This window comes from Ovis canadensis, chromosome 8 (genome assembly GCF_042477335.2).
Source record: "Ovis canadensis isolate MfBH-ARS-UI-01 breed Bighorn chromosome 8, ARS-UI_OviCan_v2, whole genome shotgun sequence".
NCBI lineage: Eukaryota > Metazoa > Chordata > Mammalia > Artiodactyla > Bovidae > Ovis > Ovis canadensis.
The window spans coordinates 60,816,589-60,960,767 of record NC_091252.1 but is presented as its reverse complement, the minus strand read 5'-3'; the positions used below and the strand labels follow the sequence as shown (position 1 = coordinate 60,960,767).

At 38.4% G+C, this 144,179-nt stretch overlaps 2 protein-coding genes across 7 annotated transcripts; one reads left to right on the top strand and one right to left on the bottom strand.

Annotated features, from left to right (window-relative positions):
• Window positions 1-36,993: 36,993 nt before the first annotated feature.
• On the bottom strand, window positions 36,994-37,695 carry LOC138445098 (large ribosomal subunit protein uL16-like). 2 transcript variants are annotated; one of them, XM_069598900.1, is made up of 2 exons: window positions 37,616-37,695; window positions 36,994-37,507 (listed from the first exon to the last, which is right to left on the bottom strand). In XM_069598900.1, exons 1-2 carry the CDS (start codon window positions 37,693-37,695, stop codon window positions 37,051-37,053), a joined length of 537 nt encoding a protein of 178 aa, XP_069455001.1. In that variant the 3' UTR covers window positions 36,994-37,050. The 2 variants fall into 2 exon arrangements, with proteins under 2 accessions (XP_069455001.1, XP_069455000.1); XM_069598899.1 differs by having other exon boundaries at window positions 36,994-37,695.
• A 3,392-nt stretch (window positions 37,696-41,087) lies between these two features.
• Window positions 41,088-138,871, top strand: ZNF292 (zinc finger protein 292). Of its 5 annotated transcripts, XM_069598298.1 has the most exons (12): window positions 41,088-42,055; window positions 43,846-43,947; window positions 44,146-44,302; window positions 44,502-44,698; window positions 97,901-98,055; window positions 98,243-98,321; window positions 100,618-100,753; window positions 116,463-116,665; window positions 122,790-122,926; window positions 124,770-124,911; window positions 129,310-131,757; window positions 132,184-138,871. In XM_069598298.1, exons 4-12 carry the CDS (start codon window positions 44,531-44,533, stop codon window positions 136,453-136,455), a joined length of 7,740 nt encoding a protein of 2,579 aa, XP_069454399.1. In that variant the 5' UTR covers window positions 41,088-42,055; window positions 43,846-43,947; window positions 44,146-44,302; window positions 44,502-44,530; the 3' UTR covers window positions 136,456-138,871. The 5 variants fall into 5 exon arrangements, with proteins under 5 accessions (XP_069454399.1, XP_069454396.1, XP_069454397.1 ...); XM_069598295.1 differs by having other exon boundaries at window positions 41,381-42,055; window positions 44,098-44,302; window positions 129,310-138,871; XM_069598296.1 differs by having other exon boundaries at window positions 41,388-42,055; window positions 129,310-138,871.
• The last annotated feature ends 5,308 nt before the right edge of the window (window positions 138,872-144,179 follow it).

Here is a 144,179-nt window from a genome sequence, read left to right as displayed (position 1 = left end):
AATCACCATGGTGTGATCACTCACCCAGAGCCAGACATCTTGGAATGCAAAGTCAAGTGGGCCTTAGGAAGCATCACTTCAAACAAAGGTGACGGAATTTCAGCTGAGCTATTTCAAATCCTGAAAGATGATGCTGTGAAAGTGCTGCACTCAATATGCCAACAAATTTGGAAAATGCAGCAGGGGCCACAGGACTGGAAAAGGTCAGTTTTCATTTCAATCCATAAGAAAGGCAATGCCAAAGAATGTTCAATCCTTGATCAGGGAGCTAAGATCCCTCATGCTGTGTGGAGTTACCAAAATTAAAAAAAAAAAGTTCAGAGAATTGAGAGAATGTAATCATTAATGAGTATGTCACTCCCTCTCCCTACCCATCAAATACAGTATTTTTAACAATTTCTTTTGCTTTGAAAAGTATTTCTATCCTTTGTGATGGAGACATGCTGGATCGGGTCCTAGAAAGTTTGAAAGCTCTGACCTCAAGCATAAAGCATTCGAGTCTTACCCTCTCTCATAATTTCATATGAAATCGCTCTTCCAGACCTGACGTCTCCCCTGAGCTTCACACCAGGGTCTTGTTTCAGTACACTAACAAGACATTGCTGTATAACCAATTGCCCCAAAGTCTGCAGCTTAAAACAACAAACATTTGTTACCTCCCATAGTTTCCGAGGGTCAGAAGTCTGGGACTGTCTTAGTTGGGTGAATCTGAATCAAGGTCTCTCTTGAGACTGCAGCCCAGCTGTCACATGTGGTTGTAGTTATCTCAAGGCTCAACTAGGGCAGAGAACCGATTTCCTAACTCATGTGGCAAGCCTCAATTCCTCATTACCTGTTGTTCAGACAGGATATTTATAATACAGCCTTCTCCATAGGGTGGTTAACAGCATAACAATGTGGTGGGCAGTGGGAGGAAGCAGGGGAGGGAGAGAAGGCACCCCAGACATCCATTGGAACCCTCAATCATTGTTAGTGGGAATACCAATGGTATTGTCATTTTAGAAAAGTGTGTCAGTTTCTTGTAACACTAAATATATATTTATGTTGTGATCCAACAATCTCTCTCTTAGGTATTTATCCAAGAGAAATTATGTCCATGCAAAGACCTGCAGGTGAAAGTTTATCAAAGCTTGAAGCATAATAGCCAAAAGTAAAAATAACTCAATTGTTCAACAACTGGTGAATGTATATGCAAAGTATGGCACCGCCATACATAGGAATTCCATTCAACAATAAAAAGAAACAAACTATTGGTACCTGTAAAGCAGGAGTGAATCTCAAAATCATTAGGCTAAGTAAGGAAATCTGGCACAAAAGGTGTGATTCTGGAAAAGGCAAAACTATAGGGACAGAGATCAGAGTTTTGGAAATAGGGTGAGGAGTTTGACTCCAGAGAAACACAGAGGAATTTTTCTATTTGAGTGCAGTGGTGGTTATATGACCATATACTTTTTTTTTTAATTTTGGCTGGGCTGTCTTCATGGCAGTGAGTGGGCTCCTCACTGGGATGCACAGGCTTCAAGACCCTGATGCTGGGAAAGATTGAAGGCAAAAGGAAATGGGAGCAGCAGAGGGTGAGATGGTTAGATAGCATCACCAATTCAATGGACTTGAATTTGAGCAAACTCTGGAAGATAGCAAAGACAGAAGCCTGTCATGCTGTAGTCCATGGGGTCACAAAAAGTCTGACCTTCAGATTTAGTGACTGAACAAGCCTGACTTAAGGAAAATATAAAAATAAAGGTGGGGAGGGCAAGCAAAAAGGCATGAAAGTATGTCAGCATGGTGTATTCAAGAAAGAGACTACAACAGTTCAATATTACAAGGACATAACTGTCAACGCAAGGAATGCAAGGACAGAGTCCTGAGCCTTTCACTCATGTGTGCAGCTTTCACCTCAAACTCAATATACTCAGCATGGGAGCCCCCATCCCTCTGTCCTAGAAAAGTACCGTCTTGCCTGTTGAGGATGTAATTTGCCTAGTCAGTGAAACCCTGAAGCTGGAGTCACTGTCCACGTCTCCCTCTACCTGCCCTGCCAAATCATGCTGCTCTCTTGCAATGCCATGGCTTTTGTGCTTTTGGTGGTGGCAGCACTGGTACGCTGGTGACCACGAGGGTTTTCCGTTTCTCTCGTGTACCATTTCTTTTTCTTACCCCACTGCTCTCATATAGTTCAGGCTTTTGTTTCGTCTCACCAGGATTAGAACATGGCAGCCCTCTAACCAGTGTTTGTGCGTCTAGTCACTCACCCTTCTTGCCAGATGAGTCTTCTGAAAATACCAACCTTATCCTACCACGTCCTAATCGAAAATTGATTCAAAGGTCTTTGTCAACAAAAAGACTCTCTGCTTGATCTGAATCTACTTTTCAAGTTTATTCCTCAGTCCACCCAGGTCAACAACCTGCTTCAGAGCCAACCAACCTGAGTTGTGCAGTTCCACCTGTGTGTATTTTCTTCAAGAGAGATCTTACTGTGTTGAGTTGCCCTCTCCTTTCCTCTCCATATATTTATATTTTAAAAATATGTCTATTTATGTATTAATGTATTCATCTATCTGGGTGAACCGGGTCTTAGCTGCGGCATGCAGGATTTTTCAGTTGTGGCATGTGGGATCTCGTTCCTGACCACAGATTGAACCCAGGCCCCCAGCATTGGGAGTGCAAAGTCTTAGCAGCTGAACCACCAGGGAAGTCCCTCCTCTCCATATATTTCAATCCTCTTCTTCCACCACAACTCAGCACAAGTCCTCTAACTCCCCACTTTCATCTCTCACTCCTCAAGTCGCACTTGCTTCCTTCTCTAACTCTGCAATACTGATTGTTCAGCATCCGGGAGTTAGTGGTTGTATTGATAATGGTATTTCTACAGCCATTGAAAGATTGCAAACTACTTTCCTTTTCATCATCCAGTTTGAGGACTTCTCAACAAACCTAGGAGATTATTCTTATTTCAAAGTTAAAAAATCTGAGGCTCTGTAATGCATGGTGATTTGCCTAAGGCCACATAGCTAAGAAGATTTTCAGTACATTTTTGAAATGAACAAATGAAGACAGAACTAGGAAATTGACTTAGCAATCAAGAGGAAGAGGCAGGACTGTTTTTAATAAGGAAGAAACTATTTAAAGTCAGAAAAGGACTATGTCAAGTCAGAATTCGATCATGATTGCATTCATACAGACCACACTATCTGTTTGGCTTTTGCCAGATCGGTAAGATACAGTAAAGGGTAGTACTTAATCTAAACAGTTCAACAGATGAACTTTTAATAAATTTGAAACTGGAAAACAGTACACTAAGCAAGCACTTATTTCTGCTCCTGTAACTGTTGGAGCTGGCTGTGTGGGAGAGTTAACTACTATGTAAAATGTGGAATTAAAATTAAAAAGCTCTGATGCATATTTTTAGAGGACAGAAACAATTAAAATTAAATGTAACTCAAAATTCAGTTAGTAGAGTTGGCATTTAAATTGGCTGTTTAATTAGCAAAATTCTATATGATTAAAGTAGTCACTTGAAAATGTCTTTCAAAGTAAAGCATTTTAATATGCTCCAGTTCTTAGATGATCGACATCACTTGATCTTTGTATTCTCCTCTGGAATTGACTTGTTCTGCAGGTTGAGTTAAAGAACTCTTGGACTAATGTTTTAGAAAGGAGCTTATGAGAATGAAAGAAGAAAGAGAATCTTATTTGACAATAAAATATCCTGGTCCTTTAAATACTGATAGCATCTTCAGTGTAGAAAGGAGGATAGGGAGGAATCATTTTCTTCATATCAAAGGCTTGGACCTTTATCTCACAGTCCGTTTGAGTTATTGGATGAGTGACTATCTTTGAGGGTACTGATGAATCAGAAAATTCTTGTGGTTGTGCTTCTGATCTAAAACATTTTTTAAACAAAAGACACATTTTTTAAAACCCCATGTGGACGACCATATGGTGTTTGAGAAAGGATGTCTAATTTATTCCATTTTTTATTTCATCTACAGTTACACCAAAACCATGGCCAGCAGATAAGAAACCAATTTTTAAAACTCCCTGGGGTACACATGAAAAGATGCTCAACATCACTAATTATAAGAGAAATGCAAATCAAAACTACAATAAGGTATCACTGCATACCAATCAGAAGGCCTTCACCAAAAAAATCTACAAACAAAAAATGCTGGAGATGATGTGGAGAAACGGAAACCCTCTTACATTATTGGGAATGCAAACTGGTACAGCTACTGTGGAGAACAGTATGGAGGTTTCTTAAGAAACTAAAAATAGAACTACCCTATGATCCAACAATCCTACTCCTGGGTGTTTACCCAGAGAAAATCATAATTCGAAAAGACACATGCACCCTAATATTCATTGCAACACTATTGACAATGGCCAGGACATGGAAGCAACCTAAATGTCCATCAACAGAGGAATGTATTGATAAAGAGGTGGTATATACATACAATGGAATATGACTCAGCCATAAAAGGAAATTAAATTGTGCTATTTGCGGAACCTGTGCTGTGCTTAGTCGCTCAGTTGTGTCTAACTCTTTGTGACCCCATAGACTGTAGCCTGCCAGGCTCCTCTGTCCATGGGGATTCTCTAGGCAAGTATACTGGAGTGGGTTGCCATGCCCTCCTCCCGGGCATTTTCCCAACCCAGGGATCGAACCAGGGTCTCGTGCACTACAGGTGGATTCTTTACTATCTGAGCCACCAGGGAAGCCCAAGCATACTGGAGTGGGTACTCTATCCCTTCTCCAGGGGATCTTCCTAACCCAGGAAGCAAACTGGGGTCTCCTGCTTTGCAGGTGGATTCTTTACTAGCTGAGCCACCAAAGATGTGGATAGACCTAAAGACTATCGTACAGAGTGAAGTAAATCAGAAAAACAAATATCATATATGAATGCATATATGTGGAATCCAGAAAAATAGTATAGATGATCTGATTTACAAAGCAGAAATAGAGACTCAGACATAGAGAACAGATGTGTGGCAATCAAGGGGGAAGTAGCAGTGGGGGTGGTGGTGATGAATTGGGAGACCGGGATTGACATATATACACTATTGATGCTATATATATAATAGATAATTAATGAAAACATACTGTATAGCACAGGGAACTCTACTCAATATTCTGTGGCGATCTAAACAGAAAGAAAATCCAAAAAAGAGGGGTTATATGTAAATATATAGCTGATTCGCTTTGCTGGACAGCAGAAACTAACCTGACTTCATAAAGCAACCATGCTCTAATAAATTAATACAAAAATAAACTAAAATCCCCAGGGCAGAGACTAGCTAGATATTCACCAAATACTTTTTCTCTTCCTGTGCACCCAGATAAACACTTCCCAACCCCTGAGCACTTAAGAAGAAGGGACCATATAATTAGCTCTTGTGAATGAGACATGAAAAGGGATGTGCCTCTGTCCATCAAGGCAGTTAAGAGGGATTCCCCCTGTGCTACCTGGATGATGCTAGGGTGCCTATGTGGTGACATGTTGAAGATAGCAGAGTCACAGCACAGAAGGAGCCTGATCCTCAGTCAACAGTATATAGAAGACCCTCCCATACCTTCCACCTTGCACCACTAACTGCATTGATCTTCACGGTGAGAAAGAAATAAATTGTCATTATGATAAGGCATCAGAGTTTTGGAGATTGTTTATCAGACAACTGGTTGTTGGCCTACTTACTATCTCTTTGCTCCCCTCAGAAGAAATTTCTACCACTATGAGCTACCATGCAATGTCTAAACAATTTTTTTTGTCTTCACATTTCTTTTTGCTCTAGTTGTCTGCTAGATGGATCCTAACCTCGCCAGTGGATCCTAACTTGGAAGCCAAGGAATTTTTTGAATTTGATAAAATGTGATAAAAATTCAAAACCCCTAACGGTCAGAAAATAAACAAATGCACTCATGCTCCCAATTTTTCTTTAATTGGAAGATAATTGCTTTACAATGTTGTGTTACTACACAATGAGGTGACTCAGCTATAAGCATACATATATCCCCTCACTCTTGAACATCCCTTCCACCAACCCTGTCCCATCCCCTCTAAGTTCTCACAGAGCACTGAGCTGAGCTCCCTGTGTTATACAGCAGCTTCCCACTAGCTAGCTGTTTTACACATGAAACTTCAAGTGTTAGTCGCTCAGTAGTATCTGACTCTTTGAAACCCCATGGACTGTAGCCTGCCAGGTTCCTCTGTCCATGGGGATTCTCCAGGAAAGAAGAGCCTTTGCAATTTCCAGGGGATCTTCCCAACCCAGGGATCAAACCCAGGTCTTCTGCTTTGCAGGTAGATTCTTAACTGTCTGAGTGTAGTGTATATATGTCAAGGCTACTCTTCCTATCCGTTCCACCTTCTTCCCCTTCTGTCCACATGTGCTTCCTCTTTGTCTGTGTCTCTATTTGTGCGCTGCAAATAGGCTCATCTGTACCATCTTTATAGATTCCATACCTATGCATTAATATACAGTATTTGTTTTTCTCTTTCTGACTTACCTCACTCTGTACGACAAACTCTCGATTCATCTACATCACTTCATTCCTTTTTATATCATTGCTTAAGTGATATAAAATTTTGCTTAAAACTTCAATATATTTTCAGAATCCCAGACTCCAGGCTAAGATCCTTGCTATTAGCAATTAGTGTATTAGGAATGTAGAGGAACCTGAGTAAGTCTTAAGTGTATATTATTTTCAGTCTTTCCAGTTTTACCTGTCATCCCCTTCATTATACAGCTGCCCAGTCATATTCATGTCTTTGATCTTTGGGTTTTAAAAATGCAAACTAAAATTTAGTTCTCCAACATTGATTTTTCTCTCCCAGAGTAAAGACATCAGTGTAACAGTCCCAATGCCAAATATCAATTCTGCAAACAGGCCTTTTGATTTCTGTATTGATTATGAGCAGTCTCTGCATCAGAACCATCAACGATGTGATGGTCAATATTCTATGCCAGGCACTGTGCAATTGCTTTTGGAAACAGCACCTTAATTCCCTAGCGTGAGCCTTGAGACCTTTTCAGTTTTGCCCCATCAAGCTCTCTAATCTCATTTCTCGTCAGTATGGCACATAAAATATTTGTTCTTATAATATCACATGGCTCATGGTACATGGAATCAACCTTGCTCTATGACTTCTCATGGAATATCCTCTCCCTGACTATCAAAAATCTGTTACCTTTGAAGGTTCAGCCCAAGCATCACCTTTCTGGGAACCATCCCTGGCCTGCACTCTCCTGAATGAAGTGTCCTCAAGCCTGCTTCCACAGGGCGGCCCAGGCCCCGGCCACAGTGCTCATCACAATGAAGATTTGCTGCCATGCCTCCCATGGGACCGTTAGCTCCTTGAGGGTGAAGACTGTCTTTTGTTGCATGCTCTTTTTTGTGATTTTGTTATTGAAGTATAGTTATTTAAAATGTTATAGTACATTGAAGTATGCTGCTGCTGCTAAGTTGCTTCAGTCGTGTCCGACTCTGTGTGACCCCATAGACGGCAGCCCACCAGGCTCCCCCGTCCCTGGGATTCTCCAGGCAAGAACACTGGAGTGGGTTGCCATTTCCTTCTCCAATGCATGAAAGTGAAAAGGGAAAGGGAAGTCGCGAAGTCATGTCCGACTCTTCACGACCCCATGGACTGCAGCCCACCAGGCTCCTCCGTCCATGGGATTTTCCAGGCAAGAGTTCTGGAGGGGGTGCCATTGCCTTCTCCTACACTGAAGTATAGTTAATTTAAAATGTGCTAGTGTCAAGTGTATAGCAGTGTGTTCAGTTATAGGCACCTAGCAAAAGGACACCTGCACCTCAGCCCTCTGTTTCCACATTAGTTTTTCTTTCAAGGGACTCCATTCTTTTCTTTTTTAAATTGGAGTATAGTTGCTTTACAATGTTGCATTAGTTTCTACTGTCCAGCAAATCAACTCAGCTGTATGTATACATATAACCCCTCTTTTTTAATTTCCTTCCTATTTAGGACACCACAGAGCTTTGAGTAGGACTTTCCTGTAGCTCAGATGGTAAAGAATCTGCCTGCAATGCAGGAGACCGGGGTTCAGTCTCTGGGTCAGGAAGATCCTCTGCAGACGGGAATCACAATTTACTCCTGTAGTCTTGCCTGGAGAATCCCAAGGACAGAGGAGCCTAGTGGGCTACAGTCCATGGGGTCGCAAAGAGTCGGACATGACTGAGCAACTAATACACACACAGAGAGCTTTGAGTAGAGTTCCCTGTGCTATGCAGATGGTTCTCATTAGTTATCTATTTTATACATAGTATCAATAGTGATGGGGCTTACCAGATGGTGTTAATGGTAAAGAACACACCTGCCAATGCAGGAAACTGGGAAAACACATCAGTTTGATCCCTGGGTTGAGAAGATCCGCTGGAGGAGGACATGGCAACCCACTCCAGTATTCTTGCCTGGAGAATCCCTTGGACAGAGGAGCCTGGCAGGCCACAGTCCATAGCATTTCAGAGAGTCAAACACAACTGAAGCAACTTAGCATGCACGCACACAGAAATAGTGTATATGTGTCAATGCCAGTCTCCCAGTCCACCCTCCTTCCCTCCCCACACCCCCGTCCCCCACCCTTGGTATTCATACATTTTGTTCTCTGTGTCTGGGACTCCTTTCTTTTTCCTTTATGCCAGTCTCTTCTGTACCTCACAGAGTATGATTGCTGGTGGATCCTAAACCTCATATGTCAGAGCTTCTATTACCATAAGTGATTTCTCTCAAGTTCTAGGGCAAAAAAGTCCAGAAGGCTGCTGGCCTGACTTTGATCATATTCTTATCCTGAATCAACTGTGACAAGTTACATAATGACCTTCTCAATAGATGCCCACATCCTGATCCCCAGAACCTGCCTTACAGGGATCTTGCAGTTGAGACTAAGTTAAGGATCTGGAAAGAAAGATTGTCTTGGATTATCTGTGTGAGCCCAATATAATCACAAGGGTCCTTATAATAAGGAGGCAAGAGAATCAGAGAAAAACAAAGAAAGAGAGAGATGTAAAGGCAGAAGCAGAGGTCGTAGAGAAGAGAAGATGCTGTACTGCTGGCTTTGAAGATGGAGGAAGGGGCCACAAGTTAAGAAATGTAGACAGCCTCTAGAGGCCAGAAAAAGCAAGGAAATGCATTTTTCCCGAGTTTCCAGAAGGCATGCAGGTTTGCTGGCACCAATTTTAACCCAGTGGAACAATTTTGGATTTCTGACGTTCAGAACCATATAATAATAAATGTGGTTGATTTTAAGCCAATACATTTGTGATACTACCTTATAGAAGCCATAGGAAATTAATATACCAATCAAGTATGGCCAGGGAATGGGCTGAGCTTGAGTCCAACTTGAGTCAGACCCTGCCTCATGTTGATTTCCTATGACCAATATCACCCATTAATAGTATCTATGTTCTAGGCTACATTATAGAGCTGACAGATGTGAAATTGTTTAAGCTATTAAACTCCCTTTAGGACGCTCAACATCTAAGATTTCTTTAGGATAACATGACCAATTGGTAAATTAAAGGTAAAGATTCTAATATATTGACTTTCCAAGCAATATATATATATATATATATATATATATATATATATATGTATATTTATATATTCTAAAACAACTAAATTGTATAACATATATTAAGATACTCTATTCAGTCATGATCATTAAATGACTCCCATGTACCAGACACTATCCATCCAGGTGCTGGTGATTATAAACAAAAATTTATGTGTGAACAAAATATAAGTGATCTCTGGGACTTCTGTGATGATCTAGTGATTAAGGCTCCACACTTCCACTGCAGGGGGCTCAAGTTCAATCCTTGGTTAGGGAACTAAGATCCAGCATGCCTCATGACATGACCAAAAAGTAAAAGAAGGATAATAATAAATAAATCATATGTATATATATATATATATATATATATATATATATATATATATATATATAAGCTCTGCTTTCACAGTGTGTATTTTGAATAGGAGAGATAAATACTGACAGGAGAGATAAATAAAGTCAAATAAATATGTAATTAAAATGTAATTATAAATTATAATAATATTCTGGCAGCAAAGAGGAGACAAATTATGAAGTAAAATTTAGAGAGAATATTATAATTTAACTGGGAAACAAGTCAGAAAAATTTAGAGTTTTTATCTCTTCAGATTTCAAGGTAAAAAAAGTCCATCAGAAGTAAAAGTGATTTCGCCACACTGACATCTTTCAACCTTAGGTAAATATAACATATTTCCTAAATAAAGGCTCAATCTGAATTTTGGACATATACCTTCTAATTTACGTTCTTCTTTTATTTATTCCAAATAACCCATTAAGGATTGGTGGCAACTTCCTGAGGAAACTTATCTTGGGCTTTCCAGTGAGCCAGTCTTTAAGACAGAAATATATTCATCTAAAACGAAAAATTCTCTCTAAATGTATTTAAACACAGAATCTGTGTGTGCTGAAAGGTAGCTAGTAAGATAAATTTGGAAAAAGCTTTGGCTATATTTCTACCCTGGAGATCGTTACAAAAGAGATCCTGTTTATTTCCTCCCTGCTTTCTCTCAAAATGAATATTTGGGCTAAAGTTATTATTTTTACTTTTAAAAATTCCTTTTCATAGTTTACCAAAAAGCCATTTACCCTTGGGATTGGATGGTAAAAATTAAGGCTGTGGAGAGGGTAAAGAGACCAGGAATCTTCCTGATTTTGTGGGTAGATTCTTGCTATCCAATGACTTCTAAAAATCAGCACTGCTTCTTCAAAGGCAAGACTGTCCTCCTCACCTGCTGTCAATGGACTGCTGATCACAGTCACGGGGCTGCCTTTCAGCAAACTGGGCTCTGTCCCAGAAAGGAGTTTGATCAAGAGCACAGGAGTCAAAAAAGCCACAGTTAATAAGACATCTGAAAGGATTTGGAAGATGCTATTGGTTCCTTATTCGCTACAAATTGTTTAATCTCCTTAATCTTCTTTAAAAGGACAAAAAGAAACCATACACACACACACACACACACACACACACACAAAATCTTGGATTACAGCAGAAGCAGAGTTTAAACAACAAATCAGATCTTATAAAGAGGGCAGTTTCTGGGGCCAAGTTACTCAAGGTATGAATTTGTGAATTAAATTGTAGAATCTCAGATCTTGGTTGATGAAACCGTCATCATTATAATCACAGTTATGAGTGATTTCTGAGGGCCGGAATCCAGACCAAATAGTTAATATACCTCAGATTACCATAATTACTTCTCACAGTGACTCTGAGAGATAAAAACATTTATCCTCATTTTACAAATAAGTGAAATGACACTTAGAAAACTAGAAACAGTAGAGCCAACATTCAAACCCAGACCAAACTTTCCACATCCCATGATGCTCTCTGAATGCATATCAGTATTGTTTTAATTCTTATTGACTTTAAAAGCTCAACCTAAATAAACAATAGTACATGATTTTCTAATTTTGGAATTGTTAAGCCTTGAAGCACTGTTTTGGGCTTCCCAGGTGGCTCAGTGGTAAAGAATCCACCTGCCAGTGCAGGAGACATAGGTTCCAATCCCTGAGTTGGTAAGATCCTCTGGAGAAGGAAATGGCAACCCACTCCAGTATTGCCTGGGAAATCCCATGGACAGAGGAGCTTGGCAAGCTACAGTCCATGGGGCTGCAAAAGAGTCCGACGTGACTTAGCAACTAAACAACAATAAGTACTGTTTTGAATGCATCCAAACGTTTGCCTTCATTAACTCTACATATATGAGTCTGTCAGTTTAGATCCCAACAATAATTTAATATCATATTTCGAACAACAGTTGTTTTTTTCTTTTGAACTTTTTATTTTGTATTGGGGTATAGCCGATTAACAATGTTGTGATAGTTTCAGGTGAACAGTGAAAGGACTCAACCATACATATATATGTATCACTCCCAAAGAAAAGTTCTTTAACCTACTGATTTACTATATCTTTCATCTAATGTGTATGTCAGCTCTGTGTTTTTTAAACTAATGCTGGATTGCTCAAACTGATGTTCATTGTGAAGAAAAGGCATTCTTCAGAGAGAATCATTTATCTATTAACATTATTAAATGCTCATCTTGTGGAGAAATCTATTACAAAAATGTAATCGTTGAGATATGCTGGGTTGTATTGTGGCAACAAATTAATCTTGAATTCTTGGTTGCTTGCTTAACATAATAAAGATGTATTTCTTGCTCATCCTACATGTCCATCACAGGTCAGCAAGTATCTTTGCTCCATTCAAGGACCCAGACTGATCAAGACCCTACCAAATTGTAGGCACTCCATCTGGAACACATAACTTCCTCAATCAGAAAAGAAGAGAGGCTGAAAATTATACATAGGCTGCTTATTCCTTCACTCTGAAGATCTCTTTGGCTCCCATTTCATTGGCCAAAACTAGTCACATAGGCAGAGAAGGCAATGGCATCCCACTCCAGTACTCTTGCCTGGAAAATCCCATGGACGGAGGAGGCTGGTGGGCTGCAGTCCATGGGGTCATGAAGAGTTGGACACGACTGAGCGACTTCCCTTTCCCTTTTCACTTTCATGCATTGGAGAAGGAAATGGCAACCCACCCCAGTGTTCTTGCCTGGAGAATCCCAGGGACGGGGGAGCCTGGTGGGTTGCCGTCTATGGGATCACACAGAATCAGACACGACTGAAGCGACTTAGCAGCAGCAGCAGCAGCAGCAATCACACAGGTTCACAAACCATAAAGAGGCTGAGAAATGGAGGAGAAACAAAATGAAACATTTGACAAATGAAACATTTGGTGAGCATTACTATTTCTCCCACAATAACATAATGATTTTTTGTCTTTTATTCATCTTTCTTGTCTTTTTTTATTGAAAGATAATTGCTTTATTTCTTGTCTTTTGAGAACAGCATAAATTATTGGTCAAGCTTCATGCATTCAAGTAAAAATTCTTTTTAAATCATATTGTTTTGCCTTTTGTGTTCATTTATAATCTGTATCTATTTGAACTAGCTTAAGAAGAGTATGAAAAAAAAATAAAAGAATGGTTTCTTGATATGCCCACTAACAATTTCCATTGAGACAAAATAGGCCTCTACAATGCCCCTCCTTGCTTTCTATTTTTTCCCTTGTGATTTGATAGCACTTTTTGGTAGCTCAAATGGTGAAGAACCCACCTGCAATGCAGGAGACTTGGGTTCAATCCCTGGGTTGAGAAGACCTGCTGGAGAAGGGTATAGTACCCACTCCAGTCTTCTTGCCTGGAGCACTCCATGGACAGAGGAGGCTGGTGGACTACAAAGAGTTAGATATAACTGAGTGACTAACACTTTCACTTTTTCCATGATTTGGATACATGGTCCCACTACAAACAGAGGTAAACATTCTCTTGTACACAGATTACATGCCTATTCAAATAGTCCAATATTGGCTTTAAGATAGAATCAAACTTTCTATTACATGACTTCCCTCAAAAAAACTAGAGACCAAGTATTCTTGAATCAAAGTCTTTATTTTTGTTCGATATCATCCAACCTTAAATGAGTTCATAATTTAAAACACTATAAATCCATTTATCAATATCTTACAACCAGTTTAACTTAATATTTCCATCAGAATATCATATTTCTTAAAGGTATACAATTTTCTGAGTCCTTTACTGAAATAGTTTTATGACCAAGGTCAATGATTAATTATAGCTCCTCTAAAGTCTTTCCGGAATGAAGTGATTGTGTATGTGGTCAGGTTAAAGAACTTTGACCTCTGAGAGCTCATTTGTCTGTGTTTTCGCCCTCAGCAAATATTGCTTCTTGAGAAGAATCTTGCTGTGCCTAAAGATGCTGCTATAGACATCTCTGTGCCAAAGTGAGATGCCTACTTTATGAGACCCCTGCATTGTGATCCCAGCCAGTTTGGTGTGAAAAGCTAACGTTTGTGGCTCTGCACACTAAATACTCATTTGATAACTTTGAGTGAAGCCCCTCTGGGAGATTCACAGAAATGAGAGAACTCTAATGACAGTAACAAATACTTTGCTGGTTAGGAGGTTTCTAATTCTGTGCTTTCAACAAAATTGAAGGAGCACCTAATCAAGCTGTCAGTTGCCCTATTTTTAGCACAAAACTTGAAAGAAGTTTTTAAAATTGGGTAATATTGCCACAATAAAGCTTTTTCCATTCCCATTACTTACAGGAATAAAGATTTCTCACAGGTTACATCATTAAATTTTTTTTTAATTGAATAGAATTGAGGCTGCAAATTCCATCTTCTTCTAATGATAAGTAATAGCTATCTATGAAAGTGAAACTGATGGCTGCTCAGTCATATCCAACTCTTTGAGACCCATGGACTGTAGCCTGCTGGGCTCCTCTGTCCATGGAATTCTCCAAGCAAGAATACTGATGTGGGTTGCCATTCCCCTCTCCAAGAGTCTTCCTGACTCAAGGATCAAGTCTAGGTCTCCTGCACTGCAGGCAGATTCTTCACCCTCTGAGCTACCAGGGAATTATCCATAGATGCATGTAAAGTGTAAGTAGTAAGAGTCACACCATAGTACTGCTGTGAACAGTAAATAAACTAACACAAAAATGCCATAGACCATGAGTCACAAAAAATCAACACTAATGCACAGTAACTATTATTATTCTTATCATTATGACCCTTGTACTTGGCATAGAAGTAACAATCATATGAATTACAGCTGTTTCCCCATGCATTTCTAAAATGTTTAGAAATGCCTTAGTCTCTTCATCCATAAAATGTGGGTAATAAGAGTACCCTCTTCATGAAGTTGCTGTGACAAGTAATTAACCCAGTTCACATAAAACAATGCCCGGCACCTAAAGACTACTCTGTCCATATTAGCTACTAATATTTTTCTCCCTACACTTGGCATGCATGCTAAGTCACTTGAGTTGTATCCCACTCTTTGTGACTGCATGGACTATAAACCACCAGGCTCCTCTGTCCGTGGGATTCTCCAGGCAAGAATACTGAAGTGGGTTGTCATGCCCTCCTCCAGGGGATCTTCCCAAGCCAGGGATTGAACCCGTGTCTCCTACAGCTTCTGCACTGCAGGTTGATTCTTTACCACTGAGCCACTGGGGAAAATCAATAATGCAGACATCTTAGCACAAGCCTATCAGTTCCTGCCTGGTCCCATACTGCTTTTTCAGCTTTTTTTCTGTTAGGATCCAGCATGAAGTTATTCTGGGAGACTCTTACCTACGTTTCCTCACATTCCCTGAATTTCCTATTTTCTGTTTCTCCGTTTTGTTCGGTTTGTTATTTTCCTAAAACGCTCCTGCTTTGTATGTCTGGGCTTACCATGGTGCTGGCGTTTGTTTCTGTTGCTTTGTTATAGGTGCATGTTAAAATAATTGCAGACTGATTTCCTGCAACCTCATTAAGACAAGGAAATTTGATTAAAATGGTGGAAAATTTGAACAGGTCCTACTGACTAGAGTCACAAGACAAGATTATGCCAATAGCTCTGTGCATGCCTGGTCACTATGAGAAAACCCTTCCTAGGCAACTTCCCTGGGAAATGTCCTAGGAACCCATGTACACCTCATGTTTTGTCTACCCCAAATTCTATGACCTCGGCTATCATGGAAAAAGTGTAATTTGGCACAACTCCATAGTTCTTGGCCAAAACTATGTCTTAGGTTTTTTTAAAAGTAGTATAATTTTACAACCCCACAGCCCTACCTCCCAAATCTAAAAATCTCTTAAAACGGAAATTTTATTAATTACCCTGTTGGCAGTAAAACCTGCCCCAACTCAGACTCATTTGACAATAAATCCTGGCCCAAACTGAGAAGATCATTTTCAATCTTTATTCTACTTTGTGAGAATATGTATGTATTCCTGAGAAATATTAGAGTGCTAGATTACTTGATTATGAGTTGCTTTCCTAAACTTTATATATATATGTGTATATATATAATATAATTACAATATATATATAGAATGTATATTATATGTAATTATTATATTATTTTTATATCTATCTATCTGGCCTCTAGTGGAGTTTGGAAAAATAGCTTATAATAGAGTAATCAAGCACTTCAGTGTTTCTCAGCAAAACATGTATATGTGTATATATACATAGATATAATTTTTCTAAAATTAAGACTTCAAAAAAAATCTCTGAATTCTGAAAGAGATTTGTGTCCAAGGGTTGCAGATGTGGGCTTGTAAAGTTGAACAGATGTAAAAACACCTGTCATATACAGTCTTCCTTCCACCGTGCATTTGGCCAGGGTTGAAGCTGGGTGCAGAAACATTGTAAAATGGTAATAACGGGCCCTATACCATTAATTTCCATGTACCATTTCCTGTTTACTAGCAACTTCTTAGAATCTCCTTCACTTACAGTCTCAAGGAAATTCTGGTAAGCTTGTTTAATTTTTCTGGAAACAATACACATTCTAAGTTGTGTATTATCTCATGAAAAGCATAACTTTTCATGTGTCTGCTTCTTCACCCAGATGTTAAAGCTGTACTCCTTTTAGTATCCAAGACTTTTCCTGGTGCCCCATAATTGGACTTAAGCGGGTTTCTGAGTCACCCCTTTAGGGGCATCGCAGTGTCCTTTCTTCTAGCAGACATAACAGGCTGATTCCAATTTTTTTTCACCCTTGTTCCTCTAGTTCAAAATTTCTAGAACCCTGTTCTCATAATTTGCCATCAATGCTACTGTCATTTTCTTCTTTCTTATTTCCAGTTCTCTCCTTTCCTAAATTACTCCAAAAATAATCATTCACCTATTTTGGAAATAAACTTTTCATGATTACTAAAATGCATACAAAAATAAAAGTATATTACTATTTCATATAAAGAGAACTTGTGTTTAGGGAAAGACTGCTGGCTTTATAATCTTTGAATACAATTTCTAGCCATTACTTTCTGTGCGGACAACCCAGGATTCTCTACATACGCACCATGTGCATGTTTGTGCATGTGTCCTCAGTCGTGTCCAACTCTTTGCGGCCCTATGGACTATAATGTAGCCTGCTAGGCTCCTCTGTCCATGGGGTGTACCAGGCAAGAGTAATAGCGTGGATTGCCATTTTCTTCTCCAGGGGATCTTCCCACCCAGGGATCGAACCCATGCCTCTTGCATCTCCTGCATTGCAGGCAGATACTTCATCACTTGAGCCACCTGGGAAACCCCCCAGACATGCATCATAGTCACAGTAATTTAAGGGATAATGTGACTTTTCCCAAAAGATGAGAGAGATCATTTGTGTTTCCAGCTAATAAATAGTTTAATAACTTAAGCAGTTTCTCTCCTGCACCTGCCCTCACACCCAGTTTAAACTGTTGACTGGGAATTCCCTGGCCTTCCAATGGTTAGGGCAGGGTGCTTTCACTGGTGGGGCCTAGGTTCGATCCCTGGTTGGGGAACTAAGATCTCGCAAGTCACACTGCATGGTCAGGGTGAGGGATGGGGAGGACAAAAAAAACCTGGAATTAATTTAATCATTCAGTCTGATCATCCAGAAGTTTCTTTCCATCACACTTTTGAAGAAACCATTGCTGCAGATTCTGGTCTTTGCTGTGGTGAGTGAAGTCGCTCAGTCATGTCCGACTGTTTGCGACCCCATGGACTATAGCCTACCAGGCTCCTCCCTCCATGGGATTCTCCAGGCAAGAATACTGGAGTGGGTTGCCATTTCCTTCTCCAGGGGATCTTCCTGACCCAGGGATTGAACCCGGGTCTCCAGCATTCCAGGCAGATGCTTTAACCTCTGAGCCACCAGGGAAGCCCCTGGTGTGGTAGATGGTTCCAATCATAAGCATCAGAGTCTGCTTGTTGAAGTTTATACTTGTTCACCTAGAGACACACCAAGTAAAAAAATCTCTAGTTCTGTGCATGTGACAGTCATTAGGGATACAAGATGATTTTTGCACAAGACTTGCAGAGCAAGTTGGTGATCTGTACAAATTATAAAAGCATGGCCCAGCAGAGGAAGATGTGAGGCCCTTAACCCCTGAGGTAACATCAAGGGCTTCTCTGTCATTTGTGAATAGTTCAGTTCTCTCAGCAATACTCTCTCAAGTAAGTAACAATTGGGGTCTCTTTGTCACTGGCATTTTATGATCAGACCCAGCTCCAGCCCTGACATCATGATGCGTAAGAGGTAAGAAGCTGTAGTTTATGTTCATCATAATACATCCCTGTAGACTAAAAGTCAATATCCCACTTGATATTCAGAAAATGTCCTCATGAGCCTGCCATGGACAAATACCATAGACTGTGGGGCTTACACAGCAGAAATTTATTTTCTCAGTTCGGAGGCTGGAAGTCTCAGATCAGGGTGCTATCATGGTCAGATCCTGGTGAGGATTCCATTCCTGGCTTGCAGATGGTCACCTTCTTGCTGTATCCCAACATGGTGACAAGAAAGAGAGAGCAAACTCTGGCATCTCTTCCTAAAGGTCACTAACCCTTTCTTGAGGGTCCCATCCCGATGACCTCATCTAAACTATAAAGAAGACTGAGTACTGAAGAATTAATGCTATTGAACAGTGGTGCTGGAGAAGACTTTTGAAAGTTCCTTGGACTGCAAGAAGATCAAACCAGTCAATCCTAACAGAAACAGAAGATACTAAGAAAAGGTGGCAAGAATACACAGAAGAACTATACAAAAAAGATCTTCATAACCCAGATAACCACAATGGTGTGATCACTCACCTAGAGCCAGACATCCTGGAGTGTGAAGTCAAGTGGGGCTTAGGAAGCATCACTACAAACAAAGCTCATGGAGCTAGTGGAGGAATTCCAGTTGAGCTATTTCAAATCCTGAAAGATGATGCTGTGAAAGTTCTGCCCTCAATATGGCAGCAAATTTGGAAAACTCAGCAGTGGCCACAGGACTGGAAAAAATCAGTTTTCATTCCAATCCCAAAGAAAGGCAATGCCAAAGAATGTTCAGACTACCATACAATTGTACTCATCTCACATGCTAATAAAGTAGTGCTCGAAATTCTCCAAGCCAGGCTTCAATAGCACGTGAACTGTGAACTTCCAGATGTTCAAGCTGGATTTAGAAAAGGCAGAGGAACCAGAGATCAAATTGCCAACACCTGTTGTATCATCAAAAAAGCAAGAGAGTCCCAGAAAAATATCTATTTTTGCCTTATTGACTATGCCGAAGTTTTTGACTGTGTGGATCACAACAAACTGAGAAAAATTTTTCAAGAGATGGGAATACCAGACCACCTTGCCTGCCTCCTGAGAAATCTGTATGCAGTTCGAGGAGCAACAATTAGAACTGGACATGGAACAATGGACTGGTTCCAAATCAGGAAAGGAGTACGTCAAGGCTGTATATTCTCACCCTGCTTATTTATCTATATGCAAAGTACATCATGTAAAATGCCATGCTGGATGAAGCACAAGCTGGAATAAAGATTGCCGGGAGAAATATCAATAGCCTCAGATACACAGATGACACCACCCTTTTGGCAGAAAGCGAAGAAGAACTAAAAAAAAGAGCCTCTTGATAAAAGTGAAAGAGTGAAAAAGTTGGCTTAACACTCAGTATTCGGAAAACTAAGATCATGGCATCCAGTTCCATCACTTCATGCCAAATAGATGGGGAAACAATGGAAATAGTGAGATACTTTATTTTGGGGGGCTCCAAAAATCACTGCAGATGGTGACTGCTGCTGCTAAGTTGCTTCAGTCATGTCCGACTCTGTGCGACCCTATAGACGGCAGCCCACCAGGCTCCCCCATCCCTGGGATTCTCCAGGCAAGAACACTGGAGTGGGTTGCCATTTCCTTTTCCAATGCAGCCATGAAATTAAAAGATGCTTGCTCCTTGGAAGGAAAGTTATAACCAACCTAGACAGCATATTAAAAAGCAAAGACATTACTTTACAACAAAGGTCTGTCTAGTCACAGCTATGGTTTTTCCAGTAATCATGTATGGATGTGAGAGTTGGACTATAAAGAAAGCTGAGGGCTAAAGAATTGATGCTTTTGAGCTGTGGTGTTGGAGAAGACTCTTGAGAGTCCCTTGGACTACAAAGACATCCAACCAGTCCATCCTAAAGGAGATCAGTCCTGAATATTCATTGAAAGGACTGATGCTGAAGCTGAAACTCCAATACTTTGGCTACCTAATGCGAAGAACTGACTCAAGGGAAAAGACCCTGATGCTGGGAAAGATTGAAGGCGGGAGGAGAAAGGGATGACAGAGGATGAGATGGTTGGATGGTGTCACTGACGAGATGGACATGAGTTTAAGTAAACTCTGGGAGTAGGTAATGGACAGGGAAGCCTGGCATGCTGCAGTCCATGGGATCACAAAGAGTAGGACAAGCCTAAACAACTGAACTAACTAATCCTAAAGGAAGTCAACCCTGAATATTCATTGGAAGGACTGATATTGAAACTGAAGCTCCAGTACTTTGACCACCTGATGAGAAGAGACCCTGATGATGGGAAAGATTGAGGGCAAGAGGAGAAGGGGATGACAGAGGATGAGATGGTTAGATGGCATCACTGACTCAACATGAGACTGAGCAAACTTTGGGAGATAGCAAAGGACTGGGAAGCCTGGCGTGCTGCGGTCCATGAGCTCACAGATTTAGAAAGATGGTAACGATAACCCTGTTTGCGAGACAGCAAAAGAGACACAGATGTATAGAACAGTCTTTTGGACTCTGTGGGAGAGGGAGAGGGTGGGATGATTTGAGAGAATGGCATTGTAACATGTATAATATCATATATGAAGCAAGTCGCCAGTCCAGGTTCAATGCATGATACTGGATGCTTGGGGCTGGTGCACTGAGATGACCCAGAGGGATGGTGCGGGGAGGGAGGAGTGAGGGGGGTTCAGGATGGGGAACACGTGTATACCTGTGGCAGATACATGTTGATGTATGGCAAAACCAATACAATATTGTAAACTAATTAACCTCCAATTAAAATAAATAAATTTATATTTTAAATAAATTAATTAATTTAAAAAAAAGAATCAGACTTGACTGAGTGACTGAACAAAAACAACAAAACCTAATTACCTCCCAAGGATTCTATCTCCGAATACCATGACAATAGAAGTTAGGGCTTAAATGTATTAATTTCTGGTGGTGGGGGAGGGGACACAATTCAGTCCATGACAGTTTCATAATGTTTTTTTTCTGAGCAAATAATAGAATAGTTATGCAGAGGTTAAGCTCCATGGGAAAAGTGTGTGAAAGGGGTAATGTGGGAATAGAGGTTTAAGTGCAAGATCTTTATCATGAAATTCATACAGACACACACAAACACACAGACACACATGATTTCACAAATTGGCATCTGGGAAATTTCCCCAAACAGTAGTGCATGGTCTTAGCATAAGCAGCAATTTACTCTCCTATTTGTTTCTAGAGGGGAAATTTATGGGCTTCCCTGGTAGCTCAGATGGTAAAGAATCCACCTGCAATGCAGGAAACCCTGGTTCAACTCCTGGGTTGGGATGTTCCCCTGGAGAAAGGATAGACCACCCACTCCAGTATTCTTGGGCTTCTCTGGTGGCTCAGATGATAAAGAATCCATCTGCAATGCAGGAGACCTGCAAGAACTGAAGTTCTTGTGTTTGGAAGATCCCCTGAAAGAGGGCATGGCAACCCACTCCAGTATCCTTGCCTGGAGAATCCCCATGGACAGAGGAGCCTGGTGGGCTACAGATCATGGGATCACAAAAAGTCAGACACAACTGAGTGACAAAGCACAGCACAGGGAAATTTATATTTCAGAATAATTTTTGGTGGTTTTTTTGGAGAATTCCACTTGAAGACTGGCCAGAGAAAGAAAAGTAAAGAGCAATCATTCTCCCCTGGCCATTTTGCCTGCTGAAGGCAAGTTTCTTCATATATCTACACCCACAACTGAACCTTCATAAAGAGCACTTCTTTGCCCATTATGGGATTGAACCAGTTAAGGGGAAAAGGAATTGTTGTCATTTATTATTAGTTCTTAATTCTTTTTCAGTTTTTGCCCGTATCCAGGCTATAGTGATTCTTTACTTTAGAGGGAATTCCAGAAATAAAAGATTATCCTTTTGAAGACTTGTTCCTTCCTTGCTTGGTTTTTGTGTTTTGTGTTTATTTAATTTTCCCTAATAACCAATATGTCTCTGGAGAAGGAAATGGCAACCCACTCCAGTATTTTTGCTGGGAAATCCTATGGACAGAAGAGCCTGGCGGGCTACAGTCCATGGGGTCACAAAAGAGTTGGAGACGACTTAGCGATAAAAGCAACAGTAATATATCTTTGCCTTCCACCCAAGTGCTCTCTCCCCCATGAATCATATTTCATTCCATTCTGAATTTTTCCTTTTTCTGGTTCTTAAAACATGCATTGTATGGGCTGCACAATCACTTCCTCAATAGTTCTTTAAGGTGATCACATATAACATTCAGTAAATATTTGATATTCTATATAAATATTTCTAGTCTATTAATTGGGATTCCCTGCTGGCTCAGGTGGTGGGGCTTCCCAGGTGGTGCTAGTGATAAAGAACCTGCCTGCCAATGCGGGAGACATAAGAAATGCAGGGTTCGATCCCTGGGTCAGGAAGATCCCCTGGAGGAGGGCACAGCAACCCATACCACTATTCTTGCCTAGACAAAGGACAGAGGAGCCTGGTGGGCTACAGTCCACAGGGTCACAAAGAGTTGGACACAACTGAGGCATCTTATCACGCACACATGGTGGCTCAGTGGTAAAGAATCCACCTGCTAATGCAGGAGATTCGGGTCCAAACCCTGGTGCAGGAAGATCCCCTAGAAAAGGATAAGGCAACCCACTCTAGTACTCTTGCCTGGAAAATCTCTTAGAGGAGCCTGGCAAAGGCTACAGTCCATGGAGTCACAAACAGTAGCACATGACTTAGTGACTGAGCACAAGCACACAAGAGTCTATTCATTATCTGTTTCCTTAAAGAGAGAGGGCTAACAGGAGAGAGAGCAAGCTGTGTGCCATTGAGCTTCTTCTGGAAACCTCTTCATGGTTTATGCCACCAGGCAATGGTTTTCATTCACAGCTCTCAGGCAGGAATGAAGGGAGTTCAGGAAGTATTCTTTCCAATTTCTCTCCTTCTACTTGATCCTGGAGATTCAAATTTAAAAGCAAGGAAACAATTGATCAAAAACTAGAGGTTGCTGCCTTAAGAATTCCTCAATTCTGGTTAGGACTCTGTACTTCCGCAGCTGAGGGCCTGAGTTCAATCCCTGATCAGAGAAATGCGGTCTTACGTGGCACAAAAGAGAAAAAGGAAAAAGGAAATTGCTACCTTGTTTCCCTAGTTCCATTGTCCTTGGGACATTTGGGGGCATTGGCAGCCTGACATCCATCCCATAGCACAACTGGGGAAGGGTTAAGGAAACAGAAGAACAGAGAGGGGACCACATCCATAACTGTTTAGTATTTTAAAACCCCATTTGGGTGCAGATCATGGTGATTTGATTCAGTACCAAAGGCAGTTTAATAATTATTGAAGGACATGTTAAAAAGGATACATTTGAGAAACATGATTTAGTGATCAATTTAAATAATTATTTTTTAATGAATCATAAAATTATGTTCGTCCTAGATTCCTACAGTTTTCTCCAATTCTTGGCTCACACAACAACTTACCCTATCAATGACATTTTTTTCCTACAGAAATCTATTAACAATTTCTATCTGTAAAGTGCAATTTTGATCATTTGATTGCTGTGAAAAGCAGTGGTTTGCTTTCAGCAAAGGTGACATTTTGCCCCTGATCAAGTAAGAGAATAACTGTGTGTGGAGCTGTTATCTTGGTGCTAAACAATGGAGTCTGTGCATCCCAAACAAAGAATGTATTTGCAAGTTGTTGATTTCAGGAGAGATTTAGAGGAGAAAGTTAATACTTGCTTGCTAAATTCTATATCACCATAACACTTTGAATTAATTACAAATTAATGCAAAGGTTTGTATGAGTGAAAATTATATACAAAGAGCTACAGGAAAATAAATTTAGCTGCTGAAGATATATGCGTTATAAAGCTTTTTATTAAGAAATGGTTAATATTACATTCTTCTCCCAATATTTTCTACATTCTTAGTTCTGCTACTCAACTATGTTACAAGAGGAATTTATTACATTCATTGTATTCCCATTAATCTTTTAAAAAATAAATACTGTATTGCTTTTCATTTTATTTCTCCACTATTGTTTTTCCACTAGGCAATGATTTTTACCAGGAGGCTGAAATCAATAAACATTTAACAAGTACTATACATAGGTTTATCATCAATCAAAAACCCCAAGGACCTAACACAGCACTTATTAAAATTGAGTTGGATTTCATCCTTGCTATTGTATTTTGTGAAACCTCTTTTACAGCTTCTGGTGTATTTTACTGAGAAAATGATGCAATTCTCAATAATAATTGACAAAAGATTTAAGGAAATGTAATTCAGAAAAAAATAATTTACTGCACATAGCTGGAACATGAAAATTTGGAACCCTTTTCTTCCACTCTCATTCTGCTTTGGTAATATAGTAGAGACGGATATTTTGAGACTACTTTGGCTTTATGTAGTTTTTACATAGAAAACCTTTACTTAAAAGGAGATCGGACATAAGAGTGCTTTCCAGGAAGGCAAAACCAAACTCATATTTTTGAGGAAAAGCTGCTTAAAATAACATGAAGTTGTCTTTGCTTATTTGATTATACTGTCTACCCCTAAGCCAAGAAACTAAAATGGGACAAGCCAAAAACTTAAACATCAAATTATTAAAATGATGGCAGAACTTTAGAATTAGAGTGTGGCACTAATTATTATTAGGAGTAGAAGGGGAAATACATAGTTAATACTAAGCAAAGCTGAAAATATGGGTACAGATGGACCTACAGAAAAAATAGTCTAGCTACTAATGAGAGGTCCTGGTATTGAAAACCAGACAACTCCAGATGTAACAACGCAGAGATGACAGAAATGAGCTGTCAGGCCAGGACCTCAAACTTTTCATGCATTTTTCTCCTTGTATAATCCTCCGTCATTGGGTTACTTCTTCCTTTATTGCAGCCCATCACAGTCCAACCTGCAGTATTTTCTTCGGGTTCTGGAACCCACTTGCTGGTTTTTCCCACCTACCAGGAAGAATTTATGGCTGAATGTTTACCAAAGAATAATTCTCACTTATATTAACACAGCACAGCATCAACCGTGCTAGGAGCACACTCTTCCATTTCAAGAAACTCACAGCCATTATTTTTACACATTATCCTCACCAAATGGAACTCAATATTGTTTGAAATGGCTGTGTTATCTGTTGTTGCATGTATATGGTTATAAAGGAAACTTCTTGGGGAATGTTTTGATAGTTAAGAAAAGGAAAAGAAAGGAAAGGTGCAAAGGTGTAAACACTTTGTGGAGAATAAAGTTTAGTAATTAGAAATAAGTCTCTGCAAGAAACTGGGAATTTTGTAAGGCTAACCATAAAATCTCTGGGCTTACAAACCCTTCTGTAATCAATCTATCCTCCAAAAAAAAGTTATCAGAGGGCTGTAAGTCCCTTTTCTCCCACCATTTGATTTATAAATTAAAGTCAGGGGTATTTTGTTGAAAATGTCCAACAAGTCAAAAGAGGATAAGGCCCATTTAAAATCTGTATACTACCAGGTGTAAAATAGATAGCAGGAACCTGCTACAAAACACAAGAATCTCAGCTTTGTGCTTGGTGATGACCTAGATGGGTGGGATGAAGGGGATGTGGGAGGGAAGGGAAATATGTATACATAGCTGACTCACTTCACTGTACTGCAGAAACTAACACAACATTGTAAAGCAACTATATTCCGATTAAAAAAAGAATATTTTCAGTTTATGAAAATGCAGGAACTCATTAGAAAAGACTCTGATGCTGGGAAAGATTGAAGGCAGAGGAGAAAGGGATGACAGAGGACAGATGGCATCACCACCTCAATGGACTTGAGTTTGAGCAGGCTCCAGTAGATGGTGAAGGACAGGGAAGCCTGGCATGCTGCAGTCCCCAGGGTTGCAAAGAGTTGGACATGACTGAGTGACTGAACAACTGGTCAGTTCAGAGACTTCTCAGCTTCTCAAAGGCTAATATTACTTTTGCAGAATATGTTACAACTTGAATGCATGGTAATCTATAAAATAGGAGAAGAAAAATCAAGGCAACAACCGTCACTCCAAGCTTTAGTTAATATTCCTTTAGAATAAGGTGATTTTTCAGAGCCTTAAATGCTTGCAACTGAAAACAGCTTTATGAATAAGAATAAGGTAAATTCTTAGCAGATCAATACCTTGTTTTCAAGGAGCCGGATTCTCATTCTATGTAACTATGGAAATCAGATTACACAGGAAGACAATCTTCCCCAGAGAGCTGGTTACAGGTGAACCTTCTCATACTGCTAGTGAAATTAAAATTCCAAATCCAGCTATGTTGATTGAATTCAACACACTCTACTGGGCATATGCCTCCTTTTATTAAGCTTTATTTTAGTAAACGGAAACAAAGTACAAATACTCTGATTGAAAGGCTTATTTGACTTCTGAGTGTAATGCTGCTGAACAATGTGAAAACATCCTCTGCATCAAGAATCTGGTATTAACATCTTTTACAACCAGCAGTAACACTTAGCAATTGGTTTTGATAAATTGTTTTCTAAGCCAAATCACTGTTATATTTTCTGTCTCCAGGCTCCTCTCTCCATGGGGTTCTCCAGGCAAGAATACTGGAGTGGGTTGCCATTTCCTTCTCCAGGGGATCTTCCAGACTCAAGTGTCGTACAGGGATCTCCTGCAACTCCTGCCTTGATAGGTGAATTCTTTCACCATTGAGCCACATGGGAAGTCCATTTTGTCTTAGGTATCTCTGTTTTAAAATTTTCAAGGTTTTGATGCTCTACTAAAATCAATCAGTTTAAAGACTATCTTCCATCATTTTAGGACATTAGCACTTGTTACATTTGCACTTGTGACGACTGTAATAAATGACCACAGACTAAGTAGCTTAGAACAATTCAGATTTGTTGTCTCACAATTTGGGAAGTCAGAAGTCCTAAAGAAGTCTCACTGCTAGAGTCAAGGTTTTGGCAAGGCTGCGTTCCTTCTAGAGGCTCTAGAAGAGAATCCATTTTCTTGCCTTTTCCAGTTTCTAGAGGCTGTTACTCCTTTTCATCTTCAAAGCCAGCAGTGGCTAATCAAGTCTTTCTCACAGTGAATCATTCTGACCTCCATATGTTATGACCAACCTAGACAGCATATTAAAAAGCAGAGACATTACTTTACCAACAAAGGTCCATCTAGTCAAAGCTATAGTTTTTCCAGTAGTCAGGTATGGATAAGAGAGTTGGAAAGCTGAGCACCGAAGAATTGATGCTTTTGAACTGTGGTATTGAAGAAGACTCGAGAGTCCCTTGGACTACAAGGAGATCCAACCAGTCCATCCTAAAGGAAATCAGTCCTGAATATTCATTTGAAGAACTGATGCTGAAGCTGAAACTCCAATACTTTGGCCACCTGATTCAAAGAACTGACTCATTTGAAAAGACCCTGACGCTGGGAATGATTGAAGCGAGGAGGAGAAGGGGACAACAGAGAATGAGATGGTTGGATGTCATCACTGACTCGATGGACATGAGTTTGAGTAGGCTCTGGGAGTTGGTGATGGACAGGGAAGGCTGGCGTGCTGCAATCCATGGAGTTGCAAAGAGTCAGACATGAATGAGCAACTGAACCGAACTGAATTATCCATATTCACTTGTATAATTTTTTCAGATTCCACATTTATGTGATATCACATGATATTTGTTTCTGACACTTCACTTAGCATGTTAATCTCTAGGTCCATCCATGTTGCTGCAAATTCTTCTTTATGGCTGAGTAGTGTTCCCTATACATGTATATGTGTATATGTATAGATATAGCTATACACATATGATGTATGTATGAGAAGCGAAAGTTGCTCAGTGTTGTCCGACCCTTTGCAACCCCATGGACTATAAAGTCCATGGAATATCTAGGCCAGAATACTGGAGTGTGTAGCCATTCCCTTCTCCACGGGATCGTCCCAACCCAGGGATCGAACCCAGGTCTCCCACATTGCAGGCAGATTCTTTACCAGCTGAGCCACAAGGGAAGCTCAATATATATGTATGGAGTTTCCATACATATGTGAAAACTATGTTCTCCATAGTGGCTACACCAATTTACAGTCCTACCAACAGTGTAGGAGGGTCCCTTTTCTCCATACCCTCTCCAGCATTTATTGTTTACTATTATTATCTTCAAGTTTTTGGAATAGTTTGAGAAGTATAGTATAAGTTCTTCTTTATATGTTTGGTAGAATTCCACAGTGAAGCCATCTACTCTTGGAATTTTGTGTGTGATGATGTTTTAAAATTATAGATTCTGTTTCACTTCTAGGGATTGGTCTGTTCAATGTGTCTGTTTCTTCTTCTTTTTTAAAAAATTTGAGTAGAGTTGATTTACAATGTCATGTTAGTTTCAGCTATAAGCAGCATGATTCAGTTATATGTATAAATGTATTAATTCTTTTTCAGATTCTTTTCCCATTTAGGTTATTACAGAATATTGAGTAGAGTTTCCTGTGCTATACAGTAGGTCCTAGTTGATTATCTGTATTATATATAGCAGTGTGAAGGTGAAGATGAAGGTGAAGTCACTCAGTTTTGTGTCCGACTCTTTGTGACCCCATGGACTGTAGCCTACCAGCCTTCTCCGTCCATGGGATTCTCCAGGCAAGAATACTGGAGTGGGTTACCATTTCCTTCTCCAGGGGATCTTCCTGACCCAGGGATTGAACCCGGGTCTCCCACATTGGAGGCAGACGCTTTACCCTCTGAGCCACCAGGTAAAGTGTAGTGTGCATATGTTAATTCCCAGCTCCTAATTTATCCTTCTCCCCCACTTCCCCTTTGGTAACTATAAGCTTGTTTTCAAAATCTATGAGTCTGTTTCTGTTTTTTAATGAGTTCATTTGTATCATTTTTTAAAAAAATATTAGATTCCACATGTAAGTGATATTATTGTTTGTTTCTTCTTGACTCAGTCTTAGCAAGCTGCATCTTTCTAGAAATTTGCCCATTTCTTATAGGCTGTCCAATTTATTGGCATATAACTGTTCCTCTTATGATTTTTTATATTTTGTAGTATTGGTTTTTATTTCTTCTCTTTCATTTCTTATTTTGTTTATCCAATTAAATGAGACTCAATTTTAAGCAACTATTATGCTGTGTAATATTAGTAAGAAATTCCATGAATATACCATGCTTGAAATTGTTTATTAACTTAGATGTTAAAATATCCCCTTAAGGGGAAAACTTATTCTCTCACATCAGTAAAGAAATATTAAGAGTGAGCTAATGTTTCTTTCTCATTTGATATTTCTGATAGCATGGCTTTCTGGTATATTATTTCTGTTTTGTATTAGTGACAGGTCGCAAATGGCTTGATTTCTAGTAAGGGTTACTTATTTTATTTTATATAAAATATTCAGTGAACCAAGGAGGCAACTTCTTTTGACTTTGCTTCAGGAAGCCCAAGTCTTACTGTTACTTTCATTCCACTATAGGATTTCCTTCTTTAGTGCTCTGCCCTATTTCAAGTATAGAAAGAAACAGAACACTTACACTCAACTGTCTACAGCTTTGGTGCATCATTTAGAAAGTAAGAATCGTTTTTTACTGAGTGCTGACTGGCACAACACAGCAGGGGAGTAAAGCCGAAAAGAGAAACCAGGAGAAACTTCTGTGTTCTCTGTGCTTGAGTTTCCTGTCAAACGAGTAAGAGCAGGAATTAAAAAATGAATCGAATGTGCTTCAAATAAACTTTTGAAAGATTAAAGATTAAAGTCAAAACATCAGGTTTTAACTTCCAAGTGATCGATATGTATCGCTCCTCACAGAGGAATTAGAAATTACTGTGTACATATTTATTTGAGGTTGTAGGTCTATAACTATCAAAACTAGTTTTATGACAAACAAGATGTTGGAGTATTTTGTATTTTTCATTTACTCAAGCCATATATATATATATATATATATATATATATATATATATGACTCAAAAGATTACTTTTAAAAGGGTAACCGATCACCATTACTATCCTGTATAAAGTTTTTGCACTAAGAATTTTCCATTACTCAAAATACTTTCCCTTTAAAACACAGTAACACCTAAAAGTTTCTAGTTGTGTTAAAGATGACTGCATACATGTGACTTGCAGTGTGTCATGCAGGGTGTCCAGAATATCTGTAGTGATGATCTTTGTGAATTGAAGCCTAAGCCCTCCATTTCCACCTCTGAATTCATAAAGCCATTTTTTGCTACAGTTATTTTGGAAAATAACTTCCTTTGACACACTTGCCACTGTTAATTTTTTTGGGGGGTGGGGGGCATATCTTCTCAGATCCTTAAAATTTGAACTTGTTTCTTAGTTGCTCTTGATGTTGAGTGATTACTACTTTTTTGTTTTGTTTTGTTTTGCTTCCTGTGACATAACATGCTTATATTATATTGGATCTTTGATCCCTTTAGAAACCCCCTTCGGGCCACTAAATATTTTTCTAAGTTTTGGCCATCAGCCTTCTCATTGTATCCTCTACTTTGGCCATCTCATCCATTCTCATGGCTTTAATTTTTATTTTAGTTATTATAAACCTGACTCCCAAGTAAATATCTCCAGACTGAACTTTTCCCTTCACGCCTCCACCTGCCTGATAGCATGACCTAGATGTTGTGCTGGCACGTCCATCCCAAAATGAACCCATCGAGATCCCCTCCCACCCTTTCTCTCATCCAGGTTAAGCTTTCTTGCTTTCTTATTTCTGTTCAGGGTATTACTGCCCTTCCAAGGGCAGTAATTGCTTCCCCTCTCCTGTCTGTCCCACAGCTGTTCAAACTTGCCTACGAAATCTTTCCATCACTTCTCTTCTCCCTTCCCAATGTTGTATCCCAGCAGCTCTCATAAATCTCTCCCAGGAAGAAGTTTCTTAATCAGCCTTTTTGCCTTCTGTTTCTTCTATTTTGTCCTAAGGATTTCCAGCTAGAGCTGCTCTTGTAAAAAGACAACTCCGATTTTAAGGCAACGCAAGGTGGCTCAGTGGTAAAGAATCTGATACAATGCAGGAATCACGTGGAAGATGTGGGTTCGATCCCTGGGTCAGGAAGATCTTCTAGATGTCAGTGGCAACCTACTCCAGTATTCTTGACTGGGAAATTTCCATGGACAGAGAAGCTTGGCAGGCTAGAGTCCAAGGGGCTGCAAAAGGATCAGACAAGACTTAGCAACTAAACAACATCAGATTTGAGCCCCCAAATCTGGAGTAAGCTAAAGGGTGGAGGATTAGTTAAGCCACTTCATCTTCAATTCACTAGTTCTTATTTGTGTTGTGGATAATAGTAACTTCTATAAGCTATCATTATAGTTGCAATTACATGAAAATATGCACATAGGATGATTTTCCCTGGCATTTTTGGTCTTCCCAGGTGGTGCAGTGATAAAGAATCCACCTAACAATGCGAAAGATGTAGGAGACAGAGCTTTGATCCCTGGATTGGGAAGATCCCCTGGAGGAGAAAATGGCAACTCACTCCAGGAATTCTTGCCTGGCATTTTATTATTAATAGCACTCAGTAGATGGTAAGTTATTATTATCATGTCACTTTGCTGCTCAAAATTGTCAATAGGCTGGCAGTCCAGTGGTTAGGACTCCATGCTGTCACTGCCAGTGGAGGTCGGATCCCTGGTCAATGAAGTAAGATTCCTCGAGCCGTGAGGTGTAGTCAAACAAAACATTGTCGGTGGTGCTGTGATAGTCACAGCTCTAATCTACCTTTCTAGTGCTGAATCCCACTTACTGGACCTTCACAAACTATTTTCAGTTGTATGTGCTGAACTGTTCTCTACACATTTCATTTACCTAATATGTTTCTTAGTTTCTCATTTGTCTCATGGTTGTTTATTTAATTTTCCCTATCTGAGTCAACATTCTGTTAATTACAACTGACATATACTTTTCACAATGAAGTTAAGTAAAATGGGATATTATTAACTCAACCATGGGAGTCAGTCAGGAACTACAAGGATGTCAAGCATCCCTTTGGTCACTGGCTTTTTGGGACCCTATGGGCTCCACTTCTTTCTACACATCAGCTTCATTTCCTGCCCAGCAAGTTGGCTTTCTCTGCCTCTTCTTCTACCTGCAACAACTCACCTCACAGATGTATGCTTCACTATTTCCATCCACTCAATTTCACACACAGATCAAGTGACTCCACAGTCCAACTGCAAATTTCTGGGTCAAAGAGTCATTACAATCCAATCAGGTACAGCATGAGGGCAGATTGCCTCAAACAATCCAAGTGTCCAGGGCCCACCCTGTGTATTCCAGGCAGTTCTCAGAGCAAATCCATTCAGGGTAAGATGTTCCAAAGACAGTTAATATCTCAGAAAATAAGATCATTATGGTATGAGTCCCTTGGACTGCAAGGAGATCCAACCAGTCTATTCTAAAGGAGATCAGTCCTGGGTGTTCTTTAGAAGGAATGATGCTAAAGCTGAAACTCCAGTACTTTGGCCACCTCATGCAAAGAGTTGGCTCATTGGAAAAGACTCTGATGCTGGGAGGGATTGGGGGCAGGAAGAGAAGGGGACGACAGAGGATGAGATGGCTGGATGGCATCACCGACTCGATGGACGTGAGTCTGAGTGAACTCCGGGAGTTGGTGATGGACAAGGAGGCCTGGCGTGCTACAATTCATGGGGTCGCAAAGAGTCGGGCACAACTGAGCAACTGAACTGAACTGAACTGAGGGTATGAGTAGTGTCTTCTTATCTTTACATTTTCTCATCATTCTTGCAAATTGTGACATTCATAGACCCTTTCAATAAATGTTTGTAGAAAGATCTGAAATTTTCTATTGTGAGTTTGCTAAAAGCAATACCAATATTAAAAGTGAAGTTAAATTTATAATTTACTTAGTCTGCAGAGAAAGATATAGACTTGAATGGGAGCTCCAAGACCTCATAATGCAATGGAAATTTTTGCCAAAAAGTGACTACATGGAAAGAGGCTCAGTGTCACCAATTATTAGAGAAGGCAAATCAAAACCACGATGAAGTATCACATCACACTTGTCAGAATAGTCATCATCAAAAAGTCAACAAATAAGATACTGGAGAAGACGTTGGGAAAAGGGAACTCTCCTACACTTTGGTGGCGATGTAAATTGGTACAGCCACTATGGAAAACAATGGAACTTCCTTCAAAAAATATAAAGTAGAAGTATCATATGACCCAACAATTCCATTCCTGAGTATATATCTTGACAAGGGAGAAAATTCTAATTTGAAAAGATACAAGTATCCCTATGTTCATAGCAGCACTCTTTACCATAGCCAAGACACAGAGCAACCCAAATGCTCATTAATAGATGACTGACTTAAGATGTGGTATGAATACACATACACAGGCACACACACACAATGATTCCATATGGTTACTCAACCATAAAAAAGAATGAAATATTGCCATTTGCAGCAACGTAGATGGACCTAGAGAATATTATATTTAGTGAAGTAAGTCAGACAGGGAAAGACAAATACTATATGATATCTCTTATACGTGGAATCTAGAAAATAATACAAATGAAAGTATATACAAACCGGAAACAGATTTACAGACTTACGGTCACCAAAGGTGGGGAGAACAGCTGAGAGGCACAAAATTAACATATACAAACTACCATAAGTAGAACAAATAAGTAACAAGGGTTCATTGTATAACACAGGGAAGTATACCCAAAATCTTGTTACAACCTATAATGGAATATATTTTGAAAAAATACTGAATGCCTGTGCTGTACAAGTGAAACTAGCACAATAATGTCAATCGACTATACTCCAGTTTAAAAAAAGATGCTCAATTAGACTCAAAATTTGAGAAATGCTCAGCAAAATATGGTACTATTTTTAAATGAGATTGTTTTAAAGGCTTGACAAAACATAGTTCTACTAAGCAGTCCTTGAAAATGGGTTCTTTTCAACACCTTTCTAAAGTGTTGATGGGACTGTAGCTGGTCCAACATTTAGGAAACACAATTTAGCAACATCTGACTAAATTAAAATCACAAATTAGTTTGATTTAACTATTCTTCATTGCAGAAATTATCCCACTCATATTTACCTATTCAAATAATCAAATATATGCACAAGGAAGGACATTGCAGCATTTTTATATTTAAAAAAAAAGAAAAAATAACCTAATTGCCCATCAGATAAATGGTTAATTAAATTACCTTCATTTATACCATGGACTATCATATGCCCATTAAAAAGAATCCTGATATGGAAAACTTGTAAATAAATCACTGAGAGAAAAAAGCAAAATGGAAAACTGTCCAACTAAGTGGCATGAATAGATTTATTAAGAAAATAAGAGTAGTAATAAGCATACATTGCTTATATATACAGAAGAAATGTGGGTTGTTTTTTTTTTGGCCACTGCATGGCTTGCAGGATCTTAGCTCCCCAACCAGGGATTGAACCTCAGTTCCTGGCAGTGAGAGTGTGGAGTTCTAACCACTGGATCACCAGGGAAAGTAAAATATTAAGACTAAGTAAACCATTGCTGAGCCAAGTAACACGGTGGGACTTGATCTTGGAGGTCAGAAATGGAGGAAGATGTTTATTTTTTATTTTATATCTTTATGTTCTTTTTGAAAATTTTATGCAAATGCAAATTATAATTTTAAAATTAATGGCACCTAATTAGCAATTATAGGAAGTCTCAGAACCATGGATATTTGGAATTTACAAATCAAAATTTAAGTATTTCTTCCCTGTCCACTTACCCTTATATGTATAAAAAGATGCATTTTAATAAGACTGATAAATATAGGGAAATTTCTGAACTCTCTTCTATCCCTTCACACCACTTCTCATAGGGCTGTTAAGAAGTAATCATGTTCTTCTCCTTAACAAGAAGCTTTTCTGGGAATGCATGAGGAAGAGGTTCACAAATTCTTATTTATTAAAAACACACCTCCCACAAGCTTCACATTGAACTAGGAGCTTAAGAGTTAAATGATTCACAAAACAAAGGCTTTGAATAATAGGATGATTAGAGCAAATTTAGAGGAGTTGGCTATAACTTTTTTGAAAATACGATTTGTGCCCACTAGTGGGTGGGGCAAGAAAGAGGTTATTTAGGCTTTTTTTCTTCCTCTTTTAGAAAATAAGTACAATGGCCATGAGTAAGAGGGAAGGAGGGGAAAGTAGAAATTCGGTAACTCTACGTCTGGAACCATATTATTTGAAGGATCCTGAAGTGATGGTTAGAAATGCAGATTTCTAGAGCCCAACTTCAATCTACTTAATCAGACTTTCTAGAGGTGTGGCCTGAGAATTTGCATTTAAGTCAAAATTTTCAAGTGAATTTATGCGCACTAAAGTTTTAGAGTTTCTCCTGTAAGATAATTCAGATACTGAAGAATAAAGCCTATCTGGAGTCAGAGGTTATCTTCTTACATTGATTTTTCTCTTTAGAATTCTAGGAAGGTGGTGAGGTCCCATATCAAGCATTGCACTAGATGACAGTGAGTAAACTCATGGTGAAGAAATTGAGAAAAGACTCGATTATGTTAAAAAAACAATTGGACTGGAAATTTAGAATCTCTTGAGCAGATGATTAAAAAAAAAACAATATTGTGACAAAATGTAAGAGCTAAGACAAAATTAAATTAGATCTAAAGCACAGTTTGTTTGTGAACGAGAAAGCTAGAGCCTGCGTTTTTGGAGTTCATCTGATACAGTGTAACAACTGAACATCTATCTTGCCATCTTTTGATTCTACTTGTCATAACTTTTGATTATAGATAATTTGGTTGATAAAACACAGATTCCCCAAAATATTTGAAAGGCAGCTGCAAATAGGCTCTTGGAGGTATGCTGTGCCAAGTTGCTCAGTTGTGCCTGACTCTTTGCGACCCCACTGACTGTACCCTCTCAGGCTCCTCTGTCCATGGAGATTCTCCAGGCAAGTATACTGGAATGGATTGCCATACCCTCTTTGAGGGGATCTTCCCAACCCAGTTTTCAAACCCAGGTCTTCCGCATTGCAGGAAGATTCTTTACCATCTGGAGAAGAGCATGGCAACCCATTCCAATATTCTTACTTCAGTTCAGTTCAGTCACTCAGTCGTGTCTGACTCTTTGCGACTCCATGGGCTGCAGCATGCCAGGACTCCCTGTCCTTCACTAACACCCAGAGCTTGCTCAAACTCATATCCATCGAGTCAGTGATGCCATCCAACCATCTCATCCTCTGTCATCCCCTTCTCCTCCCTGCTTCAATCATTCCCAGCATCAGGGTCTTTTCCAATGAGTCAGTCCTTCACATCAAGTGGCCAAAGTATTGGAGTTTCAGCTTCAGCATCAGTCCTTTCAATGAATATTCAGGACTGATTTCCTTTAGGATGGACTGGTTGGATCTCCTTTTAGTCCAAGGGACTCTCAAGAGTCTTCTCCAACACCACAGTTCAAAAGCATCAATTCTTCAGTGCTCAGCTTTCGTTATAGTCCAACTCTCTTATCCATACATGACCACTGGAAAAACCATAGCTTTTGACTAGACGGACCTTTGTTGGTAAAGTAATGTTTCTGCTTTTTAATATGCTGTCTAGGTTGGTCATAACTTTTCTTCCAAGGAGTAAGTGCCTTTTAATTTCATGGCTTCAGTCACCATCTGCAGTGATTTTGGAGCCCTCCAAAATAAAGTGTCTCACTGTTTCCCCATCTATTTGGCATGAAGTGATGGAACTGGATGCCATGATCTTGGTTTACTGAATATTGAGTTTCAAGCTAACTTTTTCACTCTTTCACTTTCATCAGGAGGCTCTTTAGCTCTTCTTCACTTTCTTTTTTTTGTTTGTTTTAGTTTTTTGTGTTTTTTTAAACAGGAAATAGCATTTATTGGTGAGCATGATTAAGGAAGGGACAGCGCTGATGCTCATGAGTGCAGGGCCCGCCATTTGTCCAGGGGACCATGATTAGAGATGTAATTGACCCCACAGTCATCCGGGATGAGTCGCTTTTCTGCCACAAGATTTTCAAATTCATTCGTGTTGAACTTGATAAATCCCCACTTCTTGGAGATGTGGATGTTCTGGCAGCTAGGGAACTTGAACTTTGCCCAGCAGAGGGCTTCAATCACATGGTCCTTGTTCTGCAGCTTGGTGTGGATGGACATTATGACCTGGCCAATGTGGATCCTGGCCACTGTACCCTGGGGCTTTCCAAAGGCACCACACATGCCTGTTTGGAGTCTATTAGCTCCAGCGCAAGACAACATCTTGTTGATGTGGATGACATGAAAGGGGTCAAGCCACACTTGGAGGTGAAAACCATCTTTGCCACAGCTTTTCACCATGTACTTGTTGGCACAAATATGGGCAGCCTCCAGAGCTTCAGAGGAGAGCTGCTCATACTCATATGACACCATGTGGCCAGAGAGTGGGAACTCATCCACTTTGGCCTTCTTATGCCCCAAGTCAAAGATGCGGATCCTAGCATCAGGGACACCTCGGCAGAAGCAGGACTTTGGGTACAGCTTTTTCTTACAATACCCATAACACCGGGCAGGTCGGCGGCCCATGGTGACACCAAGATCTTCAGTGGCATGCCGAAGTGAAAGCACTCTTCTTCACTCTCTGCCATAAGGGTGGTGTCATCTCCGTATCTGAGATTATTGATATTTCTCCTGGCAATCTTAATTCCAGCTAATGCCTCATCCAGCCCAGCATTTCTCATAATGTATCCTGCATATAATTGAAATAAGCATGGGGACAATATACAGCCCTGACGTACTCCTTTCCCTATTTAGAACCAGTGTGTTGTTACATGTCCACTTCTATTTCTTCTTAACCTGCATAAACATTTCTCAGGAGGCAGGTTAGGTGGTCTGGTATTTCCATCTCTTTAAGAATTTCCACAGTTTGTTGTAATCCACACAGCCAAAGGCTTTGGCATAGTCAATAAAGCAGAAATACATGTTTTTCTGGAACTCTTGTGCTTTTTCAATGGTCCAACAGATGTTGGCAATTTGATTTCTGGCTCCTCTGCCTTTTCTAAAGCCAGCTCGAACATCTGGATATTCACGATTCATGTACTGTTGAAGCCTGGCTTGCAGAATTTTGAGCATTAGTTTATTAGCATGTGAGATAAGTGCAATTGTGCGGTAGTTTGAATATTCTTTGGCATTGCCTTTCTTTGGGATTGGAATGAAAACTGACCTTTTTTAGTCCTGTGGCCACTGCTGAGTTTTCCAGTATGCCAGTTTGCTGGCATATTGAGTGCAGCACTTTCACAGCATCACCTTTTAGGATTTGAAACAGCTCAACTGGAAGTTCATCACCTCCACTAGCTTTGTTCATAGTGATGCTTCCTAAGGTCCACTTGACTTTGCATTCCAGGATGTCTGGCTCTAGGTAAGTGATCACACCATCACAATGTGGTTATCTGGGTCATGAAGATTTTTTTTGTATAGTTCTTCTGTGTATTCTTGCCACCTCTTCTTAACATCTTCTGCTTCGGTTAGGTCTATACCATTTCTGTCCTTTATCGAGCCCATCTTTGCATGAAATGTTCTCTTGGTATATCTAATTTTCTTGACGAGATCTCTAGTCTTTCCCATTCTATTATTTTCCTCTATTTTTTTGCATTGATCACTGAGGAAGGCTTTTCTCTCTCTCCTTGCTATTCTTTGGAACTCTGCATTAAAATGGGTATATCTTTCCTTTTCTCCTTTGCCTTTCACTTCTCGTCTCTCAGCTATTTGTAAGGCCTCCTCGGACAACCATTTTGCCTTTTTGCCTTTCTTTTTCTTGGGAATGGTCATGATCACTGCCTCTGGTACAATACCATGAACCCCCATCCAAAGTTCTTCAGGGACTCAGTCTATCAGATCTAATCCCTTGAATATATTTGTCACTTCCACTGTATAATCATAAGGGATTTTGTTTAGGTCATATCTAAACACCTAGATAATCCTATTCTTGTCTAGAGAATGGACATAGGAGCCTGGAGGGCTACAGTCCACAAGGTTGCAATGAGCCAGACACAACTGAAGCAACTTAGCCATGTACACAGTGTTCAGAGAGGATCATTACTCACTCTGTAAAGTCTAGGATATTTTTGATAATATGAGGATAAGTATAAATCCATTATGTATGACCGCCCAAAATAAATTGAATTTAGTTCAATGGGCATTTATTGACTACTTATTTTTACCTTGAAATGTGTCAAGGAATATTAGAGAAGGGAGCCTGGATATAAGATGCAATCTCTACCCTCAAAGGGCTTGCAGGCTCATGAGCATAGACTGTAATAAAAAGCAAGATAAGGGATTTCAAATCAAAATGCAGTAAATAATAGATTGAAGCTATAGGAGTTTTGAAGGGTGGTTATTTCTGTATGGAAAGTGGGGAGGTGGGGCGCATGTGAGCTAAGAGAAAGCAGAACAAATCAGTCAACTCTACTTTGAAGTGAAGTGAAGTTGCTCAGTCGTGTCCAACTCTTTGTGATCCCATGGACTGTAGCCTACCAGGCTTCTCTGTCTATGGGATCCTCCAGGCAAGAATACTGGAGTGGGTTGCCATTTCTTTCTCCAGGAGATCTTCCGGATCCAGGGATTGAACCCAGGTCTCCCACATTGTAGGCAGACGCTTTACCGTCTGAGCCACCTACTTTGGTGACAGATATACCCAGACTTTACTCCACTACCAAGATAAAGGAAGACTTATCAAGGAACCCTGATTACAGAGGGTGTGGTCAAGAGAGTGGGGATGTGGAGAGAGGAATCATGAGTAAATGAACATTTTTGTAAAGGTGTGATAGAGGGTAAGCACCTAGTGGGACTGATCTGGTCCAGTGTATGAACAGAATATTAAACACTCAAATTGACATTATTATTGTTTTTGTTGTTATATTGAAGAATATACCTGTACGAATCACAGAAATCAGCAAAACTCCTAAGAAGTTGATGTCCTAAAATAGTAAAAGAAACCTGTGCATTTCCAAGTTCATCACACTTTGACAGATCTGTTTTCAAAAAACCAGATACCACAAAAGTGATATTCTTTGATGGATTTCCAATGAGGTAAAGGAAATGCAATGATTAACACTTAGAAATAAGAAAAAGGCACTTTTTATGTTGCCTTTCTAAAGGCAATTTCTATATTTCTTCTCCGGACAGATGCTGTGAATCAACACAAGCATTCCCTGAGACAGCATAGACCACACTTATGATTTCAAGATTTTATTTTGCTTTATCTTGCAATTTTTTTCACCTAGGTTAATATGTTTGAATAATTGGGGCTCTTATTAAAAGTATTTTTCCTTAGAACGCTATTACTCTTTCTCACCTGCACTGTGCTTTTCCTCGTGGAAAGAAAGACAAATCCAAACAGGCAATACAAATATCCCTCTTCATTAACTACTTTTTTCATTTAAATATATATCCCCTGGAGAGGGAATGGCTATCCACTCCAGTATTCTTGCCTGGAGAATCCCATGGACAGAGGAGCCTGATGGGATATAGTTCATGGGGTGGCAAAGAATCTGACAGGACTGAACACTAACACTTTCACTTTCATTTAAATATATATGCTTTCTTCTTTCTGGGAAGAATTCAAGGACTCGAAGTCCTCCTTTTAAATGCGGGCCCGGCGTTCCCAGTGCCTTTGGCATCATTTCAGTGTGTGGCACAGCACCTGCCTCTTGTTTTCAACTTTGGACTCCATTCTCTGCTCGTCTCATGAAAAATGTTTTCCTCGGCAAAGTGTGGTGTGTTTTCAACCGATGCCTATAGACCTTCAACCCATGCTCTTTCTTTGTGTCTGCACACAATGAGTGATTCCCAGACTCCGGGCGGCGTGGAGTGGGGAGCGGGGGGGGGATACTTTCTACCGGACCGATCCCCAGACAGACTCCGGCCCTCATCTCAGATTCAGAGGGCGGCCTGTCTGGGGCCTGGCGGCCCAGCCCCTCGGAGAAGAGCAGGTAGAGCCCGCCGGAGACCCAGCAGCCGTGCCCGCGTCCGGGCCTCCGCACGACAGACACTAGCATCCCCGCCGCTCCCTTGAGAGGCTCCAGCATCCCTCGGCCTGGAAGTTCCGGGCGGCCTCGACTCCTGAGCCAGGATCCACACTGGTTCCGCAGCCTCGATCCGCAGGGCTGGGTCGAAGAGCCGCGCCGCCAGATGTCAGGGCTGCGGCTGCTAAGCGCCGGCCTCCGGGCAGCGAGCTCCCGGCCGCGCCCCGGGAGCCCAGCCCCGCCCGAGTGGGGACCGGAGGACACGGCTAGCCGAGCGGATCTGAGGCAACCTCTGCTCGGCTCCAGCCCCATGCACCTTCCCGGCCGCCCCAGGAGAAAGCCGGGGATTGGAGAAAGGGCGGCGGGAGGGCGGCGTGCCCTCCGCCCTCTGCTGCCTGCGGGCTCTCCCTGCGTGCAGGGGCTGTTCTGCGCCCTGGGGGCCTCAGCCCTGAGCCATCCGCCGCGCCCGCCGCAGCCCGGGTGCGGCCTTCTGGCTCTGTTAGCAGGCACAGCCCCGCGCCCTTCCGGCTCCCAGGCTCTGCTATTTCAAGAATTTTAGAGGGGAAAATGTGCACTGGCGAGGTGGGGGCCCACGCAGCCTGGGAAACTCGTGAAGCAGGCTGGCAGGCGCGGCCTGGATGCAGTGACCTCTGTCCCCTAAGGGTCTCCCCAGCTTTGCTGATCGCAGAGGTGGAGTGGGGGGCTTTTTCTGTCTCCCTAATTTACTCTGAAATCGAGCCTCTGGTGAGTGAAAGTCCACATGATTATATCACGTCCATAGCAGTCGCGCTGTGTCCTATATGGGTACGGGGTACCCGCGACGCAGACGCTGAGGTCCCCAGAGACGCAGAGTCTCTTGGCCCCAGGGCTTATGCTTGTTTTCTGTATGGAACAGGCCTCCGAATTCCTCCAGGAACGTCTCAGTAAGTAGGGGTGTGTGTGCGTGTGTGTGCAATGATTCCCATGACCTGACAGATGTGTTATAAGACCAAATAGACTTAAGTGCAATAATAGATCGTGTACTTGTAGATACCTTTTAAAATAGATAATGAAATTTCTGCAATCTTGAAGATCAACTTGTCAAAGCATAGTATTTCCAGTCCTCGTTTAATTAAAAAACTTGCACTTCTGTAGAGATTCGATGGACATTTCTAGCTAGCACCTTTGGAGTTCCAAATTGAATCTCCATTCATTTTCACAATGGAACACTTGTCAGAGGAACTGCCATTGCAGGTCACTCTTCCTCAAAATTGTAAGCTGCCTCCAGGCAGGGAGAGTAAGTACTCAATAAATGATTGTTAAATGATTACACCACCCCCTCCAATCCTTACATTTTCTATAAATTCTAAAGGAGGAATGTAGGAAGGGGGCGGTGGGGATGAAAGATACCAAATAAAAGTGAACGACTTAGTAGTCCAAGCTGGGGCATATTTGCAAGACAGTGATAGTACTTAGAATCAATTTGTTAATCAAATCTTTTTGGTTTTAGGACTATCATGGGCAGGAAGTGGAACTGATCCACATTCTCTGGCTTTTTTTTTTAGCCAATAAGTGGATACATTTATTTCTTTGGGATATATTTTGCACTCTTCCCTTTTTTTTCTTTCTATATATTAGGTGTGGTGTAAGCCATTATACTTGAAAATATACCTTTGCTGGCCTTTGAAACCTTAGATGTTTTGGATTTACTGATAGCTAATCTCATATTTCTCTTTTTATATTTTCACTGGCATCCTACAATAACATACATTGGAGAAATCTGGTTTAGATACCTAAAATACTTCACTTGGGCACATGACCTACAAATACTAAAATCTATTAGCTGCCTTAATTGTTGCTTTTTAGCTCTCAATGATACTTTTGTATCTTTGTTCCTTAGCCTTTGAGTGTACTTCAGACTCTTCTGTTCCTAAGTATTTGAAGAACCTGTGTTGTTAATAGGTAATATCAGCACACACATGCTGTATTTAGCTGATAATCGTTTTCATAAAGGGTTCATTTTGTGCCCACTCATATAATGGCAGTTAAACATTGCCATCACTGATGCATTACAAAACATTCATTCTAGACAACATACTGTCTAGAATGTTTTCTACTAATACTAGAAATCTCTAAACACCTCATCACTATCATTGTTTCTGAAGTCTTTTGTCTAATTTTAGATTACTAAAAAATATTTGTTTTAGTCTGAACTTTAGGCTTACGCACTTGAATTTTTGTACTACTTTTACTGTTTTGTTCAAGTGCCAAGTATCCATTCTTTTCAGGTTGTAAATAAAATATGGTTCAGAATACCATCTCTATTTACAGCTCCAGGAAAAAAAATGCTGTTAAACTTATAACTCTAGATAACCTTATTCTTTTATTTTAGCAATTTTACCTCCGTTGTGATTTTTAATGAAGTCTTTATTGCTTTTTTTTTTTTGACCTACTTTCAAGAGCTTTCATATACAACGTGTTTTCAGTGGTGGTGATTTCTGTAGTGTGTAGGAGAGTCTTAAATCGCGGTGGAACAGATTACTTGGCTATCATTTATTCCAGAAATGTCTTCGTGGTTTCAAATCACCTGGTTCCAACGTCCACAGTTTCACAGTCTGAAATCTTTCAAGCTCTGCTTTTCATGGGTTTGCTCCGTTCTCTAGACTGAGGACTGACTGGACCTCATTCTGCTGTGATCCAATTGTTATTTTTCTTTGTTGCCTCCACCCCCTAGAGATTGTGTTTCCAAGGGAGAGGCGTTCTTGGGGCTGCAGAAGAGAGTGGGACGAGATCGGGTACCTCAGGCAATAGGAGGAGATCCCTCCTCCTCATCCCGGTGAGAAGTTGGGGACAATTTTGACAGTTCAGTCTCGCTTAGGCTCTCGGGCTTGTGGTCCATGGGTCGGTTTTACCTGCTCCCACTTCCCCTGCCTCTGGCCTGCCTTCGGGCCAATCGCAAATGCAGCCCTCACCCCACCCCACCCAGAGCGCTCCTTCACCCGTTCTCTTGGGGAACTGGGGCATGTGTCCATAGAAGACTTCGGGGACTGGGGAAAGCCACGCCGGGATCCGGACGCTCGAAAGGGCAGCCCCTCCCTAGGCTTTTCCCCGCGTCGCGGCGCCCACGTGACCGAGAACAGGCCTCCACCGGCCCGCCCCTTTCGTCCGCTGCTGCCCACTTCCCGCTCGCGGTAAGTAAACCGCGGTTTTCCGCACCGCCCAACCCCGCCCTCCTCCTTTCCCCTTCCCTTCACCTCCCTCCGGCTCCCTCGCACCACTCTACCCGCCCCCCATCTTCCCCACCGGGCCCTTTGTACGTGCTCGGCGGCGTGCGAGCGCGCCCGGCACGTGACCCCGCCGAACGTGGCATTGTGTTATCACGTGACCCAGGTGCGTACGCGACGGAGCGGGGTGTGAAGATGGCGGACGAAGAGGCCGAGCAGGAGAGGTTGAGTCGCGGCGGAGGCGGCTGCGCCGCGGAGCTGCAGCGCCTAGGCGAGCGGCTCCAGGAGCTGGAGCGGCAGCTGCGGGAGAGCCGGGTGCCGGCCGTGGAGGCGGCTACGGAGTACTGTCAGCAGCTGTGCCAGGTGAGGGCGCCTGGGGTCCCCTCCCCCTTTCCCCCTGCTAGAGGGGGAAGAGGGCGAGCGAGCGCCTGGCGGCCGAGCGGTGGTCGGTGCTGCCTTGGCATCGTCGGCGCCGCCGCCCGGGCGGGAGCGGCGAGTACCAGGAAGGCGCCTTTGTGTGGCTGCCGTTGTGGCGGTTGTTGTCTGCTGGGGGAAGGGAGTTGTGGTCAGGATGGAAAATCCCCCCTCCTCTTTCCTTCCCCGAACTCGGGACTGCGCGGTCCCCGAGACCAAGAGATGCAGACGGGGAGGTCTGGAGCCCTCCCCGCTGTGGGAGAGGGTAAGCGGGGAATGGAGGCCAGGTTCGCTTCCTCCTCTTATTGTGCACTGGGGATTACCGCGCCCCGCGCCTCTGCGCCCCTGCTTCCCACTCCGACGGGCCTGCGCCCCCACTGGTTTGATTCCTTTGCCTCCGCTAGCTTGCTTTCATCCGTCCCGCCCCCCGGTACCGTTCTTGCTGTCTCCCGGCCTTTGTTGTTCGAGTTTCGCTTTAGGACTGAAGGGGCCTTTGTTGATGTTCCGAGGAGCAGTCCCCGCCGACCCCTTCTAGCCGGCGAGACGTTCGGGGGTAGGGGGCGGAGGTTGTCCCCTCCTGCCTTTACTTGCTAGGAGCCCCGCTTCCATGGTAAAGGTTGCTCTCCTCGGCGGAGAGAAGCTGTGTGTGTATCCTAGGGTCGAATGTCCCTATGGGGTGGCTTCTCCAGAGTCCGCTTCTCTTTTGCTTTCATCCTTGGAGGAGTGTGCTTTCCTCTCTGCCCTTCCTTCCCCCGTCTACCCACCTCCCTATCACTTGGAGCCGTCCCTGTTTGGTCTCCCGGTGGAACGGAGACGGTTATGTGGACCTGCTCAGGTCGGTTTCAGGCCTTACCCTCCCTTTTTTTTTTTTTTTTTTGCAACAAGGACACTGCTTTCCAGTAACTGCGTTCTAACCAGGATTTGGAATGTTAATAGCACTGTTTGCTTGATAGAAATCGAGGAGTTTGTGTCTACATTTGGACTTCATTACATACCCTCCAGTTAAGTTTGAAATTTCAAGGTGCTGCTGCTGGCTATGGTGAAGATTTTGGTTAGATTATTTTCTTGAGGAAGCAAAGGAATTTATACGGGTCGCATTTCGAGTTAGTTTTGAACACATTATAGAGAAGTTGTTTCGAAAAGATACTGAACTTGAGGTGGAACAATGGTGGGCCGTTTTAGCATATCAGAGCCGATCACATTTTCACTTAATTTTTAGCCTCCACGTTCTGAAATCTTTGCAAGATCAGGGATACTTGATCCCATACTCAAAATTCTCCATTGTTGTTTGCACCTTATTGCCACAGATTATTTGATAGTGGTTCATTTTCTTGAAACAAGCAAACTAAAAACGAATTTGTGAGACCGCAAGGTGACTTTCTGGGAATAAATGCAATGTGAAAGCCACCCACTTTAGGTAATACAGGTCTGGTGAATACCTATGGCATAATCAGAGATTATGTCATTCCTTTAAATCCTAGGTTTAAAGAACTGTTGAAATTTACTAATCTCACTATCCTGACTGTAACCACTCATTCCTAATTGGCCTTGTAGATATTAAAGTTTATCTTAGATTTTTTGTTTTAAAAAGCCACAAAACTTTAGTAAGATATGCATAAAAGGAGCTCTTTCATTTGTAAGTGAAGTTAGCTTTTTAGTCCGTGAAAAGTGTATCTTTGCTGAAAGACATTTTTCAGGTAACAGTTTCCACTGATGGATTTAAGGCTGATTACTGTAAGTGCTCTAGACCAGCTGTAATTATAAGCAGAATTAATATTTCTGGGAAAGTGAAGTCTCATGCAAGTTGTCTTCATCTGGAGGGTGTGCAACATAGATAGTTGTCACTTTAAAATGATTTTTAATGTATGAAGCAGTCTTCCTTTTTTGTCAACATGAAAGTAATTTCTTGTAGCAGTTTTAAGTGTTCAGTCTTACAACATGTACATTGTTTTTACTGACCAGTGCTACTTGAAATAGTAATAAAACAAATGTTGGGTTGGTAACTTTCAAAAAGAATGAAGTATTGCAAGCACTAAAATCCCACAATAATGTGACTACATTTAAAAGTGATCTCCATTATTTGAATATGAGGGTGTATCTGATGTTTCAGATCCGCTATAGAACATTTTCTATATGTATGTGTGTGTATACATTTGGTTACCTATTTGGTCTTGCCAGATGGGAGGTAACTGGAAACAATTGTTTCTTTAAAATTGTATCATAGCCATTGTTACTTAACATTTCAGATAGGAATTGCCAGCAATGGTTAACAAACAATTACAGAATTTATTAGAGCGGTCTAAAAACAGTGCTAGAAATACTAGGAGCTAGAAATTGCATCTACCTTTATTATTTAGCTTTTTCTATCTGAGGTTTCCTTGTAAAACTGGGATATTCACATGCTTCAGGAAGGCAGAGATGAATAAATATTTCTCAGAGTTAGGGTGCTTCAGAGTTAACATTCTGTAAGTGTTGATGCTTAGTGCTTGTGTAATCCTCATTGTTGCATTTATTTTAAAATATGAGTTAGTTTATATCCCGGATTTTTTTTACCTCAACAAAAGGTGAATTCTGGAGAATGAAATGAAACCAACAGAAATAAAGTTGCTTACTCTTTTCTGTTATAGATTTTTCTTTCTTTTTGAATGAGGTATAGGAGAGTAACAGATTTCTTGAGTTCTGAGAAGAACTCTTTCACTTCTAAAATAGAAATGAAAAAATGTTTACATTTTTCTTATTGTTAACAGTATTGTTTTGCTCTTTATATTGGTTTGCTTCCTGGAAGCATGCCTCACTTTTTCATGAGCATTTGCTTTAAGTTTGAAAGGAAAAGGAGGGGAAGGTGGTAGAGGATGGGCACATGGGAGTGTCTGTAAAGAAAAATCTTAGATTTCTTTATATCTATATAAGCTAGTTGTAATCTGGATAATGCTTACTTTTTAAAAAACCAAATTAGAATAAAAATATCTGTATCATCATTATATATAAAAACTGATTGTAGTTGGGACTTGGGACTCTCTATTGTGATTAGACTAGACCAGCATTCACTCACACATTCAGCATTATTATTGAATACCTGCACCATGGACCAGGCAACCATGAGTGTGGTCCTTGGTCACAAGGATTCTCCGGTCTCTGGAGAAAGACAGACAAATGATTGCAGCAAAGTGTGATTTATATCTTTTATACGGAACACTGTTTATTTGGAAGTTTCAGCAGAAGCATTCCAGTAGAAGAATTGTTCTGAAAGGATTTTAAAATGACTGTTCATTTAAAAAGTTATGCCCTTGTAATAGTTGAAGAATGAGTTGTTGGAGCATGGTGTTTGTTGACAGCATTATATGCTGGACTGGATGACTGCTTGATGAATAATGACTTTTTTGGTTATTATCAAAACTGATTACCATTTTTTAAATTTTTAAAAAATATTTTTTATTTATTTGGCTGTGCCGGATTCAGTTGTGATACAAGATCTTCAATCTTCATTGCTACATGTGGGATACTTAGTTGTGGCATGCAGGATCTAGTTCTTGAATTGGGAGAGTGGAATCTTAGCCAGCGGACCACCAGGGAAGTCCCTAATAATTATTTTAAATGGTGGAATTGCTGTTGTGGAAATTCAGTTGCATATCATACACACACACACACACACACATCTCATACCTTTGTTCGTACCATAATTCATATAAGCAGTGCTTCTCAACTAGGCATAGTGCTTTTTCCCACTACATTTCTCTCTTCAAGGACATTTGGAAATATGTGTGGTCAGTTGTTTGGTTGCTTCAGTGACTGGGGTTGTGATAACTGGCATTTAGTGCTCATGGGCCATGGATGCTATGTTTTCTGAAGTCACCAGGACAGTTGCACACCATTGAAATGTACCGCTTTGCCTAAAGACCCACAGTGCCCTTCTGAGAAACAGTGGCAAGAAAGAAAAGGAATATATTAATGTTTTTGGTTGTCATGTTCTTTTTACATTAATATATAGGTATATTGGGCTTCCCTGCTGGCTCAGACAATAAAGAAACCACTTGCAATGCTGGAGACCTGGGTTTGATCCCTGGATTTGGACGATCTCCTGAAGGAGGGCATGGCAACCCACTCCAGTATTCTTGCCTGGACAGTCCCCCATGGACAAAGGAGCCTGGCAGGCTACAGTCCACAGGGTTGCAGAGTCAGATATGACGGAGCAACTAGGCACATAGGTATATTAAGAGATGTAGTTAATCTGGAACAGATCCAGGCCAGTGCTTTTTGACCATTGTGTAAATGCACACTGAGCTTCAGTGCACGTTGAACGTGAGCATTTCTACTTTCTTAGCAGAAATTACAAGCAATTACTTAATTACTCAAACAATTCACTTTTACTAGGTTAAAAAGGGTGGCAAATTCAGCATACTTAGTTGACCTGATTAAAGCAGAGATTTGACCTTTTGATATCACTGAAATTCTGTCCTTATAAGAAGATACAAGAGACTAATAAGATGTAAACGAATAAGATTTAAATATCACTTTAGGTACATCCTTGGCGGTCCAGTGCTTAGATTTCTGCTTCTACTGCAGGGGGCGTGAGAGTCAATCCTTGGTTTCACAGGTGAGCTAGGATCTCACATGCCAAGTGGCAAAGCATTGTTCCCTCCTCACCCCAACCCCCTGGAAAAGAAAAGATTTAAGTGTCACTTCAAGATGACAGTTGAAAAGAGTCAAAAGCTGTGTATCACTAACATACTTGCTTTATTTTTTATTCTCTTTTTAAATTGAAAATGTGGTATGTTAAAATGATTTTTTAAAAGACAAACGCTGAAAACTTGATCTCCTTCCCACCCTAGGTGTCCAGTCACCTTCCACAAAGACATTCCCTTAATAGTATTTTAAGGATCTTTCCAGAAATGCCATTTACTCTTTTAAGAAAAAATTTAAAAATGAGGGCATAGTGTACAGTGCCTCTTTGTTTCACCACCCGCCCCCCAAAAAAAGATACCTGAGAGCATTTTGTAGCTGCACGTGTAAACCTGTGGCTTTCTGTTTTAAATTGTATATTGATTCTAGTCTGTGTCTTATTCAGTTAATTGTTGGTGATTATTTAAAAGAATAATTTAATTTCATGTGCAGTAGTTTCAGTAGAATTCAAAACAGGTAGTAAGCACATCAGCCTGGGGTATCAGAAGGCTTTATTGAAGAGATGGGATTTGACTTAGACCTTAATGCCTTTATTAACTATGTTTAGTGCCTTATTGGTGTAAGAAACAAAAATGAAATTAAAACCATTGAGAGCTACTAAGTTAAAATTTTGCAGTTACAGTATATCTTTGTATATGTTTCTTTTATCTATTTGATACAAGTTGATTCTTTTGTCTGCATGTTACGCTTCTTTTTAATTGTAGTGGCAAGAATTTTGAAAATTCTTAAACTTCTTGAGAAACCAGACTTGACTGTTACAGACTATCTTAAGTTAATTTGTAGGTCACTTCAAATCAGAAGAAAAGATGGCTTGCTTGTTAATTAGTGATAATTACTTTAGGTATTGAGGGAGTAATAAGTCATTTAAACTTCAAAAGTTTAGGTAATGCTCAGGGGAAATAATTTAAGTGTTCATAATTAGAATGATTGCATGCTAGAGACATTAAATTCCGCTTTCCAGAATATACTTTTACCAGGTTTAGCAAAGGAAAGCTTTACCAAATTTTGCTTGTCTCCTTCTTAACACTTCTTGGTCCTAACTTAAAATGGGGGAAGGGAAGATGTATTCTGCAATTGCCATTCATAATATTTTATATTACTAACCTGCAAAACCAAGGATTTTTGAAAATATATGGTCTTAACTATGAAACTGCTGCTGTACTTATTTTCCTTGAGATTCTGTCAGAGTTGAGAAATTACCTTATTTTTCTCAACTCCCACACAAATTCAGTTCATAAAATTAACCAACCAATATGTGAGTAGCCTTGCTTCTAAAATGGAAAGTTACTTATTATTAATGTGTTTGTCAGATACCCTGTGTAACTTTTAACTATGTATTTTCCAGGAGAATCTCTTGATTCATTGTTTCTCTTTTAGCATTTAGAGTTGCACAGTGTACCTCATTAGAAAAAAATGTTACCTTTCCCACCTTACCTATATTTAGCCAAGATTTTTTAAAATTCAATCAAATACGTATATAGTTTTAAATTTATTTTAAACAAATATTTAAATTCCTCTTATATAGGAGCACTAAGAGAGCTATGGAGACTTGTAACATAGAGTTTATAAAATCTGGCACATATATTCATAGTTAAGCAAGTAATACTATTAGTAAAGTACCTGGTGATACAGTAAATAGAGTGCGAATTAAGAAAAACTAGAGCATTTTGAAATTACTTAAATTAGCTAAAAATTGAACAGGAAAGGAAAGCACTGTTTACATTGGGTCTTAAATGTGGGTAACTAGTGTTAGAAGGATGAGAATAAACCTCAGAAAACTGGAACAACTTTGGCATCTTGGAGAAAACGTCAGGGGCTGAGATGAAAAATAGGATGGAAAAGGTAGATTAGAACCAGCTTAAGGGTGTAAGATCCAAGCCAAGGAATTTTAACTGATCTTGTAAGTGTAGATGATATATGGTTACCATTTCCTGAAGACTTGTGCATCCAAGTTTGTGGTCCTGGCATATTTAGAAGTTCAGAATCTCACAGCCTTTGTTTTTTCTTGAAATACCCCGTATCAGTTAATGCCAGGTAACTACTCAAATACAGTGGCTCTAAAAGAGTAGCCTTTTTTTTTATTACTGTTATCAAGTTTATGGGTCTGATGGATAGTTCTGCAGTCAGCTGGTTGGTTGTCTGAACTGAATGATCCCAGATGATCCCACTCATGTCTTGTGGTTGGTGGTTTGGTTGAGGAGTCCCAGTTAAGTTGGCCCGTCTCTGCTTCACTCTTACCCTGTACCCTCTAGTGAGGTAGCCTGAATTTCTTCACTTTGCAGCAGGAATGCCAGTTCCCTCGAACAGCTGTTTTCCAAGCTTCTGATTGTATCATGACCCACTGGTTCAACAAGTAGTCAAAATCAGCCTCTTTGTGGGTATAGGGAGATGTGGTTTTCCAGGGACCAATTTTATAACAATCTGTGACATATCCTGATGGTGTAATCACTCACCTAGAGCCAGACATCCTGGAATGTGAATTCAAGTGGACCTTAGGAAGCATCACTACAAACAAAGCTAGTGAGGTGATGGAATTCCAGTTGAGCTATTTCACATCCTAAAAGATGGCGCTGTGAAAGTGCTGAACTCAATATGCCGGCAGATTTGGCAAACTCAGCAGTGGCCATAGGACTGGAAAAGGTCAGTTTTCTTTCTAATCCCAAAGAAAGACAGTGCCAAAGAATGTTCAGACTACCACACAATTGCATTCATCTCACATGCTAGCAAAATGATGCTCAAAATTCTCCAAGCCAGACTTTAACAGTACATGAACTGTGAACTTCCAGATGTTCAAGCTGGTTTTAGAAGAGGCAGAGGAACCAGAGATCAAATTGCCAACATCTGTTGGATCATCGAAAAAGCAAGAAAGTTCCAGGAAAAAAAAATCTATTTCTGCTTTATTGACTATACCAAAGCCTTTGACTGTGTGGATCACAACAAACTGGAAAACTCTTCAAGAGATGGGAATACCAGATTACCTGACCTGCCTCCTGAGAAATCCTTATGCAGGTCAAGAAGCAATAGAACTAGAGTTGGAACAACAGACTGGTTCCAAATCGGGAAAGGAGTACATCAAGGCTGTATATTGTCACCCTGCTTATTTAACCTATATGCAGAGCACATCATGAGAAACACTGGACTGGAAGAAACACAAGCTGGAATCAAGACTGTCAGGGTCAATAACCTCAGATATGCAGATGACATCACGCTTATAGCAGAAAGCAAAGAAAAACTAAAGAGCCTCGTGATGAAAGAGAGAGTGAAAAAGTTGGCTTAAAATTCAACATTCAGAAAACTAAGATCATGGCATCTGGTCCTATCACTTCATGGCAAGTAGATGGGGAAACAGTGGAAACAGTGACAGATTTTATTTTGTGGGGCTCCCAAATCACTGCAGATAGTGACTGCAGCCATAAAATTGAAAGACGCTTGCTCCTTGGAAGAAAAGTTATGACCAACCTAGACAGCTTATTAAAAAACATAAACATTACTTTGCCAACAAAGGTCCATCTAGTCAAAGCTATGGTTTTTCCAGTAGTCATCTATGTATGTGAGAGTTGGACCCTAAAGAAAGCTGAGTGCCAAAGAATTGATACTTTTGAACTGTGGTGTTGGAGATGACTCTTGAGAGTCCCTTGGACAGCAAGGAGATCAGGTAGTCCATCCAACAGGAAATCAGTCTTGAATATTCATTGGAAGGACTGATGCTGAAGCTGAAACTCCAATACTTTGGCCATTTGATGCGAAGGACTGACTAATTAGAAAAGACCCTGATGCTGGGAAAGATTGAAGGCAGGAGGAGAAGGGAATGACAGAGGATGAGATGGTTGGATGCGAAGGACTGACTAATTAGAAAAGACCCTGATGCTGGGAAAGATTGAAGGCAGGAGGAGAAGGGGATGACAGAGGATGAGATGGTTGGATGGCATCGCTGACTCAATGGACATGAGTTTTAGTAAGCTCTGGGAGTTGGTGATGGACAGGGAGGCCTGGCACTGTGCAGTCAGTGGGGTTGCAAAGAGTTGGACATGACTGAGCAACTGAATTGAACTGAACGACATATCCCACTTGCGTTTATTCTTTGCAATTCCGGGCACTTTTATGGGTCAGAATTTTATTCTGTATAGCTTCACCTCTGCTTGCTTCTCGCATATATTCTGTGATATTCAAAGATATTCAAAGATTATTAGATTTTCAAATCATATCTAATTGCCCCTTTGCTCTCTGGTTGGCAAAAAGCATTTCATTCCTGCTTTCTGATCTCAGTCTCCAAATATAAAGGCGTCCCACCCCATCATTGTACCTTTGAAAAATTTATGGAACAACCTCTCATTTCCCATGGTTCTTTACCCTAACGTTAAACCTAGTCTGTATTTGGTGTCTTGTGTTGTCTCTCTGCCTTACACAATTTAATAATAGCAGTATAGTTCTTGTCCTAATGTTTGAACTTATTTTTTCTTAACTGATAAACTTCTTTTAACCTGTCATTCAGTTTGTGAAATTCTCCCAACATCCTGCTTTTAACCTTCTACCTCAGTGACAGTCCAGTACTCATGACAGTTTTTTTCAAGTTGGTGTTTGCAGAAACTCAAGAGTGTAGATAGAGTTACTCAGCTCAGAGTAAGATGTAACTTTTTTTACTTCACCACTTAGTTGTCCACTGAAACAAGATTGGCAGACAGAAATACTTACCTTTACTATGTGTGATGCATTCTGTATTCATTTATTATTTTTTTAAAGCTGCTGTTGATTTTGTTATCCGCTAATTCATCATAACCAACAAATTGGAAAACACTACTTTCAGGAAATTACTGGGCACAATTCACTAATAAGCACAAACCCAGGTAGCCCTTTGTTGTAAGGTGGCCTTCTAGTCTAGTTGATTCAGAACATGCATATATTTTTATTTTTGAGGAGCATCAAAATTAAAGTATAATTTAAAATTTCTTGTAATGAATGCTAGAAACCCAGCATATGTCCAGGGAATCAATTTGAGAAATGTTGGTACATAGGCTCAGATCCACATTGAAGCTTGAGCCTGTGATCTCCATGCTTTGTTACTACTTTTTTTCACACTTTCACTATTCACCAGGAATTTTCTGTTCCATCTAAATTGTTCATTCTTCATTTTACTGCTTTTGTGACTTTGTTCAAAGGAGCAGTGTTATGCAGTGAAAAGTCAGATGTCTTTGAGTTCAAATAGGAGGTCTACAACAATCCGCACAAGGTTTTAGCTCATACTTTGGGGTGAGGATGAAGCTTGGCATTAGAGACTAGACTGAACAGATTGAAGAGGAAAAAAATTAAGTTCAAAGCAGGCACTATTAGATGCTTTACTAACAGTGAATTGTTTAATCTGAAGACCTATGAGGTCATAGGATTAAGAACTGTTTACTCTGTTTAAATGTTTGTTTACCCAAATTGCCTCTTAAGATCTCATCTTTGCCATATAATGCTTGTTCATTATGACATTGATTTATCAGAAAATGTTCAGTGTTGTCAGGCATTTGTTTAGGAAGACTGAACTATGTGGATAAATGGTCAAAATGAAGCAGTTCTTTACAACATGATTTTCAAATATATGGATAATGTATTCGTGTGAAAGATTTGGCATCCTTATTGATGCCTGACATATAGGCAGTGTTACAGTGTGTGTTCAGTTACCTAGTCATGTCCAACTGTTTGCAACCCCATGGACTGCAGCATACCAGGCCTCCCTGTCCCCTCACCATCTCCAGAGGTTTGGTAGGCAATGTTATTTATGTTCTAAGTTTATTACTCCTAGATACAAGCTTTATTTACTTTTTTTTTTTAAGCTTATTTATTTATTTGGCCGGATCGGGTCTTAGTTTTAGCATGTGGGATCTTAGGGCATTGGGGCTCAGTAACTGTCATGTGGCCTTCGTTGCTCTGCGGCATGTAGGCTCCTAGATCAAATCTGAGTCCCCTGCATTGGAAGCGAAGAGTCTTAACCACGGGGCTGCTAGGGAAGTCCCAGATTTTACATTTAGCGAGAGGTAATCTAAATTAAAAAATAATAATCAATTAATTTGGTTGTCATTCCGATTAGTTTGGGGGTGTTTGTTTGTTTGGCCTCTTAGCTGCTGACCAGGGATTGAACCCACATGCCCCAGTCAGTATCCCCCCCACCCCTGCTATGAAAGTGCTGAACCCTAACCACTGGACTGCCAGGGAACTCCCCTAATCAGTTCTGTAGAGAGATTGGAAAGCTAGCGTAACAAATATTTAAATTAAGTCCTGTAGTAATTTTGACTTACCAAAGTTAATGAAGCAGATATTTGTGATTTTGAGAGAAATTTATTTCCAGTAAATCAGGATGGTTGTGTTTGCTTCTTCTTTTAGATTAGCCATTATTGTCACAAGCAGGCATTTAGCATTTTTACTTGTATAAAATAAATAGCTTACATTTTGTGTTTTCTAGATAAACGTACATATTCTTGATCATTTCCTAATTTCTGTAAATATAAGAAGTCCCATTTAACATAAACTTGAAAACATCATTATACACTTAATTCAAAAGCATGAGTATTTTTGTCAGTTTATAGCCTGAAAAGTGTAGATTTTTATTTTCTGAACAAAACTTGCACTAGATTATATTTCAAAAGAATAAAACATGAAGCTTAATAGAATACCTATTAAAAATTAATGGGCTTTCCAGGTGGCTCAGTGGTAAAGAATCCACTGGTCAGTGCTGGAGACGCAGGTTCAATCCCTGGGTTGGGAAGATCCCCTGAGTTGTTGTTCAGTTGGTCATTCATGTCTGACTCTTTGCAACCCCATGAACTGCAGCATGGCAGGCCTCCCTGTTCTTCACCAGCTCCCAGAGGTTGCTCAAACTAATGTCCATTGAGTCACTGATGCCATTCAACCATCTCATCCTCTGTTGTTCCTTTCTCCTCCTGCCTTCAATCTTTCCCAGCATCAGGGTCTTTTCCAGTGAATTGAGTCTTCGCATCAGGTGCCCAAAGTATTGGAGGTTCAGCCTCAGCATCCCTCCCTCCAATGGATATTCAGGGTTGATTTTCTTTAGGATTGACTGGTTTGATCCCTTACAGTCCAAGGGACTCTAAAGTGTCTTCTCCAACACCACAGTTCAAAAGTACCAATTCTTCGGCACTCAGCCTTCTTTATGGTCCAACTCTAACCATCCATACATGACTACCGGAAAAACCATAGCTTTGACTAGACAGACCTTTGTCAGTTCCCTGAGTAGGAGGTGACAATTCACTACAGTTGCCTGGAGAATCCCTATGGACAGAGGAGCCTGGCAGGCTACAATCCATGGGGTTGCAAAGCATTGGACACAAGTGAGCACAAGCATGACTTAAAATTGATGCTTAAGTAGTTTGTATCTGTAACTTGCCATGACTTATCCACTGCATAGTTATATAACTGTATTTTGAATCTTTTTAGGGAAAATTTTTTTAAAAACTGCCAGACTAAAATGAGATATTGCAGATAGCATAACAGACAGTGTGAGTAAAATTTATGTCCTCAAACAAATTGATCATGAAGCTCATCATCAGCATGAAGATATTTTATAGGGAGAATATCTGAGTGCCTGTAGGAAGAGTATCTGAATGCTTGTCATAAACTACTGCTTCTTAGTAATTCAGGATTAACCGTAGTAGTATGTAAAGTTGAATATGTTGGCAAGAAATAAGTCAGACTTAGTATATTTAGTATTGTGACCTATTTAGTATTTCTGAAAAGGCAACCTGATGTTGTACATGCTACCTAAAGAGAAATTACTAACACCCAAAAAGACCTTTGAGGATTTACCTATCTTGAATGAAAACATTTATAGTGTTTGGTACCCCCCTCTCCCCAGGATCATCTTTTGTTTTACTTGATAGGAAAACCTACCCTCTAGATTCTTTCACATATACTTTGCTTGACAGCCCATTAGATACTGTGAATTTAAGTATTGGAAGTCTAAGGATGTTGATTTTAATTTTCATAAAAATTGTTTATTGTGACCCTTGAGATGCTACCTATGACTTTCCTGTTTCTTTATCCTTGAAATTGAAATGCTATAGACTTTTGTTGGTTGTTACAAGAATTGATCAAAGGCATGATTATGTAAGGTGATTGTTGTCATATAAAGTAACATTTTAATTTACACTTTGGAAACACCTTTTGATGTTTTATATATGATAGTGATCTAGCATAATTTTTTTGCATTAATACTATCATTTCTCAAGTCATCTATTATCACTCTGAAAATGGCATTAGATTACTGATTTACCAACTTGGTTGAAGCCTACGTTTTAGAGAACGCAGGATTAGATTTTATAATAACTCATGAAAGATCTTTTTGTCTGTGGAGAAGGGATACATATTACTCAATGTGTGTGAATATGCCAGAAGAAGATTATTGACTTTGCAATTAATATCTTTCCTTTGTCCAAAATTGTAAAACTGGGATTTGAGAGGCTGGCATGAGAGAATCTAGTATTACCTAATAACCAAAAGTATAGATTTTAAACTGTGATTTGAATTCCAGCTCTCTTACTTCTGTGGGACTTCAAGCTTGGTTTTGTGCCTGTGTCCTCATCTCTAGACTAGAAGTAAGAATAACATCTACCTTAAAGATGCTGTGATTAAGATACAATGTATGTTGGGCTTTGCATATCATGATGCTGGAAGCACACAGCAAACATTAGCTGTTATTAACAATACATTTACAAGGATGAGATCTGAAACTTTCCCTCATAAAAGAATATTTTTCTGTTGCCAAGTCAGGTCTGACTCTTTGTGACCCCATAAGAGAATATTAATCTTAGTAGAATACTCGTTAGCTTCTTCTCTAGTGGTTTTCAAACTTAAGAAATGAGGGAACTCCCTTTTCCTTCTAAAGTCTGACTTGAAATCTAGATGAGTAAAACAGAAAAGCTACCGCTGCAGAACAGTTTGGTAAGTGTAAGAATAATGTAGAAAATTAATAACACTGTTGCCAGAGATTGTAAAGGGAGTTCAAGCATTGTTCTCTTCAGATGTTAGTTTCTTCTCCGACGGTTCTTTTTTCTTTTCCTTTATTCTACTGCTGCTCTACACTCTTCCAAAAGAGAATGAATGATCTTGTCTTAGAGGTATTAACAAAGCCATCAATGAAGTAATATATTGTATTTAATTTTTCCACACTAAATAAACTCATTTTTTGGCACTTCAGATTTAAAATATATTTACTTCTCTGGAAGCAGGGCACTGATGTAAGTATGTCTAAGTAGAGAAACTGTATTTTATCAGAGAAACAGTAAATGTTAAATAATTGTGAAACTTACACATGGAACAGCCCCACAGGTATACTCAGTGTTTATGTTTAATTCTTTCTGAAAATTTATATTTATATTCCCTCAAATTTCATATTTTTCTCTAAATCATTTATTTTCTTCCTTGGATTTGTGAAGAAGTGACTGTTACCTGGCAAGTGGATCTTTTTTATCTGTGGCCTTCTCAGATAACCTTTCTACTAACCCTAATCCTTGCTCCAGACTGGATGGTCTTTTCACCTGTGCATCTTCTCAGAGAACCTTTCCACTTTCCTATTCCTTTACATTTTTCTTTCCATCATTTCTCTCCTTTAGCTTATAGAGATGTGTGTGTGTCTTTCTTGCCTTGTTGCTTTGTTGATCATGTCTTCGGATTGTCTTCCCTTTTTCTAACCCCTTCTCTCCACATATGAGATGTCTCCTATTCTAAAATTTATTTTCTTTTAAATTTTTAACTGGAGGGTAATTGCTTTATAATGTTGCGTTGGTTTCTGCCATACAACAGTACCTATTAGCCGAAAGTATCCATGAAATTAAAAGACACTTAATCCTTGGAAGGAAAGTTATAACCAACCTAGATAACATTAAAAAACTGAGACATTACTTTGCCAACAAAGGTCCGTCTAGTCAAGGCTATGGTTTTTCCAGTGGTCATGTACGAATGTGAGAGTTGGACTGTGAAGAAAGCTGAGCGCCAAAGAATTGATGGTTTTGAACTGTGGTATTGGAGAAGACTCTTGAGAGTCCCTTGAACTGCAAGGAGATCCAACCAGTCCATTCTAAAGGAGATCAGCCCTGGGTGTCCATTGGAAGGACTGATGCTGAAGCTGAAACTCCAATACTTTGGTCACCTCATGCTAAGAGTTGACTCATTGGAAAAGACTCTGATGCTGGGAGGGATTGGAGGCAGGAGGAGAAGGGGACGACAGAGGATGAGAAGACTGGATGGCATCACCAACTCGATGGACATGAGTTTGAGTGAACTCTGGGAGTTGTTGATGGACAGGGAGGCCTGGCGTGCTGAGATTCATGGGGTCGCAAAGAGTCGGACATGACTGAGCGACTGAACTGAACTGATAAATGTATAAAACCTCTCCCTCTTGAGCCTCCCCCTGCACCCACCACCAACCCATTCATCTAGGTCATCACAGAGTGCCGGGCGGGGCTCCCTGTGTTAAGATCCCCACTAGCTGTCTGTTTTGCACATTGTAATGTGTTTACGTCAGTGCCACTTGATTCATCTCACCCTCTCATTCCCCTGCTGTGTCCACAAGTCCATTCTCCTTGTTTGTGTCTCTATTCCTGCCCTGCAAATAGGTTCATCAGTACCATTTTTAAATGTATTTCTTTAACTCTTGTTTTCTAGTCTTTCTTGCCAGGCTTCTTGGGAAAAGTACCCCATATGTTGTCTTTTGAAAATTCTCTTTAGAAGGTCATTTGCTTGGCATATTTGTAATACTTTATTTAGACCCAAGTAGCAATCCAGCAACTTAGACTATTTCACATGCCTGCACATTGTGTTTAAAAAAATTTGTCAACATTTTAAAAATCATAAGCTTTCATGTTGACATGAGAATGTTTGATTTCTCCTGGAAAATCAGAAAATTGGGTAATATTGGACCCATTCGTGGCTACAAGCTGAAGTGATGCTTGCTCAGCCTCTGTTAACATTTTAAAATGTTTGACCCCATCTTAAGTTGCTCTCCCTTCAATTTATTTACACTGTTCTTCCTTTCATCTGCTGGAAATGCATGGTCATTGTTAGCTAATATTAATATATTAGTATTTAAGAGGACTAGACCCAGCATTTCTGAACATTTTTGTGGCATTTCTTCAGTGTTCTTTTCTTCCTTTCACTCTTCATTGGTGACCCTCATTTTTCCCACCTCATCATCATGCCTGAGACAGGACACTAATCAGAAGGTGGCTTATGTGCCCTAGTTGATAATCTGTGCTTTACATACTCATCTTCAGCAGGTATCCACTCTGACAGCATCCCCTGTTGCTCTGGATGCGATTTTCTCTTAGGCCTTGCCACTCTTCTTAGCTCTTGCTGTCTGTTCCCAGCCCCCTGGGAGTTTCTGTTCCTCACGGGAGTTCAGTAGGTACTCTTTTTGTGTGTTTTTTTTTCCTTTTTATTTGTTTACTTATTTATTTCTGGCAGTGCTCAATCTTTGCTGCCGCACCGGCTTTTCTCTAGTTGCACAGATCGGGGGCTACTCTCTGGGTGCGGTTCTTGGGCTTCTCATTGTGGTGGCTTCTCGTTGCAGAGCAGAGTCTCTAGGGTGCCTGAGCTTCAGCAGTTGTGGCTCCCACCTTTGGAGCACAGGCTCAGGAATTGTGGCGCACAGGCTTAGTTTCTCCTTGGCATGTGGGATCCTTCCTGATCAGGGATTGACCCATGTCTCCCGTATTGGCAGGTGGATTCTTTACCACCGAGCCATCAGGGTGGCCCCAAGTTGGTATTTCTAATTAAACAAGTCTGAAATTGAACCCATTCATGCTCCTCTCCACTCCCCCACCCCCTACCAAAAGAAAGACTGATGGTATTGGTGTCACTGCTCCCCTCCCCCTCAAACTTAGGTTTTGAAACCTTGAGTCATTTTGAACTCCTCCTTTGACCTCCTCAGCCCAGTCACTGAGTTCTGTTAATTTTATACACACACTGTTTCTTGTATCCTTTTCTGGTTATGTCTGATATACTATTAGTAACCACTTAGTTTCTTATAACAGAAAAAACCCAACAGAGGTTTTTTCCATGAAGGTACTTTTCTGTCCATTCACTTCGCTAATCTGTTTTCTACATTGTCATTATGTTATCCTTTCAAAGCATGGATATCATATTTTTAAAGACTTTTAGAAGGGTAACACAGTGTGGAAGAGTTCAGACACCACGAATTGAAATCCCAGCTCCGCTGTTTACTGGCTATGGGTTCAGTTGCTTAACCTGTTAAATGAGGATAGTTGGATTGTGAGGCATCAGCACAGGACCCATCTCATTAACAAGCATCACATAAACTGCTCTTCCATGAAAAATAAAATTCAAGCTCATTAGCCGTGCATTCAAGGACTGTCATGACCTGGCACCTAGCATGCCAGCCTGACTGGCAGCCATATCTTATTTCTTTTTTAGGTAAAGCCTTAAGAGTTTATAGTCTGTTCTTTTACTACAGTTTACATAACTTCCCTCACCTCTGTGCTTTGGCTTTAGCTTTCCCCTTTAGTGTTTCCTTCTTTTATCAGCTCCATTTCTCCGTATTTTTTCTCTTCAATCTTATCAGATTGTTAGTTATTATTATAGTTTTCACGGGGCTTTCCTGTACTTACAAATGGATTTAATGATATATTCCCTATCCTTTTTTAATGAACTGTGTGTGCTTTTCTGACTTTTTATCATAGGTTTTCCATATTAACATTGTGGTTGTTGCTTCATCCTCTCCCCAAATTGGAGCTCCTTAAAAGCAGGGGCTATGCCTTATTTTACTGAAGCAGAAGTGGTTAAATCTGTTGAATGATTGTCTCCTCTTTTGTTTTCTTGAATAGGTTGGTTTAAATTGTGGGTTGAATTTTGTGCTCCATTACCTACTGAAATTAGGTTTCTTCTGACCACTCTTATTTCATCTCAGTTCCGACATTAGTTTTCTGTGTTCAAGGCAAGGGTTCAAATTGATCAAACGTTTTTATAAAGCAAACTTGAGTGTATGTTGAGTAGTAGCTGTCTTAATATCTTGCATTTATTAAGTGCTGGAAGGAAAGTTATAACCAACCTAGACAGCATATTAAAAAGCAGAGACATTACTTTGCTGACAAAGGTCCGTCTAGTCAAGGCTGTGGTTTTTCCAGTGGTGATGTATGGATGTGAGAATTGGACTATAAAGAAAGCTGAGCACTGAAGAATTGATGCTTTTGAAATGTGGTGTTGGAGAAACTCTTGAGAGTCCCTTGGACTGCAAGGAGACCCAACCCATCCATCCTAAAGGAAATCAGTCCTGGGTGTTCATTGGAAGGACTGATGTTGAAGCTGAAACTCCAATACTTTGGCCACCTGATGTGAAGAGCTGACTCATTTGAAAAGACCCTGATGCTGGGAGACAATGAAGACAGGAAGTGAAGGGGACAACAGAGGATGAGATGGTTGGGTGGCATCGCCGACTGGATGGACATGAGTTTGAGTAATCTCTGGGAGTTGGTGATGGACAGGAAAGCCTGGCATACTGCAGTCCATGGGGTCGCAAAGAGTCGGACACAACTGAACAACTGAACTGAACTGATTGTATGCAAGCCACTGGTGTATATGTGTGTGTGTGTGTGTCTGTGTGTGTGTGAGAGAGAGACAGAGATGGCGTGAAGGACTGAGAGATGAGCTCATTGTAATCTTCAGTCATCCTCTTAGGTGGGTGGCTACTATCCCTATTTATATATGAGACTGCTGAGGCACAGATAAGTAACTTGCCGAAGTCAATAAACTCGTTTAATTGAAAAGCAAAACCCAAACTAAGTTAAACATTTTTTTTTCTTTTTGGGTATTAAAATTTGTTATATATACAAAGAGAACTTACAATAATAACCTTGAAGCAGAGCAATGAATATAGGCAGTTATTGTGATCACATTTGAGTAATAGTCTTATTTAAGAATGTCTTGGTTTCTTTGTTTAGCAGTTGTGGGAATTTCATTAATTTTGAATTGCTTTGAGTAATGTTGCAAATTGGGAAAGAAGTACGTCAAGGCTGTATATCGTCACCCTGCTTGTTTAACTTATATGCAGAGTACATCATACGAAATGCCGGGCTGGATGAAGCACAAGCTGGAATCAAGATTGACGGGAGAAATATCAGTAACCTCAGATATACAGATGACACCAGCTTAATGGCAGAAATTGAAGAGGAACTAAAGAGCCTCTTGTTGAAGGTGAAAGAGGAGAGTGAAAAAGCTGGCTTAAAACTCAACATTCAAAAAATGAAGATCATGGCATCCAGTCCCACTACTTCGTGGCAAATAGATGGAGAAACAATGGAAACAGTGAGAGACTTTATTTTCTTGGGCTCCAAAATCACTGCAGATGGTGACTGCAGCCATGAAATTAAAAGACGCTTGCTCCTTGAAAGAAAAGCTGTGACCAACCTAGACAGCATATTAAAAAGCAGAGACATTATGTTGCCAACAAAGGTCTGTCTACTCAAAGCTGTGGTTTTTCCAGTAGTCCTGTATGGATGTGAGAGTTGGACCATACAGAAGGCTGAGTGCCAAAGAATTGGTCCTTTTGAACTGTGGTGTTGGAGGAGACTTGAGAATCCTTTGGACTGCAAGGAGATCAAACCAGTCAGTCCTAAAGGAAATCAATCCTGAGTATTCGTTGGAAGGACTGTCGCTGAAGCTGAGGTTCCAATACTTCGGGTACCTGCGTGAAGAGCTGACTCATTGGAAAAGACCCTCATGCTGGGAAAGATTGAAGGCAGGAAGAGAAGGGGATGACAGAGCACGAGATGGTTGAATGGCGTCACCGACTCAGTGGACACAAGTTTGAGCAACCTCTGGAAGACTGAAGGACAGGGAAGCCTGGTATGCTGCAGTCCTTGGGGTCTCTCAACAACAATTTATAGGTCTTTTAAGGTTATAATCAATAGATATTTATAAATTACAATGAGAGCAACTTGTTGAAGAAATGTTTCTAATGTCCTAATATAACTAAGATCAATTCATTATCAGATTTAAAAAAAACTGCATTTGTGTTTGGCCTTTTTATATGGTGCAAAAAGTACCTGAAGTCCATGGGGAAAAGTAGGCCATCAGTTGTCTTTAAGGCTGCTTTTAGTTGGGTATCCTGTAAGCATTTGAGTATGACCTCAGTATTGGGGTATCTCATTATAAACTTCACACGTGTGCATGCATATTGCTAGAGCTTATATTGCTGTTTGAATGTTTATTAAGTAATAAAGTCTGTGTTTTAGATAGATTTCATAGGAAAAGTTTTTTCCTTCTTCCTGTACTGTATTTTATACCCTGTTTGGAAACCGCTGGTTTATAGGGCTACAAATAGCTGATGTTTCTGAGATACGTTGTTAAATAACTGCTGGGTTCATGTTCCCCATTTTCATAGTGTACTGGAGAAGTGACAGTAGTGACCCAATCAGATTTTGTTTTTCATCTTGCCTTTTAGTCACATTTAATATAATGTGTATTTCCAGTTTACTGTTTCTGTCATGTTTTACCCTTTATGAAGATCCCTGAGCATTGAGTGCCTGTTATATCAGATTCCCTCTCAGCTCTGAATCAACTTGCTGTGATTTTGGAGCTTGGTCCTGTAAGTATTTCTCCATTGATTGATATTAAGTTTGTCAGTAGAGGATCTGAAGGGACTTTACACAAAGAGGGGTTTCTTGTTTCTTGCTGCTACTACATGACCATGAGTGGCGCAGATACAGGGACATCCAGTGGTTCTTTGCCCCAGGTGAGGGCCCAGAGTGGACAGAGTCTTGTTGAGCTCACAGCCCCAGCCCTAAATTTGTGGCCACCTCTCCATGTCCTGACACGGACATTGCAGTCCCCAGCTCCAGCACCCCACCTTTCCCTGTGCGGCTGCTTGCTCCATAGGTTGTTTCCCATGGCCCTCTCCGTGCAGATGCTGCTGGCAAGCAGCTTCTCAGCTCCCTTTGTGGGCTCACCTCCCAGCCACTTAGGCCCAGGGAACCCAACCTGACAGACTTCTTTACTATCAGTAGGCTGCAACCTAGTATCTTCAACAAAGTTCAAGCCCTAGCTTTGGGGAACGGCTCTCTACCTGGTTTGTTTTTTTGCTTCTGGTACTGTCTCAGCTCTTGAGTAATTTTTTAGAGTGCTCTTTACTTGTTTGTGTTTCTCCCTGTTATGATCATTCTTTATGTGAAACTTTCCGTGTTCAAATCCACAGTTTTTTGGTTTGACCCTGATGCAGTGGGCTAAAATGAGATAAATTACATACTAAACATAAAAACTGTATGCAGATTAGTTATCATACTTTCAGCCTCATACACTTTGCATATTTGGCTCATCAGCTAGTTCATGGAAACTGGCTTTGTTATTAAAGGAATATATATATACACCATGGTTGTAAATTCAGTTTATTGCTCCCCAAAGTTGTTTAGATGAGGGAATGGAGCAATTGTGTGTGTTTTCATAGTTTAATATCTCTCATACTTGAAACAAGTCAGGAAGTGTCAAATGAGAACTTTCCAGTCTTATAAAGTTATTAGCATACTTATTGTTCAAAAAATTTCCACCTGGTCAGTTTTTGGAATAAATTAGCAAATGACAGGCAGGAGTTATCTTTTAAAAAATTCCCCAAGTAGGAGTTTGGGTTAAGAAAAAAAAACACCCACACTCCCAGAGGATGTGGGGCTGGTGAAGCAAGGAGACAGAAATGTTATCTTGAGTAACTTAGTAGTAGTAGTAACTTCTTAAATGGTTTATTTGTAGACCTCTAAATTTGATTCTGTTTAACATTTTCGTATTTGAGGTTTCTTGTGGATGTTTAAAATCACCTTTGCTAATGTTAAGATTCATCTCATATCTTTAGTAACACTTACCACATACCTGCAGTTATTGCTATGCAGTAGACTAAAATACCCTATTAATACTACATTCATTCCCAGGAATTTTTCTCAATTCACTGGTTACTGGATTTCTGACTTCCACTACGGTTTGTGTGAACCCTAGTTCCAGCTTTGTCTTTGAAGCTTAAAATGGATGAAGATAATGTTTCCAGAAGTTAAAGAAAATAATAAAAATAATCAGATTATTGATTCTGTAGCCAATAATTTTGCGGTATCCAATAGCCTTTACACTGGCATGAAAGTAATGAATCTACATAGTGTATTAAATAAATAATGTATTTTAAATTAATAAAAGGACACCAAAGTCTGATTTGTGTTTAACTTTACTATTTGTGACAACTTTGGTAGAAAGATTATTGAAGATAAAACTGATAATCCTGACTTGTAGATGATTATTTTCCCAGTGGAACGTTTATCCAGTTAGTATTTTAAGTAAAATTTTAAAAGCAAATGACATTTCTTGTGAAGGAGCCCATTAAAAAAAATAAACCTAGCTTATAATTACTGTGTACACCATGAGTGCTTTTGAAAAGGAAAAATGTATTTTTTAATAAAGTTACAAGTAGAAATTTTTCTCCCTGCAGTGGAGAGAATGGTACCTTACATTTCTTTAAGTCTTTGACATATGAGATTGATTCAGTAAGGGTGTGATGTACTTGAGAAAGACTGTAATTACAAAGAGATGAACCTAATCATCTTAAAGAAACATAGAATTCTTTGCAATAGTAAAAGTAGTTGGGAAGAAAATAATTTGTAGTGTGTGTGTGTGTGTATATTAGTCACTCAGTCGTGTCCAACTCTTTGAGACCCGCTGAGAAGGAGCCCACCAGGCTTCTGTATCCATGGATTTTTCCAGGCAAGACTACTGGAGTGGGTTGCCATTTCCTTCTCCAGGGGATCTTCCAACCCAGGGATCGAACCCAGGTCTCCTGCATTGCAGGCAGATTGTTTACTGTCTGAGCCACCAGGGAAACCCAATTTATAGTGTGTATTACTATCAAATACCTTTTTTTCCTGCTGGTTGTCTTCTGCAAGAAAGTATAACATGAAATTGATGTGGCATATGTTGTATCTTACTAAAATAAAACTCAAGTATATTATACAGTGTTGTAACTTTAGAGTTACATTTTTTAAAAGCCTCCTTTGGTTGACAGTATGGCAGTTAACACAGTAATTTTAATTTTCTTGGTGTACGGTTTGTATTCTTTTTAAGCATACTTTTCTGTGTTATTAATGGAGGTGAATTCCCAGGCTAATCACAAGTCTTTTTATTCACACAGTAAGCCTTAAATATTGTATTCTAGTAACATGATGCCATGGAGGAAAGAAGGGTTTCCTACTATTTTTTTTTTTAATATTAGTCAAGCTTGCTCTGCAATTTAGAAATAATAGTTGTGGGTGGTGGGTGGTTGTTTGTTGTTGTTGTTGTTGTTGTTGTTGTTTTTGAGGAGGTGCGGAGGTTCCTTAAAACTTCATTTCATTCCTTCTCTTTTCCCCTGCACCTTTTCCCAAATAGTCACTGTTTTCTTATTTCTGAGTCCCACTTTGCATCCTCACTCACATCCCCTATTGCAGGTGCTGGAGAATTCAGCTATGTGTTAAGGAAGATCTAAACTAATTTGTGATGTCTTAATTAGATGAAATATTGAATAGATAATTTAAAAAATGGATAATTTGGGGAAGAGTAAGTTAGAGTAGAAGAGTCTTCAAAGAGAAAAACTACTCTATTGCTGTTACCTGAGTGCAACCTTTTATTATTTTTTAAAATTGTTTCTGTACTCAAGTCATAGTTTCTCTGAAAACTTGAACTCAAAACATTTCCCTAACTACTCTTGTTACATTACAGCAAGTGTTCACGGGGTAGATGAATAGGAAGATGGGAGCCTTAGGTATAGTATGGATCTGTATGCTCAGGATTCCAGTAATGTCATCATCACTCTAATCTTTTCCAGTTATGTGGGCAGATTACCTTTTTTTCCCCTTTTTTACTTAAGTGACTTTGTGTTGAATTTCTAATCCTAATAAGAATCCTGATTTTAAGGGGAAATTAAGTACAAAAATGTAACAAGTTGTCAGTCCTCTCTGACATAAAACATACAGATAATCATGGGTTCAGATAAATTATGATATATGTCAGTGAACTTTAAAGAAAAAATCATCTTGTCCAATAACTCACTTGACTACACCTCTGGATTCAAAGGCCTTGTCACTTAACACTGGAAAATATACATGTCCTCAGCCAAATCTTTAGTTGATGGCCTGTTGAATGAACCTATTTTGTGGACAAATGTTTGATATTTACTGATGACCTAATGTAGTTTAGTGCTTCTGTGTTAAAACTGCTTTTACTACTTAACTGTGCTGGCAGTGAGAACACTGAATGCCTGTAAATACCAGGAATGTGAAATAAATTGCTTGGGTAGGGAAAGAGCAGCGAAGAGCCAGAAAGCTCCTCCATGATTCCTTAGGTGCTCCCTTCTTGCTTGTTACTGCCATGGGGAGTTCTGGATCCATTATTGTTAGATCTTCCGGTTTTTCCAAGAACTAGAAATCATATGTGCATTGTCCCAATTTTTAAATATTGGCACTTAACTCAGAATGTCTGGGAGGATCCCCAAAACACATTGTGTCAGCCAAACAAAACATGTCTGGGAAATTTAAATTTATTCCTGGATATTTTGAGCAGTCTACAGTTTGCCAGAAACAGTACATGGAAAAACTCCTCCCCCAGAGTGAGATTTGGTTATGATTCCATCACTGTTAATGTGTTTCCCTTCTTCATTTGCATCTCTGAAAATAGTACCCTCCTGAAGGCATCTGGAAAGAGGTGTGTACAAATGGCTAATATGGTGGGAGGAGGGAAACAAGTCAGTCAGCTTTGGCACCTTCTTTACAATAGAGAGCTCCCTGAGGTAACAAGTCCTGTTGGCAGATACCTAAGAAATCTCTTCCATCTTCCAGGTCTTGTATTTCTGCTATAGGACTCTGTGCATTGTTTAATTTATCCTGAGGCCTGACAGATTTTTAACCAGTATTCTAAGTTTCAGGAACTGTTTCAACGTTATATATATCCAAGGGTGATTGTATATCAATGGAAAGACAGAGGAGAGCACATCAGATAATATTAGCTTACAACCCTGTTAATTTGGTTTGGGTGATTATTTGAAAGAGTTAAAAATATACTTCTGTTAAAATTAGGTTTAAGAATGTCAGTATTCTTATTTAATTTTCTTGCATTATCTAAGAAGAATTCTTAAGTTTAGAATTAATTAGCTATATTAGCTTTTGTAACAAATAGCCAAATACTAAGTTTAAAAATTAATGAAAGATTTTAACAAGTAAATAACCTTTTAAAAATAAGTTTTTAAAAAAATATTTATTTATTTGTTTGGCTGCATTGTGCTCATGCTCAGTAGTTGCAGTGTGGGTTTAGTTGCTCCAAGGCGTGTGGGATCTTAGTTCCTCAACCAGGGATTGAACCTGCATTCCCTGCACTGCAATGCAGATTCCTAACCATGGGACCACCAGGGAAGGCCCTAAAAATAAATTTCTTGTTAGGATAGTTTTAGATTTACAAAAGTATTGTGAAGACAGGACAGTGAATTCCCATTTACCCCATGATCAGTTTGTCATAGTTAATGAACCTATATTGATACAGTATCACTAACTGAAGTCATACTTTATTTGCATTTTTTAAGTTTTTTATCTTAATGTTTTTTCTTCTTTCAGAATCCCATCTAGAACACTTTACACTTAGTTGTCATATCTCCTTAGGTTTCTTTGTGCTGTAATGAACTTCTCAGACTTTTTGTATTTGATGACCTTAAGTTTTGAGCAGTTCAGTTCAGTTCAGTTACTCAGTCGTGTCAAGACTCTCTGTGACCCCATGGACTGCAGCACACCAGGACTCCCTGTCCATCACCAACTCCCAGGGTTTACCCAGACTCATGTCCATTGAGTCACTGATGCCGTCCAACCATCCATCACATCCTCCGTCGTCCCCTTCTTCCGCCTTCAATCTTTCCCAGCATCAGGGTCTTTTCCAATGAGTCAGTTCATTGCATCAGGTGGCCACAGTATTGGAGTTTCCAATGAACACTCAGGACTGATCTCCTTTGGGATGGACTGGTTGCATCTGCTTGCAGTCCAAGGGACTCTCAAGAGTCTTCTCCAGCACCACAGTTCAGAAGCATCAGTTCTTCAGCACTGAGCTTTCTTTATAGTCCAACTCATATCCATACATGACTACTGGAAAAACCATAGCTTTGACTAGACGGACCTTTGTTGGCAAAGTAATGTCTCTCCTTTTTAATATGCTGTCAAGGCTGGTCATAATTTTCCTTCCAAGGAGTAAGCATCTTTTAATTTCATGGCTGCAGTCACCATCTGCAGTGATTTTGGAGTCCCCCAAAATAAAGTCTGTCACTGTTCCATTGTTCCCCATCTATTTGCCATGAAGTGATGGGACCGGATGCCATGATCTTCGTTTTCTGAATGTTGAGTTTTAAGCCAACTTCTTCACTCTCCTCTTTCGCTTTCATCAAGAGGCTCTTTAGTTCTTCTTCACTTTCTGCCATAAGGGTGGTGTCATTTGCATATCTGAGGTTATTGATATTTCTCCTGGCAATCTTGATTCCAGCTTGTTCTTCATCTAGCCTGGTATTTCTCATGATATACTCTGCATATAAGTTAAATAAGCAGGGTGACAATATACAGCCTTGACATAGTCCTTTCCCAATTTGGAACCTGTCTGATGTTGCATGTCCAGTTCTAACTGTTGATTCCTGACCTGCATACAGATTTCTCAAGAGGCAAGGTTAGGTGGTCTGGTATTCCCATCTCTTTCATAAATTTTCCACAGTTTGTTGTGATCCACACAGTCAAAGGCCTTGGCATAGTCAGTAAAGCAGAAATAAATGTTTTTCTGGAACTCTCTTGCTCTTTTGATGATCCAGCACATGTTGGCAATTTGACCTCTGGTTCCTCTGCCTTTTCTAAAACCAGCCTGAACATCTGGAAGTTCACGGCTCACGTACTGTTGAAGCCTGGCTTGGAGAATTTTGAGCATTACTTTACTAGTGTGTGAGATGAGTGCAATTGTGCGGTGGTTTGAGCATTCTTTGGCATTGCCTTTCTTTGGGGCTGGAATGAAAACTGACCTTTTCCAGTCCTGTGGCCACTGCTGAGTTTTCCAAATTTGTTGGCATATTGAGTGCAACACTTTCACAGCATCATCTTTTAGGATTTGAAATAGCTCAGCTGGAATTCCATCACCTCCACTAGCTTTGTAGTGATGCTTTCTAAGGCCCACCTGACTTCACATTTCAGGATGTCTAGCTCTAGGTGAATGTGAGTGATCCCACCATCGTGATTATCTGAGTTGTGAAGATCTTTTTTGTACAGTTCTTCTGTGTATTCTTGCCACCTCTTCTTAATATCTCCTGCTTCTGTTTTGAGGAGTACTGGTGAGGTATTGTAAAAATCTCTCAATTGAAATTTGTCTGATGATTTTTTTCTTGATTAGACTGAAGTTATAGTTTTTTGGCAGGAAGACCAAGCATGTAAAGTGCTGTTGTTCTAACAGTCTTGTTACAGGTACATATTAACGATGTGATCTAACACTGTTGGTGATGACCTTGATTACCTGGCTCAGTAGTGTTTGTAGGTTGCTCCAGTGTAATGTCACTCTTTTTTTCACCCTTCCCATGATGTACTCTTTGGAAGGAAATCACTACGCTTAAGATGTGGGAAGGTAGGTTCTGCCTGCTTGATTATGGTGTCTGGATAAATTAATTGTAATTCTCTTTATTTTTGGTTACTCTGGATCTTTGTTGCTGTGTGCAGGCTTTCTCTAGTTGCAGCAAGCAGGGCCTGCTCTTGGTTGTGATGCTTGGGCTTCTCACTGCAGTAGCTTCTCTTATTGCAGACCATGGGCTCTTAAGTCCATGGGCTGCCGTAGTTGTGGCTTGAGGACTCTAGAGGGAGGGCTTAGTAGTTGTGGCACGTGGGGTTAGTTGCTCCACAGCATCTGGGATCTTCCCTGACCAGGGATTGAATCTGTGTTCCCTGCATTGGCAGGCAGATTCTTACCCACTGTACCACCAGGGAAGTCCTTGTAATTTTTTTATAATGGGAAGTTTGTCTCTTTTGCCACATTTATTTACATCAATATGGATTCATGGCTGTGTTTTATGCCTTGGGTTATAATTTAATACTATTGTACTTTGTTGCTCAAATTGTTCCAGTTTGGGGCATTGGCAGCTCTTTGATTTGACTCGTGTCCTTTTGGATTACTTCCTCTGCCTACCATTTCTCTGTGTGTGTGTGTGTGTGTGTGTGTGTGTGTGTGTGTGTGTTAGCACAATAAGTCTTTCTATCTAGGAATAAAAAATTGTTTTTAATAGAGGTTAAGTTTTAAACACAAGTAATCTTTCTATTTTTATTCTCTTGCTAACCCTAAAACTCCATAATAACTAGCAAAATTCCACTATTATGGTTATGCCCTATTCTCGGCTTTCTTTATTCTGGTACTTTCACAGGCATTGGTGAATATTACCTTGGAAGTGAATATTGTCAAGACAGAAAATCCCAGAAGATTTTGAAGTTCTTGAAGCAGTGAAAAATGCCTATGCTTGCTACGGGAAAAGTTAGCAGAAAAAGGAGTTCTCAGGCTCATGGATATATTTTTTAAGAATACTGCAGAAAAATTCCTTCAAAGGAATATTTAAGTATTTTTAAAAAATCTTTGAAACATACATTTATTTTACTTTTGATCAACTTTAATACTTTTTGGTTATATAAAACTTATTTCCAGGGATTGGACCCTAATATATAATCTGTCTGTAGAGTTTGATTTATTAGGAGCCAATGAAGTCATTGTTTGGAGTGAGGTTACTCACTGATGGTAATTATTCATAGAAATGTAATAGTTGTTAGCATCCTCTGAAAGTCAGTTCTAACACGGTTATCTGTGTAGTTGAAACATTCTTTAAGTCAGATAAGATGCTTCTGTGTTACTAGTTTTTCTTAACTCTCTAGTACATAATATTAATAGTCTCTTTCCATTTTGTAACTATTCCCTTTAAGTTAAAAATTACATTCTTGTTATTTAAAAATCGGAGCAATACAAAAGTGTCATCCTCCCTATCCTGTTCTACTCTTCATTCCAGAGATAACTAGTTGCGAAATTGTATCTTTGTAGACATTTTCCATGCATTCACTTAAATGTAATTCTTTATATGTTTGTATTTAAATAGTGAGATAATATAAATATTGTTCTGTGCTGTACTTTTTTTTCATCTAATAATATATACTGATCATTTTATGTCAGTAAATTCAAAACTACTTCATTCTTTTTAAATAAAACATTTAATAATGAGCACATACCATAATTTAGGGCTTCCCTGGTGATTCAGGTGGTAAAGTGTCTGGCTGCAATGCAGGAAGACCTGGGTTCGATCCCTGGGTCGGGAAGATCCCCTGGAAAAGGAAACGGCAACCCACTCCAGTTTTCTTGCCTGGAGAATCCCATGGACAGAGGAGCCTGGTGGGCTACAGTCCATGGGGTCACAAAGAGTTGGACATGACTGAGTGACTTTACTATAACTATACCATAATTTATTAAACAATCTATTACTGACATTTAAGTTTTATAATTTTTGTCATTTTGCAGAGTGAAATGGTAGCTCCTTGCTGCTCTTAGTCTTACATTCCTGACAGCTGGGGCGGTATGAAAATTTCTTTTTCATAGACTATGCTTTGCGATGGAGAAGCCTTTCAGAAGGTTTTATTTTCCATCTCTGATTCAAGGTTGTAAAGGAGCTACAGCTGAAATGGTTTTCAGATAGTTTCTGTTTTAGGAGTATTTTGTTAAATCTTTATATCAGGTGCCTCTGAATTGATAGTTAATATTTTCTGGAAAAAATATGATTTCAAACCATTAATGTTTTAAGCAGTGTTAAATATATTGATCAGTATTTTCCATTAGTTTCAAATTGATTCTATGAATATGATGCATTAAAATCAGGAAATTCAGACAGCTACAGATCTGTGTGTTATATGATGCTGATCTGTTTAAAATTTAAATTCTAAAATAATTGAGTCATATTACATAATACACATTGTCTTTGTGCTTCATGTTCAGTCATTTAAAAATACTAAAATAAGGACTAATTTGTAGTTGGGAAATGGATGATGCTTAATATAGGTTATTATACGATACAGAATACTTGAACGTGTTAGAAAGGCTTGAGAAAGTTATTAATTATCTCTGAATTCAGCAATCCTTATTTGAAATCATTGAAGCCAGATGTGATTCAGAATTCAAAATTTGAATGACTTTTCAAAAAGTTATATGGTGCATGTCCTATGTTGTACACAATACCTTCAGAGAGGGGCTTTGGGTTGCCCATAGACACATAGCAGGATATATGAATATTCTCAGTACGTGGGTAAAAGCTGTGAAGTATTTCTTTTTTTTTTTATTGGATAATATTCAACTATATGGATATAATACACTCTGTTTGCCCATCTACTGCCTCTAATGGACATTTGACTTGTTGCCAGTTAGTGTTGCTGTGAATGTTCATATACGTTTCTTTTTATCAACATGTTTATATTTGTTGGGGTGCTTTGCTAGTAGGATTGCTGGTTTAGATAGTGAATTTATGTTTACCGTTTTATGAAACTGCCAGATTATTTGTCACAAGTGGTTGTTGGTACCATTTTACATTCTTCCCAGCACTGCATGAGGGTTCTAGTATCTCTAGATTCTCATCAAAACTAGGTATTGTCTGTCTTTAATTACAGCTATTCTAGTGGATTTGTAGTGCTATATTGTGGTTTAATTTGCATTTCCCTAGTAACTAATGTGGAGAAGGCGATGGCAACCCACTCCAGTACTCTTGCCTGGCAAATGCCATGGATGGAGGAACCTGATAGGCTGCAGTCCATGGGGTCGCTAGGAGTTGGACACGACTGAGCGACTTCACTTTCACTCTTCACTTTCATGCATTGGAGAAGAACATGGCAACCCACTCCAAGGTTCTTGCCTGGAGAATCCTAGGGACGGGGGAGCCTGGTGGGCTGCCGTCTATGGGGTCGCACAGAGTCGGACATGACTGAAGCGACTTGGCAGCAGCAGCAGCAGCGACTAATGATATTAAATATCTTTTCATGTGCTTTTTAAGTCATTTGTTAATCTTTGGTGGACTGTCCATGTAAAACTTTTGCCCATTTATTTTAGGCGAGGGTGGTCATTTTTTTTATTATAGCATTGTAATAGTTCTTTATGTATTCTGGATACAAGTCCTGTATCAGGTATGTTATTTGCAAAAATTTTCTCCCAGCCTAAGCCTTTCTCCAGGTCTCTTGAGGTGCAATTAATAAATAAAAGTGTATTTATTTGGGGGTGTGCATGATGATGATATGATACACATACACATTATGGAATTATTACAGTGGAAGTAATTTAGCCTATCCGTCACCTCTCATAGTTATCATATTTATGTGTGTGTGTGTGTGTGTGTGTGTGTGGTGAGAACACTAGGATTTACTGTCACAGCAAATTTGAAATTAATTCTAGTCACTGCACTGTACATTAGCTTCCTAAAGCCTGTTTACCTTATAACTGAATGTTTGTACTCTTGGGCCAGCATTTCTACATTCCTCCCATACCCCAGTCTCTGGCAGTCACCATTCTATTCTCTGCTTCTATGATTTTGACTTAATTTCTTTTTTTTTTTTTTAATTCTGTGTATGAGTGAGAGCATATAGTGTCTGGTTTTCTGTCTGGCTTATTTCACTTTGCATAATGTCCTCTAGGTTCATCCAAGATGTAGCAAGTAACAGGATTTTTTTTTTCTTTTTTTGTGACTGAATTTATATATATAACATTATCCTTGTTTGTCAGTAGACAATTCAGCTGTTTCCATATTTTGGCAATTGTGAAAAATGCTGCATGAACATGGGGTTCCAAATATCTTTTCAAGATACTAATTTGGTTTCTTTGGGCATATATTCAAGAAGTAGAATTGCTGGATCATACAGTAGTTCCATTTTTCATTTTTTGAGGATCCTCCATGCTATTTTCCATAATGGTTGTACACTTGACACTCCCACCAGCAGTTCACAAGGGTTTCCTTTCCTCCACATCTTCTCCAGCACTAATTTGGTCTTTTTGATGACAGATATCCTAAGAGATCTGAGTTGATACCTTGTCATGGTTTTGATCTACGTTTCCGTGATGATTAGCAAAAATAGATAAGAAAGACCACATCAAACTAAAAGGCTTCTGTACAGCAAAGGAGGTTTTTTCCTACGTTTTATTCTAGAAGATCTACAGTCTCCAATCTTCCTTTTACCTCTGCAGTCTATTTTGAGTTAATTTTTATGAGTGGTTTAAGATAGAGGTTTAGGTTTGAAGAATTGATCACTTTTTAAGCTGGGCTTTCTGCTGTAATATTTCATGTTGTAAAGTAGGTGTATTAGTTCATTTGAGATGCTGTAACCTAAATAACATAAACTTGAATGGCTTAAAAGCAATAAAAGTTCATTTCTCACAGGTCTGGGGATTGGGGAATCCAAGATAAGGCATGAACAGAACCTGGTCTGGTGACAGCCAACTTTCTAGTTCATAGACAACACCTTTTCACTTTGTCCCACATAATAGAAGAGGCAAGCGAGCTTTCTAGGACCTCTTCTATAACAGCACTAACCAGATGTATTTTGTGTTCTTAGAATATAATTCGAAAAGAAATACTGTGGAGATGAAACTGCAGTCCCAGTTGTCATTTTTGGGGTATACTTCCTGTATGCAGAAAGAGTTATACAGTGTTGTAAGAGTTAATTGGATGGAATCTAAAAACACTTCCTTTCTAGGTTATGTGCTAGACATTGTTACTTTTTAATCTCTGTTACATCAAGTTTCTTAAGAAATGAAAGAGTCAATTATGGGCATTGTGGTTCAGCTGGTAAAGAATCCACCTGCAATGCGGGAGACCTGGGTTCAGTCCCTGGGTTGGGAAGATCCCCTGGAGAAAGGAAAGGCTACTCCAGTACCCACTCCAGTATTCTGGCTTGGAGAATTCCAAGGACTGTATAGTCCATGGGGTTGCAAAGAGTGAGACATGTCTGGGCCAGTTTTCGCTTTCATGGGCATTGTGAACAGGTTAGCGTCAAACACGTTTATATTAGTCTAAAATTGAGACCCTCTACACCAGGGAACTCATTTGACTGCTTTTGTAAACCTTGCTTATGTTATTTGTTCATTTGCTAAGTCTTGTGGCCAACTTGGCAACCCTGTGAACTTTAGCAAGGCAGGCATCTCTGTCCTCTGCCATCTCCGAGTTTGCTCCAATTCATGTCCATTGAGTTGGTGATGCTATCTAATCATCTCATCCTCTGCCACTCCCTTCTCCTTTTGCCTTCAGTCATTCCCAGCATCAGGGTCTTTTCCAGTGAGTCAGCTCTTCACATCAGGTGGCCGAAGTATTGGAGCTTCAGCTTTGGCATCAGTCCTTCCAGTGAATATTCAGGATTGATTTCCTTTAGGATTGACTGGTTTGTTCTCTTGCAGTCCAAGGGACTTTCAAGAGTCTTCTCCAGCCCCATGATTCAAAAGCATGAATTCTTATCAAGCTTCATTATGGTCCCTCTCTTACATCCCTGCATGACTACTGGAAAAACCATAGCTTTGGCTGTATGGATCTTTATTGGCAAAGTGATGTCTCTGCTTTTTGATCTGCTGTCTAGGTTTGTCATAGCTTTCTTCCCAAGGAGCCAAGTGTCTTTTACTGTCATGGCTGCTTTCACTGTCCACAGTGGTTTTGGAGCCCAAGAAAATAAAGTCTGTCACTGCTTCCACTTTCTCTGCTTCTATTTGCCATGAAGTGATGGGACCAGATGCTGTGATCTTTGGCTTTTGAATGTTGAGTTTCAATTCAGCTTTTACACGCTCCTCTTTGACCATCAAGAGGCTCTTTTATTCCTCTTTGCTTTTTGTCATTAGAGTGGTATCTGCGTGTCTGTTGTTGTTCAGTCCCTCAGTTGTGTGCAACTCTGTGACCCCATGGACTGAAGCACACCAGGCTTCCCTGTCCTTCACCATTTCCCAGAGCTTACTCAAACTCATATCAGTTGAGTCAGTGATGCCATCCAACCATCTCGTCCTATGTCATCCTCTTCTCCTTCTGCCTTCAGTCTTTCCCAGCATCAGGATCTTTTCCAGTGAGTCAGATCTTCCCATCAGGTGGCCAAAGTATTTGTGGAGTTTCAGCTTCAGCATCAATCCTTGCAGTGAATATTCAGGGTTGATTTCCTTTAGGGTGGACTGGTTTGATCTCCTTGCAGTCCAAGGGACTCTCAAGAGTCTTCCCCAACACCACAGTTCAAAAGCATCAATTCTTCGACGCTCAGTGCTCTTTATGATCCAACTCTCATATCCGTACATGACTACTGGAGAAACCATAGCTTTGACTGGATGGATCTTTGTTGGTAAAGTGATGTCTCTGCATTTTGATAATGCTGTCTCATTTGGTCATAGCTTTTCTTCCAAGGAGCATCTTTTAATTTTGTGGCTGCAGTCACCATCTGCAGTGATTTTGGAGCCCAAAAAACTAAACCTGCATATCTGAGGTTGATATTTCTCCTGGCAATCTTGATTCCAGCGTGTGATTGATCCAGCCTGGCATTTTGTATGATGTACTCTGCATATAAGTTAAATAAGCAGGGTGACAGTATACAGCCTTGTCATACTCCTTTCCCACTTTTGATCAGTGATTTGTTCCATGTCTGGTTCTAACTTGATTCTTGACCTGCGTGCTGGTTTCTCAGGAGACAGGTAAGGTGGTCTGGTATTCTCATCTCTTTGATTTTTCACAGTTTGTGTGATCCACACAGTCAGTTTAGTGTAGTCAGTGAAACAGGAGTAGATGTTTTTCTAGAATTCTCTTGCTTTTTCTATGTTCTAGCAATTGTTGGCAATTTGATCCCTGCCTCTTCAAAACCCAGCTTGTACATCTGGAAGTTCTCTGTTCACATATTTCTTTAAGCCTTGCTTGAAGGATTTTGAGCATTATCTTGCCAGCATGTGAAGTGAGTGCGTTTATTTGGTAGTTTGAACACTCTCTGGCATTGCCTTTCTTTAGGATTGGAAGGATATATTGGGTTGGCTAAAAAGTTCATTTGAGTTTTCCATAAGATGGTATGGTAAAACCAAACTTTTTGGTCAAGCCAGTATTATTAGAACTAGGGGAGTTAATGGGCCACACCATGGCAAGGTAGGGAATAGAAAATTTGGGGGTTGTGATGTTCATGCCATCAAAATGCTGCAAGGAATTAGGCCTTGGATTCTTGGAAATTCTGGAAAGTGAGTGTTTATAGCATCCATATTAGAAATTATTTAGGATTTAAAGCTGTCAGAAGCTCAGGTTCTAAATGGTCACTTCACATCCTAGAATGAGTGTATGGACATGTGAATTATGTCAAGTTCATAATTGATTTTCTTTGAAAATGGTGAAGTGCTACTGAAATAGCTACAAGAGTGAGCCATTTGTCAAGGACAGTAGACTGTGGTATTGGGAAACAAGTATCTGCACCAGAATAATATGGAAGTAAGATTATGAAATAATCTTGGATTTCATCACAAGTAAGAGTGACTCATTCAGTTCTCACTGTTTAGGAGAAAGATGATACAAAAATAGCACCAGCACTAAGGGACAAGCTCCAACCTGAGATGCTGAGGAAGACTTGGGAGTTGCCAAGTGATACAGATAAGTGTCCGTTGATTCTTTGAAGTCAGACTTCTGGCTAGCTTGGTAGTTGGGAATAACTTCCTTTACCAATTCTATTCAGAGGAGCTTTTTATTATGGATATGTTAATATGTATTCCTGGGAATATGGGTTTCAAATACTTCTTGCCAGTTCTAGCTTTTCATTTTATGTGGGGTTTTGGTGACCAAATACTAAGTTCTAGTGGAACTGTCAGCATAGCTGTCAGCATCTTCCTTTATGGTTGTGTGTTTTGGCGTCTTGTGTAAGAAATCCTTCATTGTCCTTTGAAATACTCTCAAGATCTTGAGATTCTCTGTATTCTTAAAGTATTGCTTTTCACATTTAGATTTTTTGATGTATAATCCATTTGGAATATAATTCTGTCATACACTGGGAACTGTAATTTTTTTCTCCTGAGGAGCTGGTTGCTTCAGCATTATCTATGGAATGGTCTGTATATTTCTCACTGATTACTAATGGCACATCTGTTATATACCCAAGTTTCCATATATACTTAACTCTGTTAAAGCCCTCTAGTTTTCCTTTGTCATCTGTACCTCTACAGATATCATGCACTCTCAATTTCCATCTCTTTAAGATGTCTTTCTATCTGATTAGGGTATATAAGCCCACCTGGCTTTTTCAGAATTGGTTTGGCATTTTGTGTGAATTTTAGACTGAACTTGTCAGGTTATATGAAAAATCCTTATGGGGAATTTCTTCAGCATTCCTTTCACTTTTTATGTTAAATTTGGGACATATTGCCTTTTAACAATTTTGTCTTCAAATATTCATGAATGCAGTATCTCCATTTATGCAGGCCTTCTTTTATGTCTTTAAATGAAGTTTCATAATTTTTCCTGGAAAGATCTTATATATATATTTTGTTAGATTTATTCTTAAGTACCTCATGGGTTTAGTTACTGTGAATGGTGTCTTTTAAACTGATATTTCTACTTGCTTGCTTGTGAATAGAGTTGATATTTTTTTATCAGTTTTATATCCTCCAACTAATCTGAATGCTCCTGGACTTCTCATGTATGCATTTTCTGCAGTAATGACATTGTTATTTTTCCTTTTCAGTTTTGGTATTGTGTTCGTTTCTTTTTCTCATTGCTCTGATGAGGCCTACAGCATTGAGTAGAAGCAGTGATAGCAGGCACTTGTTTTGTTTCTGACTTTAAAGAGCAATGCTGTTAACATTTCACCTTTAAGTATGAGGTTTGCCCTGGCTTTCACTAAATACATTTTATCGAGTTAAAGAGCTCTCCTTTCTATTCTTCGTTTCAGAAAGGTTTTGTATTATTCTTTATCTTGAATGGGTTGTATTTTTATCCTGTCCTTTTTTGGTAGTTATTGAGATAATCATATAGCTTCCCTTTAAATTTGTTACTATGATAAATTAGTTTATTGGTAAGATAAATCCTCCTGAGTCCAAAATACATTTAAAGAATACATTGCAGTCCTTCTCGTTTCCTTTCTTGAACAATTCAGTCCTTGATTCCTTATGGAGAGGAGAGCAAAGTGGGTCTCTGTGGTGGGAGCAGGGTGTTGCATTGCCCGAGGGTGAGCGTCACAGCCCAGGTTGGGTGAGTAACAGCTCTGTGGGGCAATAGTCACAGCCCAATTAGTGTGAGGAGGACTCCACAGGGAGTTTGCAGGGGTGGCTGCATTTGGGGGTTTAGAGCTCAAGTAAGGTTCCAGATAGGAAAAGGAGTATGTCAAGGCTGTATATTGTCACCCTGCTTATTTAACTTATATGCAGAGTACATCATGAGAAACACTGGACTGGAAGAAGCACAAGCTGGAATCAAGATTGCTGGGAAAAATATCAATAACCTCAGATATGCAGATGACACCACCCTTATGGCAGAAAGTGAAGAGGAACTAAAAAAACCTCTTGATGAAAGTGAAAGAGGAGAGTGAAAAAGTTGGCTTAAAGCTCAACATTCAGAAAACTAAGATCATGGCATCCAGTCCCATCACTTCATGGGAAATAGATGGGGAAACAGTAGAAACAGTGTCAAACTTTATTTTTTTGGGCTCCAAAATCACTGCAGATGGTGACTGCAGCCATGAAATTAAAAGACACTTACTCCTTGGAAGGAAAGTTATGACCAACCTAGATAGCATGTTCAAAAGCAGAGACACTACTTTGCCGACTAAGGTCCGTCTAGTCAAGACTATGTTTTTTCCAGTGGTCATGTATGGATGTGAGAGTTGGACTGTGACGAAGGCTAAGCGCCGAAAAATTGATGCTTTTGAACTGTGGTGTCGGAGAAGACTCGTGAGAGTCCCTTGGACTGCAAGGAGATCCAACCAGTCCACTCTGAAGGAGATCAACCCTGGGATTTCCTTGGAAGGAATGATGCTAAAGCTGAAGCTCCAGTACTTTGGCCACCTCATGTGAAGAGTTGACTCACTGGAAAAGACTCTGATGCTGGATGGGATTGGGGGCAGGAGGAGAAGGGGACGACAGAGGATGAGATGGCTGGATGGCATCACTGACTGGATGGATGTGAATCTGAGTCAGCTCCAGGAGTTGGTGATGGACAGGGAGGCCTGGCGTGCTGCGATTCATGGGGTCGCAAAGAGTTGGACACGACTGAGCGAATGAACTGAACTGAATTGAAGATGAGTATAGGTGGGGAAGGGCAGAGCTGGTTTGGGGCTTCACAAGGGGCGCATTTCCACATAGGGGCAACCTGGCAGGGGTATCAGTGTCTAAGCAGAGGGAGAAGGAAGAACTACCTGGATACACAGCCCGTTGCAGCATGCTGAGCCCAAGCATTGATGAGGGCTGCTGCTGCTGCTAAGTCGCTTCAGTCGTGTCTGACTCTGTGCAGCCCCATAGATGGCAGCCCACCAGGCTCCCCCGTCCCTGGGATTCTCCAGGCAAGAACGCTGGAGTGGGTTGCCATTTCCTTCTCCAGTGCGTGAAAGTGAAAAGTGAAAGTGAAGTCTCTCAGTCGTGTCCGACTCTTAGCGACCCCATAGACTGCAGCCCACCAGGCTCCACCCCACCCACAATGGAGTGGGGTGCCATTGCCTTCTCCGATTGATGAGGGCAGGCCCTAACTTAATCAAGTGACCAACATAAACATCATCCATAATGGGACAAATTGTAATCAGATGTTGCTTGCTAGGATCCAGGGGGCAGAAATGATCATGCTTCTGTGATATTTCTGCCAAAATGCATAACATGGGTAAAATTATGAGAAAACACCGAATCCAATTTGACAGCTTTCTACAAGAATAACTGGCATCTAATCTTTGATAGTGTAAGAGTCCTAAATGAGTCTTTAAGGTTCCACTTAGGACTTAAGAGATTGAAGGGACCAGCCAGCTAAATGCAGAACATGGTTCTGAACTATATCCTTTTCCATCCAAGATGACATTGGAACAATTAGGAGACTTGAGTGGTGTCTGAGAGTTACATGCTAGCAGTGTACTGCTGTTTATTCCTGATTCTCATGGTCTCACTCTGATCATGTTGGAAATACACATTAAATACTTGAACACCGTGGAGCACCAGGTTGGCAACTTACTGCCAGATAGTTCTGGAAAAAAAAACTTTGTACTGTGTTTTCAACTTTCTATAAGTTTGTGATTGTTTCAGTTTTTTTGTGTTTTTTTTGTTTTTTTTTTTTGTTTTTCAATTTTGAGAGTTTATTGCAGGATTTGGTTGGGTAATATTTGGGATTTTAAAATCTGTTTACTAAGTGAGATTGGTTTGTGCTTTTCCTTTCTCATATTATGTTTATTCAGTTTTTACATTTGTAGCCTTTTGGGGAACTTTTATTCCCTCCCTTTATCCCTTCCTTTCTTCCAAAGGTTTCTTTAATAGACAGTCTGTTTCCTAAAGGATAAGTTCCTGGATTTTCCTATAGAAAACTAACTTGATTTTTTTTTTTAATGGATTCAGTTTCTTTAGAGAGTAAAGGACTTTATTCTTGAGATAGTTTTAGTAACTTTTTCTAAAACAGTTCCCATTTCATTCATATCTTTAAGCTGTTTCATTAAAAAACAAACAGTTAAAAAAAGATTTTTAAAGCTGTTTCAAATAAGGAATAACAATGTATTAAGATTTAAAAAAAAACACCTGTATTCTGTAGTTTTGGTCCCTTTCTCATTCCTAAGTCTGTTTGTACCTTCTCTTTTTTCTTGATTATTTTTGCCTGAGGATTTTTTTTTAAGTCTTTTCAGATGACTAGTATTTGGTTTTGTTGTTCTTCTGTTGTATCTTTATTTTCTATTTCTTATATATCTGCTCTTATTTTTTATTACTTTAAAATTTTTATGCTTTCTTTGAATTTATTCTCTTTGTCTAACTTAACTACTTAGTTGTTTTGACAAAATTCTGTGTAATAACCACAAAACCCTAGTGACATCTGATAGTATATATTGATCATTTATCTGAAGTCAGGACAGCGTTGGCAAGGCAATCTGCTGGCCTTGGCTGGAGTCATACACAGGTTTAAGGTTGACTGGATGTCAACTGATAGAGGGTGGTCTCAACAGATAGAGGGCGGTTGCTCCCTAGAGCTACAGGGATGACATCTTCTCATCTTCCTGGAACAGCAGGCTAATTTGGACACACCTCCTTTTGATGGTAGTAGCATACAAAGGAGCAAGATTCTTAAACTCACAGATAACCTACTATCGCTTCTGCCACATTCTGTCAAAACAAGTCACATGGTGTAGGAAAATATTCTCTGCTATTCTGAGAGAAGTATTCCCAAGTCATGTGAAAAAGTGTGGATACAAAGAGTGAGGAATTCAGTCTGCCACTTGCCATCCCCAGTCTTTTGCTTTTCCAAGCTTTTTATTATAGAAGAAATATAAGGATAGTACACTGAATACCCAGTGTTAGCATTTTGGTATATGTATTTTGTCTCATGCTTTAATTCTCTTTTTTCCCCTTGAATTCTTTAGGTATCATGACATTGCCCTCTTGTGTTTATCTCTTAAGTCCAAAAAATGCAGTCATCACACTCAGGAAATTTAATATTGACATGATAATATTGTCTGATTAAAATATATCTTCAGATTTCTCTGTCTCAGTATTCTCTGACTTTTCATTTGGTCTTTTTCTAATAAAAGAAAAAGATTTTTAAAAATCTATCAGATGTAGCCAGTTTAGCTTTATCACAAAGTAAGTATTACTGCCAATCACTTTGCTGTGCAAAATTGCACAACAAAAATCACAAGGCTTATGGGGGAAATGGGGTTAAAGGTACAACACTCAAAACTTCATCATTGTCACCCACAGAGTCTTGTAAGAACTGCAGTACAATTTTATAATCTATTTAGTGGTTAAGATGTACATAACTAAGATAAACGTGGTGCTTTACCTTGAAAAAGACCTATACTTTGTAGGAGTGGTGTCAGAAGGGTTGCAGTTTGTGAGTGAGGTGGTGGGAAGAGAATTCTCTGAAATTGGACAGAAAGTTGAAACCATGTGTGGATAGATACAGCTCATCACACACCTGGTGAGCTGACATAGCTGCTACATATCTGAGTGGTGTGCATTTTCTGTTTCCTACACAGCTTAGTTCAGCCGGGTGTAGTTTTCTAGTTTCACCTAATGTTTCTCACTAAAAAAATCACACATAGGCAAATAGAAGATTAATGTTTTGCTCATACTGTGTTGGAACAAATTTGCATGTTTTTTTTAAGCTATAGCGTAACTTAAAATACAAACATATGCATCTATAAATTTCCCTCTTAAGATTGCTTTAGCTGTGTCCTGCAGATTTTTATATATTTTGGCTATAATTCAAATCTGAGTATTCTCTGATTTCTATTACGATTTCTTCCACCTATGATTTAGAAATACACAAAAAGGAGGGAGTTATAGATTTGGAATTTGGATGAACATGTACACACTCCTATATTTAAAATAGATAACCAACAAGGACCTAGCACGAGGAACTCTTCTCAATATTCTGTAATGACCTAAATGGGAAAAGAATTCGAAAAAAGAGTAGATAACATGTATAACTGAATCACTTTACTGTACACCTGAAACCTAACAGAGCTTTGTTACTCAACTGTACTCTAATATAAAATAAAAATTCTTTTAAAAAAAGAAATGCGCTTAAAATTTTTCAAATTTGTAGTTTTCATTGTAGGTGTATCTTGTTAATATTTTCTAACTTTATTGCTTTGTGTTCAAAGAATGTGAAATGTATAATATTCTTTGTTAGTTTTGTGACTGTGGCCTAGTGTGGAGTCGGTTTTTGTAAATGTTTTGCATTTTTAAAGAATGTGCATTCTCTGATTGCTGAGTAAAGGTTAATATACTTAAATTACCTTATTTTTTTAGCTGAATATTCTATGTTTATCTCACTAATTCAATCCAGACTCTCCCTCAGTTGTATAAGTCTCCTCTCAGCTTATTCGGGCACGTTAGGTAGTCTGTTAAGTTCATCTTGAGGAAATTTGTCCTAGAGTCATCTGATATGTGATAGTTATTTTTCAGGCCCATTGTCTTCTTGGGATGTTTCTTCTTTACCTCTCTCCTGTTTCCCTTTTTCCTAGATACCATTTTCATTCCTTCCTTGGTTTATCTCCCCTCATTTTGATGAAATTCTTCAGTAGCATTGTGAAAAAAAAAATGTCTACAAGTTGAACTTTTTGAGAACTTGTATGTCTGAAAATGACTTTTCTGTCTTAATACCTGTGGTAGTTGGGCGGAAATGATTCCCCTTCAGTTTTTAATGGAGTACCTCATTTTCCTTTGGCTCCAGTGTTGCTGTTGAGAAGTCTGCTCTGCCCCCAGTCTTGTCTGAAGCTTGTTTTGATCTTCTCTGTCCTTGAGTGCCAAAATTTTATGAAGGAGTGCTTTGATACAGGTCTAATTTAAGTGATTGTGCTGCGCACTCAGTGGGTCTTTCAGTTCTTAGAATTTGTGTCCTTAGATTCTAGGAAATTAACTTGAATTAGTCCTTTGATTTCTTCCCCTCCGTTTTTCTGTTCTAATTTCTGGAATTCCTGTTGTTGATTTTGAGATCTCTAATGCTCTTCTCCAGATCTTCTTATCTTTTCTTTCCTATGCCTTTTAATTTTGGGGTAAATTTCCTGAATTTACCTTCCAACTCTTTGGTTGAGGTTTTCATTTCTGCTATTATATTTTTAATTTGAATCTTTTTTCTATAAATATTCCTTTATGATATGGTATTTTTATTCATAGGTCTCATACATTCTCTGACCCCTAAATATTAATGATAGTTTCTTGAAATTTTGTCTTCGTGTATACTCCAAGTTTCCTTATAAACTAATCTGTTTTAACCCCTTGAGTGGTGCTTGGTTTCCATTCTTTAAAAGGGTGTGTGTGCGTGAGTGCTCAGTCTTGTTCAGCTCTGCAACACCATGGTCTGTAGCCCACTAGGCTCCTCTGTCCATGGAATTTTCTAGGCTGGAATACTGGAGTGGGTTGCCACATCCTTCGCCAGGAATCTTCCTGACCAGGGCAGACTGCATTGGCATGTGTATTCTTTGCAGTGAGTCACCTGGGAAGCCCCATTTAAAGGTATACTACCAATAAACCGACAGAGAACTCCAAGCCCATGAGTGGGATTTGTTGTGACCTTCACCATAAGGGGATTCAGCTGTTTTCTTTTCATGGTGGAAGACTTTGTTTCAGAAGCTTTGGGTCTTTTCTCTTGAATTTCCTGCGAATGACTCAGCTAAGGAGATTCTGGCAATTTTGAGGAGAAAGGAACTTAAGAAGGGAAGTTGTCTCTATAGTCAGTATTTGAAAAACTCAGCAGTGGCCACAGGACTGGAAAATGTCAGTTTTCATTCCAATCCCAAAGAATAGCTTTGCCAAAGAATGCTTAAACTACCACACAATTGGACTCATCTCACACACTAATAAAGTAATGCTCAAAATTCTCCAAGCCAGGCTTCAACAGTATGTGAACCGTGAACTTCCACATCTTCAAGCTGGATTTAGAAAAGGCAGAGGAACCAGAGATCAAATTGCCAACATCCATTAGATTATTGAAAAAGCAAAACAGTCACAGAAAAACATCTATTTCTGCTTTATTGACTATGCCAAGGCCTTTGACTGTGTGGATCACAGTAAACTGTGGAAAATTCTGAAAGAAATGGGAATACCAGACCACCTGACCTGCCTCTTGAGAAAGCTGTATGCAGGTCAGGAAGCAACAGTTAGAACTGGACATGGAACAACAGACTGGTTCCAAATTGGGAAAGGAGTACGTCAAGGCTGTATATTGTCACCCTGCTTATTTAACTTACATGCAGAGTACATCATGAGAAACGCTGGGCTGGGTGAAGCACAAGCTGGAATCAAGATAGCCAGGAGAAATATCAATAACCTCAGATATGCAAATGACACCACCCTTATGGCAGAAAGTGAAGAAGAACTAAAGAGCCTCCTGATGAAAGTGATAGAGGAGAGTGAAGAAGTTGGCTTAAAACTCAACATGCAGAAAACTAAAATCGTGGCATCTGGTCCCATCACTTCATGGCAAATAGATGGGGAAACGATGGAAACAGTGACAGACTTTATTTGGGGGGGCTCTGAAATCACTGCAGATGGTGACTGCAGCCATGAAATTAAAGGATGCTTGCTCCTTGGAAGAAAAGTTATGACCAACCTAGACAGTATATTAAAAAGCAGAGACATCACTTTGCCAACAAAGGTCCATCTAGTCAAAGCTATGGTTTTTCCGGTAGTCATGTATGGATGTGAGAGTTGGACTATAGAGAAAGCTGAGTGCTGAAGAATCGATGCTTTTGAACTGTGGTGTTGGAGAAGACTCTTGAGAGTCCCTTGGACTGCAAGGAGATCCAACCAGTCCATCCTAAAGGAAATCAGTCCTGAATATTCATTGGCAGGACTGATGCTGAAGCTGAAACTCCAAATACTTTGGCCACCTGATGCGAAGAACTAACTCATTTGAAAAGACCCTGATGCTTGGAAAGATTGAAGGCAGGATAGAAGGGGATGACAGAGGATGAGATGGTTGGATGGCATCACTGACTCAATGGACATGAGTTTGAGCAAGCTCAGGGAGTTGGTGATGGACAGGGAAGCCTGGCATGCGGCAGTCCATGGGGTTGCAAAGAGTCGGACACGACTGAAGGACTGAGAGATTGAACTGAACTGAATGCTCCCCTCATCTCATGCAGATATCTTTTTTCCCCTCTACTTTTCTCCAGAATAAACTACTGGGGATTGTGGTGGTGCCCAGCTTGGGCCACCTAACTATAGAGAGGGATGCAGAAATCAGAGAGGCCACCTGCCTGCACAGTTCTGTCATTCTCGGTCTTACCTTTGCCTCCTTGCCAGAGGCACCAGATGCTCTGGTTCTTGAGCCCTTTGGTGAAGGGCTCCTAATTCCGAAGAATTAGGTCCTACCTAAACCCTACTTAGGAGTCATTTTTCTCAGAGTGCCAATCTTCCATATGCTTTCCAGTGTTTAAAATTTTGGCTATCTTTCCCCTACTCCTGTTTTCTTAGTCCTTGTAAGTTTATGTCACTTAAAAAAAAATTACTCTTGGTTTAGTGAGGTTTGAAGGGAGCAAAGTACAAATTGTATGTGTCTAGATCCACCATTTTCACACAAAACCTTAAAGTAACATTTAGCAAGTTTGAAATTCTGAAAGAGTATCACCCACACTCATGCTTAGTGGGAACAAAAAATTTAAAACCCTGTTATTTCTTTCACTCCTGTCCAGTGGAGTTTTTTGGAGGTTACATGATGTGTGATATTGTAGCAGATTAAATGCAGAGATAGATACGAGAATCCTCCTCTTTTCTATTAAGTCAAACATTGAAGAGATTTGAAAAATGTAAAAAAGGCTACTCTTCTAATTTTTTGAAAAAATTTTTTCATTAAAAATATTGTGTTGACAGTAATATAGGATGAGTTTCTTGTTATTTTAAATCTGTTTATAAGTATATAATTAAACATCTCAGTTTTCATTTCTAATTCTCACGTGGTGAAAATCAGTAGTTACAGCCTTCATAAACACACACTTTGGATTTCTCAGTAATTTTTAAGAAAGTAAAGGGTTATGAGGTCAAAATTTTGAAAACATGTGCTCTAGAGAATCATAGATGTAAACTGAAATTGGACATGCATGTAACAATATAAACATATCCAACACTCCAGTTTTATCTTTACATAGCACAATAGTGTAATTAATCCTCATGCTTATTAGATTGGGTACTCCTGTGGATTTGTTCTTCTTTTGTTTTTTCTCCTAATAATCATGAGAGGAACTAAAAGAAGCTTCTGGAAGTTACAGTCTATACTGTCTTTGTCCCTATAGATATTCCAGTCTCTGCTGATTTAGATAATAATAAATCAGCTTGGACAGAATATTAAATGTGCATTTTTGTTCCCTAGGGAACAAAATTGGTTCTCAGGGAGTTAAAAGAATTTTAGATATTATAATAGTTTGTGGTCCATAAACAGATATACAGTACATTTGTGGTATTACAATTTCATTGGGGGTGGGGGCGAGTTAGGGAAAAAAGTCTCCATTGGAGCAGATGAGAATGAAAAAGAGGTTGAGAAACACTGTTTTAGAGATCCTGCTGGAATATGACCCTTTAACCTTTCTTTGGCTTGTATTTCTTTCCGAGATCCCAGGCTTGCTACCTAATACACGCTATAGAGTTGGGGTGATGACAACAGCTAACTTGTGGGAATCCAGTAGGTCCTTCAGGAGGGAGACAGCTAGGTGAGGGTTCCAGCAACCGGAGAACTAGTGCCTCAGCTTCAACCAGTTGTCGCAGCGCTGGAATATGAGCCCAAGGACTCCAAATTTTCCAAGTTAGAAAAGTTAGAGGTCCAAATTCTCTGTAAACTTACGATTGCTAAATGTTAGAAGCTAAAATAATTTTTAGATAATATGCCCATGAGTCAAAACGTCTGTGAATCACCAGTTTAGGGACTCCCCCCTCATCCCCACTAGTATAGTCTCTCTTGGCATGATGGAATGTGTCTCCTAAGTATGGCTCCTTTATTTATTGCATTCTAAACTCAGAGCCATTTTGCTCCTGCTTGGTTAACTTCAGTGATAGATCCACCTGTCCCAGGAGGCCAACCTGCTCGATTTTTGGTTAACTCTGTTGCATGGTCAGTCTGATAGGAAGCAGAGATTTATCTTAAAACTTTAAGCTAGTGGTCTTGGTTTATCCTGTGAGACCAGAAAGAATAAGAGTAAAACTCTTGTTTTGTGTGACAAGTCTTCAGATCTGTTACTTTGGCTCTGAATCAGCGCTTTATTTTTCTAGAAATGTAGAGCATAGTATTTGAGAATTCGGGCTCTGAAGTCGGACTACTAAGGTTTGAATCTCCTCTCTATGTCTAGTTCTGTGATCTTAGGACTTATTTATTTTATACCTTTGTCCATTTTAATACCAGCATATGACTGTAATTTATCTAATTGGTAATAGGTGTTACATGTAAAACTTGAAGAACAGTGTCTGGTATATAGTAAATATTCAGAAAATGCTGTTTATTCTCCACATTAAGCATCTGATCCTTAGTTCCATCAGTCATTCTTCAAGCTGGGCTGTGCTTAGTTGCTCAGTTGTGTCTGACTCTTTGCAACCCTATGGACTGTAGCCACCCAGGCTCCTCTGTCCATGGGGTTTCTTCAGGCAAGAATACTGGAGTAGATCGCCATGCCCTCCTCCAGGGGATCTTCCCAACCCAGGGATCAACCCCAGGTCTCCCACATTTCAGGTGGCCTCTTTACTGTCTGAGGCGCCAAGGAAGCCATTCGTCATAGACCACAGGTTCAAATTTGCTTACTAAACTTATAGTTTACTCATTGATGGAAGCAGTCCATGCCTTGTAGGAAGACTTACAGATTTCTTTTCCTATCTCTTCTATACAATTTCCTCCCATATGCCTTTCCAAACCAGTTCACGATGACTTTTATCTTTGTTCATTTCTGTATATATATATATAAATATAAAAGCACCACACAAACACACAGACTTACTCATTCTTGAACATAAGATCATTGGAGGGACAACGAAAGTGTGAGGCTTAGGCCCTCCCCACTTCTAATAGAACCCTGATTTTGCTCACACATTTTTATTTTAAAATAGGAACCTTGGAGAGTGCCGTTTGATTGGTTTAAAAGTCAACCATGCAGTTCCTTTATACTGTGTGGGTTTTTTTTTTTAACTTTCTATTTTGTTTCGGAGTATAGCAGATTAACAATGTTGTGATAGTTTCAGGTGGACAGCAAAGGGACTCAATCGTACATCTACATGTATCCATTTTCTCTCAATGGCTGTGTGATTTTTGCCATAGCCATGTGATGAAATCCTGGTCATTGAGACCTGAGGAAAATTTTACTGATAGAATTGGGCTTGTGGTTTCTGGAAAAGGTTTCTTTGTTCCTTAAAAAGATGAACATGAAGTGGTGGTCTCATCTTCTGGTTATTGCTGAGACCTGGGGATTGGGTGGGAGTACCACCGGATGGCAGAGTGAAGGCAGAGATGGGTCTTTGGAGACATTGTTGAGCTGCTGCACTAACCAGTCCCACAACCTGTCCTTCCTCTTAATTTCTTATTATGTGGGAAACTTTTCTTACTGATTCTGCTGCTTTGAGTTGGATTTTCTTACTTTCACCTGAAATATGGCTGGCAAATTGGATAAATAGTCCATAACCTCATAAAGTTAGGAGGAATAATTGAAATAATAAAGTAATCTACAGATTTATAGTTCTGTGACATTGCCACCAACAGTATGTGAGTGGACAGAATGTTTCATAGAGAATGAGGCTACCTGGCTTTGCTAATTACTGATTCAGTTAATATTCGAATTGCAGGTCACTCAGCTTCATAAAACAAAATTAAGTGATCTTTAAGATCTGTTCTGATTATGCGTAAAGAATATGATTATTCTGGAATTCCTGCCTGAAATGGAAGGTTTTGTATACATTAAGGCAGTAGTTATAAATAACTTTTTTAGTTGAAGAAAGCGTAATTTATTAGCCAGTCATGTTGGGAATGCTTCCAGTTCCACAGTGGTTCTACTAATTTTAGTGTCTTGGGAAACAAGAGAAGCTCTACTATCTGTACACTAACCAGTTTGAATATCAAACTCGTAGCTTTGTAAAAATAGATATTTGTTTTTTAACCCAACTTTGAAACTTACTCCCCTGTAAGTCATCAGTATGAGCGTGTCATTAGTTTTCTTTTTCATACCATCTCATCATCTGCTGTGATCCTTTTCTTCTACCCTTTCCCCAGTTATTAATACATTTAGTCCCAGACCATTAAGCAGCCACCTAAGAGCTTTGCTTTTCACCAGACTCTGCTTTCTCTTCCTCTTTCTTCATCTATAAATGAAGTGAAAATATATAAGTTTTAAGGTGCTTTACGGGTCTAACATTCTGTGACTTGTCAGTTTTTTTTCTCATCATTTCAGACCCTGTTATACCTAAAATAACTCATCTTTAGTTATAACTAAAGTTAAGAAATTTTTCACCTCAGGACAGTAGAATTCACTTATGTAAAGGAAAAAAGGTAATACATTAAATATCCCGTGCAGAGCTAGATATATCAAGAAATGTAGAGCCTGGGCAAAATGTAGATATATATATATATATATATATACACACACACATGCAGATATGTGTAGTTTTTTAAGGGTTTTTTTGGAAGGGGATTGATTGGAAGACAAGAAAAGGAAGATAATTTATAATTATCTTATAATTTCAAAACTTTTGGGAACTCAGTGCATTATTTTCTTTTCCAGGAAAAGTTAAAACTATTACAAGATTGATTGATTACTGCAAGAGAACTAATAGGGGAAATCTAAGTGTTTGATCAAACCCATATTAACATTTGCCAGGCATGAAATTCCCTAGACATATAAACTTCTTTTTCCAGAAAAAAGGAAATAATATTTAATGATCTTCAGTAGAGAGACAGGTGCTAGGTGAAGTAAGAATTATATGCATCAGTTCAGTTCAGCCACTCAGTCATGTCCAACTCTTTGCAACCCCATGGACTGCAGCATCCCCAGCCTCCCTGTCCATCACCAACTCTCAGAGTTTACTGAAACTCATGTCCATTGAGTCAGTGATGCCATCCAGCCATCTCATCCTTTGTCATCCCCCTTCTCCTCCCGCCTTCAATCTTTCCCAGCATCAGGGACTTTTCCAGTGAGTCAGTTCTTCGCATCAGGTGGCCAGAGTATTGGAGTTTCAGCCTCAGTCTTCCAACGAATCTGTCCTTCCAATTATATTCAGGGTTGATTTCCTTTAGGATGGACTGGTTGGATCTCCTTGCAGTCCAAGGGACTCTCAAGAGTCTTCTCCAACACCACAGTTCAAAAGCATCAATTCTTCAGCACTCAGCTTTCTCTATAGTCCAACTCTCACATCCATACATGACTACCGGAAAAACCATAGCTTTGACTAGATGGACCTTTGTTGGCAAAGTGATGTCTCTGCTTTTTAATATACTGTCTAGGTTGGTCATAACTTTTCTTCCAAGGAGCAAGCATCCTTTAATTTCATGGCTGCAGTCACCATCTGCAATGATTTTGGAGCCTCAAAAAATAAAATCTGTTACTGTTTCCATTGTTTCCCCATCTATTTGCCATGAAGTGATGGGACCGGATGCCATGATCTTAGTTTTCTGAATGTTGAATTTTAAACCAACTTTTTCACTCTCCTCTTTCACTTTCATCAAGGGGCTCTTTAGTTCCTCTTCACTTTCTGCCATAAGGGTAGTGTCATCTGCATATCTGAGGTTATTGATATTTCTCCTGGCTATCTTGATTCCAGCTTGTGCTTCACCCAGCCCAGCATTTCTCATGATGTACTCTGAATAAGCAGGGTGACAACGTACAGCCTTGACGTACTCCTTTTCCTATTTGGAACCAGTCTTGTTCCACATCCAGTTCTAACTGTTGCTTCTTGACCTGCATACAGGTTTCTCAAGAGGCAGGTTAGGTAGTCTGGTATTCCCATCTCTTTAAGAATTTTCCACAGACTCTGTTTACTTCTACTGTATAATCGTAAGGGATTTGATTTAGGTCATATCTGAATGGTCTTAGTGTTTTCCCTATTTTCTTCAATTTAAGTATGAATTTTGCAATGAGAAGTTCATGATATGAGCCACTGTCAGTGCCCCGTCTTGTTTTCACTGACTAGAGAGAGCTTCTCCATCTTTGGCTGCAAAGAATATAATCAGTGTGATTTCATTATTGACCACCTGGTGATGTCCACGTGTAGCATCGTCTCTTGTGTTGTTGGAAGAGTGTTTGCTATGACCCGTGCGTTCTCTTGGCAAAACTCTGTTAGCCTTTACCCTGCTTAGTTTTGTACTCCCAAGGCCAAATTTGCCTGTTACTCCAGGTATCTCTTGACTTCCTACTTTTGCATTCCAGTCCCCTGTAATGAAAAGGACATATTTTGGGGGTGTTAGTTCTAGAAGGTCTTGTAGGTCTTCATAGAACTGTTCAACTTCAGCATTACTGGTCAGGGCATAGACTTGAATTACTGCGATATTGAACATTCTGCATTTCAGACTCTTTCGTTGACTGTGATCACTACTCCATTTCTTCTAAAGTATTCTTGCCCACAGTAGTAGATACAATGGTCATCTGAGTTAAACTCACGCATTCCAGTCCATTTTAGTTTGCTGATTCCTAAAATGTTGATGTTCACTCTTGGCATCTCCTGTTTGACCACTTCCAGTTTGCCTTGATTCATGGTCCTACCATTCCAGGTTCCTATGCAATATTGCTTTTTACAGCATCGGACTTTGCTTCCATCACCAGTCACATCCACAACTAGATGTTGTTTTTGCTTTGGCTCCATCTCTTCATTCTTTCTGGAGTTATTTCTCCACTGATCTCCAGTAGCATATTGGGCACCTACTGACTTGGGAAGTTCATCTTTCCAGTGTCCTATCTTTTTGCCTTTTCATACTGTTCATGGTTGGTGTTAATTTCAAAAACCTTGAAGGTGTGAGTGAAGTCATCCTGCAGCATATCATCCTATCATAAAATAACCAAAATGAAGTGTTAGACACTCATTTGTGTCTGACTCTTTGTGACCCTGGAGACTGTAGCCTAGCAGGCTCCTCTGTCCGTGGAATTTCCCAGGCAAGAATCCTGGAGTGGGTAGCCATTCCCTTCTCCAGGGGATCTTTCTGACCCAGGGATCGAACTTGAGTCTCTTATGTCTCCTGCATAACCAAGGAAAACACTAAAACCAACCATGAAAACATTTGCACATTTAACGTTTTTTAGACACAGAACGTCCGCTGAGTTTTCTTCCCAGAAGTAGAGGGATAATCAGAAGACAATTCCAGAATGCAGATTTTTCCATTCAATTGGTAGGTTTTGTTTTGATTTTTCCAAGTCCTATTGAGAGAGATTTGTTCTGACAACTGTATAAACATGTGGTATTTTTTCCAGTACCGCTTCTCAAACTCTCTTAACATCAAATAGGTGTCCTACAATTCAGTTCAATTAGGTCACACTGCACAGGTAAAAGGCTCAATCCCACAAGACTGCTCTTGTTTGACGTGCCAGTTCCAAGTACTAGGCCTTCAGGTAATTTGTACTTCTGTCCAACTTGGAGAGGGTCTGGGTTTAGGAATATATGTTGCTCTTCAGTTCACCAGATTACCTTTTCTATTCTTCCTCATTCTCTCTGATGGCTTACTACTTCTAGTAGTTATAGGGTTGTAGAGAGGACAAGGTAATAAGTTTTCTTTTGAGTGTTTGATAGTAAAATATAATTCTGTCCTTCCTACTTTCCTCCTTGCACATTTTTAAAAAGCTTCCTCTGTATGCCAGAGGATACAAGCAAGACCTCATGGAGTATTCCTTCAAGATGCCCTCTTTTCTAGGAAATAGCACCCAAATTTGCCATGTGTTGATGAGTCTTAAACCTTGAAGTGTGAGAAAGACTAATTGTGGCATCTTCTATATTAGAAAAACATTTAATTAGAGTTCTACTTCATTTAGCATAATTGTAGAACCTTTTAGATAGTTTTTAGTAAGTTAACTATTTTAATAGTTGTAGAACAAGTGTGTGTCTAATTCCTGCTGCCAGTTTCTTCCATTTCTTACTTCTGTAGGATAAACAGCATTTTGATTTTCCTTTTAATAATTTTGATGAGGTGAAATATTTGAACTCTTTACTTCATTAAGGAATGAAAAGTGTTCTTTATTTTAAAAAATAAGCACTTTATTATAAAAATTTCTTGAACTTATAATCATTCTTTAATAATGATTTTATGTATGTTGAACATCTTTAGATTGATTTTTTTAATGATAAAACTTGTCATAAACGTAATATGCAAATAATATTACTTTTTATAACTGAAAATACTTCGTGTCTTTTCTGGCCATAATGTAATTCATTTATTGTTAGATGTTCTTTGCATGAAAAATAGAAAACATAAATATTTGAAATTCTTCACTGCATCTCTGCTCAAATATAACTTGCCCACACATCTTTTTAAAATAACTTAAATCTCTGAAATTTGGGGGTGAAAGATGACATTTTGACTCAGAAAGATAGAAAAGAAGGCTTACACTATTTAAAACCAGACTTCATGAAATGATGCTATTTTTGGGTGAATTAACACTATTATTTTCTCCTACAAAGAGCTGCTGGATTATGGCTTTATTACTTTTAATATTTTAATCAGTATAAACTGCTTTCTGTTTTTATAAAATAAAGTTGTTATTCAAAATTTCCTAGGGAGGAAAGAAAAACAGTTGATTTGTCAAGCTGTATTTTGATTTACATTGAATACTTTTTATTATTCCTTCCAAACAGACACTCCTTGAATATGCAGAGAAATGGAAAACTTCAGAAGATCCTTTACCTTTATTGGAGGTATACACAGTGGCTATCCAAAGTTACGTTAAAGCCCGACCTTATCTTACCTCTGAATGTGAAAATGTAGCTTTGGTTCTGGAACGCTTGGCATTGTGAGTAAACTTTTGAGTAAATAAAAAGATTAAGCTTTTTGTTTTAACTCTGCATCTCAGGTCTTATCATGATAGTTTAATTTTAAATAGATTCGTTTTAGAGAGTCTACTGATAAGATTAGAATTATCTTATTTTACTTTAAATTTTAATAATTATTTCTATCCTTACAACTTCTTGTTTTTTTAGAAGCTGTGTTGAACTTTTGCTGTGTCTGCCTGTTGAATTATCTGATAAGCAGTGGGAGCAATTTCAGACACTGGTGCAGGTGAGAATATTTACCTACTAGATTTAACATAGGTATATTTTATGGTGATTTTTTTTATTCTGAATAAATTATTTAGTTAAAATTTAAAAGATTTAAGTGATGACAAACATTAATTGCTGTTCTTATTAACAGTGGTGACTTGTACATAGTCAGTACTCAAGATGCTTATTAAATGAATATATACATTTAAGTAGATTGATTGAATATTGCACAGTTCTTTAAGATCAAATAATTAGAACTTTGCCACAGCAGTAAAAGAACACAAAAGAAAATGCCCTCATTTGTGTTTAGAAACAGTTTAATTGCTGAAAATTGTGGTGTGCTTTATAAGAATTTAACATACCTCATTTAATCCTTATGAAAACTTTGTGGGGGTAGGTATATTTCTCCCATTTTAAAGGTGAGGAAACTGAGGCTCAATTCTACAGTATTTATTGGCCTATACTTATACAGCTAATGTCAGAGAAGTAATTTGAACCAAGATTCTTTATTCCATAGCCCATACTTTTTCTCCTGTATCTGAAAACACATGCTTTATCTCTTTTACTTAGTGCTGTTATTCTACTTTTAAAAGTACTGCATAGTTTAGCACTTAGTTGTTTTGGAGTATTACAAGAATACTAAATTTTGCTTAAGCACGAGATTGTGCTGGATATATTATAGCTTCAAGTAAATTTTGATTAATTGGTTAGTTTAAAAGAATGTTCCTGCCAGCTAATCTCAGAAAGTATAGTTGTCTCTCTATTACTCTAGCCAGAGTTCTTAAAATACCTTTTGGCCTTATGTTTTTCCATAGAAGAAATATAAAAGTAGATTAGTCTCAGATTTTAGAAGCATGTGAAATAAACTATAGTTAGGCAGAAAAGTCAACTTTTCTATTTTAATATTAAACATTAAAATCTATGTCTAGTACAAAATTCTTGAAGATAGGATTCATGTCTTTATACCATAGGATTTCACATAGTATTTTACACATATAGATACTTAATAACTGTTGAAAGTGTCTTATTCTACGTATAGTAGATACTTAATAACTGTTGAAAGTGTCTTGTCCTGTTTGTCACATTGCAACTAACTTTTTGATCATGCAGTTTCTACTTCAGCATATCAGTAACTTGTGTCTCAGGATTTTTTCCCCCAGCAAGTGGTTATTTTTAGGTAAATGATTGTTTCAGAACTATTTTCGTAGTTTGGTACTCACATATACTCTACCACAGAATTAATTAAGTAGATAGTTTATATGCAAATATTCTACTGAATTCCTCATACTAATTTTGTTTGTCAACATAAGGTAAACTTTGAAACTTTCCTTTTTGAAACAGTAGCACTACTTGATACTTTTTCATGTGGATTAATGAGAAGGAAATAACTAAATTCCAGTATGGTAGCTCTCAGCAGTTGCTCAAAAAAAAAAAAAAAATCTTAAGACACTTGAACTTGTTTCAGTGAGATTTTTATGGTTTTGAGGAATAAATTTTTAATACAAATACAGCATGAGCTTTAAGAGTTTCCATGACACTTTGCTTTCATTTCAGAGCTTCTTATTTTATGCTGGCTTAACTACATTTATTTTATTTTGCCTGTGTTTTAACTCAACATTTCTCTACCCTCCTAGAGGATAAGCCCCAGAAATGCAGGGACTAGTTGCTCTCTTCCCTGGAACTTTGCCCACAGAAATTCTCAGTAAACATTTTCTGAATTGAATTAAAATTGTTGGTCTTTTGTGGCCTGAAAAACATGCCAGTTGCACGAACACTTGGAAACGAGTAAGCAGGGCTCAGTGTCAGCTTTAATAGGATATTGCTAAGACTATGCAGTGTTACAGATGTATGAAAAGTCATACATTTAGTTGTTTTCATAAGTCCCTTTTATTGAAATACGTGTATATAAGTTGTCATTTAGGCTTTGATGTAAATTTGTCATCTGTTAATGGTAGAAGATTTTTGGAAAATTTTTTTACTAACAGAGGATATAAAATGTGTAAGGTCTTTCATGGTATGGATATTCTGATAGCTTCCTCGAGAAATAACTTTGCTGTTGGTTTAGATCTTGGGGGAAAAATAATATGAACTTATTTCTAGAAATATATTTTATTTATTTAAAATTTATAATTAGTATAATTCTTATTCTTGAGATTCATCTTAAAAACGAGAAGGATGCAGCACTTTGTAATGTGACATGAAAATTTTAAGATTAAAGTCTTATTTTTCAAAAGTTTAGTATTATATTTAAAGGCTGATAAGCTTGCTTTTGAAAATCTGTTGTAATTCTTTGGATGTTTATTTAATATTTATAGGTAGCTCATGAAAAGCTGATGGAGAATGGCAGCTGTGAATTGCATTTTTTAGCTACTCTAGCTCAAGAGACTGGGGTGTGGAAAAACCCGGTACTGTGCACTATTCTTTCCCAGGAACCATTGGATAAGGATAAAGGTAAATTTTCTAGAGAGAAGAGAGAAAGAAAAAAGAATCATTAGACTAGAGAAAATAAGTACTTAAAATTGTTTTGCTATAATCCCAGAATATTCCAAGAAGGACCATTTTGTTTAAGTTTGATATGAGGTGCTTGAGGCCCTTCACCTTTTTTTTTTAATTGGGGGAAGATGTATTTATAGGATTATGTAACCTTAGGGTAACAGAGAAACTCAAGTTTTTTTCTCAACATTATTTTATCAGAGGAATTCCCTCTGTAACATCTGACAGGTGGCAATCTAGCTTATATTTGATAACTTACTTGACAGACGGAGAAGCAAAAGTAGGGTAGCGAAACGATTTTTCTCAAAATAGATAAGAAATTAATGCTAGTAACTCTAAAGCCTTCTGCCTCTAAGATTAGTACTCTTTCTGAAACAGTTTTTTCTCAGACCTATTTTATCCTGCTTTGTTATTATTATATGAGCTTAGGCAATAAAGATCCCAGTTAAACTCAAACTGACAGCTATCCTACTAGATAGATGGCTAAATCACTAATATGTATAACACTTAATGTTCAGAGTTCAAAAACTGTATGTGCTGTGAAGAAGAGCACATATTATCTTTGGTATTTTCTTGAGATTATTTAGGAGAGTGCTCAGATTTCACCGTAAGTTTTCCCAAGGTATTTAACTAGAGAAATAAATAAGCTTCTTCCATTGTTTATTGTCGCTTTTCATGTTGGTTGATGGCAAAGCTTAGGCATTTTGCTATGTGATAGCAATTTCTGAAGAAAGAAGTAAATTCATCATTTATTCACTCTTCTGGTACTTCAATATTTACCAAAAGACTTCTCAGCTAATCTTCAAACTTCTCATCAAGCTGATTGTTCCTACCGGACTCCTCTCTTAACATTTCCCCAGCTTTCTGGATAGTTTTAGCAGTGTTATCTGTTTCTTGGCTTTCACTGCAAGTTTATTTGTATTACTGCCCTTGGTGTATTTCCATAGATTAGTTACATTATTCTTAGACCTTAGAGAAATAGATCCTCGTTATTTAAAATAAGAACAACATTTAAAGGTTGAGAGTCTTAGGGGCTTTTTGCCTTTGGTGTATTATTTTTTATCCCCAGTATATTACCACCACTGTGTTTTTATTTCTATAATTAAATTCTGCATTTCGCTCTTCTCAGCTTTAGAAGTATTGGATAGAATATATTAATAATAATACCAGGTTCCATTGTATGGTTATTGCAGTTTGAAATGTGCTTCTATATGCATGGTTTCTTTTAATCTTCACGATGATCCTGTGGAAAAGTGGCATCTTTTTTGTCCCTGTTTTACAGGTGAGAAAATACAGGCTCAGAAGGATTAGTTGTCTTTTCTGTGTCACATTGCCAGTGATATGAAGTAGAGCTGGGAATCGAAGTGAGGTCCCCAGCTCTGTCCTTTTTATATTATGCCATGTTGCACCCAGCCTAATAAAATAAAATCACATCTAGCTTAAATAAAGATTTAACTCCTTTTTTCTGTTGTCAGTTTCTGAAGAGCATCTTTGCCAAACTCACACATTGTGCTAATGCAGAAAAATAGAACTTTTACCTTAGCAGAGATTTAAAATTTACCTTAAAAGAAATGTACTCAGTGTCTTTACTTGTTTCAATGTGCCTAACATTGTCTCTGTAACAAATGTCTTTGCCCATCTCTGTGCTACTTTATTTCATGATCCTTACCTGGCATAGCTACTGGAATAATTTGGGCTATAAAGCAAAACCAGTTTCTACAGTAGCAGATAGACTGTAGGTAGCCAGATTTTAATATGACTCGTGAGGTAACCAGAGAGATGTTATATGACTGAGAGACTGTGCAGCTATAATCTTTATTTGGCCCTGTTACTTAGACTACTTCTTTGACGGGAGTTACTCTGTGGGTAATCACATAGACTTGAACTATATGTTGAAGTAATTAACATTTTACACATATACACTAATTTATTTACATTTTCAAATTGGGCAGTTGTACAGCATGTGGAACTTTCAGCTTTTTATATGATACATCCAAACCCTTGGTTTAACCTACACTGGCCTATGGCAGGTTTGATAAGAAGAGCTAGAGCTCTGCCAGCAGTAGGTACACTGTAATAGGCTATATTCATTAGTTTGTTTATAGCAAAGCGTTTGAAGTTTTGATGTAGTATTTGAACAATGGATAATTGACTTAATTCTGATTTATTTTAAATAGCTAATTTTTATTGACTAATTTTAGAACTGCTAAAGCCAGGTGGCTCAGTGGTGAAGAATCCACCTGCAGTGCAGGCAGGAGATCTGGGTTTGATTTCTGGTTTGGGAAGAGCCCCTAGAAGGGAACGGCAGCCCACTCCAGTATTCTTGCCTGGAGAATCCCCATGGACAGAGGAGTCTGGCAGTCTGTAGTTCATGGGATTGCAAAGCGTTGGTTGTGACAACACACATGCAAAGCCCAGCTAAAACCAACAAATGTTCTTTGATTTAGGGATTGAGGGTGTATGGGACTCAATTAAAAATGCTGGTTTCCGTTTAAGGTTTTAGCATCCTAGAATAATGTAACTCTGATAGTTAAACCAGTATAACTCAAGTTGATGCCCTTGAATATCACAGGAACTTTAGGCTTACATGTTACTTGTGCCTTTCTTTAGTTAGCATCTCAAAATTGGAAAGGCACTGAATAATCACTTATTTTTTACTCAATTTTAACTCCCTTCTAAAACATCACTCACTGGTAAAATGAATGGGCCAGTTTTTGAATACTTACAGAGAATGGTAACTATGTAATTCACTCCATTTATAGCTGCTATTAGATAATCTTTATTGTGTAAAATGTGAAAAACTATGTGCTTAGAGTTGCTCTCTTTTGCATCTAGTGCTACCCATAAGGCCATGCATACGTAAGAGTACAAATCCCTCTGAAGGGGCTAAAAGCTGTCCTGGTGTGGCATGATTTTTAGTCTACAGGCATGATTTCTGACTTCAGTGTATTTTGTTTGTTGTTCATGTGTAATTCTCGAAACTTAACGTGAACCCCAAATACGATCTGGCCAGCTCTGAAGTCATAGGCACTTCCATCCTCTTCATCTTAGTGTGACTTATGATGACATCACCTTTTTGGATGACCTTATCATTCTCGAAACTCAGTGAGGTTACTAAAATCACCAAAAAGTTAAAAAAAAAGCTACTCAAATTATTTGCATTTTTATACATAGTATTTTGGCATACAAAGTATCCCTTTTTTTCTTTTTTTAAATTTCACTGTGTTAAATCCATTCTGCCTCTGCAGCTTGTCCATATTATGTTAAATCTTGGTTTTGTTAGTTCAAGGGTTTTGTCTTTCCAAGTTTAAGCAGATATTATTAGCATACAGTATGTTGGCATCCAGGTTCTTGATAATGACCATTAAAAAGGTCATACCCAAACACCTAGCCCCTGGGATACTTAGAGAAATTTTCTTGTTTCCTTCTAGTCTTTTAGCCAGTGCCCTTTTGATTATGGTTGTTTCATCACATATGCCTGTTTCCTTGTGTCTGGTCCATGGCTTTCCTTTTTGTCTGTAGTGACACTATGATGAGAGGCCACAAGAAGTATTTGGCTAGAGTTTTATTAAGTAAGATTGTTTACTATTGAGGTTAGTCTGGCATTAATGTTTTAAAAAATATTTTTGTTTATTAATTTGACTGCGTCTGGTCTTGGTTGCAGTGCACAGAATCTTCATTGCATCATGCGAGGTCTTTCACTGCTGCTCACGGGCTCCGGTTGTGGTGCAAGGGCTCCAGAGTGTGTGGGCTCAGTAGTTGTGGTGCAGGACCTTACTTGCTCCTTGGCATTTGATATCTTAGTTCCCCCCAAGAAGGCTGAACCCATGTCCTCTGCATTGCAAGGTGGAGTGTCAAACATTGGGCCACCGAGGAAGTCCCTGACCTAATCATATTTTAAATGAACTAAATACTCCACACTAGTTTTCCCAACTATTAGTATTGTACATTATTAGTATGATCTGTTTGTCACAATTAATAACCCAATATCAATACTTTGCTATTAACTAAAGTCTATACCTTATTCAGATTTCCCTGATTTTTACCTATTGTCCTTTTGTTCCAGGATCCCATCCAGGATATCACATTACATTTAGTCATCATGTCTCCTTACTATGATAGTATTTTCAGACTTTCTTTGTTTTTGATGACCTTGGCAGCTTTGAAGAGTATTGTAGAACTCTGCTCAGTTGGGATCTGTCTGATGTTGCTCACGTGATTAGTCCTTGGCTTATGCGTTTAGGGGAGGGAGATCACTGAGGTTCAGTGCCATGGTCATCATACCAAAGCTGCCTATAACCAATGTGACCTCTTCACTGTTGGTATTAACCTTGGTCACCTGGCTGAGATAGTGCGTTTTTCAGGTCTTTCCACCGTGAGATTGCTCTTTTTCCACCTTTCCATGCTGTACTCTTTGGAAAGAAGTTACCATATGCAGCCCACACTTATGAGTTGGCGGGTTAAGCTCTACCTCCTTGAGGAGGCAGTATCTACACAGATTGTTTGGAGTTCTCCACAGGCAATTTGTCTTTTCTTTTTTAAAGATTACTTATTTTTTGGCTGTGGTAGGTCTTCGTTATGTGTGGTGCCGAAGCAATCACTGCTCTGGGTCTGCATTACTGCCCTCGGGCTTTCTCTTAGTTACGGTGAGTGGGGGCCACTGTTTGTTGTGGTGTGTGGGCTTCTCATTCCTGTGGCTTCTCTTGTTGCAGACCACTGGCTCTAGGCTTGCCAGCTTCAGTAGTTGCAGTGCCTGGGCTCACTAGTTGTGGCACCTGCACTTAATTGTGGGATCTTCCCAGACCAGGATCGAACTGGAATTGCTTGCATTGCAAGGCAGATTCTTAACCACTGTACCACCAAGGAAGCCCGAGATTTGTCTTTTCTTCCATATCTATCTGTTTAATTAGTATGGACTCACTGATATTTACTTTATGCTTTGGTGATAATCCAACACTATTTGTTTATCAAATTGTTCAGCTTTGGCCACTGGAAACTCTTCAAGTTAACTTCTCTGTCCCTTTGACATAGCCCCATGGTTGTGGGTTATGCTTTTGTTTAAGTACTTCCTTGTTTTCTGTTTCTACAAGATGCTCCAGGTTTATTCTGTGTATCTCTTGCCCCAGTCCTAGAATCAGCTGTTTCTCCAAGGAACCTTAGTTCCTTTCAGTGGAGAATAGTGTTAGGAACCAAGCCCTGGCAACTGGTTGTGCTCATTGCTACCGAGGTGTCATTGCCTCCAGGAACTCTCAGCAGACAGAGTAAAAAAATATATGTAGGTATAATTAATCTGTGTGTGTACACGTATTTATAAATGTTTGTATATGTAACCAGTTGTGTCTATATTAAACTAAATGTGAGAGTTTATACAGATGTCTCCAACTCTAATCTATAGCACCTGGATCATTCTGACCTTCTCTTAAAAGAATGTCGTATAATTGGAATTATACAGTATATAGCGTTTTCAGACTTGCTTCTTTCACCATAGACCATCCATATGTTACTTAAACATCCGTATGTCACTACTTACTTCCTCCTAGTGTATGTATAGCGATTTCAGAATTGATAACCTGTGCCCCTGTGGGAAACAACTTTTATCAGTGTACACAGTTCCTCCTTCCGTATTCGTACTGACTCCTCTTATCCCAAGTTAGGTGAGCAGCCCGTTCTCCCATCTCTTTCAGTGAAGTTCTTTCATTACCTTTATAAGACAGAATCTTTTGCCATATTTACAGTCTATCCTGGCTTTGCAACCTCCTAAATCATATTTTCAAATTTGCCTACCTTTGGAGTCCTTCTTCATGCTGTAAAGTTGTTTGGGTTTTGACCAATGCGTATTATCATGTGTCCTCCATTATAGTATCATACAGGATAGTTTCATTGCCCTAAAAAAGATTAACTGTGCTTCACCTGTTCAACCCTCTCCTGAACAGATGAAAATTACTTATCCAGTAATTTATAGACTTTTCAGTCTACCTTCGTTCATTTAAAAATATGCATGTAACATTTATGTATGTATTAGAGTGACTTCTTAGCTCATTCAAAAAAAAGTTGCTGACTAACCACCACAGTTTGTTTATCCATTCACCTATTAAAAGACATCTTGTTTTCTACCAGTTTTGGGCATTAATGAGTATAACTGCTATAAATATTTGCATACAAGTTTTCGTGGATAAATTTTCAGATCAGTTGGGTAAATACCTAGGAGAAAGATTGCTAGGTTATGTGGTAAGAGTATATTTTGCTTTGTGAGAAGCTGCCAAGCTATACCACTCTGCATGCTGTTCTTGATTCTCACTGGTAGTTGCTTTTATCTATTTTGGGAATTTTAGCCATTCTAATATGTGTGTCATGATATTCCATTGCTTTAATTTGTGTTTCTGTACAGACAGATGATACTGAACATCTTTTCACGTGAATATTTGCCATCTGTATATCTTGGGAGAAGGATCTGTTTATATCTTTTGCTTTTTAGTTGCGTTTTTTTTCTTTTTTCTTTCTTTTAATTTTTTACTGGCGTATAGTTGATTTACAATGTTGTGTTAGTTTCTGCTGTACGGGAAAGGGAATCATTCATACATATACATATAGCCACCGTTTTTAGCTTCTGTTCCCATGTAGGTCGTTACAGAGTATTGAGTAGAGTTCCCTGTGCTATACAGTAGGTTCTTTTTAATTTATCTATTTTATGTATAGTAGAGTGTATATGTCTATCCCAATCTCCCAGTTTATCTCCCCATCTTTCCCCCTTGGTAACTGTAAGTTTGTCTTCTGTATCTGTGACTGTTCTAGTTTCGTAAATAGGTTTATTTGTACTCTGTTTTTTTAGATTCCACATATAAGCGATATCATGATATTTGTTTTTCTCTGACGTACTCAGTATGATAATCTCTAGGTCATCCACTATTCCTTTTTGTTGTTATAGTTTGATACAGGTCCTTTAGCAGATAGGAGTTTGGCAAATATTTTCATTTACCTTGTGACTTGTTTTTCTTTACAGTGCCTTGCAGAGGGCAGAAGTTTTAAATTTTAATAAAGTCCAACTTATTTTTTTTACTTTCATGGATTGTGCTTTTGTTGTTTTATCTAAAAATAATCACCAAACCCAAGATCATATAGATTTTTCTCCTCTTATCGCCTGGACCCTGGAGAAGGAAATGGCAACCCACTCTAGTGTTCCTGCCTGGAAACCCCTATGGGCAGAGGAGCCTGGCAGGCTACAGTCCATAGGGTTGCAAAGAGTTGGACACGACTGAGCAACTTCGCTTTACTTTATCTCCTGGATGTATCATATTAATAGTTTTGTGTTATATATTTTGGTCTGTGATACATTTTGAGATAAATTTTGTAGAAGTGTAACCTAATTTATGTTTGATGAATCTTTCTTGGTTCTTAACAGTCATATTTCTAATGTATTAATTTTAAGACTCTTAGGAATACATTTATTCCTCCAGTCTACAGTTTGCAAAATGTACCTCAAGTCCCATTTTGAAAATTATATTTTCCCACCTGTTTCCATTTGCTCCATTGTTCTATCTTTTTCAATCTAAAGGTTATTATCAGACCCACCATTCTCTCTGTCATCATAAATAATGAATAATCAAACCCAATTTGATCATATTCAGCTTATTTGGCACGCTTGTTTAGTTGCTATGTTGTGTCCAACACTTTTCCGATCCCATGGACTATACCCTTCCAGGTGCCTCTGTCCATGGGATTTCCCTGGCAAGAATACTAAAGTGAGTTGCCACTTACTTTTCTAGGAGATTGCGTCGCAAGCAGATTCTTTACCACTGAGCCACCAGGGCAGTCCAGTTGGTAAGCTAGGGGTCATCTTTTTAATAACAGTTTGCATAGGTTAGGTGCTGACAGTCCTGGTGTATGCATCCTTGGTCCTGAGCCTGCTGTTTTTTCTTTTTTTGTATATGCCATTATTATAAAATCTAAACTTTGAAAGAGCTCCCTACTAACAGTTACACTGAATTCCTTCAGCCCTTTCCCTTCTATTTTAGAATAATTTGCAGTTGCATAAATTGTGTTTTTATTCAGCTTGCCAGTTCTTTCTTGAATCCTAAGCCCTGGGGTTCATTTTATGTTTTTTGAACTCCTTGGTTTTCAAAGGAAATTTCTAAAGCTTAAGATTTTCCACAGTTCTTATAAATCCTTCAGAGCTTTGTGAGAAAATAAGTCTTTATTTCAGTAATAAACTTTGCCTTTTAAAATAAACAGGAAAAACATGCTGCTTGGTTTGCCAGATATTAGCATATCTACGATGTAATAATATTTTAAAGGAAGAGAACAGATAAAATGAGGCCAGATCTGATTACATGCAGCTGAATTTGTTTTCAGATAGAAATCTCTAGTTCTTTTGACTTGTTGAAACTTTTCCTGTATTTTTTATGGGCCTGTGTGTATCTTCACATGTATATTCTATGTATAGAATACCAAAATGGGTGATTCTGAAACCTACACTTAAATATGTTGACGGTTCTTTTGAGTGTTAAAACATTTCTTATACAAAATCACTAAAAAGAACATCTTGTAGATGATACATTAAGTAAGCTTAAGAAATACAGTTCTCCTAACATTTCTATTTGGTTATCTTTTTTTTTTTTTTAAGTTAAAAAATTTTTTTTGCTTTCTCTCTCTTTTGCTCTTACTGACCTTGTCTTGTAATAAAAAATAAATAAGTGGAATATTTTGGATTTCATTTTTAAAAATCCCTGCTAAATTAGATTGCCCTCTGTTTAGGTTTTACTTAGATTATTGAGGATCAGTGACTCTGGATAGAATTAAGCTGATGGAATTTAACGGCAGTAAAATTGTAGAAGTGTTCACTTTCCCATTCTAGACTGATGTTTTATTTTGCATTTTGTTAACCTTAATTATATTCTACTGTTACATAACTAGATATATGGTGACCACCAATATTTTATTTTTAGTAGTAATGATTTAAAACATAAACTTACTGGATTTTCTAAACATCCTAGAAAAATTAATTGTTTTGTTCTAATGAGTCTGATTTCATTATCATGTTACATGGATAAAGATGTGAGAATTTAATTAAATGTAATAGTAATAATTAAATCTTATTCCACAAGAAAATTTTATGGTTACATACTTACTTTTGTTGTTGTTGTTCAGTTGCTAAGTTGTGTCTGACTCTTTGCAGCCCCATGAACTGTAGCACACAAGACTCCTCTGTCTTCCACTATTGCCCAGAGCCTTACTAGATTCATCTATAACATGGAATTTTAAAAATTTATATAAATTCTGTTTTGCATCAATCATGCCAAAAATCAGTTACAATCGTAAGTTTCAGGCTTAATGACAAAGCAGGCAGTTTAAGCACTTCTGAAATCTTCAGTGAAAATGCTGTTTCTTGAAATTTAGCTTATTCTCTCAGGAAAGGGTGAGAGGTTGGGTGAAGGAAGTGCTAAGCTTTTATTAAATTTCTGAATTTGAATTTTTTGAACTAATAATGCTGAATTGATTTTTTATGGCAATTTTTTCTTGTGGTAAAAACAAAATGTATCATTTAGTCCTTTTTAAGTGTACAGTTCAGTAAGAGTTCAGTAGTGTTTTGTATGTTCATACTGTATTGAAACTTATCTGCAGAACTTTTTTAATCTTGCAGAAAGATTTTATCACTTGCAAAAATGATTTTAAACAATAGCTCCCTCCTTTTCCCATACTCCACTCCCAGTCCCTGGTTAGTCAACGTTCTGCTTTTTGTTTCTATGACTTTGATTGCTTTAGATACCTCATATAAGTGGAATCATACTACATATTTACCTTTTTTTGACTGGCTTATTTCATTTAACATAATGTCCTCCAAATACAACTGTTGTTGGCATGTGACAGAATTTCCTTCTGTTTTAAAGGTGGATAATACTACATTATATGTATATGCCACATTTATCTATCAGTTCACCTGTTGATGGACATCTGGATTACTTCTACCTCTTGGCCCTTGTGAGTAGTGCTGCTGTGAACTCGGGAGTGCAGATGTCTCCTTGAGACGCTCCTTTGACTTCTTTTGTGGCATCCAGAAGTGGGATAGCTGCACCACATGGTAGTTCTGTTTCTGATTTTTTGAGGAACTTCTAGACTGTTTTCCTTAGAGGTTGTATCATTTTATAGTGCTATCAATAGGGCACAAAGGTTACAGTTCCTCTACATCTTCAACCAACATTTATTTTCTCTTTTTGTTTTGTTATTGTGTTTTTGAAAGCCATTCTGAGACAGGTGTGAAGTGATATCTCATTGTAGTTTTGATTTGTATATCATTTTTGGAGAAGTGTCTCTTCAAGTCCTTTGCCTATTTTCAGTTGGATTATTTGATTTTTGTTGTTGAGTTATAGGAGTTCTTTATATATTCTAAACATTAACCTCTTATCGCATATGTAATTTGCAAATATTCTCTCCCATTGTTTAAGTTGCCTTTTTACTCTGTTGATTCTGTCCTTTGATGTAGGAAGTTAACTTTGACGTAGTCTTACTTTTTTGTTGTTCTTGGCTAACCCTTGGTATCATATCTAATAAATCATTGCCAAGTCCAGTTCTTGAAGCTTCTCCCCATTGTTTTCTTCTAGAAATTTTATAGTTTTGGGTATTATATTTAGGTCTTTAATTCATTTCAAATTTATTTTTTATATGGTATAAGGGTTTAATTTTATTCTTTTGCATGTGGATATCCAGTTTACCCAGCACCATTTGTTGAAGAGACTGTCATTTCCTATTGTGAGTGGTCTTGCCACCTGGTTGAAGATTATTTGATCATTTAGTGATGGTTTATTTCTGAGCTTTTTCTATTCTCTTGCATTGCCTGTATTCCTGTTATGCCGCTTTAGATTGTTTTGTAGTCCATTTGAAGTGAGGAAGTGTGAGACCTCCAGCTTTGTTCTTTTTCAAAATTGTTTTAGCTGTTTGGGATTCCTTGAGATTGCATATGAGTTTTAGGGTCAATTTTTCTCTCTCTTCAAAATAGCCATTCCAGTTTTGTTGGGATTACATTGAATCCATAGCTTGCTTTGGGTTATTGGACATCTTAACCACAGTAAGTCTTCAAACCCATGAACATGAGTTTCCTTTGCATTTCCCTGTGTCTTCTTTAATTTCTTTCAGTAATGTTTAATTTCTTTCAGAGCTCCCCTGGTGGCTCAGACAGTAAAGAATCTGCCTGCAGTGTGGAAGACCTGGGTTCAGTTCCTGGGTCGGTAAGATCCCTGGAGAAGGTAATGGCTACCCACTCCAGTATTCTTACCTGGAGAATTCCATGGACATAGGAGTCTGGTGAGCTGTAGTCCATGGGGTCGCAGAGTCGAACATGACTGAGCGACATGAATTCAAATTCATTCAAATTAGCTGTTTGCTTCCCAGGTGGCACTAGTGGTAAAAGACCCACCTGCCAATGCAGGAGACGAAAGAGACTCGGGTTCAATCCCTGGGTTGGGAAGATTCCCTGTAGGAGGGCATGGCAACCTGTTGCAGTATTTTTGCCTGGAGAAGGCCATGGACAGAGAAGCCTGACAGGCTACACTCCATGGAGTTGCAAAGAGTTGGAAATGCCTGAAGCGACTTTTAGCACACACCCAGTGTTTATAGGTTTCGCTGTACAAGTATTTCACTCTCTTGATCAGGTCTACTAAGTACTTTATTCTTTTTGTTGCTGTTATAAATGGAATTGTTTTCTGAATTACCTTTTCAGTTTGTTCATCGTTAGCATGTAGAAATGCGTCTTGTTTTTGTGTTCTGATTTTGATATCCTGCAACTTCGCTAAATTTATTTAGTGCATGTGTGTGTGTAATCTTTAGGATTTTCTACCTATAAGATGATGCCATCTGCATTCAGATGATGATACTTCTTCCTTTTTATTTTGGATGCCTTTTACTTCTTGCCCAAATGCTGAATTGATTTTAAGGGAAACTAAATTATTTTAATGGAATAGGTGATGCAGATTCATGAAAGTTATGATGGGAATTTTTTAATTTACTGTTTGAACACAAGGGGAAACCACTTGGAGATTTTAACTGGGAAAGGAGAGTTGAGTATGTTCTTCAGGGGTGGGTGGGGGGGAAGCATCATGAGTCCTAGTGGAGATGTGTTAGAAAAACTAGCAGAATGCAACAGAGTGGTCTGGGAGATTAACAGTTTGATCTGAGAGAAGGGGGTGAATGGTAGGTGTAGAGGTGGAGAAAAATGAATGGGATTAAGTAGTTAGGAGTTTGGAAGTGACAGGATCGTATGGTGGATCGTATGACAGGGTTGTAGGTTAGTATAAGGAGGAACAAGGCAGAAAAGGAAAATATTTATACCACCTTTTAGTTCTTTTTAGTTTTATAACACATATTGTGGCATAGATATTTTTGTATGCAGAGTTTGAAATGATTGTGAAACAGCTAGCTGGAGATGCTGCAAGGGAAATTATGTGCAAATCTGAATGTGGAGATAGACACTCAGTAAATAGATTTGACTCCACTTTGGGGGGAATCCAGGACCTCGTCCTAAATTTTGGTGTATGGTACATGATCAGCTAATATTTATATAAAGATTTATCACAAATATTCAACTTACATATTGTAATAGTTTAAAAATTATCTCTCATGTTTTTCTTTTTACTATTATGTAAATGGCATTTTATGGAAAGAAGGCCATTATTACTTTAATTGAACTGACAATCACTCATTTACATTGCCATTGTAGGTCATCCAGATCTCTTGATAGGGTGGAATGTAGTAAAACCTGCTTTTTCCTCCCAAGTACATAAATACACAGAAAATAAATAAAAAGGCTACCCAAGTAAAATTCCATGTATTTTATAGTTTTCTGGGATGGAGGTGGGTTAAAGCAGGGTAGTGAGTGAAATTTGATGTGACTAGCTACTTAAGGATAAAGATAAAGCTTTTTTTCAAGAGTCTGATAATCTTTGATGTGCTGTTATAACTTTGTAAGGAAAACATGTCCTGGAGTGGAGAGAAATAGAGAAGCATATAGAGGAATGAGGGAAGGAAAGCAGGTAAAAGGAAAATGGAGAAGGAGAAGGGGGATTATGGGGAGTGAGTTTCCCTCCCCTAAGGGGGAGGTTCTGAATAGAGCATTAAATGTAATCTACTTTTGATCCATTTGAACCTTGAGCTTCAGAATACATAATTACTTTCCTCTGAAAACAAATGCTACTTCACAGCTCTTTTACTTAAAGTGCTATTCTAACAAGTAGTAGGCACACTAGCTAAAGAAGAATTTTCTTTTTCTCTTTGCATCACTGTGTTAAGGTGAAGTTTGCAAGACTGGTCTGCTTCTGGTCCCGGTTGTATTGTTAACAGGTTTTATGACCCTGGGAGGTCATTTGCCTTCTGTGAGCCTCAGTTTACTCATCTGCCAAATGATGGAGCTGGATAAAATGATCTATAAAGCTCCTTCTGCTCTAATATTCTGTATTTCTTTGAAATCTGTTTTGCGCTAAGTGTGGCAATGGTTTCCGATTGTTTAAAAACACACACACAAGTATGTTTTTGAAATGTATAGTAACATATTCTACTCTACTTGAGTTAGTACAGAAATTATTTTGTATAATTTCATTCTAGCTACATGCTGCTCTTTGAGATTTTAAGGACTGTTTGAAATTCTATTAAGATTATCATTAGTTTCATTTAAAAGTTGCCACCTTTAAATAATTTCTTCGCTATGATCTTCAGAGTTCTGCTGAGTATGAGTTATTGTGGGAGTATGTGAAATAATTCCCAGGCTTTTTACCACTAGTGTTTCCTGGAACCTCAGGCTGTTTCTTAAAGTCCGTAACTTATAGCCAGAATAACTTTTAAAAAATTCTTATTTCCTTAATGTTTTCATTGAAAATCTTTACAGATTTTGTTTTGGCTATTGAGCTAAACTATGAAAAGGTATTTGCAGTGTAATTGTCCTAACAGAATCATGTGATATTGAAAAGAAAAGTAATGCCCAGACATACTGTCAGAGGTACCAGAGGGTTATACAGATAGTGTCATTTATCTGTGTTTAGTCTTTATACTTTATTTTTTTTTTTTTGGTGTAGTTTAATGTGCAAAGAATAGAGAGTAGCAGGAATAAGATCTAGACTTCAAGAAAAGGATGAAATTTGGGATCCTATATTAAATTGCTTATGTGCTCATGGTTTTAATACTGAGGAGCTTTGATCATACTATTTTATAGAAGAATATTTTCATAGTGAGTATGGTTAGAGCTAAAGTTACTAAATGGTAGCAAAGTTTATTTACAGAGAGGAAGAACATCTTTTATTTTCCATGTTTTAACCCACAAATTACTTCCTAGACATATTTTCCAGTCCTTTCACAAGTTGAGAAATCTTGTGTTTTATTTATAGGGCATATAAAATTTTATCACTTGAAAGCCTTCCAAAGGTTGTCGGCTAGCCATCACTAAGTAAATTTTTAAGCACCATTTTCATCCTGGTAAAGAAAACTTAGGGAAAAGTTTAAATTTGTGTTTGTTAAATTTTAAAATCTCCTTCACAAATTAGGGAAAAAGTTAAATTCTTCCTTGTAGTTGATCAGACAAGCACTCAGAAATTCAAAGTTTGAACAGAATGAATATTTATTATATATTAGCGGGTCTTAAGCAAGTGTTGAGGTTTATTGGTTGATACTTTTAAAACCTAGAGAACTTTCAGCAGACTACCCTCCAACCCCTTATTTATTTTTCAGTAGATAATTTAAATTTGTCTTAAGACACCTACTAAGGCAAGATAGGGCTTCCCTGAGGGCTCAGTGGTATAGAATCCACTTGCAGTGCAGGAGCCACAGAAGATGCGAGTTCCACCCCTGGGTCAGGAAGATCCCCTGGAGGAGGAAATGGCAACCTGCTCCAGTATTTTTGCCTGGAAAATCTCATGGATAGAGTAGCCTGGCAGGTTACAATCCATGGGGTCACACAGAGTCAGACATAACTGAGCATGCATGCTCAGACTTCACCTTTTAAAATGAAAAATACATCAACAGAATTGAACACAATATTAGTTGAATTTCATCTTCTAGAATATCCAAACATCCTTTTGTGGTTACCATATAAGTAATCCTCCTGCCATCGCAGGAAATGCCAAGAGAGACAGGTTCAGTCCCTGGGTTGGTAAGATGCCCTGGAGTAGGAAATGGCAACCCACTTCAGTATTGGCTGGAATAGTTCATGAGCAGAGGAAACTGGCGGGCTGTATAGTCCATGGGATTGCAAAAAATCAGGTACAACTGAGGGACTGCACATATACACATATGAGTGTGTAATGCCCTCGCCCTGCAAATTTCTAGAAATGCTAACCCCTGATATTCAAGAATAAAAGCTGTGGGAGAAAGAATTTAGTATAATTTTAATAACACTGACTCAGAATTCAATGCAAAATTATTTTTATAATCAGGAATTCAACTCACCTCTTGTAAATCACTATAAATGGTACTTTAAGGGGCTAAAGTATTAATGCAACTCTAAAAAATTAACTACATGATTATCTTCTGCTGATAAGATCAAATATTTTGTGACATTCTGAGAATAACAGAAAATTGCAACAACAAAAAAGTTTATTTTCTCTGCTTTAAACAAATATTCCTTGTAAGTATTTGTATTGCAAATGAACTATTTACCAAATGTTAATAATCTATTATGTCTTGTTTTTTAAAGTGAATGAATTTTTAGCTTTTGAGGGTCCCATCTTGTTGGATATGAGAATTAAACATCTAATCAAAACAAATCAGTTAAGTCAAGCAACTGCTCTAGCAAAGCTGTGTTCTGACCATCCAGAGATTGGTACAAAAGGTAGTTTTAAGCAAACTTACCTTGTCTGTCTTTGTACATCATCACCAAATGAAAAGTTAATCGAAGAGGTGAGTATGTTTTCTTTTGTCAGTAACTATTTTTTAAAGTAAAACTAATAATTTTTCATTATATTAGAATGTCTTTGACTTCCTTTTCTCTTAAATAGTGAAGAGCCATTGTTATCAGTGTTAAGTTTTTGATGTGCTCTTAGATAGTGATTGTAAGCAGCTTTCAGGATTATATGTAAACATTTCACCGGGCTTCTACTTTAAATAAATTGGCTCTTTTTTTATCAGAAAGGTGGTGGTAGCTTAATTTAGCTAGCATTTTTTTATTAGTGTTCGGGCTTTAATTTCAGTTTACCTGACTTCACAATACTTGCAGATTTTAACTAGGTAACTTAAAAAAATGTATATGTCTTCCCCCTAAGTATACTCTTTCTCTCTCCCTCTGTATACATATCTATCTCTATATCTATCTATATTCATTTTTATTGGTAGTTTAATTTAAATTTGCATGTTTAGTTTTTCTTTGTAAGACAAGTGATTGTGGTTTTTTCACTTCTAGTTGGCATAAAGCATAGTATTCATGTATTTGTATATTTTATACTACAGATTTCTAAAAGTAGAATCATAATCCAAATGGGATTTTGCATCTTAGAGGACTCATAATTCCAAAATGAAGTTGAAGACAGGGTAGGAGAATTGAAAGTTGTTGATCAAAAAAGCAGAATATGTATATAAAGAGAATAGATAAAACTATAATACATTGGACAGTGATGTGTATATATGTCTTTTATCTCTAATATAAGTATCCTTTGATTCCAAAGCAGTAGCGAATGGAGAACAAAGGGATTGTGGGACAGATTTTAGGATATGCAAAGGGAGACGCTGAAATAAAAGAGAGGACAATTAACAGAGGGTGCATGATCCCCTGAGTAGATGGAGATTGTAGTCAGAATCCAGAGGAAAGATAACCTCTAACAGAAAGCTAAATGCCCACATGAGGTTAAGGGTTGGAATTACAATGGTGATTGTGTGATTTTTCTTGAGAATAGAAAATAAAGAGGAAGATGATAGCCTTGGACCAAGATGAGAAGCCTGTTGTGTATGTTTTGCATAATGAGGATCCTAGGAAGAGTGATGGCATGCAGTTTGTAGACCGGATGAAGTAGAGCCAAGGGCTCTGGCTTAGGAGATCATTAGTTTGGATATTAGCTATTTTTCTCTTGAGTGTTTCTCTTTTATCTCAGGTAATGCTTTTTTCATCACTGTTTAATAGGAGCTAAATAGAGGATTGAAATTTTCTTATTAGTCAAGAATAACTTTGTAGACAATTCATTGGCAGATGTATAAAGTTTCTTGAGATTAGCCTTTGAAATGTGTGTGACATTTTTTAGTCCTTAAATAGTTATTATGATATTGCATCCTGTGTATTTTTCAGCTTCATTTAAGTTTTCATTATCAGTTCCGTCCCAGCCCTTAATTAAGTCTGTCCGTCTGCTCATCCTTCCTTCAGCAGATTTTTATTAAGTAAATGAAAGATGTCATCTAAACACTGAGGGGGTTGTGAGTGAGTAAAGCCTGGGTCCTTAGAAGCATACCTTCTAGCAGGAAACTATCTAAAGATAGGGTTGTTGCATCAACTTTTAAAGTCCTATTGGAAGTTGAAGACTATGAATTTGTTAACTCCAGGAAAGTCTCTATTTCTGGCTATCCTGAATAGTCAAAAAAATTCTTGCAGAACTAAACCTAAATTCCCTCTTGGTTTAATTATCCAGAGTTAAGTAACAACAGCCCACCCTGCTGTGGGAGATCCTCAGGAAAATTCTCTCTGAGGACCCTGGGTATCTGTGATGTCATATGAAGTTGTTTTTTCCTTCTCATTTTAAGCAGGTGGAATTAAGATACATCATGTTCTTTAAGCAGAATACACAGAATCAGTTTCCCCACCCAGAAGCAAAACTAGATCACATACTGTAGAACAGAACAGGATATGTGTAAGTCTAACAACATTCCTTGTTAGAAATCCCTTTTCACTTAGAGATTGTTTGATTATTCATTTATTTTTCTATTACAAACATGTTGAAACTGAGTCTTCATTGTTCTAAATGAAGTAAATTCTGTCATCACTTCTGCCCCAAGGAAAGTAATCACTTTGGAGCAATTGCCCAAACATTGCCCCCTTCAGAAGAAGTAGGCTCTCTCCCTCACATGACCCACTTCAAACATTTCCTTTACCTATCTGGTTCTTGTAAACATTTGAGGTTTTTACCCACTCCTTAGAGTAGGTGGGAATAGATATTGGAAAGAGTCGACCATGACCTGGACCTATAGTCTTTGTCCAAATGAGCCAGTAAACAAGGAATTGACTGTTTCTCAGGACCCTTCCACTGTGATAGAAATAACAGCTAGCCCTGGTGAATGGCTGAGGAATGAGGCTGAGAGAGACCAGTGTTTATCTGGCTTCTCTTTAAGGACTGGGCTTTGGCCTGGGTTCTTGGTGTCAGTATAAAAATGAAGTTAGCAGTGTTTATGTTATATTCAGTATTTCTATTGGTTTTGTTGTCAAAATAAACATAAAAGTAAAATCTTCTACTTTGTCTCTGTTATTTCTCATTTGACCCAAGTAATCATTAACTGAAATTTTTTTATTTCTAATATTTTTACATAGAAACATACTTTAAACATGCACACATCCTGGCTGCTAGGCACTTTTCCTGCTCTTAGTATGGACATCTTTCCATGTCATTTCTTTACAAATCAACCTCATTCCTTCTCCTGGCTACATAATTCCATAGTATAGATTTGTAATTAATATTTTAGTCAGACTAGAGGACATTTAAATTGTTGCCTGGTACTTACTGATACATCCTTTCATTCTTCTTGAGGGTACACTGGTGGGGTAAATTTCTATAAGTAGAATTGCTGAATCAGAGAACCTACACATCTTAAATAGGGCCATGTCATCCCCCCACCCCCCAAAAAAAGATTATATGAGTTATGCTCCCATAAACAGTATATGAAATTTTTTTTTCCTTAACACTTTTAGATTATTTGTCTTTTAAATCTTGTGTAAGCTTTTGCTACTCTGAGAGTTTTTTTTAAAATAGTAGCTAATTATTTTAGTGTAACAGGTTTACCGTTTAAGTCCTTTTCTGGATGGAGGAAAGCAGTTATATTTTGACAAGCAAAAAGCTTCTCCTGAAATGCGTTCAAGCCCATATATTTTAAAAGTGCACTTGGTGAATGTATGTGAAATATGAAGTGTTCTGTATTTTTTGAATATCTGGCAGAAAGCCATATTAAAACTTAAAAGTCATTATTTGCACTTTTGAAATAATTTTTACACTTTACAAAGGGATTTAGCAAAGTATATCTTTAACAAACAGTATAACTTTAGCAAAGTATGTCTTTAAAGTTAATGCTAATTGACTTTAAGTGTTTTATTCATATTTTTAAATTTTCTAGTGTTAATTTTTTGGTCATTTTTTCAAAGCAATACAGAATAGATATTTGTAACATATAAATAGTCCCTATATTGATATTATATTGATAGTCCTTACTTTATGCTGCCTTGGATTTTGAAAAATAATTCTTGCTCATTGATGGCTAAAGTTGACCTATGTTTCACTTGCCCAGTTTTAATTCAGCCATTGATTAGGTTTCATTTTCTCTCTAGTGTCCTATGTTTTTTTTCAAGTGGGGTATCTATATTAGGGAAATAAAGGCTATTAAATAGTGTATAGTAAAAATTGCTTCCATAGCATACCAATAAAAAGTGAAGTTTTCTGTATAATTAAATATAGCAGATGTTTCAGTTAGTATGTTGTGTATTTGTGGATTTATAGTTGTTTGTTGTTAGTTGTTTGTTTATAGTACCTTTGTTGTTTTTATATTTTACATAGATATATGTTTTATTATTAAGTGTAAGCTAATATAGATAATATCCTTGGAAAAACTACTATATATAATGTACACATTTTTCATTATTTAACCATTCAGTAAGAACACCTTAGGTTTTTAAAAAACATGAAAATTTGATTAAAAATAAATTAGACTTTCATGATGTAAGAATTTTTTTAAATTGAACTTATAAAATCAGCATTGGTCAATGAAGACCCTCAGTGTGCTTATGCAGTATGCTTATGTAGAAGTCTAGAAAAAGCACAGACTTCAAAGCTAGATCTGGGTTGAAATCTTGACTCTGCTAATTAAGCATGCTGCTTGGAGCAAGTAACTTAATTCTCTGAGCCTTGTCTCTAAAAAAGAAATAGTATTAGTATTAATACAAATTAAATAGTAATATAAATATAAATAGTATTAGTATAAAAAATAGTAGTAGTATATATCAGGCAAGCCATTGTGTTGGTTTAGCAGTGCTGTTCCTAAAGAAACTGACACAAATAAATAGTAGAGTAGCTGCTATTTGTTGTTATTACTGACATCTTAATGTATAAAATGTTACTAATACTTATCTTGTATAAAAAGTATGATTAATAATTATATACATGTATAAAATGTCTACACATTTGACTTATTGTAGGTATTTGAAAATAATAATTGTATAAATATATATTGTTCAGTCCTTTTTGTGTTTGTTTACATAAGGTTCCTTATAGATAAAGATCTATACAAAAGAGGCAGACACAGGAATAATGGAAAAAGTGCTGTGCCAGGGAGTTCCAGGATTTGGGTTTTAGTCATAACTCTTACACTAACTTCATATTTACTTTAAGAAGTGATTGTTGTTAAACACATAGATTCTGAGTTGGGTCTTAGTGTTTTCTAGCTTAATTTAATGTGTAAAATGGAACTTGTGACTCTTACACTAACTTCATATTTACTTTAAGAAGTGATTGTTGTTAAACACATAGATTCCCAATTGGGTCTTAGTGTTTTCTAGCTTGATTTAATGTGTAAAATAGAACTTGTGACTCTTACACTGACTTCATATTCACTTTAAGAAGTGATTGTTGTTAAACACATAGATTCCCAATTGGGTCTTAGTGTTTTCTAGCTTGATTTAATGTGTAAAATAGAACTTGTGACTCTTACACTGACTTCATATTCACTTTAAGAAGTGATTGTTGTTAAACACATAGATTCCCAGTTGGGTCTTAGTGTTTTCTAGCTTGATTTAATATGTAAAATGGAACTTGTGAATCTGTCCCCTTGCAGTCTTTATCCTTGTTGTCAAAGATCAAACCTCAGGATTACCCCATTTCCATTCAGACACTTGTTTAATTCTAAACACCTTACATTTTACACACACACACACAAACACACAAACATTTCCTGTACTCAAAAATTAATGAGGAGACACAGAGATTAACAGGGAGATGTATAGTTAACTCTGTGGTACATGGGTGCTAATGGCTTGTGTTGATCTTCAATTCTTTTTGTCATTTGACAGTTGTACCATGTTAATTCTGTGGAACACCAGTGATTTGTGATTGTATGCTCTTTGTCACATCTTTATCTTAAAGCCAATACTTATAGAGATCATAGGTAAATTCTGATTGTTTTATGTAGTAAATCATTGTAGAGATAATTTTTAATTTTTAAAAAATAAGCAATAGATGTAAGTGCATAATTAAATGAAGCAAGTTGCCTTCATCTAGGTTATACTTATGCATGCATGACTTGACAAGCTTTGAGATGGAATGAATATATATGAAAAGAAAAATAATGGAGATTTATAGAAAACTGAGGTGAGCTTCATTTAAAAGTGGTATAGCTACATAAAATATTTCATGTTTTATTTTATTCCCTCTGATTAATAGACACTTTGTTTTTTAGTCTGTATCCAGTAAATGTTTGTCTTTGTGTTCGTTCTAATGCTTCTTAAATTACTGGATAAAGGGAAAAAAATAACAAGTAGCAGCTTTTCTTCTTCAGTATTATAGACCTGATTTAATCGGTAGAGGTTGCTTATAATTAGCATTAGTTATTTACATATAAATGAATAGTTGTAAAGGTCTTGAAAATCATTGGTTCTCTGACTTGAAGAAAGATTATTTCTTTAAACATTAGCCCAGTCATGACAAATTATGAATTGATAATGTATGAGTTAATGAGGTTTTGCCAAAGAAAATGATCTGTACATATCTAATAAAAATTTTAAAGTATATTATTATATATTCTAACATAAAACCATTTTATGGCATATTTCTGTATCCTTTCTCTGTAGATTTCAGAAGTTGATTGCAAAGATGCCCTAGAAATGATCTGTAACTTAGAATCTGAGGGTGATGAAAAAAGTGCTCTTGTCTTATGTACTGCATTTTTATCACGTCAGCTTCAACAGGGAGATATGTACTGTGCTTGGTGAGTTGATTTTTTTTGAAAAGAGAAGGTTGTTAAATAAGATTACAGATAGGTTGTGCAAATAGCTTAAGAACATATTTTTAAAAGTCTTTTTAGTGTTACCAAGACAAAAAAGCTTATTTTCAGATACTATATGCTGTGTAAACTGATTATCAAGTAGTTCATATTATAACTTAAAATTTTTTTTATATTAAGAGACTACACAGTTCCTTAGTATACCAGTAATGATCATATAATGATCAGTTATAATTAGGAAAATTTTAAATGTTGGAAGATGAAAGAAGGACTTATTTTATTTAGTGCTACAATAAAAATGTTTTCAGATATGTAAGCCACCTTTAATTTAATGTATGTATTGTTCCTTAGCATATTGCACACTTTTTGCTATTAATGCATAACTATGTGCTAGTCATTTATGTGTAGAAATACAGTTCATTTACCCACTTACAAGGTGTCATTCTATTAATGCTTCATTAAATTCTTCAATACACATTTCTTCATATGGTACATTCCCTAGTGTGGAAACCTGTTATATATATCATCCTTTGGGAGGATACAGATACCAGGGATCATTACTTCAGTTAGATCAAAAAACTTAAGATCAGCTCTCTTAAGTTGGTGTTAGCTCAAACTGACAATTTATCTGGTCAGTCGACTGTATTATTAGTCTTCAGTGTTGTGCTTGTGTTGTGGAAACACAAAAGAAAATTTAGTGTACAGCATTCTGAAATTTAAGAATATTTACCTGAACTGTGAGGGTGAGCTCATGGTAGGAGGTGGCAGTACAGGGAATTGAGTTGAGATAGAAAAATCAACTAGAAAGCCTGTAAGTAGTTCAGCTGGGAAGTTATGAAAGTTTCCTGTGGATATGGAATGAGGTGAGAGAAATGTTTGAAGAGGCTGATAGATAGGGTCAATAATAATGATGCATTAATTTAGAAGGGCAGTGAACCAAAAAGAATGTTAATTATCCTTTTCATGTATTGACTTTCAGGTTTCAGGAGAGATCAAAGTGGGAAAGTCTTAGAAAAAACTAAAGAGGTGAAAGTGGTCAAAACTCGAGAGACAGATTTTGAAGTCCTCAATGTGCAGGTTAAAATCCAGTAGATGAGTGGGTTATTCAAGTGGATGGTGAAAAGGGCAAAGTTTCTAGGACTGGAAACTGAGGAGCTAATTGGAAAGGCCTGTATGGAGGAGAATACTTGAAGTGGCAAAGATTTGTGTGGAAGTTAACTATGGAGGACAGCGAGAAATAGGATGATAGGTAAAAAGGAAAATTTCTCAGTTCAGTAGGGTTATTTTCTATGAAAAATACAGTGTGATTGCATTTGGAACAAATGTCAAAGTTTATTTTTCAAAGTCTTTATTTTCACTGCGGTAGCACAGAGCAGTTATTTTCTTCTGGGTTCTATGTCATCATTGATTCTTAACATTATCTAATAAACTATTAGAAGATAAAAATTAAATGCTGTTTAAAAATCATATTGCCATTGATGCATTTTATATATACACACGTATTTTGCATTTATTACTTTTTTTTTTTTCTTATTACTTTTAAAGTTCAGATGTGGTGTGTGTATCTTGTTTAAATGTCAGGTGCTTTCCTAGTAAAAGGTAATGAGTGCTTCTTTGAGATTGAAAAATCTTAATAAAATGATAGATCATATCTTGATTTTATTTAATAAGTCTCTAGAAAATTGAGAGTCTTTTCTTTTAAACCGCATTCCACATATAGCATTAGAATCTGAAACTAGTTTTAGTTTCAGATATAATTACTAGACAAAGTTCATGATTTTACATTGCACCTCCAACTTACTTTTTCACTTTTTTTTTTTCTTTTTAGGGAACTCACTCTCTTTTGGAGTAAATTACAGCAGAGAGTAGAACCATCTATTCAAGTGTACCTAGAAAGGTGTCGTCAACTTTCTTTGTTAACCAAGACAGTATATCACATTTTCTTCCTGATTAAAGTTATTAATTCAGAGGTAAGAATGATCAAGGTATCTTAATTTCAGATGTGTAAATTACACATATAATATGTGGATTTCCAGTGACTTTTATTTCATTTTGTGCTTTGAACATTGATTTTCTTATTAGTCTTTAATTACTTGATACAGAGAAACTTAAAAATGCAAATAAGATCCAGGGGCTTACTCTTAGCCTGAAGACAAGCAATGTATGCATAATACTCATATTTTATCATTCCACAGTTTTTCTTCTAGGTGTTACACTGTTTTGATAATTTGGTTCTATATAAATTTAGAAAGTAAAAAGAAATATAGGTTCCTTTGGCTTGCCATCTGGCAGATGACAGTATCTAAAATTCCTTCTTCTACAAAAAAACGAGAAATACTTGATGAAATAAAACATTGTTCTCAGTGCTTAGCAGCTTCATTACAAGAATAGTGGAGAATTCCCTAGGCTCAAAAAGAAGAACCACCTAAAAACTGGAGTAGAAACTTTGAGCTGAGGCTAGGGTTCTCTTAACCTGCTGGGGAGTGGGGTGTGTTAGAACTTGGAGCAGCTAAGAGGTTTGACGTTTTATATCCACAGGGATAAGAGAGAGGATCTTGGGCCCTTTTAAGTTGGAGATTTAGAACTGAGTTCCATGTCCCCTACCTCCTCTCCACTAACTTGTAAAGTACTATAATTTTATTGCAAAGTGAACTAGAAAAATATTACTTGAACACAGATGATGGTCAGGAACCTTGTACATGTCCAACTGGACTATGAGTCAGAGAAGGAAAATATTTTCCTTAATAAATTGTAACCATAGGTCTGCCCTCACACAGATTTAGGGTCCACATTTACCCTACACTATAACCAGGAATCCCCGCATCAAGTGAGTGTCAGGGAAGAAGACCTTTTCCTCTCCGTTTCCTTCTTAGTTATGTTGGTTGTTCTAAAAATTAAACAGACATGGGGCAGATTAACAAGAGAACACCAAGCAAAAGTTTAATAACAGATATGCATGGGAGAGGGCCAGGAAAATTAAGTAGCTCACCAAAATGGCCAAAATCCTCACCTTAAATACCACTTTCAGTTAAACACAAAGAGGATGTTGGGAGTAGCGGTTTGGGCCTTCAGAGCAAAAGGAGGCAGTTCACATGGAAATAGAAAAGCAAGTGCTTGTTGGGTCCTACAGAGACAAGGGGACACAGTGGACTCTGATCTCCAGGTCCTGCAGAGTCTCCTTCACCATGCCCAACCCTTGTTCTTTGCAGATATATCTGGGAATAGCTACAGGAACAGGCCCTTTTTCTAAATTATTTTAGTCAATAAAGAGGAGTTTTGGGGGGTAACAAGAAAAACCTCCTTAGTCTTCTGTTTCTTAAACATAATCAGCCTAAAATAATCCTCCCTTTCAAAGAGACACATTTTGGGGTGGTGGAGTTTGCTCCCCTACATAAGTAATATTTGAAAAGGTAAGGGTTAAGTCCTGGGCTGGTAAATGCCTGGGATCCCTGGCAGAAGCAAATGAAGAACTAATTTGGAGGGACATACCTTCAATACATGATTCTTTGATAAAGCTCTTCTCAAGATAGGTTAACCATCAAGATTTACAATGAAAATGTCAGCCATGGGCAGTTTTTGCAGAGAGAACTAACAGTAGGATTAAACTTTTTAAAAGAAAAAAGTATATAAATTACATATATTTAAAGACAAATAATTTAACCATCAATATCTATTAAGCATACAAAACAATGTGAATGAATTTCAGTAAACGGAATGATGGAATCATTTGCTTAATTCTTTACATGCAGTCTGATAAATCTATAAAATACATATATTTAAAGATATAAAATAAGGAATGAAAGTATGAAAAAGAGAGGTCCTATGAAATGACCAGGCAGATTTTTTAAAAAGTCAAAAGAACTTTTAGAAATATAAAAACATAATCATAGACATGAAAACAATAGATGGATTAAACAGTACATTAGACAGAATTCTAAAGGGAAGTGATAACAGAGATTGCATATGTGTTTCCATTCATTTACTAGCAAAAATCAAAATCCAGATTTTACAAAACTAATTTCTTTTGTTACAGTAATCCTTATAGGAATGAATTTGGTTTCCACTTTAAAAGTACACAAAACACAGTTTCCAAAGGTGCTACCACTGCATGGGATGGAATGCCAAGCAGGTCTTAGGGATCCTGGAAAGCTAGGATATAGCATGACATGAAGTATTTGTATGTATAATTTTGTCTTTGAAAGTAGGGACCAACAGACATTCTTACTGTCTTTGATCTTTTAAGATCTATATTGGTCAGTAAATCTTACATGTATCTTGTCCTTTTTTTTTTTTTTTTTTTCCTCCTGAAATAATTTCTCTTCATTTTCAGGAGTAAAGAACAGGAATGAACAGTAAAGGAAAGGACAGTAAAGAACAGGAATGTTTATCTGGTGTACCCCTTTCCCCTTTGTACCTCAAAACTCCAGGAGTTGTTGAGAATTGTTGCCCAGCTACTCACATAATGACTTAAAATAATTATTTCCTTCTTAAACTGTAATTGAGATCTGTAAAGGAAATGGAGCAAATAACTTGGTTCATCATTTTTATTTTTTCCTAGACCCCTGCAGTCAAAAAGTTGATAAAGTAAAGCCCTACCCTTAAGGATCTCATATTTGCTGAGACACATTACCAGTTGCTTTGTAATATGTCTGTCTTCAATAGTGGAATATCAAGACTCCTGAGAGGGAAAGAGCACTTGGCTTAGCACAGTCCCTGGTATAGAGTAGATGCTGAGTGAAGAAGAGGGCCCTCTAACCCATTTACCTCTTAGACTCTCAAGTAGTTTTGGCCAGACAAAGTTCCTAGTAACCAAAAAAGCGTGAAAAGTAGTATAAAGAAAAAATCTGTTTTCTCCTCTGTTCGCTACACACTTAAGTGCTTCTGAGCACCACGTGTGTGATTTTTTTCTACACTAAGCACTCCTCTGATTTTCCAGACACCAGTTCAGTGTTCTGTAATTTAACTCAGTTCTAACACTGTTCACCTAATTCTATCTCTACTCAACTCTAAAGATAGTTGTCATATAACCAGTTTATGAATTGAATATTACTGTAAACTTAATCATCAGTCACACATACACAGAACGATAAAAAACTCACAAGAACAAAAATGTTGACATTGTTTTGTTGGCCTTATTTATTGAGGTTTCAAATTGATTTACAACATTAAGATGGCCAGTTCAGTTTCTCAGCCTGTTTCACTCACTCTCCTTTTGGCCCACAAATCTAAGCTTCAGTTTCAGTAAAATATTTTCTTTCCTCCTTAACCTGTGAAAATACAAATCCTTTCAGCTCTTTTGAACTTCTTTTGACTTCCTTGCCCTTTGGTCTAAAGCACACATATTTAATTACCCTGAATGTGGCCACATCTTGTGACTGGCTTATATCTCGTTTGTTTGTTCTCTTTTAGCCTTTTAAAACCCATTTTTATCTCTTCATATATTTTTCAAATGACTCTTACCTTTGTTACTGCTATATTATCATAATAGTTCAAGATGCTAATTCAAAAGGATAAAAGGTTTGTTGTGTCTTCTGCTATTCCTTATTCTTAGGATGTTCCAGTCAAGAGGTAGGTGATTTGGCATTCAATTTTGGGCTTCCCTCGTGGCTCAGCTGGTAAAGAATCCTCCTGCAATGCAGGAGACCTGAGTTCAGTCCCTGGGTTGGGAAGCTCCCCTGGAGAAGGGAAAGACTACCCACTCCAGTATCCTGGCCTGTAGAATTCCATGGACTGTATAGTCCATGGGGTCGCAAAGAGTTGGACATGACTGAGCAACTTTCACTTCACTTCACTTTATGATCGAATTAGGATTCCCAGTATTAAAAAATTAACTTTATTCTCAAATGTGAGGATCTCTTTCATTGCTAATGAGTTAGGAATTATGGGGATATTCTCAGTTTTATAACTGAACTAAGAGGGTTGTTGTTTCAGAAGGATTGTAAATACACACTTAGGAAATGAAATTTGCGATAAAGTTAATGACGTTTCTTAATCATTTACTGTGTGCCAGACATGATACGTTAGATCCATGATATCTATTAATGTTCACAGCAGTTTCATTAAGTGCTGTTTTGATCTCTTATTTTATATTGTGATATGAAAGATAAGAGAAGTTAAATTACCTCCCAAGTTTGCCTGGGCATTACATGATTTTATACTCATGTCTTAGCTACCAATGTTTGTTTTTTGCTATTCTCTACAGCTCATTTCACACACATACACAGCCACAATCCCTGGGAGGGATTATCTCCATAGATGGGCTATTGGAAAATTTGAGAAAACAAACCTCAGTTTTAAAATTACTAAATTCACAAATCTGCATTGATGAGTGTAAATTAAGGTAACATTTCTTGCTTGCTTCTTCACAGACCGAAGGAGCTGGACTTGCCACTTGTATAGAGCTGTGTGTAAAAGCTCTTCGCCTGGAATCTACAGAAAATACTGAAGTGAAAATATCTATCTGCAAGACCATTTCATGCTTGTTGCCTGATGATCTGGAAGTTAAACGTGCTTGTCAACTGAGTGAATTTCTTATTGAGCCTACAGTAGATGCATATTATGCTGTGGAAATGTTGTACAACCAGCCAGACCAGAAATATGATGAAGAGAATCTTCCAATACCAAATTCCCTACGCTGTGAGCTCTTACTTGTGTTGAAAACTCAGTGGCCCTTTGATCCAGAATTCTGGGATTGGAAAACTTTAAAACGACAGTGTCTTGCATTAATGGGAGAAGAAGCATCCATCGTGTCTTCAATAGATGAATTAAATGACAGTGAGGTTTATGAGAAAGTAGCAGACTACCAGGAAGATAGTAAAGACACTTCTGTGAATGGTGGAATTGGTGCTAATTCTGGCCTTCTTAGAGACATTTGTGACGAAAAGCAGAAAAAGAGAGAGATAAAACAGTTAAGAGAGAGGGGATTTATATCGGCTCGGTTCAGGAATTGGCAAGCCTACATGCAGTATTGTGTGCTATGTGATAAAGAGTTCCTTGGTCATCGAATAGTACGACATGCTCAAAAACATTACAAAGATGGGGTTTACAGTTGCCCCATATGTGCAAAGAACTTTAATTCTAAAGAAACTTTTGTCCCTCACGTCACGTTGCATGTTAAACAATCAAGTAAAGAGAGACTGGCAGCTATGAAACCATTAAGAAGGTTGGGAAGGCCTCCTAAGATCACAGCTACCAACGAGAATCAGAAGACAAATGCTGTGGCCAAGCAGGAGCAGCGGCCGATCAAGAAGAACAGTCTCTATTCCACAGACTTCATAGTGTTTAACGACAATGACGGCTCAGACGATGAAACTGATGACAAAGACAAATCTTACGAGCCGGAGGTGATCCCAGTCCAGAAACCAGTACCTGTTAATGAGTTCAATTGCCCTGTCACTTTTTGTAAAAAGGGCTTTAAGTACTTTAAAAATTTAATTGCTCATGTAAAAGGACATAAGGATAATGAAGATGCCAAGCGCTTTCTTGAAATGCAAAGCAAAAAAGTTATTTGCCAGTACTGTAGGCGGCATTTTGTAAGTGTAACTCATCTCAATGATCACTTACAAATGCACTGTGGCAGTAAACCATATATCTGTATACAAATGAAGTGTAAGGCTGGTTTTAACAGCTACGCAGAGCTCTTAACCCACCGAAAGGAACATCAAGTCTTTAGAGCAAAGTGCATGTTTCCTAAATGTGGCAGAATTTTTTCAGAAGCTTATTTACTGTATGACCATGAAGCACAGCATTATAATACCTACACGTGTAAGTTCACAGGTTGTGGTAAAGTTTACCGTTCTCAGAGTGAGCTTGAAAAGCATCTGGAAGATCACAATACTCCTGAAAAAGTGCTGCCTCCTGAAGACCAACTTAATTCAGCCAGAGATTCTGTTCAGCCTTCCAGAGTGAATCAGAGTGCAGAAGGGAACGCCGAGAAAGAAAGATCCATGCTTCCTTCAGAAAACAGTGTTGAAAACACCATCCCAGGTGATAAAAGTGGTGCTTGGGATAAAAGCAAGGCAGAATCACCTGTGACCAAACAAGACCAGATTTCTGCTTCGGAGCTCGGGCAGGCTGATGGACCACTGCCAAATGGTTTGGGAAATGCTGCTCCCACTCCTCTGCTTCAGGCCAGTGAAGTAGCTGTGTCCATTAAGGTGTCCCTCAATCAGGGGATCGAGGAGAACTTTGGAAAGCGAGAAAACTCAACTGTGGAAAGCAGTGGTGAATCACTGGTCACAGACTTACATATACCAGTTGAAAATGCTTGTAATGATTTGTGTCACACAGATTTCCAAGAGAGAAAGGAACAGGATTGTTTTAATGAAATCCAGATTACTCAGAATTCTTTAGTGGCCTCAGAAGCCCTCAAGGTAGACGGCATGACCACACAAAACTTAGAAAGACAAGTGAGCAACCTGATGACCTTTTCTGTGCAAAACCAGGCAGGGTTTCAAAACAATTTACCAACTCCCAAGTTTGAATGTGGAGGTAATGTTAAAACGTCATCCAGTCTTTATAATTTACCTCTGAAGACGCTGGAAAGTATCACATTTGTTCCACCACAGCCCAACCTCAGTAATTCTTTAGGAACTCCATCAGTGCCTCCAAAAGCGCCAGTTCAGAAATTCAGTTGCCAGGTTGAGGGATGTACTCGAACCTACAACTCTTCCCAGAGTATTGGGAAACACATGAAGACAGCACACCCCGACCAATATGCAGCATTCAAAATGCAACGCAAAAGCAAAAGGGGTCAGAAGGCTAACAATTTAAATACACCAAATAGTGGAAAGTTTGTTTATTTTTTGCCATCACAGGTGAGCAGCTCTAATAATGCGTTTTTTACACCACAGACCAAAGCCAGCGGGACTCCTACCTGTTCTAATCAGTTGCAGCATGTCTCATCATCCATTTTCCCAGCTCATTTAGCAAGTGTGTCAGCTCCACTGTTGCCCTCAGTGGAAAGTGTCATAAATCCAAGTATACCTTCTCAGGATAAAAATGAACAAGGTGGTGGTCTCTTATGTTCCCAGATGGAGAATTTATCTAGCACCACCTTGCCAGCACAAATGGAAGACCTAACCAAAACGGTTTTGCCTTTGAATATTGACAGCGGCTCAGATCCTTTCCTTCCGTTACCTGCAGAAAGCGCCTCAGTGTCTCTCTTCCCTTCACCAGCAGACAGTGGGACTAACTCTGTTTTCTCCCAACTGGAAAATAATACAAATCATTTTTCTTCACAGATCGAAGGAAATACCAATTCCTCCTTTCTAAAGGGAGGAAATGGTGAGAATGCAGTTTTTCCTTCACAAGTCAGTGTTGCAAATGACTTCAGTGGCACTGGTACCCAACAGCCTGGACCGGAAAAAGTGAAAAAAGACCGCGGGCGGGGCCCAAATGGGAAGGAAAGAAAACCTAAGCACAACAAAAGGGCTAAATGGCCAGCAATCATCAGAGATGGGAAATTTATCTGTAGCAGGTGTTACAGGGCTTTCACTAACCCCAGATCTCTGGGTGGACACTTGTCTAAGCGATCTTACTGTAAACCACTGGACGGAGCAGAAATTGCTCAAGAACTTCTGCAGAATAATGGGCAGCCTTCTCTTCTCGCCAGCATGATTCTCTCCACAAATACCGTAAACTTGCAGCAGCCACAACAGTCTGCATTCAGTGCAGAAGCATGTTTTAAAGATCCATCATTCCTGCAATTTCTTGCTGCTGAAAACCGCTCCTCAACATTTTTACCAAATACATTTCCTCGGACTGGTGTGACTAGCTTTAATACAAGTGTTAGTCAAGAGGGAAGCGAAATCATCAAACAGGCTTTGGAAACTGCTGGCATTCCCAGTACATTTGAGGGTGCCGATGTGCTCTCTCACGTCCCCACAGGTTGTGTCTCTGACGCAGCACAAGTAAACACAACAGTGATGCCAAATCCACCTGTGCCAACCCTGCTGCAGACAGTGTGCCACCCAAGCCCCCTGCTGACAGACCAGAATGGGACACCAAACCCCAAAACTTCCTCCATTGAGGAATGCAGCAGTTTGCCTGTTTTTCCAACAAACGACTTACTACTAAAGACTGTTGAAAATGGTTTGTGTTCTAGTTCATTCCCTAATTCTAGCGGGCCATCACAAAATTTTACCGGTAGCAGTTCACGTGTTTCAGTCATAAGTGGTCCTCAGAACACAAGGTCTAGTCATTTAAATAAGAAGGGCAACAGTGCTTCTAAGAGAAGAAAGAAAGTTACTCCTCCACTAATTGCCCCTAACACTCCCCAAAACTTGGTAACGAGTGACTTAACAGCAATGGGACTTATAGCAAAGAGTATTGAGATACCAACTACTAACCTTCATTCCACTGTAATTCCCAATTGTGAACCTCAGGGTTTGGTGGAAAATCTAACACAGAAATTAAATAATGTTGACAATCAGTTGTTTATGACTGATGTGAAAGAAAACTTCAAAACCAGTCTTGAGTCCCATACAGTGTTAGCTCCTTTAACATTAAAAACTGAAAATGGTGATTCCCAAATGATGGCTTTGAATTCATGCACACCTTCAATAAATTCTGATTTGCAGATCTCTGAAGACAATGTCATACAAAACTTTGAAAAGACTCTTGAAATTATTAAAAGTGCTATGAATTCTCAAATACTTGAGGTAAAAAATGCATCTCAGGGTATTGGTGAAACATCACAGAATGCTCAAATAAGTTATAACATTCAGCTTCCTTCAGTAAACACTGTACAAAATAACAAGTTATCTGAGTCGTCTCAGTTTTCCTCCTTCATAGGTGTCATGCCAACAAAAAGTAACATTCCTCAGTCTGAAGTATTACATAAGGAGGATCAAATACAGGAGATTTTAGAAGGCTTACAGAAATTAAAATTAGAAAATGACCTGTCCACTCCAGCACCCCAGTGTGTACTGATAAATACATCAGTGACACTGACTCCCACTCCTGTGAAATCAATTCCAAATGTCACAGTTGTTCAGCCAGTTTCTGAAATTATAAGCAACATTCAGTTTAATGACAGAGTTAATAAACCCTTTGTGTGTCAAAACCAAGGCTGTAATTACAGCGCTATGACAAAAGATGCACTGTTTAAGCACTACGGTAAAATTCATCAGTACACTCCAGAGATGATTCTTGAAATTAAGAAGAATCAGTTGAAATTTGCTCCATTTAAATGTGTAGTACCTACATGTACGAAGACATTTACAAGAAATTCTAATCTTCGGGCACACTGTCAGTTGGTGCATCATTTTACAACAGAAGAAATGGTCAAATTAAAAATAAAAAGACCTTATGGAAGAAAGTCTCAGAGTGAAAATTCATCAGCCCCACGAATTACACAAGTAAAAAGACAGCTAGCTCTGACAGAGGAAAATAAAAGGGAATTCCAGCCTGCTTTAGAATTGGGAGCAATGAAAGAAAATACTCTCAGTAATATAGCAGTGATCCCCGAAAAACAACTTCTAGAAAAAAAAAGTCCTGAAAAAACAGAAAGTAGTTCTCAAGTGATTGCAATTACTTCAGAACAATGTAATGCAAATCCTCTCACAAATGTCCAAACCAAAGGACGGAAAGTTAGGAGACATAAAAAAGAAAAGGAGGAGAGGAAACGCAAGAAGCCAGTTTCTCAGTCTCCAGAGTTTCCCACAAGATACAGTCCCTACAGACCTTATCGCTGTGTTCATCAGGGTTGCTTTGCGGCTTTCACGATACAGCAGAACTTAATTCTGCATTACCAGGCTGTGCACAAATCAGATCTACCTGCATTTTCTGCAGAGGTTGAAGAGGAGAGTGAAGCTGGTAAAGAGAGTGAAGAAATTGAAACGAAACAGACTGTGAAAGAATTTCGATGTCAGGTGAGTGACTGTTCTCGAATTTTCCAAGCAATTACTGGCCTAATACAACACTACATGAAGCTTCACGAGATGTCGCCTGAAGAAATTGAAAGTATGACTGCTTCTGTGGATGTTGGGAAATTTCCATGTGATCAGTCAGAGTGTAAATCTTCATTTACCACATATTTGAACTATGTTGTTCATCTTGAGGCAGACCATGGAATCGGGGCCAGGGCAAGTAAAACTGAAGAAGATGGCATATACAAGTGTGACTGTGAAGGCTGTGACCGAATATATGCAACCCGGTCTAATCTCCTCCGACACATTTTTAATAAGCATAATGACAAACATAAAGCTCATCTCATTCGGCCACGAAGATTAACACCTGGTCAGGAAAATATATCAAGCAAAGCAAACCAAGAAAAGACTAAGTCTAAACACCGGGGGACAAAATACAGATCTGGAAGGGAAGGAGTCAAAATGCCTAAGACCAAACGAAAGAAAAAAAATAATTTGGAAAACAAGACTGCAAAGATTGTGCAGATTGAAGAAAATAAGCCTTACTCTCTGAAACGTGGAAAGCATGTATATTCTATAAAGGCTAGAAATGACGCCTTGTCTGAGTGTACGAGCAGATTTGTCACCCAGTATCCATGTATGATAAAGGGGTGTACATCGGTTGTTACAAGTGAAAGCAATATAATCAGACATTATAAATGCCATAAATTATCTAAGGCATTTACATCACAACACCGCAATCTCCTCATTGTCTTCAAACGGTGTTGCAGCTCACAATTAAAGGAAGCTTCTGAGCAAGAGGTTGAAAAGAGTGGTGTGAAGGATTCTGACACGAGTGTATCAGAGAGCAATGATAATGCAAGAACAGCTGTAGTTCCACAAAAGGAAGTTGTAAAAAATGAAAAAGATGAAGTGGATGAACTAACAGAATTATTTATTACCAAATTAATAAATGAAGACAACACAAGTGTGGAGACCCAGCCTCAGACCTCTTCAGATGTAAGTAATGATTTTAAGGAAAATAACCCCTGCCAGTCAGAAAAACAAAAAGCAAGTAATTTGAAGAGAGTTAATAAAGAAAAAAATGTCTCCCAAAATAAAAAGAGAAAAGTTGAAAAAGCTGAACCAGCACCAGCAGTTGAATTAAGTAGTATACATAAGGAAGAAGAAACTGCTGTTGCAATTCAAACCACTGAGGATCACCCTGCATCTTTTGACTGGAGCTCATTTAAACCAATGGGATTTGAGGTATCATTTCTCAAATTCCTGGAGGAGTCTGCAGTGAAACAGAAGAAAAATACCGACAAAGATCATCCCAATAGTGGGAGTAAAAAAGGGTCCCATTCAAATTCAAGAAAAAATGTCGACAAGACTGCTGTGACTAGTGGAAATCATATATGTTCTTGTAAAGAAAGTGAAACTTTTGTACAGTTTGCCAATCCAACACAGCTTCAGTGCAGTGATAATGTAAAAATCGTTTTAGACAAGACTCTGAAAGATTGCACTGAGCTTGTCTTAAAGCAGCTTCAGGAAATGAAACCTACCGTCAGTCTGAAAAAACTTGAAGTACGTTCAAATGATCCAGATGTGTCTGTTGTGAAAGACATCAGTATGGGCAAAGCCACAGGGAGAGGGCAGTACTGATAACTGATGTCCTATAAATACATTATTTACAGTTTTATTTTAAATAGGAAGCCATCAAGCATGCTAAAATTGTGAAACCTTTTCATTATTTTTTGTTGTTGCTGACGTGAATTAACCTGGCCAAAAAAGAAAAAAAAAAAAAACATGACATTTTGTCATGTAAAACTTTTTTTTATCCCTATGGGACTTGAGGAACAGAATCCATACTTCAGTTACTGTAAATAGTTGAGCTAAACCTCAGATTTCTATCAGCCAGTTGCCCTTTTCATGGACTAAACTGAGTTATCTGTGTGATTGATTTGTCTCACCAGGTCACTGCTCATGTGTAACAGTACTCTTTGTTTGTAGATACCTTTTTTTGTATATATTTATTATTGTAAATCATTTGCTGCCACCAGCAGTGTGTAAGTCTAAACTATTAAATGACACGTTTATATTTGGAGTTTTAATTTTTAACCAGGTGATCAAGTTTTTAAAACTGTTCTTTTATTGTTTTAAATTCAGAATTTTTTGAACTAAAAACTAGAAACTCTGCCATAGTTCATTGATTTTTTTTACATAAAACATTTATTTACAAGATGATCTCCAAAAAAAGATTTACTTTTGACAAAGTAGACACATTATTTATATCAACAACTTGCTCTGCTTTGTAAATTTACCTTCCAGGATTTTTTTTGGGTGGTATACATGTGAAATTAAAGCAGATTCTTTAGCAATTTCCTATAGCTATAATTTTTTTTCAAAGCTTTCAATTGGATATAGTTACTATGATTCCATGAAATATAATGGAAATGTGAATAAAGGATTTCCTACATCAAAGATTTTAAACATTTGGTATTTTAAAAAAAATCCTTTGTGAATGTGATAGAAACTAGTAGTGTGGAGCAGTGTAAATATTTGAGGTGGTGATTTGTGAAGTAGCCCAGTATTGCCTTAAATAAAATCACATTTCATTTGTTGTTTTATACATGTGATCTTATAAAGGTTTTGTTTCCCCCCCACCCCCATTTTCTGAGATTTATAGATTGGTGTATAGCTTTAAACTGTATAAACTTTTGTGGAAAGATTTTTTTAAACATTTTTATAAATCTTAAAATTGGTATCATCAAAGTGAGCCCATCTTGTGTTTATAAAATGCAAGAGTTCCTTAAACATTTATAATTACATAGATAAAACACTTTCTATAAGGAAGTTGGATGTTTTGATTTTACTGTTTATAGATGTTAGATTGTACAGATTTGTCTGTATTTTCTTGCCATATCTAATGATACTTTTTTCATTAGATTGGTCTTCCAGAGCAGTATTAGTTGTTATAATTGATTATTTTGATTATTCAGTATATAGTTAGCTCTTATAGTTTAGCTTTATTCACCATATTTATACTGTGGATTTACGGCCAGAGATAGAGGTTATTTCAGGAGAGTTTATGAACCTTCCTTTGAAGTCCAACTAAAATCAGTACTGGAAACAAAAGAAAACATTCTCTCGAATTTACTTTTGTTTCTGTTTGCCATGAATAGTAGCATTGATTTTTGACTTTGTTTGTTATAAACCAGTTACATTCACAATATTATTTGCCTGAGATATTGATATTGTGATATAAAAATGTGTATATTCCCTGTGCAACATCAGACTTGCAGGAAAAATGAAGCACTTAATATTAACTGAAATTGCTGGTACTCTGAATAAATAAGCATGGTCAAGGAGTGAATTATTTTCTTTTTGGAAATATTTTTTTAAGTTTTATTATTGAAGTATTATAGTTTTATTTTTAGGGCCGAATGGGGTATATGGAATAGTTGGTTTCACCTCCTTAAGGTTTATTACCAATATGCATAAAACTTGGCACATTAAAGTCTCTGCCCTTTGGTAAGCCCACTGTTATTTATTAAAATAAAAATTGTTCTTATGGGTGATTAATACATGTTTTTTTCCTAAATTAATAACTTAACTTTGAGTAATTTTAATATTAAATTTTTGTCAACAACTGAATGTTTCCGTACAGTTTTCTTAGAAGTTGACCTAACTCTTATTAAAGGTAGGCATTTGGCAAACTGCTCTATAATACAGCAGCAAATAGGTTTATTTCTGATGAATGTAGTGATGAGCCTGTTAAGGAAAAATGCCAATGTATTGGGGCTTTTCTTTTGCTCATTAGCCTAAGAAAATTAACCACTAGACGTTTCTGTAATTGTTCTACGTGTCAGGGGGGGAGATTTGCCAACATTGAGTTAATTTTTTTTTATATTCCAGGTACTGTATGCTAAAACGAATTATGGAATAGTGGGCTTTTTAGCATGGAACAGAAAAATCAAATTATGGTATAAAATAAATAATGGATTTATAGAACAACAGCATGTTGGTAAAATTTGATACGGAATGTAATGCCTAAGTATTAAAAAAGAATCAAAAAGTATGTATTTTTCATGGTATACTTTTCCTCAATGCCTTGTCTTTGAGATATTTTCTTCCCACAGTGTAAATTTGCCTAAGGTTTCATCATTTGAAAAATTGATATTTTTTTCCCTCTTCTAAATCCAGAGAATTTGAATCTTACCAGTCAGAACATGTTGTTCAAAATACATCGAGTTAAGTGAAATGTAACATTTTGAGAATTTTTTCAGCAATATCAAATTCAGTCAGCTTAAGTAAATTATTTTTTTTAACTGCTGGACAGAGAGTTTAACAAGGCAAATTTTGATCAGGTAAGCAAACACAGTTGCTATAGCTATTAAAACTACATAAAAACTAGAGATATTAAGGAGGAAATACTCTATTTTCAGGGAGAAAGATAAGTGGCTATGAGTGTTTATAGAAAGATGAGTCTTAAAAGATGAATGAGAAGTTAGCAACTGCTCAGAGGGGAAAAGGAAATTCTAGGCTGTAGGTAGGGAGTAGCATAGAGCATTTGCAGTATTAAGGTGGTCACTGTGGAAAGATAGGGAGTTGGAGAAGCTGAACCAAAGAGGCAGATGGGCCGGATCATGAAGGTTCTCGTATGCCATGTTATCTTCACCATGCTTTGATTTTAAGTGCTTACTGAATGCATTTATGTTGAACAGTCTAATCAGGTAGCAATTTTAGAAAGGCAGTTGGCACAGTATAGAGGATAGATCAGATAAGTTGGAAGTTAAAAGTTGGGAAACTTGAAATAGTTCAAGCAAAAATTAGTGGGTAGTGTGTGTGATGTCAGTGGGTGGGAAGGTGATGGCAGTGATCAGAGAAGTTTTCTAAGCTGTATTAGATCTGTTAAAGAACCCAATGTGTCTTAGCATGTGGAACTTCTTTTGTACAGAAAAGATGTTAAATGTTAAAGTGAAATATAAGATAGACTATAGTTCCCTATGCTATACAGTAAATCTTTGTTGCATATCTTTTTTAATTAGGAATCTAACATTCTATTCATAGTCTAGTGGAATCAAAATGTCATAGTTTTTTAGGCAAAAATTCATTATTTTCCTAATATATATATAATGCATTTATATGTATACAAAAGTTTTCCTACTACACTTGATAAAGACTTGAGAAAGATCATAAAAAACAAGAGATGGAAAAATTGGAAAACAAGCTAAATGAAATGGGAGCACTGAATATGAAATAGAAAAAGTAAAACATACTAGATAAAAGATCATTATGTAGTCCAGTTGTTTTTAAACATGACTGCTCATTAAAACCATCTGGAGCTCTGGAGATAAAAGCAATGCCTGAGCATTTGTGTTTTTCAAAAATTTTCAAGATGATTCTGATATGCATCTGGATTTTAAAAGGTGATTACAGGTTTTTCTATTGTATCCTAGTTTTGGTGAAAATGTGGTTAGTTGCTCAGTTGTGTTTGACTTTTTGCAACCCCATCAACTGTAGCCCGCCAGGCTCCTCTGTCCGTGGGATTCTCCAGGCAAGAACCCTGGAGTGGGTTACCATGCCCTCCTCCAGGGGATCTTCCCAACCCAGGGGATTGAACCCAGGTCTCCTGCATTGTAGGCAAGTTTGTTACCATTTGAGCCACCACAGAAGCATTTCAGTGAAAATAGAGTTTTATTCTTTTTCTGTTGACCAATCATACAGTGGTATTGAGTGAGTAATAGTTACATAGTTCACTAGAGTAAAAGACGTTTATCAATTTCACAATCAATAGCCAGACAAAAAAGATAATTGTAAGTCATATGGGAACATGATTAACTTAATAATATAAAATAATTACATATAATTTGGGGAGTCTCAAACAGAGTCATGTGGTAAGTGGAAGTGCATACATGCACATGTTTTCATCCACCCTGCCAGTCTGTCTTTTGGTTGATGCATTTAATCCATTTACATTTAAGGTAATTATCCATATGTATGATCCTACTACCATTTTCTTAATTTTTAATTGTTTTGGGTTTACTTTCTGTAGGTCTTTTCCTTCTCTTGTGTTTCTTGCCTGCCTAGAAAAGTTCCTTTAGCATTTGTTGTAAAGTTGGTTCGGTGGTGCTGAACTCTTAACATTTGCTTGTCTGGAAGGCTTTTGATTTCTCTGTCAAACCTGAAGGAGAGTCTTGCTGGGTAGAATATTCTTGACTGTAGGTTCTTCCCTTTCATCACTTTTAATGTATCATGCCATTCCCTTCTGGCTTGTATGGTTTCTGTTGAAAAATCAGCTGATAGCCTGATGGGAGTTCCCTTGTATGTCATTTGTCATTTTCCCTTTGTTTACTATGTGTTGCATTTAATATTTTATCTGTGTCTTTAATTTTTGTCAGTTTGATGACTATATGTCTCTATGTGTTCCTCCTTGGGTCTGTCCTGCCTGGGACTCTGTGCTTCCTGAACTTGGTTGATTATTTCCTTTTCTGTGTTGGGAAAGTTTTCAGCTATTCGTTCAGTTCAGTTGCTCTGACTCTCTGTGACCCCATCAACTGCAGCAACCAGGCTTCCCTGTCCATCACTAACTCCCGGAGCTTGCTCAAATTCATGTTCACCAAGTCAGTGTGCCATCCAACCATCTCATCCTCTGTCAGCCCCTTTTGTTACCTTCAGTCTTCTGCAGCATCAGGGTCTTTTCAAACGAATCAACTCTTCGCATCAGGTGGCCAAAGTATTGGAGTTTCAGCATCAGTCCTTCCAATGAATATTCAGGACTGATTTCCTTTAGGACTGACTGATTTGATCTCCTTGCAGCCCAAGGGACTCTCAAGAGTCTTCTCCAACACTACGGTTCAAAAGCGTCAATTCTTTGGCGCTTGGCTTTCTTTATAGTCCAACTCTCACATCCATACCATGACTACTGGAAAAACCATAGCCTTGACTATGGACCTTTGTTGGCAAAGTAATGTCTCTGATTTTTAATAAGCTGTCTAGGTTGGTCATAACTTTTCTTCTAAGGAGCAAGCGTCTTAATTTCATGGCTGCAGTCACCATCTGCAGTGATTTTGGATCCCAAAGAAATAAAGTCTACCACTGTTTCCACTATTCACCATGCAGTGATGGGACCAGATGCCATAATCTTAGTTTTCTCAATGTTGAGTTTTAAGCCAGCTTTTTCGTTCTCTCACTTTCATCAGGAGCAGCCCACTCCAGTACTCTAAATCCCATGGATGGAGAAGCCTGGTAGACTACAGTCCATGGGTTTGCAGAGTCTGGCTCGACTGAGTGACTTCACTTCCACTTTCAGTGTTGTTGAGGTCTTCATTTCTTTTCATTCTTTGTTCTGTATTCTGTTCTTCAGCAGTGATTTCCACTATCTGTCCTCCAGGTTGTTTATCTGTTCTGCTTCAGTTATTCTGCTTTTGATTCCTTCTAGTGTATTACTCATCTCTTGTTTGTTTGTTCTTTAGCTCTTCTAAGTCTTTGGTAAACATTGTTTGCATCTTCTCAAGTCTTTGCCTCCATTCTTTTCCCAAGATCCTAGATTGTCTTCACTGTCATGATTCTGAATTCTTTTGGAAGGTTGCGCCTCTCTACTTAGTTTTTCTCGGGTTTTATCTTGTCCCTTCATCTGGGACATAACTTTCTGCTTTTATCATGATTAATTTTCTCTAATTTGGTTTTTGTTTTAGCCACTGTGAGACTGTGCTCCTTCTTCTGACTGCCTTCTGATGGATGAGACTAAGAATCTTGTGTAAGCTTCCTGATGAGAGGGACTGGTGATGGGGAAAACTGGGTCTTGCTCTGTTGGGCAGGACCTTGCTCAGTAAAGCTTTAATACAATTATCCGCTGATTTGAGGTTGCGCTCCCTGCTTTGTAGTAGTTTGGCCTGAGGCAACCCAGCCCTGGGGCCTGCGGACTCTATGGTAGGGTTAACAGCGAGCTCCAAGACGGTTTACACCAAGGGTGACCATCCAGTGTTTCCGTCCCTGTGGTGAGCCCTTGCCAGCCCACATCTCCACAGGAGGCCCTCCAACACTAGCAGGCAGTTTTGGTTCAGTTTCCAGTGGGGTCTTCTCTGTATCTTGGTGTGCATAACATTTTTTTGTGCCCTCCAAGACTGGAGTCTGTTTCCCCTAGTTCTCTGGAAGTCCTATAATCAAATCCCATCGGCCTTTAAGGCAAGATTCCCTGTGGATTCCCAGTTCTTTTGTTGGATCCCCAGGCTGGGAAGCCTGGGGTTAAGAACTTTCACAACAGTGCAAGAATGACTTTGGTATTCTTGTTCTCCAGTCCGTGGGTCGCTCACCCACCTGGCGGGGATGGGATTTGATTTTTTTGTGATTGTGTCCCTCCTGCCATCTCCTTGCGACCTTTGTCTTTGGATGTGGGCTATCATTTTTCGTTGGGTTCTAGCATCCTCCTCTCAGTGGTGGTTCAGCAGCTAGTTGCAGTTTTGGTCTTCTCACAGGAGCTGAGCGCACCTCCTTCTGTTCTACCATCTTGAACCAGAATCTTTCCAGACACTCACCCAACTTCCCATTTTCCTGATGCTTCCACATCCTCGAACACAGTCCAAGCTTACCCACCCCCACCAGCTCAAGCCTTTACACATTTTCTTTGGAATGCTTATTCCTCTATTTTTAAAAGCTCAGCTTAAATGGCAGCTCCTCAGAGAGCCACCCAGATCACTTTGTAGTGAAGTTTCATGTGTTTGTTTTCTGTACGTTTAATTTTTGTGAGTGAACTCGCTCAGTCGTGTCTGACTCTTTGTGACCCCATGGACTGTAGTCTATCAGGCTCCTCCATCCACGGGATTTTCCAGGCAGTAGTACTGGAGTGGGTTGCCATTTCCTTCTCCACGCTATCTTCCTGATCAAACCTGGATCTCCCTCATTGTAGACAGACACTTTACTGTCTAAGCCACCAGAGAAGTCCTTAATTTTTGTTATTTGTTGCTTATTATCTGCTTCCCAATCTACCACTCAGTGAACAAATTATATCTCCTTTTATTTCCTAATGACCTTGCTCATTAAAGGTACCTCTCATTGCAGTGATCTTCCCATAAATGGGAGTAATGTGGTTTGGCATAATCAAAACCTGTATCACTTCCAAGTCTGGAATTAAAATTCCATTTCTCCAACCACAAACTTTCTAGCTCATCTGCTTGAGCTCCTCCACTAAAAAGTATTTCTACATCATCACAACTAACAGTTAATCCCACCACTTGATCACTCTTTACCAGTTCACTCCTGTCTTCATCTGGTCTGGCTAGAGGCTAGATTCCACTTTACAGATATCTTCAGACCATACCCCTGCACCTCCCTTTACATCATGATCTGGAAAACCCTCATTGTTTTCTGCCTACTCTTGAGCAGTT

What these genes read in the sequence shown, in the direction of transcription:
- LOC138445098 (XM_069598899.1), bottom strand. Translation starts at nt 37,695, where the DNA reads ATGGGCCGCCGACCTGCCCGGTGTTATGGGTATTGTAAGAAAAAGCTG.
- ZNF292 (XM_069598295.1), top strand. Translation starts at nt 44,531, where the DNA reads ATGGCGGACGAAGAGGCCGAGCAGGAGAGGTTGAGTCGCGGCGGAGGC. An exon ending in ATGAAAAGTTAATCGAAGAG is followed by an intron (nt 116,666 to 122,789) that starts GTGAGTATGTTT and finishes CTTTCTCTGTAG; the next exon opens with ATTTCAGAAGTTGATTGCAA. An exon ending in TTAAAGTTATTAATTCAGAG is followed by an intron (nt 124,912 to 129,309) that starts GTAAGAATGATC and finishes GCTTCTTCACAG; the next exon opens with ACCGAAGGAGCTGGACTTGC.